General features: G+C 36.9%; 6 protein-coding genes, 2 long non-coding RNA genes and 2 pseudogenes across 9 annotated transcripts; 3 read left to right on the top strand and 7 right to left on the bottom strand.

Moving 5' to 3' along the window:
- Window positions 1–11,044: 11,044 nt before the first annotated feature.
- LOC104246802 (uncharacterized) lies at window positions 11,045–13,129 on the top strand. Its single transcript, XM_009802686.2, has 2 exons — window positions 11,045–11,163; window positions 11,769–13,129. Exons 1-2 carry the CDS (start codon window positions 11,154–11,156, stop codon window positions 12,815–12,817), a joined length of 1,059 nt encoding a protein of 352 aa, XP_009800988.1. The 5' UTR covers window positions 11,045–11,153; the 3' UTR covers window positions 12,818–13,129.
- A 1,316-nt stretch (window positions 13,130–14,445) lies between these two features.
- On the bottom strand, window positions 14,446–16,545 carry LOC104246801 (protodermal factor 1). The gene is made up of 3 exons (XM_009802685.2): window positions 16,282–16,545; window positions 15,111–15,807; window positions 14,446–15,028 (listed from the first exon to the last, which is right to left on the bottom strand). Exons 1-3 carry the CDS (start codon window positions 16,436–16,438, stop codon window positions 14,698–14,700), a joined length of 1,185 nt encoding a protein of 394 aa, XP_009800987.1. The 5' UTR covers window positions 16,439–16,545; the 3' UTR covers window positions 14,446–14,697.
- A 3,772-nt stretch (window positions 16,546–20,317) lies between these two features.
- Window positions 20,318–22,332, bottom strand: LOC104246810 (taxadiene 5-alpha hydroxylase-like; annotated as a pseudogene).
- Window positions 22,333–22,905: 573 nt separating this feature from the next.
- On the bottom strand, window positions 22,906–55,120 carry LOC104246809 (taxadiene 5-alpha hydroxylase-like; annotated as a pseudogene).
- Window positions 55,121–57,351: 2,231 nt separating this feature from the next.
- LOC138874465 (uncharacterized) lies at window positions 57,352–58,158 on the top strand. The gene has a single exon (XM_070152911.1). The coding sequence runs from the start codon at window positions 57,352–57,354 to the stop codon at window positions 58,156–58,158; it is 807 nt and encodes a 268-aa protein (XP_070009012.1).
- Window positions 58,159–65,920: 7,762 nt separating this feature from the next.
- Window positions 65,921–69,440, bottom strand: LOC138874593 (uncharacterized). The gene is made up of 2 exons (XR_011401622.1): window positions 69,130–69,440; window positions 65,921–66,590 (listed from the first exon to the last, which is right to left on the bottom strand). It is a non-coding gene; the product is annotated as an uncharacterized lncRNA (long non-coding RNA).
- Window positions 69,441–74,985: 5,545 nt separating this feature from the next.
- LOC104246800 (uncharacterized) lies at window positions 74,986–78,169 on the bottom strand. The gene is made up of 2 exons (XR_716057.2): window positions 77,834–78,169; window positions 74,986–75,212 (listed from the first exon to the last, which is right to left on the bottom strand). It is a non-coding gene; the product is annotated as an uncharacterized lncRNA (long non-coding RNA).
- Window positions 78,170–82,107: 3,938 nt separating this feature from the next.
- On the bottom strand, window positions 82,108–84,023 carry LOC104246799 (peroxisomal and mitochondrial division factor 2-like). The gene is made up of 2 exons (XM_009802684.2): window positions 83,876–84,023; window positions 82,108–83,341 (listed from the first exon to the last, which is right to left on the bottom strand). Exon 2 carries the CDS (start codon window positions 83,330–83,332, stop codon window positions 82,451–82,453), a length of 882 nt encoding a protein of 293 aa, XP_009800986.2. The 5' UTR covers window positions 83,333–83,341; window positions 83,876–84,023; the 3' UTR covers window positions 82,108–82,450.
- Window positions 84,024–96,585: 12,562 nt separating this feature from the next.
- On the top strand, window positions 96,586–104,604 carry LOC104223401 (protein MEI2-like 2). Its single transcript, XM_009774926.2, has 13 exons — window positions 96,586–96,920; window positions 99,033–99,086; window positions 99,195–99,323; window positions 99,406–99,839; window positions 100,487–100,645; window positions 100,723–100,839; window positions 100,955–101,106; window positions 101,931–102,022; window positions 102,151–103,084; window positions 103,176–103,260; window positions 103,389–103,457; window positions 103,645–103,824; window positions 103,954–104,604. Exons 2-13 carry the CDS (start codon window positions 99,044–99,046, stop codon window positions 104,080–104,082), a joined length of 2,523 nt encoding a protein of 840 aa, XP_009773228.1. The 5' UTR covers window positions 96,586–96,920; window positions 99,033–99,043; the 3' UTR covers window positions 104,083–104,604.
- Window positions 104,605–105,831: 1,227 nt separating this feature from the next.
- Window positions 105,832–111,124, bottom strand: LOC104223269 (ribose-phosphate pyrophosphokinase 4). 2 transcript variants are annotated; one of them, XM_009774711.2, is made up of 7 exons: window positions 110,890–111,124; window positions 109,132–109,447; window positions 108,608–108,703; window positions 108,441–108,509; window positions 108,223–108,351; window positions 106,448–106,547; window positions 105,832–106,360 (listed from the first exon to the last, which is right to left on the bottom strand). In XM_009774711.2, exons 1-7 carry the CDS (start codon window positions 111,012–111,014, stop codon window positions 106,230–106,232), a joined length of 966 nt encoding a protein of 321 aa, XP_009773013.1. In that variant the 5' UTR covers window positions 111,015–111,124; the 3' UTR covers window positions 105,832–106,229. The 2 variants fall into 2 exon arrangements, with proteins under 2 accessions (XP_009773013.1, XP_009773075.1); XM_009774773.2 differs by having other exon boundaries at window positions 105,962–106,354; window positions 110,890–111,072.
- Window positions 111,125–112,178: the final 1,054 nt, after the last annotated feature.

The following is a 112,178-nucleotide window of genomic DNA, read 5'->3' as shown; positions in this document are numbered from 1 at the left end:
ACCATATGTAGCATAACTCTAATTTCAGATTTTTGAATATTTGGTATATTCTGACAAACAAGAAAGAATTTGTTGTGTGACTTTAGGAACAATTTTTACAACATAATGACTTGCCAACTTATAGAATCTGCACAAAATGTTCCTCATCTTGCATTCTTTCAAGTGCAAAAAATGGAAGACTGCTATCTTCTCTGTTGAACTATGTGCAAATAAGAAACATTAAAGACATGCATTTCAAAGGCGGCCTTCTCTTTGCAGAAACAATCCTTTGCTAATTTTTTTTGTGTTGACTCTGCCACATAGGTTTACTTAGAGTTTCTTAAAACCAAATTTTGTTATTTTCTTTCTTTCTAATAATGTTGGTGTTTGGGTTAGCTTTTGCATACTTTGACTAATGCACGGCGCAGCATGTCCCGCAGTGAACACATATTGCCAAGATAATTCTATCCACCAAGGTTGAATCATATGGGTTCGCAATCGCTCCAAGTGTTGGGATCAATCCTAGGATGTCCAAGTTTTGATTTCAAACCTAGCATTGGACACCCGAAATCCAGTAAATGGTGAAAGTCCATGACAGTATCTTGGACGAAATCCATGGAGTTTTACTTTTTAAAGTTTAAAATCCATGAGTGTCATAGTGGCTATTTTTTAAAATTTTGATCCAAAAAGTTGCTAGCATGTAAAGTTTTCACGTATAAAGACTAGTTCCTAAAATTTATAAAGAATTAATCTGATTAGTCGTTCACTCATTCGCTTAAACTAAAAATAGTCGGCAGAGGTATAATATATACATAATTTATGTTTAATATGTGTATAATCATGTATAATCTATGTATAGATAAACTATGAATATGACCGACTACTTGTGTAAAGATCCCAAAATTTGGCCCATGCATATTGGTCAGGTCAGCGATCAAGCATCTCTATTACACAAAGTTTAACCGGGAGAAATTCAAAAATAGCCAGATTTACAAGTGGTCATTCAAAAATAGTCACGCTTTCAAAAGTAATCGAAATTTAGCCACATTTCATGTAAAGATAAATTTAAGCGAAAATACTGTTCAAAACCCGGAAAATAAGCCAGTATATTATGCTGGAGTTCCAACATAAGTATACTTGAACTCCAGCATATTATACTGGAGTTTCAGGATAAGTATACTAGAACTCCAACATAATATGATGGAGTTCCAGCATAAGTACACTAGAACTCCAACATAATATGATGGAGTTCCAGCATAAGTACACTAGAACTCCAGCGTAATATACTGGAGTTCCAGCAAAGTATACCGGTCCAATATAATATGATGAAAGTTCATACACAAGTGTTCGAATATCCAGTATATTATGCTGGAACTTTTCATGTGTTGGAGTTGCAGCATAATATGCTGGAAGTTCATACACAGGTGCACCGAGCTCCAGTATATTATGCACCGGTCTCTGTTGCAGCAAAATAGTGGTTATTTTTCAATGACTTGGCAAACGCTGGCTATTTTTGAATGACCAGTCCGAAAACTGGTCAGCCCGTGCTATTTTTACAGTTTAATCGGTATCTATTTTTTAGGCCAACATTTATATTTTGTCCCTTTTTTTAAACATTTCCAAATTATAACCTCCCGCTTAATAAGCAGAAGTTTCACAAGTTCATTGGGAACTTTAGAATCAAGGGTGTAAAATTATAAAAAAAAATATATATATATATTAAAAATTATGACTAAACTTTAGACCATTATTGATTATTGTTACAACTGCATAAGCTTATGTCAAAATCTATCCTTTATAACAAAAACCTACGATCGGTTCAATTGGTTCTAAAAGAAATACTTTTGACGCTCATAATTTGGTCACATAGACCAAACACTATGAAACATGATTAAACTAATTCAGACTATTCTTCATGGGTTGAATTTTAACATGTTAAGTGTAGCGAAGTTTTATATTATCAGGTTACTTGAAATTAACTATTTATTTATCATTATTTTTGAACCTATTTGATTGAACACAAAATTTAAGAGAAATAAAGATGTATATAACTTGTAATATTAAACAACATATTTATAAGACCATGACATTCAGTGTAATTGAAATGTTAAGATTATTTTTAAATATAAAAAAATATTATTAATTTTAAATAAACTAAGAATAAAAGAGTATAAAATAAAATGGAGTGAAAGAAGTACAAATGTAAATAAGAATAGTTACTAGTAAGGGGTTATCTGATTGATTGGGGTGGTAGTGGAGTATAAATATAAATAAGAAAATACTTCGCATAATATAATACAATATTTTGTTTGCCGCATAAGAGAAAGACAGACGCAAAACTAATGCTACATTTGGTTAATGATATTAAATAATACCTCGTTAAGTTATACAAAAATTTATAGTATATTATTCTATGCAGCGACTGAATATGAAATAAAAACATGTGCATTAACAATAGGAGATTAAAATATGACAAAATGCCTTTTTGAAATAATTAATTTACGTATAACAATCTCCTCATTATTAATCACCACAAAACATTCACTATTAGCCCTTGTTTGGATGGTTATTATATATCGTTTTATAATGTATCGTATTGAATTGTATTATTTTAATGAATACATATTTGGATAGATTATATTGTTTACCGTCATTTTATGATATCAAGTATCAGCAATGTGAAGAATGAGCTACAAAGAAAAAGTAGGATACATGATAAAATTATTACTATATAAAAAAGTAGGATAAAGGATAAAATAGAATTATTTAATAATAAAGAAGGGAAAGATGAGAAAAAAAAAAGATAACGACGCGATCACACTAAATCGATATTTACATATAATGACACTTTTCATCCTTATATAATGATATAATGCAATAAAGTATAATAATAAAATTAAAATTATATTTATACTAGGGATAATACATAAGATTGCTCCCTGAACTTGTCCCCAAAACTCAGTTTTTCGTTCAACCTTTACGGGTGTTCCTTTTCCATCATATACTTGTCTGAAATGAATTTAATACCTCCGTGAGACATAATGAACCAGTTTCATGGTGGAAGGTGTTGCACGCTCTCCTTATGTCTTGACCACGTATTATCCCAACAGATTCAAGTTGATTTTACCTTTTCTTTTTTACTTTGTTTTTTAATTTTTACTCCTTATTCTTATTTCTCTTTTTTAATTTTGCATCTCCTTCCTTAAAGAAAATTTCTTTTCTCATACTCCTTCCTACGGTGCAATCCTTCACCCCAATCACAAAATTTAGATTCAGATAAATTAGTTTTCAAGTTAATTAAAAAATTTCGCATTGTAATACCAAAATCTGGTGGCATCGGAAGAATTTTTTCGGCCAACATCTGATGGGATTTTATAGTTTAATTGACTTTTTTCATGTTAATGCGTCTTCATGGGTTTTTAATAGTCAAAGGTGAGAATACAACTGATGGTTTTTACAATCTCTAATTAATTTTGCATCTTAATTTTCTGTCGGGAGGAGGAAGGAGGATATGCGGGAATGGAGGTTTTACTGATGAAAAATAAAATGAGGAGAGAAGAAAAGTTGGAGAAAGAAAAGGAAATGGAAAAGAGCAAGAAAATCTGCCCTTAAAATGTAGTGGAGAAGAAAGAAATGGCGTTGAGATGGAGAAGAAAAAGGGGGTTCGGGGGGTGGGGGGAGGGGTAAAGATGAAGAGAAAAGGGGGTGGGGTTCTTTATCAAATATGCGCCTCCACTTTAATTTTTTTTTTTAAAATTTTTTGCTACATCAGCTTTTAGGGTGGTATTAAATTCATTTCGGACAAGTATAAAATGGAAAAGGAATACCCGTAAAGGTTGAACGAGAAACTGAATTTTGGGGACAAGTTTAGGGAGCATGTTATGTATTATCCTTTTAAACTAACTGTTGGAAATTAAACCAAGATTAATTAGTTTTGATTTTGTAGTATTATAAATAAGGCTGCTACTACATATTTTCTATGGTAGAGAGGTAGCTATAATGTAGAGAGATTCAAGAGTTTATGAGTTGTGAAAAAGCCTCCTAACAAGCTCTCTCCCTAGTTTAATAAATTACTTCTACATAGCTTTTGCTGAATTTTTTGCTTGTGCCTAAATTTTTCTTCGACATTTTCAATCCTTCAAATTGGTATCAAAGCCTAGGTGAGATTCTGTCAGAGCCGGTAGGAGATCCAAAAAAAATATGGATACTCTATTACCTAATTGTCCCGTTTTTGTGTTTGATGGCAAAAGCAATTTTGAAATTTGGTATCAATAGGTGAAGAATTTTTTTAAGGCTATTGTATTATGGTCCACCATTGATAAAGGATTTGATGAACCCCCAGAAGGCACAACATTGACGGGTGATGCAGTTACTCAATTGGAGAAGAATAGACATTTAGATTATGAGGCACGCTACTATCTCGCCATCAAAGTCGAATTGCATGTATCTAAAAAATATTTGCATGCAAAGTCATCAAAGGAGGCTTGGACAATCTTGGTGAAGTCATATCGAAAAGTTACTAACATAAAGAAGGAGAAACTACAAAAGTTTAAGAGTCAATTTGAGTTGGCTCGTATGAGACCAACAGAATCTATCAAAGAATCTTTTACAAGAATTGAAGAAATAGCCAATAGTCTAAGGACCAATGGAGAAATATTAGAAGAAGTTAAACTTATTGAAAAAATATTGCAGTCTCTACGTTTAAAGTTTAGCAACAAGAAAATTATTATTGAGGCTACAAAAAATCTTAGTACTCTCGAACTTGATGATTTAGAAGGTGAATTGGTGACATATAAGAGATCATTGAATCAAGAGAATGATGCGACATTGGAGGATGTATCGCAAGAAAAGGTTGATCAACCAAAAGAAAAAGAAGACATCAAATCCGGCGGAGATAAATCAATATGGCTAAAATTCAGAAACATACGAGAAAAAAGAGAAGGTACATGTAATTTTTGTTGTGATAGAGATTATATTGAATGCAAAGGAAAGTCAAATAATATTCAAATCGATCTTTCAAAAATTCATGCGATTGATAAAAAGGATGATTTAGTTGCAAAGGATGTCCGTCCAAAAGAGGTTGGTATTTCACAAAAAAATTGTTTAATGGTATTAAAGATGAACCGAGTAATGAAAGAAGCAAAGCAAATTAAAACAAAGAGAAGAAAAAAATACATGTCTTTCATTCCTTTCTGTAGCATTATTTATACAAGTGTATTGTTGTGCATTTGAAATTTAAATACGCTGTCATATAATATTACTCCAAATATGGTAATATAAATCAAGAACAGCTATACAATTTCCCAACATATATTTTTTTTCAATTATTAGTTAGATATTCCTCGTCAAAAAAGATACCTATAGTAATTATATTATAAACAAATCAGGTTAGATACATCAAAGTTTGTACTACTATTTATTTTCCAAATAAAGAATTATAATTGAAACTCAAAAGGAATGTGTAAGCTACAAAAATAAAAATTTAATTGATTCTTTGTCAAAAAAAGAGACATAACATAACTGAATTATATACAAAAGTTTAACTAAAGATACCTACAATAATTATATTGTACACAAATGCGGTCAGATACAAAACTTGTACTAAATAAATAATTATTGTTGCAAATAAAAGCAAGAGAAAGTTTCTAATGATTCATCCAAGTTTAAGGCAAAAACATCTAGGGATCTAGAACCACAACAACACATGACAATAGATATTAAAGGTGGAATAAATTTTGTGCCATTGTTCGAGATTACGTGTTTCAAGGAGCAAGACGAAATACTATTAATGGCATTACTCTACAACCTGTAGAATGGCCAATTAGAGTTGAATCTGTGTGCGAGACCGACCACAAGGCAATTAGAGAAGTAGATGATTTCAAAGTAAAGGAAAAATATGTTGACAATGTTTTGAAGGAATTTACCAAGGTTATATCCAAATCATATATAACCAATATTGAAGAGAAATTGAAGTTAGACTAGAGGTGGCACTCGTGATTTTATTGATGCTACATATTTTAGGAAATTGGTGAATACTCTAAGGTACTTGACTTATACACGACTTGATGTTACTCATGGCATGATCAATTATTATGGTTGTCCATGGGGCGGGCCGTCCCGTCCCGTCCTACTTCATTTTCAACGGGATGGGCCAATGTTAAACGGGACACGGGATGGGACGGGATGACCATTTCATCCCATTTGTCTCGTCCCATTTTGTCCTGTCCCGTCCCGTCCCGGCTATCCCGTTCTGTCCCGTCCCGTTCCGTCCCGTCTGTCCCGCGAGTTTTTATGGTATATTTGTGGAATTTCTATTGTATTTGGCAAGTATAAAACAAATCCAACTTATGCATCGGCCATTAATGAAATGATTTCAAAATTAATTTTTTTTTTCCTATTCCCGAAGTTTATTTAATTTCTACTCTACTTAACCCATCTTTGAAACTAAGAGGTGCAAAGGGACTTGTTCGTAAAATTTATGAGAATTTAGCAATTCAAGAAAATGAACAACCATCTCTTGAAGACTGCCAAGCTAGCATATATTCTTATTGTAACGACCCGACCGGTCGCTTTGAGCTTTTGCATTTCGCCCGCCAGTTCTCGGGCATGACTTGCCCCGTGTGGTGTATTATAACTTATATAAATCGTTGGTGTTGGGTTTCAGGTTAATTAGAATGAATTTGGAAGAACAGTCTCAGTTGAAAGCTTAAAATTTGAAAGATTTGACCAAAATTTGACTTATGTGTATTTGATCTCGGATGGGAATTTTTATGATTTGGTTAGCTCCGTTAGATGATCTGGGACTTAGGAGCGTGATCGGAATGCATTTTGGAAGTCCGTGGAAGGTTTAGGCTTGGATTGGCGAAATTGAGATTTCGGCGCTTTCCGGTCGATAGGTGAGATTTTGATATAGGGGTCGGAATGGAATTCCGAGAGTTCCAGTAGTTTCGTTGTGTCACTTGGGATGTGCGTGCAAAATTTCAGGTCATTCGGACGAGATTTGATAGACTTTTTGATCGAAAGCATAATTTAAGAGTTCTTGGAGTTCTTAGGCTTGAATCCGAAGTTGATTTTGTGTTTTGATGTTGTTCGGAGTGATTCGAAAACTCGACTAGGTGTTAATGATGTTATGGGAGGTGTTGGCATGTTTGGGTTGAGGTCTGATGACTCCGGGTGTGTTTCGGGTGAGTTTTGAGCGAGTAAGGACATTTCGGAACTTAGAAAATGGATGGGGGCAGAATTTTTAGCGCTGGCCGTGGTAGAATTAGCACTGGGCGTGCTGGCTTAGTGCTGGGCGCGTAAAAGTTACCACGACCGCGGTCATGAAGATCTGTAGATCATCGGTCCAACTTCGGAAGCTCATATCCTTTGATCCATAAGGAAGTTTGAGATGATTCAAAAACGAAAGTTGTAGCCCTTCGTGTCTAGTTTCCAGAACGGTAAAGATATCGAAATTTGGACATCTGTAGCAAAAGTTATGGCCAAAATAGTAAAGCCTATCACTCCAGAGGAAGGCCCGTGCGGCCGCGGTTGTGTTTGCGTGGACCGCACTGGTTTGCGCGGACGACGGTCGATTTGGTGCAGCCCACGGAGGCTGAAACCTGAGGGATACCCTATAAATACGAAGTTTTGGGTTTTATTTAATAGTTTGACCTAGAGAGCTCGGATTTTGGCAATTTTCGAAGATTTTTCAAGAAATTCATCGGGGCAAGTGATTTTAACTCAGATTTGGCTAGAATACATGAATCTATCACTGAATTCATCATTTAATTCGTGATTTGGGATGGAATTTGGGAAGAAAATTGTGAAACCTTTCAAAAATGTAAAATGATGATTTGAAGGACCAAATAGTATCGGAATTGGATAATTTTGGTATGGTTAGACTCGTGAGGGTATGAGAATTCTGAAAATGTAAATTTTACCCGATTCCGAGACATGGGCCCGGGGCTCGGGTTTTGCTAATTTCGGAATTTTTGATATTTTTCGAATGTTTTCGCTTGGGCTTTGTTCCCTTAGCATATTGTGACGTATTCGTTCTGATTTTGGATAGATTCGACGCGCATGGGGGCCAATTCGAGGGGCAAAGGCGTCGCGAGCTAGAAAATTAGCCAGTTCGAGGTGAGTAATGATTGTAAATGATGTCCTGAGGGTTTGAAACCCCGGATTGCACATCGTAGTGCTATATTGAGGCAAGATACGCGCTAGATGATTAGCGTGGGGTCTTTCACTATTGGGGATTGTGACTTGGTCCATCCCGATTGATGATTTTATCAAATATTTGACTGGAATTCATTTGATATCATCATGATTTGGGCTGGTTGCCATATTTGGGTTTCGTGTCAACTATTTGAACCCTTCGGGGATTTGTATCACTGTCTCCTCACTGCTTGACTTATTATTTGAACTCAGTCCTGTTGATATCTACTGTTTTACAAGCTCAGCCACTTTTACTCAGATTTGAAACTTAAATGATATTTCTACATCATGTTTTGGGCCGAGAACTACTATTTTACTAATGCCCAAGGGGTTTATGATGATTTCCGGACTGAGTGAGGCCGATGGCCATATGTGAGGATATGCCGAGTGATATGAGGCCGAGGGACTGAGTTACCATTTATGCAACGCAATGGCTTGAGTGATGTGAGGCCGAGGGCCTGAGATACTTTATATGCCACGCGGTGGCTTGAGTGATGTGAGGATATGTTGAGTGATGATGCCACGAGGTGGCTTGATATAGCGCTTGGGTCGTAAGGGGCCCTCCGGAGTCTGCACACCCATAGTGAGTGCGGGTACCCATGTGATTGTGAGTGATTGATGCTATGCCCGAGGGGCTGATACTATTCTGAGAGTGAGCCCGAGGGGCTGATACTATGCTGAGCGATTGATACTATGCCCGAGGGGTGGATTTCTACTTGTTATTTACCTGTTAAATTACCGGTTTTACTTGTTTTAAAAGGAATATCATTTGATCTCTTCACTGATTTACTGCTTTAAGTGATTTTTACTGCTAGATATGGAATTGCTTTGTGCTTTTACGTGTTTTCATACTTTCAGCCATTATTTATAATTATTACTCACTGAGTCGGAGTACTCATATTAATCCCTACACCGTGTGTGCTGATTCAGGCATAGCAGAGTCCGCACCTGAGCGCTGATTCCTTTCAGGCTAGGCAGTGATTTGGAGTTACGAGGTAGCTGTTGACGTCCGCAACCCCTTGTCTCTCTTATCCTCTATCATTTATGTTTTCTTCAGACTGTTGTATCGGATTTCGTACTTTGTAGACCTATAGCAGATTCTGTAGTAGCTCATGACTTGTGACACCCCGGTTTGGGCTGTGTCGGGATGGTTCTTGCGGTTATTGCCGTTAAATTTCGCAATTTATGAGTATTATATTATATGTTATTACTGTTTATGATGATTAACTGTTTAAAAAAGGTGTTTCATTTTGGTCTGGTTGGCCTTGTCTTCACGAGAGGCGCCATCACGACCGGGTTCGGGGATTGGGTCGTAACACTTATGCTAGGTCAATGTTTGATAAATATAAATCTATGGAAACAACAGGTTGTGAAACTGCTCCTTCTACTTCTAAGTCTACGGCAGAAGTTTTATAGGAAGATATGGATGATATAACATGTTTTGAGATTTGAAAGTTCTACTAATAAAATAAAAGGCTCTAAGCGTTGGTTTTTTTTATGAATTGTCTTAATTACTTAATACTTTGAAATTATATTAAATAAATTATAACTATATTATAAATTTATAATTACTATAATATTTCATTACAAGTCTTTTGTTTTAATATTTTATAATTCTTTACTTAGTTTCCTAATTTCCGTTTTAACATTTAAGTTTGTTAAATAAGTCAAAAAACTAGCCATTGCAAACTTTAAAAACTTAGTCATTTTCAAAAAAACTAGATGTTTTAAAAAAAAAACTACACTTAAGGCCTACGAACCCGTCCCATCCCGTCCCGTCTCGTTTGTTAGTGGGACGGGATGGGACGACCGTTTCGTCCCGTTTGTCCCGTCCCATTTCGTCTCGTCCCGCCACCGTCCCGTTTAAATGTCGTTCCGTTCCATTAATTTTGTCCCGTCCCGTTGGACAGCCATATCAAGTATGAAGATCTTGGTTTAAGGGAGGCTTTTGGAAATTAAACCAAGATTAATTAGTATTCCTAAGTTGTCTAGGATTTGATATTTGGTAGTTTATTTAATTCATGTCTAGTTAGGTTTTGTTTACCAATTTTATATTGGAATAAATTTTTGATTTTGTAGTATTATAAATAGGGATGCTACTACATATTTTCTATGGTGGAGAGGTAGTTATAATGTAGATAGATTCTAAGAGTTTATGAGTGGTGAAAAAGTCTCCTACCAAGTTCTCTCGGTAGTTTAATGAATTAATATTATATAACTTTTGTTGAATTTTTTGCTTGTGCCTAAATTGTTAAGCGGATATTTTCAATCCTTCACTAACAATACGAATGAAATACGACTGGTAACAATTACCCATACAAGTCACGGAATAAGCTAATTTCTGAATAAAAAGATCCAATTTTTAATTTTTTAAATAAATCGTACAGTAGTACTTTTTTTTTGTTGGTAAAGGCAGGAAAATATTCATTCATATTAAGTCATTACAAGGACGTTGGTTTAATCTAGAAGTCCAAACACCAATGTGGAGCTGAGGCTAAAGTATATTCAGATTTATAAATAGTAATTGAAAAATAGTCACAATATAAAAAATAATTAAAATTTAATTATTTTTTATATAAAAATAAATTTGAATGAAAATATTGCTCAAAATTCAAAAATATTCTAATATAATATATTGGAGTTCGAATTTTTAAATGTGAACTTCCAACATAATATAGTGAAGTTACATCATAATATGCCGTAAGTTCATACATATATACACGTGCTCCAATTACCAATATATTATGATGTAACTTTGCAAATGGTGATTATTTTTCAATTATCAATGCGAAAACTGGACCTGGACCGTACTTACTATTTTGAGTAAGATTCAGGTACTTTAGTTTGAATCCATGGCACATGGTTCCCCATCTTCACTCTTTCACCACCTCAATATTTTCAGGCAACTTGTGCTATAACCAGTCAACGACTTCGATCTCTATCAACTAGAGCCTTTTTACAGACATCGGAAGATAAAAATGTTTTCAGGTAATTAAGCTTCATATTGTGATTCTCTTTTTCTTTTATAAATATATTTATGCTAAAGTCTGTCCATAAGTCTATTCATCTCTTGTTACTTTGCTTAGTTATTTTCTGCAGAAATGGAGGCTTAACACTGCTTGTATTATGTTTTTGGAGCGTTTGACTTTTGAATTTGCACTCTCAATTTTTATTTTTATTTTTAGCAGAAGTGTTTGTTCGAGCAATTGAGCTGAATCTAAAAAAATAAAAAAAAGATAAAGTTACTTTTTTATTGAAGGTTTTCAATTTTTGAAGAAGAAACTTTGAGGGTTTTTCTTCCAAATCTTTCTAAACAATGGAGTTTTTGGAGCTAAATTATTTGTTTTAATACAAATGTGGAAAATGGAGTTATTCAATTTCATCACAGAGAATGTGTTGAAGTCCCACATCGATTGCGGGAAAGAAAATTGGTGGTTTTGGGCAATTCTCGCCTCTTGAGCAAGCTTTTGGATGCTCCACATTGTTTGTATTTCCAAGATATTTATCATGTTAACCTGAACTGTGATTTTTGCCTATTTTTATGTTATCTCCAAATGTAATTGCGAGAGAATAATGATCCTATTGTTTTCCAGGCATGCTCGAACGAGGAAAGATGGTATTGAAACTACCGAATATTGTCCAAAATAAACGACTGCCTATTGTGATTGCATTTTTTCTCTTCATTTCTGTTTTATACTTGGTTTTGTATCGAGAAAATGGAGAAAAACCCGGTTCATCATCTGAGATATTAAACCAGAATTGGGATAACTTTAGCTCTGTGGTTAAGTTAGACCCCATAGTAGAGTTCAGGAATGGCACAGATATGATATGGCAAATCCCTGACTCACCTAAAGCAATTCTTTTTCTTGCACATGGTTGTGATGGTAAAGCAGCTAACTTTTGGGATAGATCATCTAAGTGCCCGAATTGTGTCGGTCTACCTGAAGAGAGGCTTCTTACACTTAATGCTTTAGCTAGGAAATTTGCAGTTATCGCGGTATCAAGTGCTGAGGCGTGCTGGTCGTTCAAAGAGGAAAGATTTGTCGTCAAAGATATTATTGAGTGGTGGATTGCTAAACAAAAGCTTCAACATTTGCCTCTTGTAGCTTTGGGTGCTTCCTCTGGAGGATACTTTGTTTCAATTCTCGCGACTGATTTAAGATTTAGTAGCATCACGGTCATGATTATCGAAGGATTGTATGATCAAATGGAGATTCCAGAGAGTTATCCGCCCACCCTTTTTGTGCACATGCCAAAAGATAAGAGTAGGATGCAGAAACTAGAACGATTCGCGATACTCCTGAAGGGAAAAGGCATTGATGTTGCAGAAGTTAAATGCTTGGAGTTTCCTTTGTCGCCTAATCTGTTTGCTGATAGAATCCCTGGTATTGATGTTGCTACCTCGGCGAAGTTGTTTAATCTATTCCAGGAAAAAGGTTTCGTTGATAAGAATGGTTTCATGACAAATGATGGGCGTGATATACATTGGAACAAGACTCTCCAAGAGAGAGGGATTGTTCTCCCGGATAAGTCCTTAGCAAAGCACATTGAAGAGGAAATGAACCTTGCATTTGCTTTTCATGAAATGACCAGCATGCAATCTGAGCAAATCTTCAACTGGTTTGAGACTCATTTGAGCTAATCAGGTCTTCTTCCTGCGTAATTTCTTCTAACAGCGCGGGGAGAATTTCACTCACTCTGCTTTGGACTACTGACAGCGGACCTGAATAATGTCGTTTGGTGCTAATAATATTTTGACCAGGTTCCGTTCCACTTACTGTGCTTGCATTGTGATGGAAAATACTTTCTGGACTATCATACTGTTTGGCTACTGAATGTATTGTTCTGGAGTTGTATTGTTGGTTGATTTTTCAATTGTAGATATGTTATATGAATAGTTCTACACTTTTTAAAAGCTTATAATGTGGTGAACAAAAGGTCTAATGTTGTACCATTGCTTCTTTAATACTGCGGGGTTGCTTTTTGCCAACCCTGCTACTCATAATCAAAACCTATGTTGCACGGACTCTCCAAAATGATACCGCACCCTTGTCGGATCCTTAAAAAATGTACTACTTTTGGAGGATCCGACACGCACGCGGAGAAATTTTTGGAGAGTCCGACCAACATAGATCAAAACTATTCATTACAATTTTCCTTTGAGCAATCTTTTCAACATCTCATGAAAACTACTGAATCTTTTGTTTGCTTTATTACATTTAGATCTTGATTTATTTGTTTGTTTTAACCTTTAAGCCATCGGTGTGCCTTAAAAACCAGAATCAAACTGGTATGATGAAGTTTAGAACTGAAATATGATATGAACTCACCAACCACAGGTTGTTGTTTAGTGGTTTCAGTTTTTGATGTTTTAGCAGACAGAATAACCTTGTGAATATAGTAAGTAATTTTTTGAACTTTTTTGGATCAAACTGTTGTCATCTACTTGTGCAAGTTAAACATGAATGAAATTTTTGGGAAAAGTGACTGATTAGGTTATGCAAACCAATGACTTGCCCAGAGCTTGGGTAATTATCTTAATGAAAATGTCTCTGAAATGAGAAATGTATCTTATGTTACCCTTTTCGCACAGAGTTTTCTTACATTGACTTGTGGTTCCACTGCAAGTTTTAAATTTTAACAGCTTATTTGCAAAGGTAAAAGTCTTGGATTATCATCCGAACACAAATAATGCACAGGCAATTATGGATAATTGTTTTGGAGCTTGGTTTATGAACTAACACTACAATGGGAGAAAACATTACATTTGTTTTCGTCTGCTCCTTTTTTGTGCCAGGGAGAGTTTCGGAGGTTACAGGTTCAAGCTACAGAAACAGCCTCTTACAGAAATACAAGGTAAAACTGCATATGATAGATAAAATATGGTCAATTCTTTCCCCGGACTCCCTACATAGCGGAAGCCGCATACAATAGACACAATATGGTCAATTCTACTGCTTAATTATTTTTCTCCTATCGATAAACGTTGTTGAGTCTATTGGAAACAACCTTTCTACCTCCACAAGGTAGGGGTAAGATCTGCGTACACACTACTCTCCTCAGATCCGACTATGTGGGATTATACTGGATATGTTGTTGTTGTTGTTGATAAACTTTGTTGAAGAAAGATCATCTAACCTCGATAAGTTCTTTTCAATTTATATAGGTTGTACGACGTGTGCCTGTCTCTCTTTTCAACTTTGGTCAATTACGGTTTATTAATTTTGACAAAACCACAGAGTTCTTGTGGAGATTCTGAGAAGCAGCATGTTGACCTAATACAATACTATGTTATTGTTTATTTGGACATATGATTTCTTTACCGAGAAGACATTCAAATATTTGTGAAATCTGCATAAGGCAATCTAACGCATAGCACATCAGAGTAATAATTTACATATACCTGATTATAAGTTGGCATCCTCTTGAGACATTAAGATTCAACCCTAAAGCAAACTCACAGGAAATCACAATGAAACTGGACATAGCAAGATACACAGTGACTATGGATATATTAGTGTTTCAAGTTTTGGGCTTGAGTCGACCCTCGTTGGCTAACTTGAATATCCGCGCCTGAGCTGCTGCAGCCTTGTCTGAACTGAGTGCTGCAACAAAACTATCCCTAACTTGTTTGGTACTGTAAGCGAAATTCTTGCTCCCCATGGAGTTCAGCAAAGAAGCTGTTCCTTCCCTGTAGAGTTCCCCAACGCCATCGGCACGAGGGTTTGAAAGTGCTTGCAGCAGGTTCAAGTTTCCCCCGAACCCTGGAGCACCAGCCACACCAAATGCACTACCAACAGTTGCCCACCAGCCAAACAAACCCCATATTAGAGCCGGGTTTGTCCTCCAGTAACTGCAATTCATAACATTTCATGTTAGACTATGCTGCATATTGCAATTGGCTGCATGTAAAGCTGATGACACAATTCACTTACTCAAGTGGGAAAGGTGGTGAGTTGGGATCAAATAGAGGTGGAGGTATGTAAATACCAGGGGTGCTTGGAATGCCTGGGTCGATGATTGGAGTAGTTGGTGGGGTTAGAATTGTGGGAAAACCGGGGGTACTAGGTGTGGGAAAACTTGGAGGGCTTCCCCCAAAAGTTGGAGGGGAGGGATAGATGTAGCCGCCCGAAGGTGGTGAATAGGGGTCAAATGGAGCTGAAGGTGTGGATATCCCAGGAATGCTCGGAGTGCCAGGGCCAATGATAGGAGTAGTTGGTGGGGTTACAATGGTTGGTGTGGACGGGGTGCTAGGTGTAGGAATACTTGGAGGAGTTCCACCATAAGTTGGAGGGGAGGGATAGTAACCACCCCTAGAAGGTGGTGAATTTGGGTCAAATGGAGGTGGTGGTACGGAGACGCCAGGAGTGCTTGGCGTGCCTGGGCCAATGATAGGAGTAGTTGGTGGGGTAGGTGTGGAGGGAGTACTTGGAGGAGTTCCAGCAGAAGTTGGAGGGGATGGATAGTAACCACCTCCACGACCTCCAGAAGGAGGAGGCGGAGTGGGACTACGACGCCCCCCTCTACTTGGAGGATTACCACAATTAGCAGGCGGTGTTCGACCACTGCCTCCTTGAGAGGATGGTGTTCTTGAGCCGCCTCCTGAGCCATGTGATGGAGATGTTGGCGAAGCTGTCATAAAATATATAAAATTGTGAGATTGAAGGAGATTTGCATGAACATGTCTACAAGCAAAAATCCAGTCCAAATTTGGAAAAACATCCTATTATCCTGGATATCTTGACTCAGCAAACATTTAGAAGTAATGAAAACATTTCTTATTTGTCCTTCAAAGGGGAGCCTTTACGTAACTGGTAAAGTTGTTGCCATGTGACCAAGGAGGTCACGGGTTCGAGCTGTGGAAACAGTCTCTTGCACAAATGCAGGGTAAGGTTGCGTACAACAGACCTTGTGGTCCGGCCCTTCCCCAGACCCACATCATAGCGGGAGCTTAATGCACCGGGCTTCCCTTTTAGTTCAATATCTATGCAAATACTAAGCTTATAAAGTAGTTAAAAGAAAGCAGCTTATGGCAATATCTTGAAAATTGCCAGTGACAAAAGACTGAAGCAAAAAACAGCATGACATAGAGAGGTAAGGAGAGACATCTTGGACTTCTGATATTTGGGTCCGGAGAGTGATCGGTTTTTTGTTCTTCAAACGTTGCAGTAGACATGACAGGAATGAGCAAATTCTGTGAGAGCAAAGCGGCAACTGCAGCCCACAGGATTAGAGAAGTTTGCATGTTTTTCTCCTTCACCATCTTGGTTTGCTCTCAAGGAAACTAAAGGAGAGAAAAGAGAATGAATAAGAGGGAGTTGTTGTGGGATTGGGGTGGTGGTGGTGGTGGTTTGTTAAAGAGTTTAACTTATGTCTAGTGATACAAGAGAAGAGCTGTATATATAAAGAGTAATGAGGACAGAAGTTAATATAAGCAGGTGAAAGAGTTTGAGGTTAGCTGTATATGTTGCAGGTTGCATTTAAGGTGTCATTTAAATCTCATATTGCAGAATATGGACAAAGGTCCTTAATTACTCTAAACATATCCAAGTATGTCATTTGTCATGTGATCATGAGGTCACAGGTTCAAGCCGTGAAAACAGCCTCTTTGAGAAATGAAGGCTAAAGTATACACCCTTGAGGTCTAGCCCTTTTACGGACCCCACGCATAGCGGGAGCTTAGTGCATCGGGCTGTGCTTTATATCCAAGTATGTCATTGTCACAAATTCAAAATACTTTCCATAGTCCCAGTTATAAAATATATGACCATATAAACACTTTCTGGTTAGGAGAATCTCTTTCTACAATTGCCTGTATTATTATGTGGGAATACTGAAATATGTCCAAGTCATATGCTCTGCTGTTACTTGATGTAAATCTCACTGTATATGTGAATATAGTGAGAGGATTGCAGGTAGAGTATCATACCGGCTTTAAGTTTAATTGGTAGAAAGTTGAAATTGTATCACTTACAAATATAACGGTGATATTGAAAGTCCGAGCCCTACTAAGCCTACCATACCCTTCTCTACAATGTAGTTGAAGTACCTATCACCCTACAGATCTCAATCTAGCGACGACATCTGGAACCCCACTACTATCATTGTCCTTCACATACGCCTTTATAATAATCATTGACCTACACTCTTCCGGAAGAGCCAGCTCCGATAAGGCAATACGGTGTAATATATGAAGCAGCTGAGTCATAGCTCTTTGATCGCTATATTCTTGTGATAGTGAAGGTTATATATATATATATATATATACACACACAGAGAGAAACTGCACTGATACAGTTGAATCCAGGTCCTTTTTCTTGGAATCTGCTTGTTTAAGCTCAACTGAGCTGATAGCACTCCTATTTTATGTGTTTTCTCCACTAACACACACTCTTATTTTGAGTTTAAGTAGTAAATATGAGAATTTCCACAAAGGAAACACTTGGAAAAGAATGGTATGAGTAAGACCAGTTTTGGCTGACATAATTAATACTCCTATGAGACTTGATGCCTTCTCAGACAGGTAGGTGAAGGAATACTGCATTGAATTGCTGTAGTAAATGAGACTGCAAAATTGTTGTCTGTCCCCCTGGGACTTTGAGCTTTTAAATTCTTTCTCTTTTTGTGTCAAAGCCACCTGTGACTGTTGTGGATGAACAAGAGCTTGTTTTGGTAAATCAACCTTTCTCATCTTTTGACTTTTTTTTATCTACCATTCAATAATTGTAAACTGATGAGTATGCGAGGCAAGAACTGAGTCCAAGATTTCATGTTGATGAGTTCAGAATGAGTGTGATTTTATTACGGTTGTAGGTTAGGAGGTAATTGAGTCTTGCCTTACTTTGTACCTTTGTGAGCCTAGTTTGGTAAGGTTTTTATCTAAGATAGCTAGTGACAATGTCATGTCTTACTATTTTCTTTTTTCGGTGCATGACCTATTTACTAGCGATCGTTTCTGCTTTGCATTTTTCTTCTGCATTTTATGTTCCTATTTTTCCTATGATTTCTGTAGTGAAACTAATGTTGTCTTCTTTTGTCTTTTTATTCTCTTGAGCCGAGGGTCTTTCGGAAACAGCTTCTCTACTCCTTCGGGGTAGGGGTAAGGTTTGCGTACACACTACCCTCCCCAGACCTCAATAGTGGGATTTTACTGGATTGTTGTTATTATTGTTATATTCATAAAATTTAAACTGTTTACGTATATATACAAGATTCAAGTAAAAAATAACGAGTTCAAACTATAAATACAAAACTAGTTTTAGGTCCGCCTCTAAATGCAGCTAGAAAAAAGGAGGGTAAAAACTTGCCCGCATCGGGTGTTTACATCAAACCAATAGATACATGACATGTGTCTTGCATATGGACTTCAATCATTTAACCATGGTAAATTATATGCATTCTCATCTAACTAAATTAATTAACCATAGTGAGTTAATATAGTTTGGTGTAAACACCCGGTGTGGGTAAGTATTTACCTGGTTATGGGTTCCGGTGTTAATTGACAGCCTGGAAGAAGTTAGGATTTCTTTGGACATTATCACTTTTAGCCCGCGCCATAAATTATTTACATTTGGTAGTTGAAAAAGTATATAAAATTGGTATAATTTTTGTATATAACATACATAAGGCATATATACAAAAAAAAAATATATAAAGTTTATATATTTTTTCGGCTATTATTTTTACAGTGTCATTTTTCCATTTCTTTTTAAAATAATGAACAATCTAGCGGACTTTTGTTCTTGTCTTTTTCCTATAATATGCTTGTATCAAATTGTTAATTTAACTTCCTTTTATTTCTACTTAAGACATTATATGAATTTCAAGTTTCTTGTCTGATGTTATTAGATGAGGATATGAAAAGAGTTATGGAAAATCAATTTATGATTTGTAAAAGAATAGAAAAAATAAATAAATGTAAAAATTACATTTAACAAATGATAAAAGCAAATTAAAAGAAATAAAGCAAGAAAATGACTTCGTCAGATCGTTATATTTATTTACCTGCAGCATGCATATTTTGAGTTGTTGAAGATGATCACTATGCGAATGCTTAAAGTTAATAAATAAAAATGAAACATTGAGAAACAACAGGAAAAATTGTATAGGGGCAAATCCAACATTAATTTAATATAGTATCAAAGAAGTCATTAATATTTTTTGGTAATTAAATTTCTTATTACCAGGGGAAATATTTACAAGTATAGCAAGAACCCTCAAAACTCACATAGATTTGGACATGTAGCCCCAAATCTATTGCCCTCGTATCTACATACTACAACCTATGGATAAAAATTGAAATTCTGTAAATGTCTCGCTATCTTAGATTAAATTCAGATTTTGCCATGTATTAATGTATTGTCACATATTTGGTAAAAACATATGAGTTAAATTAATTCGAGGAATTATATTCAAAAATGATATTGCAAGGGCGTTATAGGCCTTGCTTCCGATGGAAGGGGCGGACCCACTTTAAATCCGAAAGAGAAGGAGGTGTGTCGGTTTGGTTAACTCAATCATGATATTGGAAGAGGAAATCTTTTCTCGAAAAAAAAAATCTTGCACCTATAAAAACCACAATACAAACATTCCTTTTTTCGTTTATTCTATCTAAGAAAAATAAGATATAAGTGTACTTTTAGATTAAAAAAATAATGTAAGTAAGTAATTGAGTCAAAAAATATAAAAGGAATGAATAGTGATTCTCGACATTTTCATGATGAATTTTCTTGACAAAGTTTTTTTCCTTATTCAAATGAGATTAAAGTAAATAATTATTACAAGACCTTCTAATATTCCAGATGAGGTTCTATACAAAATTTAATTTAGTATCAGAGCAGATAGGTCTTGAAATTGAATTTCACCTATATAAATATATAAATTTTCAAGCACCAGCTACTTCAGCTCTTGCGAAAAAGTGTCTTCGTGGCAGATCACTGTGTGCACTAATAAGTTCCCTTTTCACTGTAGGTTCAACCAGGGGCGGAGCTAGCATAGGATTTTGCATATTCGGCTGAACCCAGTAACTTTAGTCCAAACCCTCTATTTATCTTAAAGAATTTTATAAATATATATACATTATTTACTTATAACCCAGTAACATAAACGAACTAGAATCCCGATGTACAATTAGGTAACAAAGTTATGCTTTTATAAAGACTTGGGAGAAATTTTGATAGTCAGCACACAATCTTGGCCCTCCACCAAATGGCACAAATGCATATGGTTGAATTGGCTTGTCAAATCTACTTGGATCAAATTTTTTAGGATCTTCAAAATACTCTGGACTATAATGTATTCCATATGTTGTCCACAGCACCTACACAGAAATAGAAAAAATTAAGACCATTTTAGATCACATCAATGGATGAAGAATGCTTTTGTTTAATGTTTTGTGCACTGACGGTTTAAAAAATATTTATACATTATTGAAAAAGTAATCACGGGTAGGTAACTTGCTATAACAAGTTAAACACTTATAGAAAAGGGCAACAGGTATACGAAGCTTCCAACGTTCACATAGAGTCCAGGGAAGGGTCGCACCTTCAAGGGGTGTGATGTAGGCAGACTACCCTGATGCGAGCGTCGGTGGCTGATTCCATGGCTCGAACTCGTGATCCAGTGGCGAATCTACCTTTGGAAGGATTTGGCGAAATTGTGCAATATATTCATAGATAATATCTAAAAATTTGATAATTGACTATGAGCACCTACTATGATTATGTTTGACCATTTAGAATTTACACTAAAATAATTGAGCCACCTACGACCTATAAATCGTGGATCCGCCACTGCCTTGACCTATAGGTCATACGAAGACAACTTTACCGTTGCTCTAAGGCTCCCCTTCTAAATGCTTATAGTATAAAAATATCTTATAATATTAGTGTATTGTTAGTTAAATAAGATCCTTAATTCTTACCTTCCACCCTTATGGAATTGTAAATCCTTCATATTCAATGTCAACAGTTGCTTTTCTGAATGAACCAAAGATTGGAGGGAACAACCTCATGCTTTCCTGAACAACTTGCCATGTATATTTCATCTTCTTGGTGTCTTCCAATGACAGGATTTCACCTGGTCTTTTCTTGTTCGTGATATCGACATATTCTGAAACATACAATATAATTAAGTAATTATCAGATAAGATCGTCACACGATTTAACATGACATCAGAACAAAAATCTAAGGGAATCTAGGGTTCAAATGTCACGGTTAACCAAGAAGCAAAAGTATTTCCACGTGTTTACTAATATAATTAAGTAATTAAAAGTATGCTTTCTCTAACGTTACGTACCTTGAAGGAGAAGCGCGTAGCAGCTGGGATGGCAACGACAAACGACGTCGTATCATGTGCTGCAAATACTAGCAAAACAACATTATCAACAACCTCTTCTTCACTTATCTCACCCGTGAATAATTGCTGTCACTAATTTAGAAAGTAATGTCTCTTCTAACTTTCCTTCTTTTCCTTGTTCTTCTATTTCTCTTTTCTCACAATTTCAAGAATCATTTTCTGTATTTCCAATCTTGCACTTATTGCTCTTGAATATTTTGACCCTGAAAACGTAAATGGTGGTGAAACAACACCTCCCAAGACTCTCTCAAATGTGTCAATTAATCCTTTTTTGACATCAATTCCAATCAAACACTCAAACACAACATTGACTGCCAAAGACCTGAAAGTGCATACACAGATGCTCCAATCTCCAGTATATATTATGGGGGACTTTTCGTGTGTTGGAGTTCCAGCATACTATGCTGGAAGTTCATACACAGGTGCACCGATCTCCAGTATATTATGCTGGAACTTTCCATGTTGCAGCAAAATAGTGGTTATTTTTCAGTGACTTTGCAAACGCTGGCTATTTTTCACTGACCAATCCGAAAATGGCTAGCCCTGCTATTTTTACTAGTCTCTAGGCTTAAAAAAAGAAGACTTGAGGATATAATCCCACGAAGGGATTTGTGTATATCCCCTTGCTTTTCCATTATGGAATTTTTGCCCATAAGTTGTACTGTAGAAATAGGCCATGAACTTATAAACAATTTGAATTCATTAGACAATAAGAACTTATATGCTTCGGCTCCACTGACAACAACCATATTTGATCCCATCTTTCTTGTTTTGAAGATTTTTCCATATTTTTCGACTCGGGGTTGAAAAAACAGTCATAAATATTAAATTCAGATTTTGCCATGTATTAATGTATTGTCACATATTTGGTAAAACCATATGAGTTAAATTAATTCGAGGAATTATATTCAAAAATGATATTGCAAGGGCGTTATAGGCCTTGCGATGGAAGGGGTGGACCCATTTTAAATCCGAAAGAGAAGGTGTGTCGGTTTGGTTGACCCACTCATGATGTTGGAAGAGAAAATCTTTTCTCGAAAAAAAATATCTTGCACCTATAAAAACCACAATACAAGCATCCCTTTTTTCGTTTATTCTATCTAAGAAAAATAAGATGTAAGTGTACTTTTAGATAAAAAAATATTGTAAGTAAGTAACTGAGTCAAAGAATATAAAAGGAATGAATAATGATTCTCGACATTTTCATAATAAATTTTCTTGACAAAATCTTTTTCCTTATTCAAATGAGATTAAAGTAAATAATTATTACAAGACCTTCTAATATTTCAGATGAGGTTCCATACAAAATTTAATTTAGTATCAGAGCAAATAGGTCTTGAAATCGAGTTTCACCTATGTAAACATATAAATTTTCAAGCACCAGCTACTCCAGCACTTGCAAAAAAGTGTCTCCGTGGCAGATCACTGTGTGAACTAATAAGTTCCCTTTTCACTGTATGTTCAACCTGGGGCGAAGCTAGCATGGGATTTGCATATTCAGCTGAACCCAGTAATTTTAGTCCAAACTCTGTATTTATCTTAAAGAATTTTATAAATATATATACATTATTAACTTAGAACCCACTAACATAAATGAACTAGAATCCCGATGTACAATTAGGTAACAAAGTTATGCTTTTATAAAGACTTGAGAGAAATTTTGATAGCCAGCACACAATCTTGGCCCTCCACCAAATGGCACAAATGCATATGGTTGAATTGGCTTGTAAAATCTACTTGGATCAAATTTTTGAGGATCTTCAAAATATTCCGGACTATAATGTGTTCCATATGTTGTCCACAGCACCTACATAGAAACAGAAAAAATTAAGACCATTTTAGATCACATCAATGGATGAAGAATGCTTTTGTTTGATGTTTTGTGCACTGAAAGTTTAAAAAATATTTACACATCATTGAAAAAGTAATCACGGGTAGGTAACTTGCTATAACAAGTTAAACGCTTATAGAAAAGGGCAACTGGTGTACGAAGCTTCCAGCGTTCACACAGAGTCCAGGAAAGGTCGCACCTCCCATGGGCGGATTTACATGGGCCCAAGCGGTATCACGGGACACCGCTTCGTCGAAACTTTTTATTACATATATATATATATATATTAAGTAAAACTGTAATATAAGATAAAATTATTAAAAATGACACCACTTGTATGAAACAACTGATTAGTCCAGCTGTTGATAGCTTCCATTTGCTCTGAGACGTCAAGGGATCGAACTCCCTTGGCTCAAATAGTTTTTTACGTGTTTTACCTTGACTCCCTTGGCTGCTAGTTACGGGGGCCTATTACTAAAATTATGGGCTGTATTTAAAAACTACTTGACACTAATTTGTTAAAAACCTTTTAGAAATAGGAATTGTTGCCCACTTTAAAAACAATTATTTGCCCTCAATTAGCATAAAAACTACTTGACCCTAATTTATTAAAGGAATTTTTACATTCCTATTCTATATAGGAAACTATATTACCCTCAATGTTTAAGGTATGATTTAATTACATTTAGTATACCTAATTACCAATTCTATACCATAATGTGTTTTAACTGTACAATTAATCTACCGTATAATACTCCTTAATTAACGCTACCGTATATTCCTCCAAATCCCCACCCTCCACGTTTCTCTCTCCCAAACTCACACCCTCACCCACGTATCTCCCCACACCCACGTTTCAAACCCATTATTCCCTCTGCTAAAACTAGAGAAACATATGTAACACCCTTCCATTAACGTCCAATTTCAAGCTTTTTTCTTCTAAAACCAATCAAAATTGAAGTCAAATCTTCAAAGTTCATACACGCATTTACCTTCAGCTTCAAATTTTCTCAATGATGAAGAATAAACCATCAAAGAGACAAGAGAGCAGCAATTCCATCATTGACAGCCATTAAAAAACTTTGAAGTTTTGAATTCAAATTTGGGTTTTCAAAAATCATTATTTGTTTTGATTGGGTGTTGTTGTAAATAATTGAGAATATGTTTTGGAGTTTATATCTCAATTTTGAGGGTTTTTGGTGAAGATATAGACTTGATTTTGGCTGAATTTCAGATTGAAACTCGAAGAAGAAGAAGAAGACATGACATATATTGTATTGCAGCAATTGTAGATAAATTATAGATAAATTGTAGACTATTTTTTGCAGAAGATTTGTAGAAGTTTTAGTCATTTTTTATTTGTGTAAACAAAAAACAAAGCATCTACAATCAGAATTGTCACGACCCTAACTCCGAACCCGGTCGTGATGACGCCTCTCGTGAAGACAAGGTCAGCCAGACCAAGCAGAACACCTCATTTAAACAGTTAAATATCATAAATAGTTCTAAAACATGATATAATAACCATAATTTGCGGAAATAATGATAACAATAGTAGAAACCATCCCGACACAACCCAAACCGGGGTGTCACAAGTCATGAGCAACTAATAAATCCGGATACCGGTCTACTAGATACAAAATCCGATACAGAAGTTCAAGGACATGAAAATAGTAAGATAAGGGAGGCAAGGGGCTGCGGACGCCAACAACTACCTCGTAGTCTCCGAAAACACTGTCTGGACTGGGAGGATCAACACTCAGGAGCGGACTCTGCGATGCCTGAATCTGCACACACGGTACAGGGAGTAATGTGAGTACTCCGACTTAGAGAGTAATAATCATAAATAATGGCTGAAAGCAAGAAAACACGTAAAGGCACAAAGTAATTCTATATCAAGCAGTAAAAATAACTTAAAGCAGTAAATCAGTGAAGACGACAAGTGAAATCTCTTTAAATCAGGTAAAACGGTAATTTAGCAGGTAAATAACAAGCAGAAATCCACCTCATGAGCACGGTGTCAGTCACTCAAAATAGTATCAGCTCATCGGGCTCACTCTCATCATTTGGTGCTGCTCATTCTCAGCTCTTGACCCATATATCTCTCATAACAACAGAAATCAGAATAACCGCTGCTGCGTTCAACCCGATCCGTACATCGCTGTGGCGTGCAACTCGATCCATAAAAATAGTCGACTGCGCTCACTGGGGGTGTGCAGACTCTAGAGGGGCTCCTACAGCCCAATCGCTATATTGCTGCGGCGTGCAGCCCGATCCATATAAGTATTGCTGCGGCGTGCAGCCTGATCCATAATATATATAGTATCCTCACTATTAAGTTCTCAACCCCTCTGAGTCATTAACCTCACAGCCTCTCGGGCACAATAATAGAAGATAGGGATCTCAGCCCACAAATTCCTCTCATTTAGGAATAGTATGACAAAACCAACTTGAATCGTTCAAAACAGAGAGAAACATGACCGAGGATACGATTTTTAACAAGTATAGTGAGGAAAATCAGTAAAAATCCCCAAAGGGTTCAAATAGTTGGCACGAAGCCCAAATAAGGCAATTAGTCCCAAATCATGATGATAACAAATAAGTTTCAGTCAAATACGCGGTAAAATCACCAGTCGGGACAGACCAAGTCTCAATCCCCAGTAGTAAAAGACCCCACGCTCATCATCGAGCGCGTGTCTCACCTCAATATAGCACTACGATGTGCAATTCGGGGTTTCAAACCCTCAGAGCATCATTTTCAATCATTACTCACCTCGAACCGGCTAATTCTCTAGCTCGTGACGCCTTTGCCCCTCGAATTGACCTCTACGTGCATCGAATCTATCCAAAATCAGAACGAATACGTCACAATATGCTAAGGGAACAAAGCCCAAGCGAAAACATTCGAAAAATATCAAAAATCCCGAAATTAGCAAAACCCGAGCCTCGGGCCCACGTATCGAAATCGGGTAAAATTTATATTTTCAGAATCCTCATATCCTCACGAGTCTAACCATACCAAAATTATCCAGTTCCGATACCATTTGGTCCTTCAAATCATCATTTTATATTTTTGAAAGGTTTCACAATTTTCTTCCCAAATTCCATCCCAAATCATGAATTAAATGATGAATTCAATGATAGATTCATGTACTCTAGCCAAATCTGAGTTAGAATCACTTACCCCGATGAATTTCTTGAAAAACCTTCGAAAAATCACCAAAATCCGACCTCTCTAGGTCAAAATATTAAATAAAACCCAAAACCTCGTATTTATAGAGTACTCCTTAGATTTCAGCCTCCGTGGTCCGCACAGAACCACCGCGGTCCATGCAAAAGCACCGCGGTCCGTGCAAAAGCACCGCGGTCCGCACAAAACTACCACGACCCGCACAAAACCACCGCGGCCACACTTCATTTTGTGCGGTCTGCACATCACATACCGCGGTCGCACTCTTTTTTGTGCGGACTGCGCGGGTGAGTTCCGAGGCCTGCAACCCTTCTGGACCTGCTACAGCTATGATTTTCAGCTTAAAACATCTCGGAACCTACCCGGAACTCCCGAAACTTCAAACCAATTGTACCAACACATCTCATGACATCGTTCAAACTTGTTCAAAACTTCAGAACGCTCACAACATTATCAATCACTAATTTAACATAGGATTCAAGCCTAAGAACTCCAAGAACTCTTAAATTATGTTTTCGATCAAAAGTCTATCAAATCTCACCCGAATGACCTGAAATTTTGTACACACATCTCAAATGATACAACGAAGATACTGCAACTCTTGGAATTCCTTTCCGACCCCTATATCAAAATCTCGCCGATCAACCGGAAATCGCCAAACTATCAACTTCGCCAATTCAAGCCTAAATCTTCTCCACAACTCTAAAACCCATTCTGATCGCGCTCCTAAGTCACAAATCACCTTCTAAAGCTAACTGAACCATCAGAACTCACTTTCGAGTTCTAACACATAAGTCAACTTACGGTTGACTTTTCCAACTTAAGCCTTCTTAAAAGAGACTAAGTGTCTCATTTCTTCCCAAATCCTCTCCGAACTCGAACTAATCAATCCAATCACATAAAACACGGATAACGAAGCATAAAGAAGCTAAAATAGGGGAAAACGGAGCGGTGACTCATGTGACGACTGACCGGGTCGTCACAAGATTACAAATAATCTACAATTTATCTACAAAATATCTACAAACTGGGTACATTGAATTTTAATATCCCAATTTCCATTCAATTGTAGCTTAATTGGTATTTTTGATATAATTACGTTTTTTGCAAAAGATTTTGTAGAAGTTTTAGTCGTTTTGGATTTGTGAAAACAGAAAACAATGCATCTATAATCAGAATACAAATTATCTACAAACTGGTTACATTGAATTTTAGTATCCCAATTCCCATTTCAATTGTAGCATAATTGGCATTTTAAACATAATTGCATTTTTTGCAGAAGATTTGTAGAAGTTTTGGTCGTTTTTGATTTGTAAAAACATAAAACAAAGCATCTACAATCAGAAAACAAATAATCTACAATTTATCTACAAAATATCTACAAACAGAGTACATTGAATTTTAATATCTCAATTCCCATTCGATTGTAGTTTAATTGGAATTTTCGACATAATTGCATTTTTTGTAAAAGATTGTAGAATTTTTTTTCTTTTTGATCTCTCAAAGAGAAAAAAAATATTAGAGATGTCTAAATAAGGAATTTTAATGCTACAATGATTCCTTATTTAATGAAATATCTGGAAGAATATTTACTTCCATAATTGTAGCGCGCCTAAATAGGAATATCTGGAAGAATATTTAGTTCTAGATTTGTAGCGCGCCTAATTAGGAAGGAATCAACTCCTAATAATTGGTATTTAATGAATGGTATAATATTTGTAGAATAACTGTGAACATGGCGGGTAAATAAGAAACTATGCACATTTTTGGTAATAAGGTTTCATATATGATATATGAAGGAAAAAGTCTCTTTATTAAAAACCTTTCTGAATTAGGAACTGCTGCCCACTTTAAAAACGATTTTTTGCCCTAAATTAGCATAAAAAGTAATGTTGCCCACTTTTCAATTTTCAAACTCCAAAGAAGCTAAATTGCATTAGGTTAGTACTAATTCTTTGTCTCTTTCGATGATAGTTTTTTATTAAGTACTTGTACTTTTACTTTTTTTATTTCTTTATGACTAGAAGTGTGAATCTATTTTGTAATTTGAATTTATAATTAATTTTTTTGGTGTATTTAATGATTTTGGGAGTTAATGAAGTTGTTAATTATAAATTATTGTCGTGCTGATCAATCTACTATTCATCACTTACTTAGCTCGATGAATAGTGATTGTCGTTTTTTGTAATAGACCAAGTTATTAGATAATAAAAATAAGAGTTTAAGTTATCTAGAAAAACAAATAAGAGTATTACAAAATTGTAGTAGTAATCTTTGAATAAAGTGGATACTTGAATTTTTGATTCAGATTGAATTACAATAAAGAGATTCTATACTGCAACTTCCAAAATTCAAAATTCAAGTTCAACATCTCAAGATTTATCTAATTTGGAAGAAAGGACTAATGAGTCGGAACAAGAACAATATCGACAAAGTGAAAGAGTTAATTTAGACACTTTAGAAGTTGATCCTGGGGAAAGATTAACAATTCTAAAATATCATCCAAATGACTGTGATGCAATACGAAAAACATATCTTCAAAGAGGTGCTTTCCAACTTCGAGAGCACAAATTTCCTCAAAGAAATTTTTATGGTAAATTGTGTCGCTTTAATCCTCAATGGTTTTCTGAATATGATTGGTTGGAGTATAGCGTAACAAAAGATGCAGCTTTTTGCTTCTATTGTTATTTATTTCAAGATGAATGCATCAAACAAGGGGGAGGAGATGTATTTTCAAGTGTAGGATTTACAAGTTGGAACAAGAAGGATAGATTTGATATGCATATTAGTGGACCAAATAGTATTCATAATCAGTCAAGAAAGAAAAGTGATGATTTGTTGAGACAAAAACAATCCATTCAAAGTGTACTTGCTAAATAATCTGATCAACAAAAGCTAGAATATCAGATTCGTTTAGAGGCTGCAGTTGATGTGATAAGATATCTTTTACACCAAGGATTATCATTTCGGGGACATCGTGAAGATGAATCATCTCTCAATATAGGTAACTATGTTGAACTTCTTAGATGGTATACTAAAAGATGTGATCATATTGTTGCCGATGCATTTAAAAAAGCTCCAAAGAATAATCAATTGACTTCTCCATACATTCAAAAGGATATTATTACTGCATGTAAGATGGAAACAGTTAAATGTATCATTGAGGATTTAAATAATGATCACCTTTCCATATTAGTTGATGAATCTTGTGATGTGTCATGTAAGGAGCAAATGGCTATTGTTTTGAGGTATGTTGATAGAAGGGGAAGTGTGATGGAGCGATTTATTGGTATTGTTCATGTTCGTGAAACTACTGCTTTGTCTCTAAAGAATGGAATTATTGGTTTACTTGCTCAACATTCTTTAAGTCCATCTTCCATACGGGTACAATGTTATGATGGAACAAGCAATATGCAAGGTGATATAAATGGGCTTAAAATCTTGATGCAAAAAGAAAGTAAAGGTGCCCATTCTATTCATTGTTTTGTTCATCAGCTTCAACTAACTTTTGTTGCAGTGTCTAAAAGATGTGATGAAGTGCAAGAACTTTTGTTGGTTGTTTCCGATATCTTAAATATGATGGGATCTTCTTTCAAGCGTAGAGATGAACTTCGCGAATCTCAAGCGGAAGAAATTGAAGAAGCATTACGTAAAGGTGAGCTTGAAATTGGTAGGGGCTTAAATCAAGAATTAGGTCTTGCTAGAGCTGGTGATACTCGATGGGGTTCTCATTTCAAATCCTTTAACAATTTTATTCTTATGTTTGACCCTATCATTGATGTACTTGATGCAATTGTTGTTAATGCACGTTTTGAAGAAAAGTGTAAGGCAAAGGGATATCTTAAACATGTTTAATGTCACACCTCCTTTTTCCGTACCCGAGAGGGTACAAAGGAGTTTTTCCAATTAAAGGACAATCGAAACGGGATTTGCTTATTTATTTCAGAGTCGCCACTTGGGAGATTTAGGGTGTCCCAAGTCACCAATTTTAATCCCGAATCGAGGAAAAGAATGACTCCATATTACAGTCTGCGTACCAGAAATCCGGATAAGGAATTCTGTTAACCCGGGAGAAGGTGTTAGGCATTCCCGAGTTCCGTGGTTCTAGCACGGTCGCTCAACTGTTATATTCGGCTTGATTATCTGATTTTATACAAGTGTGAACTTATGTGCAAAATTTAACTTTTAAACCGCTTTTGTCATTTACTGTTATTTTATCAAGAATTGCAACGTCGTGAAAACATATCTCGAACCACGTTACATCAATGCACCCATGGTTGTTGACATATTTCGACTCGGTTGAGATTTGGATTTGGGTCACATAAATGTGCACCCGAGTTTAAGAAAATTAAATTATTAAAGGCGTGCCTAAAGCAACTAACGTATTGGTATTTTGGGGAAAATCGTAAAATTTGCTAAACGGCATGTCCCGAATTTTAAGTGTTTTTAATATATGTATACATTTAGAGGGCCCCGCAGCTTCTACATTTTTTGTTTATCGAGGCTCGTCTCATTCATTATTAAAAGGATTTACAACGTCATGGAAATGCATCTCAGACCACGTCACAATCAATGTACCCGTGATTAGAGACACATTTCGATTTCATTGAGACTTGGATTTGGGTCACATAAATGTGCACCCGAGCTTAAGGAGATAATATTATTAAAGGCGCGTCTAAAGTAACTAGCGCATTATTATTTTGGGTAGGGTCGTGAGATTTGCTAAACGACCCGTCCTGGAAACAGAATGCTTCGATAATATACTCTTAACGAGGGCCCCGCAGCTTGTGCATTTTTATTTGTCGAGGCTCATCTCGTCTTTGTTTTAACAGGATATCCTATAGCAACTACGTTTCTTGTCGTGCTTGTCTCTACTAATTGAAAGCATAGATAGTCCTAGTTAATTATATGTTTGCAGGTCGTTTATAGCAGAATTCAGAATGCTTAAAAAAAATAAGAAACAAGGCCGCGCCCCACGGACAAGCGAACGAATCTCGTGGGCCCAAACCCAGTTTGTGCGGGATGGGCCAGGCTTGGGCCACTGGGTTTCCGACCAGGCACTGCTTGGTTCGTTTCAACTTGGGCTCGACCTTTATGAGGTTGAGACCGTAAACTTGCATTCTTTGTTCTAAAAGTGTGGTTTATCAATTATAACAAAGTAGCTTATCAAAAGGAAATGAACTTAGCTAACAATGGATAGCTTTGTACATGACAGGCATTCAATGACATGCTTGAACAAAATTGACTAAAGTTCAATATGTAACCTACTGCCTTGTGAATACTTTTAACTACCAGCCCATATATACAAACTAACATTCAATTACCCTACATTGATATTTACTAGGCATGCAGGCTACTTCCAGTATCCAAACGAAAATGTAAACTATTATACATTACATGATATTCAATATAACAGTCCATGTATATAAAAAACAACATCTGCAGATCTTCTCTTTTGTATTCATGCTCAACTTTCAAGTTACATTGATAGTATTAATTGTGTACCTGGTTGGGAAGACAAAAGAAGAAGGAAAAGATCAGTTGAGTAGTACACAGCAAACACAGCAGCAGCAGATAAACAGCAACAACCCAGCAACAAACAACCAGCCACAAGGATGAAGTTAACAAGTGGTCGAGCAACAAACAAATAATCCCAGAAACAGGATAGTAGAAAAAAAAACCAGCCGAGAAAGGAACCAGAGTGTTCTACGCAATAGCAACAGAAATTCAATAACCACCAAAGCTCAGCAAATAACCAACACAACTTCGACAATCAGTGAGACCAAAACTCAATCCGCAACACACAGAAGCTCAGTATAGTAACAATCACAGCAGAAGACAAACAGATTTCTCCTAGTGGAACAGTAACAACCCCAGTTAGAATAACTGACTTGGCCAGAACAGCTTAACCAACTTAGTTCCTTGTGCAGTTTTGGACAGTGTTTAGTTAAAGTGTTCTGAAAATTTCTTTTTGTTTTCTTCTTTTTTCTGAAGACCCAAAAGTCCCCTCCCCCATTTTAAGTTCTGAAACAGCTTATTTATAAGCCAACAACCCAGTGCAGCTAAGCTGCCTGGATTCTGCCAATTATGGTCTGCCCATACCCCTTAGCTTCCCATGCCTAAAGACATTTTCTTGGAATCCTTAATCAGCCCCCCATGCTCTGTCTCATTACTCTAATCAAGGGTTATGGGCTTAGTTAAGTATTCATTTAATTCCCATGCCCTTGTGTTTTGTTCCCCATTAATAGTATTTTAATTGACACTTGACAGCTTCTTTCAATCCTGAACACTCAGTCAGATTTTCCAGTTCGAATCCCCCCTCCCACAGCTAACAAACCAAACTATAATCAGTCCAAACAAACCTTCACAAAAATCAGCCAGTAACTGGATGTGAAACTAACCTAAATCAGCCAGTTAGGTCGTTTGTTATTTAATACTGTGAAACTAACGTTAAACATGTGACGAGTCGACTTCGCGAGTTATAACATATACTAATTAATCGCTAATCAACTAAACTTAAAACAGAAACAAACTGAGTGTTTTAGGCCTTTTCCGGACAACGATGGAACTTTACAAACTTAATTACTTGACGACGTTACTCAGGTCGACTATACGAACTATCATACGTAACAATTAAACGACTAACAACATAGACTAAACAGGGTACCAATTTATTTCAAAACTCGGGACATTCAATTATGCAGTTTTTGAAACTTAACTAACCGACAATATCAATCGAAGTGACTAAACATCTTATAACACTCAACTAACATTCAAGAAAAGAAATCAACCAAACAAAAGGGTCTTTGAAGATGGACAGAGAATAATCAAAAACAAACTAAACAAAACCATAAACATATGCATAACTCCTAAACAAAAAGCAAGAAAGGACGATTACATCGGAAACTTACCTCAAACGAAAACAGGTTTGGTTTTTTTAGGGTTCTGGGACTCAGATTTGGGATTTGACAAGTTATGCTTGCATTTGACCGGAACCAAAGCTAGTTAAGGCCTCACGGACGTTAGGGGAGTGACCAAGGTGAATATGGGGTGGTTTGGTGTAGATCTAGGTTTGGTCTCGGATCTTCGAATGAAGATTCGAGACGTTCGGGGAAGATTCGAGGTAACCTGAGTATGGATTTGGAGAGGGGGGGTCATGGTGGTTCAGGGGTGTTAGACTCACGGCCAACGACATCGCTGCCGCCGGCTTTCAGGCGAAGGGTGGGGTGGCGGCTAGGGTTTGGGTGTTAGGGTTGGTCCCTTCTGAGAGAGACGAAGGAATGAGGGGTGGGTGTTTGGATAGGGGGCGGGGTAAAAGGGTTAAGTTTATATATGCATTGAGGGTATAGGTTCTGGCCGTTGGATCAAGTGAGATCTATGGCCAGGATCTATTCTCTTATAAAGGACGACGTCGTTTAGGCGTGTGGTGGGTTGGACCGGGTAAGGAAATGGGTCGGACCAGATTAACGGGTCTAGTGGATGTGATCCTGGCCGTTGATTCGTTTGAGATCAACGGCCCAACTTAGACGGGACAGAAACGACGCCGTTTGGACCGTGTCCGGGTAGCCTGTGTTTGGGCTAGATCGGTGTCCTGGACTTGGCCTATTTTTTGTTTCATTTTTTTTGGCCCAAAACGATTTTCAGCACTCTTTCTTTTGTTTTCTAGTTTTAAACTAAATGAACTAAAATAAAAATAAAAATAAATAACTAAAAAAAATGAAATTAAAACAACCAATATTGTAACACTTTAACATAATTATCACACACATATGGAAATATTTAAGTAGGTTAAATCCCAACCTAGAATAAAAGATGCATATATATATTTTTTGAATTTTCTTTTAATGACCGAATTATGGTTTAATGACATACATATTTTGTATTTTGTTTGATAAGATTAAACGAAAAATGGGCAGAACCACAAATGACTACCAACACGTGTCACGTAAAAATCGAAAAATTGTACAACGAGGCCATTTGCCATTATTTTTTATTTCTTTTTGGAGTGATTGTCCGTGAAGCAAAAATCACGTGCTTACAACTGCCCCTCTTTGCCCGAAGACACGAAGGGTTTTCGCGCAAAGATAAAGCGAGCGATTTTTGCTCGTCCGAGTACTCCGTGTGAAGCATTTTTGAAAAAAGATTTGACCGAACCTTTGCTTCCGAGGTTTCCTACATATCCTGGGCTGAACAGGAATCAGGTCAATGTAGTTCGGGAAATTTTGGTAGCTGGGACTACCGTGTGACTGTAGTGTTTACCGCTGTTGTGTGCTACTTACATGCTGCTGTAGGATGTTACCGCTAACTGATCTCCTTGTTACATTGTTCTAAAAGGAAAAACAAAAAGCTAGGCTAGACTGTGGACCATAAGATCTCCTCTATCTTCAACTTGTTCTTGTCGCCTTGCTTTCTTGTCGGCTTGCGTTTTCCTCCGATGCTTTTATTTTGTGAACTTGAGGGATGGTACTGGCCTTTTGCTCTTCTGAGTACCAGTTTTCATCATTTTCTTGGTCCGCTAGGGGGCATGGCCTTCTTCATTAAGCTTTTCAATGATTCCTTCGGTGGTACAACTTTCTTCATCAGATTTGTTGTGCTGGGCACGGTCTAATGTTCACAAGCCGCTTCTTTCAAAACGCATCCTTTTGACTCGTGCGCCTGAGTTTGCAACCTTCTGCTTCCTGGTGTGGGGGATTTTTGTTGTTTCCTGCTGGATATTCCTATTGTAACCTTCGGCCTTCTGGTGGGGCTACTGCTCTCAAAATCTGAAATATTTAAACTAAAACATGAAAAGTATTCCTCTCGTTATACAGGTGGGCGCCTATTTAAACTAAGACATGAAAATTATTCCTCTCGTTATACAGGTGGGTGCCTATTTAAACTAAGACATGAAAAGTATTCCTCTCGTTATACAGGTGGGCGCCTATTTAAACTAAGACTGAAAATTATTCCTCTCGTTATACAGGTGGGCGCCTATTTAAACTAAGACATGAAAATTATTCCTCTCGTTATACAGGTGGGCGCCTATTTAAACTAAGACTGAAAATTATTCCTCTCGTTATACAGGTGGGCGCCTATTTAAACTAAGACTGAAAATTATTCCTCTCGTTATACAGGTGGGCACCTATTTAAACTAAGACTGAAAATTATTCCTCTCGTTATACAGGTGGGCGCCTATTTAAACTAAGACTGAAAATTATTCCTCTCGTTATACAGGTGGGCGCCTATTTAAACTAAGACTGAAAATTATTCCTCTCGTTATACAGGTGGGCGCCTATTTAAACTAAGACATGAAAAATTATTTTGTTTCCCCGTTCCTCCGAGAAAATTTTGGCAACGGCAGAAAATTTTCTTCTCCGGTTTTGGTGACCTTTCTGGCATTGCGTCCTGCTGCCATCATCAACCTCTATTTCCTGCAGCAAACAAAAGATTTAGTTAGTTTTAATCATGGTGGGCAGCGATGTCCTTCCCGCTGGGGATGATTTTATCCTTTTCTTTTCTTTGCTCTATGCTCCCACAACTGGTTGGTGGACGACGCTGCTTGCTGGGGGTGGTTTTCCCTTTATCCCCCTTTCTGCTTTCTCTTTTCAGGACATGCTGTGGGAGTCTTCTTTTAATCCCGAAACTACTCCCTTCAGGGGTTTACTTCCTCCCGGAGCTGCAAGGCATAGAATTGCATTGCCCGAGGATATCTCGCACCGGTTGATTTCCCTTTCTTGTGGCGTCTAGCACTTCGGATTCGGGTCCGGGATTTTATCAACATTCTGTGGGGAAACCTCTTCGGAACTTGGTCCACAAGTCCTTCACCCGTGCCTTTTGTCTTATTGCCTCGGCTCTTGGCCTACCCTTTTCGTATTTTGCTTTCGTACCCCTTCGGCCTCTGGTAGTAAACTTTGAAAAATCTTTTTCAAAACGAATTCTTAGAAAAAAAATGAAAAAGATAGAAAAGGAGGAAAATCTTTCTGAACCAATACTTGGTGGAAAAAGGAAAAGAGAAGAACTTATCTGGATAACATGACCGGTCCTTGTGATCATGACGTGCCCCATAGATTCCCGACCCAGTCTATTTGTATCAATCAACTTGCCAGATGACCTTACTTGATGGGGATAAATGGGCGTCCATTTCTTTGTGAATGTGGATCCTTTTGTTGATCTGTCTCGTCGCCTCATAGTGCCCTTCGAGGGGTTTTCACTAATGAGACTCTCTCTTTTCTCTCAGCTCCCGGCGCCTTATGGTGCCTGTGAAGGTTTTCACCAATAAGACTCTCTCGTTTTATATCCCTCATCTTTCGTCGCCTTGTGGTGCCTGCGAAGGTTTTCACCGCCAAGACTCTCTCATTTTATTATATATTTTTCAACAGAGGATTGGAGTGCCGTCGATATGACCCTCTCTTCTGGAGATCAATTCATTTCCCATTTTATGCTCCTCTTCTTTTGCCGGGGATCAATGTATTACTCTCGGCTTTATTTGCCTGACTTGGCACCTCTTGGATATTGATCGGGAGGTCTTTTGGACGTCGATGTTGGTTTCGGTGTGGGGATAAGAGAAAGGCTAACAAAAATGAAATAACTTGATGGGTGATACGCTACAACTTTTGGAATCAAACCTTTGTTGGAACCTTAAAACATAACCTCTGCCCCAGTTTTCTTGTTTGGGGGATTTTACTTTTTACACTATGTTGGGCTATGTGCGTTATGCACACTGTGCCTATTATGCATGCTATGGATATTATGCATACTATGACCGAGCCGTGAGGCGCCTACGTATCCTCTTTGAGGAATCAGGTCAAACGTAGTTCCCAATTTCCTCTTTTTCATTTGACTTTTCTTTTTTTTCTTTTGTTATCATTTTTCTTTTTGTTTAGTTGTTTTCTTTTCTTTCTTTCTCTCCTTTTTTTGTTTTTCTCCTTTTTTTTCATTTTCTCTTAAAAATTTTCTCTTCTTCTTCTTTCTCTTTTCATATCTTTTCCGTTTAGTGATTCCAAAAGAGGGGTATGAAAGAATGACTTAAGGCTCAAAAGGGGGAAACAAGGGTAAAGAGTGTTTGGATAGAAGAAAGAATTGCCTCCGTCATTTCATTATCCAACAAGTACCAAGTACAAACAAACGAACCAACAATTGCCATAATCGAAGAAATTACGCATAATATCTCTTGACTGCATCTGAATTGATAGCCATGTCAATACATCTTCCCTCGATATTCGTCAAACACAAAGCTCCATTGGACAATACTCTGGTCACGATATAAGGCCCTTGCCAATTTGGGGCGAACTTGCCTTTTGCCTCGACCTGGTGTGGGAGGATCTTCTTCAATACCTGCTGCCCTACTTCAAACTTCATGGGGCGTACCTTCTTATTATATGTTCTCGCCATTCTCTTCTGATACAGCTGACCATGGCACACTGCTGCCAATCTTTTCTCGTCTATCAAGCTCAATTGTTCCAATCGAGCTTTGACCCATTCCTCGTCATCAATCTCGGCTTCAGCGACAATCCGGAGGGACGGGATTTTGACCTCTGCTGGTATTACGGCCTCAGTTCCGTATACCAACAAATAGGGAGTTGCACCTATAGAAGTCCGTACGGTAGTGCGATAACCCAACAAAGCAAAGGGTAGTCTTTCGTGCCATTGTCTAGATCCTTCCACCATCTTTCGCAGTATCTTCTTGATGTTCTTATTGGCTGCTTCGACCGCTCCATTCGCCTTGGGACGATATGGGGTGGAATTGCGGTGTGTAATCTTGAATTGTTGGCATACCTCTCTCATCAGGCTGCTGTTAAGATTCGCACCGTTATCCGTGATGATTACTTTTGGGATCCCAAATCTGCAGATGATATGGGAGTGCACAAAATCCACCACCGCCTTTTTAGTTACCGACTTGAAGGTTTTAGCCTCAACCCATTTGGTGAAGTAGTCAATGGTTACTAGAATGAACCTATGACCGTTGGATGCTGCTGGCTCGATAGGTCCAATGACATCCATGCCCCATGCAACAAACGGCCAGGGTGCTGACATCGTATGTAACTCTGTTGGCGGAGAATGAATCAGATCTCCATGTATCTGGCACTGATGGCATTTCCTCACGAAAGTGATACAGTCGTGTTCCATGGTGAGCCAATAATACCCTGCCCTAAGGATCTTCCTTGCCAATACATATCCGCTCATATGTGGCCCGCAAACTCCAGCATGTACCTCTGCCATAACCGTCGTGGCTTGACCGGCATCTATATATCTCAACAATCCTAAATCCGGGGTTCTTTTGTACAAAACTCCTCCGCTGAGGAAGAAACCATTCGACAAACGTCGAAGGGCTCTTTTTTGATCTCTAGTGGCCTATTCCGGATATATTCCCATTCTGAGGTATTCCTTGATATCATGAAACCAGGGCTCGCCATCTGCTTCCTCTTCTACGGCGTTGCAATAAGCGTGCTGATCACGGACCTGGATGTGCAGAGGATCAACATACATTTTGTCAGGGTGGTGCAACATTGATGCTAAGGTGGCCAATGCATCCGCAACCTCGTTATGAACTCTCGGGATATGTTTGAATTTTACCGATCGAAATTGCTTGCTCAGATCGTGCAAGCATTGTCGATAAGGTATGAGTTTCAAGTCCCGTGTTTCCCATTCACCCTGAATCTGATGTACCAAGAGGTCCGAGTCTCCCAAGACCAAGACGTCTTGGACATCCATGTCCGCAGCCAATCGGAGACCCAAAATGCAAGCTTCATACTCGGCCACATTGTTGGTGCAATAGAAGCGTAGTTGAGCTATAACAGGATAATGGCGTCCTGTTTCAGAAATGAGTACTGCTCCTATTCCAACCCCTTTTGGCGTTTGCAGCTCCATCGAAGAAAAGCTTCCAACCTGGTTCCTCGGGTAACTCCAGCTCGTTTGTATGCATTACCTCTTCGTCGGGAAAATACGTTCTTAAAGGCTCGTATTTTTCATCGACCGGATTATCTGCCAAATGGTCAGCCAGCGCCTGGGCTTTCATGGCTGTCCTTGTCACATAGACGATATCGAACTCTGTGAGCAGAATTTGCCATTTTGCCAACCTCCCTGTGGGCATAGGTTTCTGAAAGATATACTTCAATGGGTCCAAACGGGATATGAGATAAGTAGTATACGAGGACAGGTAGTGTTTCAACTTCTGAGCTACCCAAGTTAGGGCGCAACATGTTTTCTCGAGTTGAGTGTACTTGACTTCATATACTGTGAATTTCTTGCTAAGATAGTAGATGGCCTGCTCCTTCCTTCCCGTGTCATCATGTTGCCACAGTACACAACCAAACGAATTTTCCAGGACCGTCAGATAAAGAATTAAGGGCTTCCCTGGCTTAGGCGGGACCAATACGGGTGGATTAGACAGATACCCTTTGATTTGGTCGAAAGCCTCTTGACACTCTGCCGTCCAACTTACCGTAGCATCCTTTATCAGCAGCCGAAATATGGGCTCACAAGTTGCTGTGAGTTGAGCGATGAACCTGCTGATGTAATTGAGTCTACCCAGCAAACTCATTTCCTCTGTTTTGTTCTTTGGCGGTGGCAAATCTCGGATGGATTCGATTTTGGATGGGTCTAACTCAATCCCCCGTCGACTGACGATGAATCCTAACAGCTTTCCTGATGGAACCCCAAATGTGCATTTGGCCGGGTTAAGCTTGATATCATACCTTCGGAGTCTTTGGAAGAATCTCCTTAGGTCTGCTACATGGTCTTCCTGCCGCCAAGATTTTATGATCACATCATCTACGTACACCTCAATTTCTTTGTGTATCATGTCGTGAAACACAGCAGTCATTGCTCGCATGTATGTTGCCCCGGCATTCTTCAGTCCGAACGGCATTACCCGATAGCAGTAAGTTCCCCATGGCGTAATAAAAGCTGTCTTTTCCGCATCTTCCTCGTCCATTAGGATCTGATGATAACCCGCATAGCAATCCACGAAGGATCCAATCTCGCGCCCGGCGCAATTATCGATCAAGATATGGATGTTGGGCAATGGAAAATTGTCCTTGGGACTTGCTTTGTTGAGGTTGCGGTAGTCGACGCACACCCTGATTTTCCCATCCTTCTTTGGAACTGGTACCACATTGGCCAACCACTCGGGATATCGAGTGACCCGAATGACCTTCGCCTGCAACTGCTTAATCACCTCTTCTTTGATCTTTACACTCATTTCTGTCTTAAATTTCCTTAGCTTTTGCTTGACCGGAGGGTATGCCGGGTCAGTGGGCAATTTGTGAACCACTAAATTGGTGCTTAATCCCGGCATATCATCATATGACCATGCAAAAACATCTTTGAATTCCACGAGGGTTTTGATCAATTCTTCCCTGACATTCGGCTCAATATGGATGCTGATTTTGGTTTCTCGGACATTATCAGTGTCCCCTAGATTCACAGCCTCATTGTCATTTAGGTTAGGCTTGGGTTTTTCTTCAAATTGGCACATTTCTCGGTTTATCTCTTCGAAGGCTTCATCTTCGTCACATTCAGAGTCATCGTCACAAACGACCTCTTGTATCATTAAGTCTGATTCAGATTGATTTATTAGACTAGATCGAAGATCCGTTGTGCATGCCTGTCATTAGAACCAGTAAAAAGAGAACTGTTCAGAAAGAAAAGAACAAAGCAAAAATTAAAATGGGACAAAAGAAGAGAACTTTATTAAACTTGCGGGATAAAAGGGTTCACACTTTTACAAAACAAAAGTCAAATTTGGATTACACCCTGGAATAATCCGAACAAAACGAAACAAACATAACATAAATCAAAGCCTACTACCAAGACTCCCCTCGGACAGGGAGAAGAGTAACCGTCCAATTGTTGGTTTTGGCCTCAGGCCCCACAAATTGTATCTCTACACGGCTGGAACTTTCTCCAGCTTCTACCATACTGACATTAGCGAATAGCCTCTCGAAACTCTGATTCAGGTCTCCATCCATACCAATCAATGGTCCTAGAATCTTTGGGACCGCTGGACCTTTGGCGCTTGCTCTGACAAAAGATCTTGAGAGACGTGGCACGGGTTTGGGAAGATACCAGACTTTCTTCTTCATTTTCCGCGCTTGCTTTACATCCGCTGCAGTTGGTTTGAACCCCAATCCGAAATTTTCCAGATTTTTAGGCAGGGAGACAGGTTGGACAATCCCCTGAAGCTCGACTCCCAGGCCTTTTCCCGGCACGAATCCATTATCCAGCATTTCCGAGACCATCATGACTGTCGCGGCAGATACCCTAGGGTGCGGGATGATTTCTCCTTCAGAAATTTTGTTTGCTGACACTGTATCGAAAATTTGGTAGACCCAAGGACCTTTGTCATCATCGGTCTCTATGAAAGGTACGATGGCGCCACCCATGGTGCACGTCGTGTCCTCGCCGTGTAGCACGACCTCTTGTCTTTCCCACTCGAACTTCACCATCTGATGTAGGGTGGAGGGCACTGCTTTGGCTGCATAAATCCATGGTCGTCCTAATAAAAGGTTATAAGATACTGTGGCATCTAGCACCTGGAACTCCATGGTGAACAGGACTGGACCGATGGTCAATTCAAGTACAACATCCCCTACAGTGGCTGTTCCATTTCCGTCAAATCCACGGACACAGATGCTATTCTTGCGGATTTTTCCGTGGTCGATCTTTAACTGGTTCAGAGTGGATAATGGGCATATATTGGCACTTGAACCGTTATCCACCAATACCCGAGTAACTACCGAGTTTTCACATTTGTCGGTTAGGTAGAGAGCTTTATTATGCTCCGTACCTTCCATCGGCAGGTCATCATCTAAGAATGTTACCCTGTTTACCTCGAAAATCTTGTTGGCAATGGTTTCCAGGTGATTTACAGAAATCTCATTGGGCACATGAGCTTTGTTCAACATCTTCATCAAGGCCCGACGATGCTCCTCAGAATGGATCAGTAATGACAGCAGCGAGATCTGGGCCGGTGTTTTCCTCAGTTGTTCGACCACGGAGTAGTCCTGCACTTTCATCTTTCTCAGGAACTCCTCAGCCTCTTCTTCGGATACAAGTTTCTTGGTTGCAGCTGGGTTGGTTCTCCTTAACTCTACCGGAGCAAAACACCGACCTGATCGAGTCAACCCTTGCGCTTCGCAAATAACTTCCTCCACCTGTTTTCCTTTGTACATCACTACTGCCTTCTCGTATTTCCAAGGCACAGCCTTGATATCAATCATTGGCAGCTGGACTACGGGTTTTATGGTGACCAGTTCTCTGTATACCCCCTTCAGCACAATTGCGGGTGTGGGCGGAGTCCCCAACTTGTTTGGCTCAGGTTTGCTTGTTTTGGCGGACGGGTTCTTTCCCAATATTACTACTGGCTTGACGCCTTCTCTCTGCGACTGTACCCCCACTCCTCCACTGGTCGATCCTTCTCTCGGAGCGGCCTGGATCATCATCACTGTTTGCGAGGGCTTTCTCAACTCTCCTTCCTCATACACCAACTCGATCATGTGTGTCTCGTGGTGCGCTGGCAGTGGGTTCTGATTGATGTTAGGTGCCTCCGGTGTCTGGACCTCGATTTTGTTAGTATCAATGAGGTCTTGTATTGCCTGCTTCAGTCTCCAACATTTTTCAATTTCATGTCCCAGCATCCCTGAGCAATATTCACAGCTTATCGTCCTGTTCACATTTTGAGGCGGGGGTTTTGCTCTCTGGGTTCGACAGGACTTACCAAACCCAACCGTCTCAATTTGTGGAATACGGCGGTATAGGACTCTCCCAGCTCGATAAAGGCTCTATGTTTCTGTAGCCTATCATTTTTAGCAGCTTGACTCCCTCGAAAACCTGTCCCTGGGGAGGTTCCTGTATGCTCTGGGTGGAGGGTAGGTATTTTGTGGTGGTGGGTAGGTATTATGTGGAGCTGGGTATGTATTGTGGGGAGCCGGCGCACACCATTGTGGGCGAACCGGAGGTTGGGTGTATGTCTGGGCTTAATGGACGGTGAAATGCGGTTCTTGGGGTGGATAGCAGTGATGCGGTGGGTTGTATGGGTAGTTTGTCCTGTGAGGTCTGGGTTAGTTGTAGTGTGGCCTGCCGGATCTGGACCAACTGCCTGCCTCGATCGTGGCAACTTCTTCTTTCTTTCTTCTCAGCGCACCTCCCGTGCCGTTCTGAATAGCCTGGGTCGTTGCCTTGAGTGCCGAGTAGTTCAGGATCTTGTCAGACCTCAGACCCTCCTCTATCATGACCCCTATCTTGACCACCTCGTTGAAGGATTTTCCAACCGTTGTCACCAAGTGACCAAAGTAGGTTGGATCCAATGTTTGTAAGAAATAGTCCACCATCTCTCCCTCTCTCATGGGAGGATCGACTCTGGCCGCTTTCTCTCTCCAGCGGAACCCGAACTCGCAAAAGCTTTCCCCGGGTTTCTTCCCAGTTCTCAATAATGTGAGACGGTCAGGGACTATCTCGAGATTGTACTGGAAATGACATGCGAAAGCCTGCGCCAGATCATCCCAAGTGTACCACCTACTGGAATCCTGCCTGGTATACCATTCTAGTGCAGATCCGCTCAGACTTTGGCCGAAATAAGCTATTAGTAGCTCATCTTTGCCGCCTGCCCCTCTCATTTTGCTATAGAATCCCCGCAAATGTGCCATGGGATCACCGTGCCCTTCATATAAATCAAACTTAGGCATCTTGAACCCAGCCGGGAGTCGGACGTCCGGGAAAGGGCATAGATCTTTGTAAGCCACGCTGACTTTATTGCCCAATCCATGCAGGTTCCTGAAGGACTGCTCCAGGCTTTTGAACTTTCTCAATACCTCATCCTGTTCGGGGGCTTTAACCGACTTTTTAATCTCTACCGGTACCTCTAAGGGCGGATTGTAGGCCTGTGGTTCGGGGGCATGGAATGTAGGCTCAGGGGGTAGTACTGCGTATCGTGGGCCTGAAACAATGGCTCACTGGTCGTTCTTTGCAAGGTGGCTGATGTGGGTCCCACAAAAGTGGGAATATTTGGCGTTGGGAGAGGTTGATAGGGTGGTGGAGCTTGGGAATCATGAGGGCTTCTTTCTTGATGATAACGGGGATTTGGGAGGCTTGTGGAAGGGCCAGAGTGAGGGTATTCCGGCATGTGCCCCAGTGGCTCAGGGCTCTTTTGTGCTTTGGCTAGAACTAGCTGCATTGCATTCATCTCTAGTCCCATCCTTTCAATCTTTTCCATCGCTTCTTTTAACAACTGGCTCATCGGCCTTTCTTCCTCATTACTATTCTCTGAAGTAGTCATGCTTGTTGCTACCGGTCCTTTGGATCTGGTTTGGTAAGAATGTGTTGCCAGAGTTCTTTAACAACTAACTTGTCTGGTTCAGACAATAACAAACTTTGTTAGCGTTAGAGCTTAACAGATTTGATCATAACACATAGAGGATGCAATGCTCCTAGGTAGTTAACCGTTTCTATATGCTTTGCTCCAAACAACATGCGTCATCTCGGCTTGCTCATTCGTCCATTTTTAAAGTACTTTGGGAAACCCTGTGTTTTATTTTATTTCTGTATTTTCTTTTCTTTCTTTATTAAAAGCGGTCGAATCTTATGGGGATTGCCTACGTATCACGTCCCCGCGCGAATCAGACCAGGCGTAGTTCTGCCACAAAGTAAAGACGCACAAAAATTCTTTTGGAATCAATTAATTTCATTCTCAAAATTTTGCTATTACAAATTACTTCAAACAAGGAACAACAATAGTACAGACTCCATAGTTCTTAACCTGATTTGACTAAAAGAAAAGAAAACAACATACGGGAAAGCAATAAAGCCAAATAAACAGGACTCGACCAAAGATTAGTTCTCCAATTTAGGGGCCCGCGAGGCATCATTCGGCCTTTCCGCAGCCCTTGGCATGAGGTCCCTCTGCAAGCTCTTCAACTCGTTCATAATCCTGTGGACGCAGCCCATGATGGAAACAAGGAGGGTCTTTCGAGGTATTCGCTCACATGCTAGGCATTTCATGTAGATGTAATGCCCAATCTCGTCAATCCTTCCTCGAACGTTGTCCCTTTCAATGAACAATTGCCTGATTTGTCGGTTCTTCAATCCCAATGCCTGAGCATTGTCGGCAAGTCGATCCTGGAACAACTCCATTTGTCTTTCCATGCAGGCCATCGCATCGTAGCAATGTCTTCTGTCGGCCTGGGCGTCTCGTGCTTGTTTGATGATCCGATCATGTAAAGTGGAGTTCGTTTCCCTTAATATCCCGATGCTCATTTCACAATTCCTCATGACTTGTTGCCGACGCTGCCTTCGGGCCATTGTGCATCTTGCCCATCTGACCTTCATCCTTGCTATGCGAGCTTCTGATTGTTCTAATTCTTCTTGGCTTGGACGACCTGATTTTTCAAACTTGCTATTAACCTTTCGTCGGAGCGACGTTTCTGTCGGTCAATGTTGCTTTTGCTGGCTTGGAGTAGGCGGGCCTTTAGTGTCTGGTTCTCTTGGGCTAGCTTGTTCTTTTTGCCCTGCTCCGAGGTGACTTGCACGTCGTTCTCAAATATAATCCTCTCGACTTGTTGCTTTAGCTTTTCGATTTCAGCTCGGTAGCCTTCTTCTCGTTTTAACCAGCCCCACTCTACCTGTGAGGATTTGTCAAAGCCTTGGATGTGAGCTCTCTTAGTTGGTCTCTGATGTTCAAGCTCTCTTCTGTACCACGGGAGGTATTTCGGAGACACTTCGCCCTTAGCCCGATCTCGTACACAGGTATTTACCTTCAAGGTTTGACATTCATTCCAGATCCTCCGAACGAATGCTTCAGGGAACTGCCCACCAGGTCCGATTTCAATCACCTGGCTACTGAGATCTTCTTCCTTCGGGATTACTTGGTATCGTCCCAACTGCCTCAACACCCTACATGGTGCGTAGGGCTGGATACTTTGGAGACCCATCAACAACAAATAAGATTCGGTGGCTGACATGTGTATAACCTCATCTAGGGGTAGCCACTCGAATGCCCACTCTATCTGGTTTGCTGAAACAGAGCGCAGTAGCGTGACCCATTCGGCGACCCCTTCCGGCAATCTGAACCCGTTGATCCTGGCGGGGAACTCCTCTATACAAGTTTTTTGCGACGACCCATATTTCAGAATTTGAGGGCAGCGGCATAGATGATATATCACCCACATTTGCAGTAGTACATTGCATCCCTCAAAGAAACTTCCTCCGGCCTTGCAGATAGTGAGTGCGCGGAAAATTTCTGCATTTATCATTGGTGCCAAAGTGCTTTTTTCTTGTCTGATCAGAGTATTGACTACCCCGGCGATTTGTATGTTAATTTTTCCATCTTTTCTAGGGAACACCAAAAACCCCAAAAAAGCTATCATAAAAGCAATACATCTATGTTTTCCCATTCTAACCGGCTCTCCCCACTGCAGATCTTACTCTCGGGATTGTTGAACCCTCCCAGGTGACCGTATCTGTCGTACAGAAATGCCAAACTACAAAACCCTTTTGATAACTCCGGATTATGTACCGTTCTGCGGATCTTTACGATATCCAGGAACTTGTGTATAGTTACGGTCCTTGGTGCAATGAGGTACTGTTCTTTCATAGGGACATTAGGTCGTCCAATATACCCTGCCAATTCCTCCAGTGTTGGGGTGAGCTCGAAGTGTGAGAGGTGAAACACATTGTGTGCCGGGTCCCAAAATGAAATTAGAGCCCTGATAATGTCTCCTCGCGGCTCGATGTCCAGTAATCCAACCAAGTTTCCCAAGTATACTTTGACCGTATCTTGCCGTGATCCTCCCAAGTCGTTCCACCATGTGCGTAAGCTCAGAGGAACTTTGTTTATAATGGCCTCAGATGAACTCCTACTTGTGCTCATTCTGCACATTTTATTAAGGTGATTTATTAAGGTGAAAGAAATAACATATGTATATACATACATGGGCATATATATATATATATATATATATATATATAATATTTGGTTAAACAAAATCGGGGAGTTGGACCCGATAAGGGTTGCCTACGTATCCCACATCCGGTGGGAATCAAACTGACGTAGTTCGGGTTAGAAATTTATCATGGGTTTTCAAAAATATTTGGACACTGCCTTTTAAGCGAGAAATTTCGAAATTCTTTTTTTTTCATTTTCTTTTTTTCCTTATTATTTTTTCCTTATTTATTTTTTCAAAATTCTCGTTACCACCCGCCGGTCAATATGCAAATTTGAAGCAAATTAATGCGATAACAAATAAAATGCCACATGATGGTCTTTTTTTTGTTCCAGGTTGCTATTCCTAGACGGGCCCAACCCCTGTGTTGAGCCCCCTAAGTCAAATGCAACATGATGCAAATAAACGTTCCTACTAGGGATCCGACATGAAATCACGTTATTCTATGTTCAAAAACCTGGGTCAGTGTTCTAGACAGTGTACCCGAGCGGACAACTCGAATCGAGGAGGGGGCTACGTACCGGGGACCCGCGGGGTCGTCCGGCTTTGTAACTTGTCCGGCCTCTTTCTTATTTCAAGGAATGACACTAACAGAATAGGGAGTCTCAGCCAGCGAGCTTCTCCCCGGAGGTAAGAAGAGAAGGGTTTCGGCACAGTTTATATACAGTTCAAATAATATCAAAGCGGTAAAAGCATCATTTAGCACATTGAGTTAAAACACGTAATAAAATCAGATAATAAATAAAGCCAAATAATAACAATTATTCTAAACTCGAATTCTTAACCCTGAACCAGTGGTTCTGGGTCCAAATCCCCAGTGGAGTCGCCAGAGCTGTCACACCTCCTTTTTCCGTACCCGAGAGGGTACAAGGGAGTTTTTCCAATTAAAGGACAATCGAAACGGGATTTGCTTATTTATTTCAGAGTCACCACTTGGGAGATTTAGGGTGTCCCAAGTCACCAATTTTAATCCTGAATCGAGGAAAAGAATGACTCCATATTACAATCTGCATACCAGAAATCCGGATAAGGAATTCTGTTAACCCGGGAGAAAGTGTTAGGCATTCCCGAGTTCCGTGGTTCTAGCACGGTCGCTCAACTGTTATATTCGGCTTGATTATCTGATTTTATACAAATATGAACTTATGTGCAAAATTTAACTTTTAACCGCTTTTATCATTTACTGTCATTTTTATCAAGAATTGCAACATCGTGGAAACACATCTCGAACCACGTCACATCAATGCACCCGTGGTTGTTGGCGTATTTCAAGTATGTTGAGATTTGGATTTGGGTCACATAAATGTGCACCCGAGTTTAAGAAAATTAAATTATTAAAGGCGTGCCTAAAGCAACTAACGTATTGTTATTTTGGGAAAAATCGTAAAATTTGCTAAACGGCATGTCCCGAATTTTAAGTGTTTTTAATATATGTATACATTTAGAGGGTCCCGCAGCTTCTACATTTTTTGTTTGTCGAGGCTCGTCTCATTCATTATTAAAAGGATTTACAACATCATGGAAATGCATCTCAGACCACGTCACAATCAATGTACCCGTGATTAGAGACACATTTCGATTTCGTTGAGACTTGGATTTGGGTCACATAAATGTGCACCCGAGCTTAAGGAGATAATATTATTAAAGTCGCGCCTAAAGCAACTAGCGCATTATTATTTTGGGTAGGGCCGTGAGATTTGCTAAACGACCCGTCCTGGAAACTGAATGCTTCGATAATATACTCTTAACGAGGGCCCCGCAGCTTGTGCGTTTTTATTTGTCGAGGCTCATCTCGTCTTTGTTTTAACAGGATATCCTATAGCAACTACGTTTCTTGTCGCGCTTGTCTCTACTAATTGAAAGCATAGAGAGTCCTAGTTAATTATATGTTTGCAGGTCGTTTATAGCAGAATTCAGAATGCTTAAAAAAAATCAAAAACAAGGCCGCGCCCCACGGACAAGCGAACGAATCTCGTGGGCCCAAACCCAGTTTGTGCGGGATGGGCCAGGCTTGGGCCACTGGGTTTCCGACCAGGCACTGCTTGGTCCGTTTCAACTTGGGCTCGACCTTTATGAGGTTGAGACCGTAAACTTGCATTCTTTGTTCTAAAAGTGTGGTTTATCAATTATAACAAAGCAGCTTATCAAAAGGAAATGAACTTAGCTAACAATGGATAGCTTTGTGCATGACAGGCATTCAATGACATGCTTGAACAAAATTGACTAAAGTTCAATATGTAACCTACTGCCTTGTGAATACTTTTAACTACCAGCCCATATATACAAACTAACATTCAATTACCTTACATTGATATTTACTAGGCATGCAGGCTACTTCCAGTATCTAAACGAAAATGTAAACTATTATACATTACATGATATTCAATATAACAGTCCATGTATATAAAAAAACATCTGCAGATCTTCTCTTTTGTATTCATGCTCAACTTTCAAGTTACATTGATAGTATTAATTGTGTACCTGGTTGGGAAGACAAAAGAAGAAGGAAAAGATCAGTTGAGTAGTACACAGCAAACACAGCAGCAGCAGATAAACAACAACAACCCAGCAACAAACAACCAGCCACAAGGATGAAGTTCACAAGTGGTCGAGCAACAAACAAATAATCCCAGAAACAAGATAGTAGAAAAAAAAACAGCCGAGAAAGGAACCAGAGTGTTCTACGCAATAGCAACAGAAATTCAATAACCACCAAAGCTCAGCAAATAACCAACACAGCTTCGACAATCAGTGAGACCAAAACTCAATCCGCAACACACAGAAGCTCAGTATAGTAACAATCACAGCCGAAGACAAACAGATTTCTCCTAATGGAACAGTAACAACCCCAGTTAGAATAACTGACTTGGCCAGAACAGCTTAACCAACTTAGTTCCTTGTGCAGTTTTGGACAGTGTTTAGTTAAAGTGTTATGAAAATTTCTTTCTGTTTTCTTCTTTTTTCTGAAGACCCAAAAGTCCCCCCCCCCCATTTTAAGTTCTGAAACAGCTTATTTATAAGCCAACAACCCAGTGCAGCTAAGCTGCCTGGATTCTACCAATTACGGTCTGACCATACCCCTTAGCTTCCCATGCCTAAAGGCATTTTCTTGGAATCCTTAATCAGCCCCCCATGCTCTGTCTCATTACTCTAATCAAGGGTTATGAGCTTAGTTAAGTATTTATTTAATTCCCATGCCCTTGTGTTTTGTTCCCCATTAATAGTATTTTAATTGACACTTGACAACTTCTTTCAATCCTGAACACTCAGTCAGATTTTCCAGTTCGAATCCCCCCTCCCACAGCTAACAAACCAAACTATAATCAGTCCAAACAAACCTTCACAAAAATCAGCCAGTAACTGGATGTGAAACTAACCTAAATCAGCCAGTTAGGTCGTTTGTTATTTAATACTGTGAAACTAACGTTAAACATGTGACGAGTCGACTTCGCGAGTTATAACATATACTAATTAATCGCTAATCAACTAAACTTAAAACAGAAACAAACTGAGTGTTTTAGGCCTTTTCCGGACAACAATGGAACTTTACAAACTTAATTACTTGACGACGTTACTCAGGTCGACTATACGAACTATCATACGTAACAATTAAATAACTAACAACATAGACTAAACAGGGTACCAATTTATTTCAAAACTCGGGACATTCAATTATGCAGTTTATGAAACTTAACTAACCGACAATATCAATCGAAGCGACTAAACATCTTATAACACTCAACTAACATTCAAGAAAAGAAATCGACCAAACAAATAGGCTTTGAAGATGGACAGAGAATAATCAAAAACAAACTAAACAAAACCATAAACATGTGCATAACTCCTAAACAAAAAGCAAGAAAGGACGATTACAACGGAAACTTACCTCAAACGAAAACAGCTTTGGTTTTTTTAGGGTTCTGGGACTCAGATTTGGGATTTGACAAGTTATGCTTGCATTTGACCGGAACCAAAGCTAGTTAAGGCCTGAGGGACGTTAGAGGAGTGACCAGGGTGAATATGGGGTGGTTTGGTGTAGATCTAGGTTTGGTATCGGATCTTCGAATGAAGATTCGAGACGTTCGGGGAAGATTCGAGGTAACCTGAGTATGGATTTGGAGAGGGGGGGTCATGGTGGTTCAGGGGTGTTAGACTCACGGCCAACGGCATCGCTGCCGCCGGCTTTCAGTCGAAGGGGTGGGGTGGCGGCTAGGGTTTGGGTGTTAGGGTTGGTCCCTTCTGAGAGAGACGAAGGAACGGGGGTGGGTGTTTGGATAGGGGGCGGGGTAAAAGGGTTAAGTTTATATATGCATTGAGGGTATAGATCTTGGCCGTTGGATCAAGTGAGATCTATGGCCAGGATCTATTCTCTTAGGAAGGACGACGTCGTTTAGGCGTGTGGTGGGTTGGACCGGGTAAGGAAATGGGTCGGACCAGATTAACGGGTCTAGGGGATGTGATCATGGCCGTTGATTCGTTTGAGATCAATGGCCCAACTTAGACGGGACAGAAACGACGCCGTTTGGACCGTGTCCGGGCAGCCTGTGTTTGGGCTGGATCGGTGTCCTGGACTTGGCCTATTTTTTGTTTAATTTTTTTTGGCCCAAAACGATTTTCAGCACTCTTTCTTTTGTTTTCTAGTTTTAAACTAAATGAACTAAAATAAAAATAAAAATAAAAATAAATAACTAAAAAAATGAAATTAAAACAACCAATATTGTAACACTTTAACATAATTATCACACACATATGGAAATATTTAAGTAGGTTAAATCCCAACCTAGAATAAAAGATGCATATATATATTTTTTGAATTTTCTTTTAATGACCGAATTATGGTTTAATGACATACATATTTTGTATTTTGTTTGATAAGATTAAACGAAAAATGGGCAGAACCACAAATGACTACCAACACGTGTCACGTAAAAATCGAAAAATTGTACAGCGAGGCCATTTGCCATTATTTTTGATTTCTTTTTGGAGTGATTGTCCGTGAAGCAAAAATCACGTGCTTACATTTAACATTTGAGATTGTCTTCATGTTGCATTTTATGTGCACTATTTTAGCAATCACAAATGAGCTTAATGTTGCCTTTCAAAAGAAGGAGCAAGATATTGCAAATGCTATGATACTTGTTAGAGTGGCAAAAGATCGATTGCAACTTCTAAGAGAGAAAGGTTGGGCTTCACTTATTGATGAGGTATCTAAGTTTTGTATCAAATACGACATATTGATACCTAACTTTGATGAACCTTATGTTATCCTTGGAATATCACGTCGTAGAGTTGCAGAGTGCAATTTTTTTCATCACTACCATGCTGTAGTATTATGTAAAATTATTGATTGGCAATTTCAAGAACTCAATAACCGCTTTGATGAGGTGACAACTGAATTGCTTCTTGGAGTTGCTTACTTGAACCCAGTTAACGTTTTTCAAGTTTTTGACATTGATAAGATATTGAGATTAGTGAAGCTATATCCTGATGATTTTGATAAATATTCTATAGTTGACCTTCATTTTCAGCTTGAGAATTACATTGTTGATGTCAGAGATCATGACAAAAGGTTTTTCGATCTTAAGGGGCTTGGTGATCTTTCTAAGAAACTAGTAGAGACAAAGAAGCATGAGACTTATCCTCTTGTGTTTCGGCTAGTAAAATTTGCTTTACTTTTGCCAGTTGCTACGGCTACGGTTGAAAGAGCTTTCTCAGCAATGAAGTTGATTAAGACTGACTTGCGTAATCGAATGGATGATGAGCTTTTGAGTGGTTGTTTGGTGCCTTATATAGAAAAAGAATTATTTAGTAATATTTCTAATGAGGCTATTATGAATACATTTCAAAACATGAAAACTCGTTGAGGAGAATTGTAGTTACGTGCTTGAATTGTGTTTCGTTAATATAATTTAAGTTGTCTTTTTATAATATGATATATTATATTACAATAATTTATTCAATTGTTCACTCTGTTAAATAGTGACACCGCTTATAAAAATTCTGCGTACGCCACTGGTACCTCCAAGGGGTGTGATGTAGGCAGACTACTTTGATGCGAGCGTTAGTGGCTGATTCCACGACTCGAACTCGTGATGCAGTGGCGGATCTACCTTTGGAAGGATTTGGCGAAATTATGCAATATATTCATAGATAATATCTAAAAAGTTGATAATTAACCATGAGCACCCACTATGATTATGTTTTACCATTTAGAATTTACACTAAAATAATTGAACCACCTACGACCTATAAATCGTGGATCCACCACTACCTTGACCTATTGGTCATATGAAGACAACTTTACCGTTGCTCTAAGACTCTCCTTCTAAACGCTTATAGTATAAAAATATCTTATAATGTTAGTGTATTGTTAGTTAAATAATATCCTTAATTCTTACTTTCCACCCTTTTGGAATTGTAAATCCTTCATATTCAATGTCAACAATTGCTTTTCTGAATGAACCAAAGATTGGAGGGAACAACCTCATGCTTTCCTAAACAACTTGCCTTGTATATTTCATCTTCTTGGTGTCTTCCAATGACAAGATTTCACCTGGTCTTTTCTTGTTCGTGATTTCGACATGTTCTAAAACATACAACATAATTAAGTAATTAAAAGTATGCTCTCGCTAACAACTTAACTTATCAAATAAGATTGTCACACGATTCAACATGACATCAGAACAAAAATCTAAGGGAATCTAGTTACGTACTTATCAGATATAACTTATCAGATAAGATTGTCACACGATTCAACCAAGAAGCAAAAGTATTTCCACGTATTTATTAATATAATTAAGTAATTAAAAGTATGCTTTCTCTAACGTTACGTACCTTGAAGGAGAAGCGCGTAGCAGCTGGGATGGCAACGACAAACGACGTCGTATCATGTGCTGCAAATACTAGCAAAACAACATTATCAACAACCTCTTCTTCACTTATCTCACCCATGAATAATTGCTGTCACTAATTTAGAAAGTAATGTCTCTTCTAACTTTCCTTCTTTTCCTTGTTCTTCTATTTCTCTTTTCTTTTTTCTCACAATTTCAAGAATTATTTTCTGTATTTCCAATCTTGCACTTATTGCTCTTGAATATTTTGACCCTGGAAACTTAAATGGTGGTGAAACAACACCTCCCAAGACTCTCTCAAATGTGTCAATTAGTCCTTTTTAGACATCAATTCCAATCAAACACTCAAACACAACATTGAATGCCAAATACCTGAAAGTTCATACACAGGTGCTCCAATCTTCAGTATATATTATGGGGGACTTTTTGCGTGATGGAGTTCTAGCATACTATGCTGGAAGTTCATACACAGGTGCGCCGATCTCCAGTATTTTATGTTGGAACTTTCCGTGTTGCAGCAAAATAATGGCTATTTTTCAGTAACTTTGGAAACGCTGGCTATTTTTCACTGACCAGTCCAAAAACTCGCTAGCCCCTGCTAGTTTTACTAGTTTCTAGGCTTAAAAACCCAAGACTTGAGGGTATAATCCCACGAAAGAATTTATGTGTATTTCCTTGCTTTTCCATTATGGAATTTTTGCCCACAAGTTGCACTGTAAAGATAGGCCATGAACTTATAAACAACTGGAATTCATTATACAATAAGAACTTATTAGCTTCAGCTCCATTGACAACAACCATATTTGATCTCATCATTCTTGTTTTGAAGATTTTTCCATATTTTTGACTCAGGGTTGAATAAATTCTTCATATACTTCGTTCTTTTTTTGTGATTTGTAGAATTGTAGAGTTTCTCCAATCCAGAGAAGTCCCATTTCTCCTGGTGGAAGCTTATTTTTCTTGTTGTTGAACTTGTGGCCACCATTATTACTTGTCATCGATAATTCTGTAGTTTGCTAGCAGTACTTCGTTCATATTCTCGTTTGCTGCCTTGGATTTAGTTTTCTAAATATGTTGTCTTGCTATTACTACTTGTTACCGGTACCTCCTTCATATTCTTTGTTGCTATCTTCGATTTAGTTTTCTAATTATTTGTCTTACTATTACTTGCTATCTGGGCTTCTTTGATCTTCTTTAGCCAAGGTTCTATCGTAAATAGTCTCTTTACCTAGGGTAGGGATAAGAATGCGTACATTCTACCCTCCTCAGACCCCACTTGTGAGATTATACTGGGTGATTGTTGTTGTCGTTTGTTGTTTGGTGGCCAATTTTGTAATGTCTCAATAGAAGAAAAAAGGCTAGTATGAAAAAGACTATGGACAAAGAAAGAGGAAAGTTTATTTCAATAGCCATTGAAAAAATAGAGATTATAGGGAAAAATATATGATTTTTGCAGATTTCAGTGTGTTAATTAGATGAAGAGCTAAAGCTTATTTATATGCTTTGCATGGGGGAATAGCTTAATTAGAACAACAAAAATCACTTAAAGTCAAAGTCACTTTGCCGCCCCAGAAAAAGTCAACCAATTATATAACTACATTTAGCTTGTCAAATCCATTCATAGAATTCCTTTGTTAATACATAATAATACGATTATAGACCATCTTGCATACACCTCGACTAATTTATTTGATATTTACTACCTTCCATCAACAAAGATATGAGATCATTAATCTAGCCCCCGAAATCCAAAAAGATGGAAAAAATCACCTAACGTTCATTCCTTAAATGAGCTTTTGGACATAAGAATTATAAAATTTCAAAAAAAAGTGAAAAAAATTCAAATGAAAATAGTATTTGAAAATTAGAGTTGTGTTTGGACATTAATATAATTTTGGGTTGTTTTTGAAGTTTTGTGAGTAATCTGATTGAAAATTTTGAAAAACAACTTTTTGGAGTTTTTCAAATTTTTGAAAAATTTCAAAATTTATCTTCAAGTGAAAATTGAAAATTTTATGGCCAAACACTGATTTCGAAAGAATGTGAATTTATTCGAAAAAAATGAATTTTTTTAATGTCCAAACGCGCTCTAAACCGTTATCATGTAGATCTATGATCCTTCATGATTATATTTTTCCAAATTTAATTTGGAGGAAAAAAAAGTGGAAAATGTTAGTCGAGTTAATATTTAGTGGATTCAGAATGAGTGTGATTTTATTATATTCATATAAAGGGTAGCCCAGTGCACTAAGCTCCCACTATGTGGGGTCAGGGGAGGAGTCGGACCACAAGGTCTATAGTATACAGCCTTACCCTACATATGTTGACTAGAGTTAGTTAACCAAGCTGATAAGTTAATTATGTAACTACAGTTAGTTAGTTAGTTAGTTAGTACAGTAAGTAGAAGTTAGTTATACTGTAGATATAAAAATGTATTGTACACTCTGTAAAAGATACGCTAGTATCATTTTGTCTTTCTTCTTCTAAGAAAAGAGATATGTTTCTCTCAAGTGTGGGTTTATTTGCATGTCTTCTTCTTCAAGCTTGATCTCTAGATCCATGGCAGCTAACATGGTATCAGAGCCACTGGAGTGAATCGAAGATGTCTCTCAAGATGGTTCTTACTCTCGCTACCTCAATTTCACAATTCTGTGGGAAATGGTTCAATTGTAGCGTGTAGCTGAAAACCTAGGGTTTACCCTTGAAGAAGCTTCTGAAAAATGGCGATTGGAGAAGAAACAACTACTCATAATGTCAACAATGCAGCAGGTGCAGTTGGCACAACTGTATTTCCGTCAATTGATCACAATTATCTACTCTTCCTTCAACCAACAGACACTCCAGGTAGCATTCTGATCTCTCTTCAACTTACTGGTTCAGATAACTACGCAATATGGAGTAGATCTATGAGGATTGGTTTATTAGGGAAGAGTAATTTAGGCTTTGTAGATGGCCGATTCCCTAAGTCTAAGTTTGAGTCTGAACTTCATGATCAGTGGAACAAAGTGAATGATGTAGTTCTCTCATAGATGATGAATGCAGTAAAGCCAGGGTTACTTAGTAGTGTAGTATATGTCTCTAATGCTCATAAGGTTTGGGAAGACTTAAAGGAGAGATTTGACAAAGTGAATGGATCTAGGATTCTGTATCTCAGTAGAGAAATTCATAACCTCACTCAAGGCACAATGTTTGTTGCTAACTACTTCTCCAAGCTGAGAGACCTTTGGGATGAGTTTGATGCAATAATGCCTTGTCCTGGTTGTCCTTGTCCTGAATCAAAGAAATATGCCCAACATTTTGAGTATCACAGGCTACTGCAATTTCTGATGGGATTAAATGAGTCCTGCTCACAGTCAAGGAGTCAAGTTATGATGATGTATTCAATCCCTAGTATTAAAAAAGCTAACTCACTATTGATTGATCAAGAAAGACAAAGGAGTCTGGCTAACTTCACTCAGATCAGTCAACCTACTGAAGGCATAGAAGGAGCAATGTTCTATAGTAATAAAAACTCAACAAGTGCAGGTGAAAATTTCAAGTTCAGAAAGAACCAAGTGCAGTGTAACTACTGTCATTATAAGTGGCACACAAAGGAGAATTGCTACAAACTTCATGGCTATCCCTCAAACTTCAAGAGAAAGAAGAAAGAACAGAACACTGGAGTGTATGCAAATAATGTGAGTGGTTTGATGTTTCCAAGTGCTACTGAAACTGGGAACCAACAAGGTGCTTATGGAACTCAGCCAGGAATACAGCAGGTTCAGAATGCTTACATGCCTCAATTTTCCCAGCCTATTCCTAATAATAGTCCTGCTACTCCTTTCTTCACCAAGGAGTAGTATCAACAGATACTTTAGATGCTAGCCAAAGGGAATGAAGAGGGTCCAGAATCATCCAGCAAGTTAGCTGCTGCAGATACTCTAATCACTCTAATGTCCAATTTTCTCAAGCAAAATTGGAATATAGACACATGAGCCTCAAATCATATGACTTCTCAACTTGATGCTCTTACTTCTTGTCAGTCCATCCCCAGTTCAGAGAAAGTGTAAAGTCCAATTATCTACTGAAAATGTAGTCTATGTATCACATAAAGGAACCTCCTCAGTACTTAGAAATAACAATATTTCAAATGTGTTCTACATTCCAAAATTTAAATACAACCTGCTCTCAGTATCTCAACTCACCAAAGAACTTCAATGTATGGTTGTATTCTTCCCTGACTTTTGTATTTTCCAAGATCTCTACAGTGTTCAGGTGAAGGGGATTGGTAAGGAGGAGCATGGCTTGTACATACTTCAAGTAGGACTTTCACAGGATTCTACAGCAACATCAATCAATAAGTGTGCTCACTCAGCTAGCTTAACTGATTCTATAGAAGTATGGTATAGGAAACTAGGGCATGCTCCTATTGATGTAATAAGGAAGTTAGATGCTCTTAGTACCCTAAGGAAAGGAACTCAATATTGTCATGTGTGTCCAGTTGCTAAATAGTCCAAACTACCTTTTCCTCCAAGTACCTCAGTGTCTAAGGCTGCATTTGACTTAGTGCATTGTGATATATGGGGACCATATAGAGTTCTCTCACATAATGGTAAGAAGTACTTTGTTACAGTAGTTGATGACTATACCAGGTACACTTGGATTTTCTTGCTCAACTTCAAGTCAGAAGTCATAGTTGTACTAAGAGACTTTCTAACTCAAATAAAGAATATGTTTTCAACTTCCATAAAAGTCTTAAGAATTGATAATGGTAGTGAGTTCTTTAGTAATGAGTTTAAACTATTGTTGTCTAATCTTGGTATATTTTATCAGAGTTGATGTGTTTACACACCTCAACAAAATGGAATTGTTGAGAGAAAACACAGAACAATTTTAGACATGGCCAGGTCTCTTAGATTTCAAGCAACTATACCTCTCAGGTTTTGGGGTGAATGTGTTACCACAGCAGTCTACCTCATAAACAGACTGCCCTCTAGAACCCTTGGGTACAAATCACCATTTGAGATGCTCTACTTACATTCTCCCTCTCTGCAACACTTTAAAGTGTTTGGTTGTCTGTATTATGCAGCATGTCCCAGCATTGTTGAAAAGTTCTCACCAAGAGCTGCCCCTGCAATATTCCTTGGTTAATCCTCATCCCAAAAGGGTTATGTCTTGTATGACTTGAATGTTAAGTCCTTATTTGTTAACAGAAGTGTTGTGTTTCAGGAGACTATTTTTCCTTTCAAGCATGTGTCCTCTTCAGGTAGTACTACTTTTCCTATACTGGATCTACTATCCTCAACTATTTCAGATCCCAGGCTTCCAGCTGCAGATTTCTCACTTGAAGCTACTCCTCTTTCATCTGAGTTCAACACTACGTTTGAGGGGGACTCATCTCCTAATCCTTAAGATAGTGTCACAGATATTGTAGCACCAGAGGTTCTTTCACCTGATACTTCTCTTGAGGGTGGTCCTGATGCTGCAGTACCTAGTACAGTGATTGCCCCACCCAATGCTACTCCTACTCAAGTTAGAAAATCCTCCAAGACCAGTAAACCTCCCATTTGGATGCAAGACTATGTGGTGCAATCACATGTTGCACAGTGTCCCTATCCTATCTCTGCTTATGTAAGTTATTCCCATATCATTTCCTCCTATAGTAGAGTATTGGCTACCTATTCAGCTGGTTCTGAGCCTCAATCATTTGTTGAGGTAGTTACAGATCCTCAATGGGTAGAGGCTATGAGGTTGGAGAGCAACATTAGAGGAGAATGAAACCTAGAGTATAGTTGATTTACCTCCTGGCAAAACTCCTATTGGTTGCATATGGATATTCAAAATCAAGTATAAGGCCTCAGGAGAGGTTGAAAGATACAAGGTCAAACTAGTTGCCAAGGGTTACAGTCAAAAGGAAGGTTTAGACTACAGTGAAACCTTCTTTCCTGTGGCTAAAATGGTCACAGTTAGATCAATTATGGCCTTTGCTGCATCTCAGCACTAGATGATTTATCAGATGGATGTTCATAATACATTTCTAAATGATGACCTGGTTGAAGACATGGGAGACTAAGAAGGTTTGCAAACTTCACAAGTCATTATATGGGCTTAAACAAGCACCAAGACAGTGGAATATGAAGCTGACAAAGGTTCTGTTGCAGATGGGGTTCAAGCAGAGTCATTATGACTATTTATTATTTATCAGAGAGGCCAATGGTGACACAGTTATTATCCTTGTGTATGTGGATGATTTGTTGATCATAGGGAACAATGACAAGTCATTGTATGACACCAGAACAGATCTGCAGAAGAAGTTCAAGATGAAGGACTTAGGGGAGTTAAAAATTTTCCTTGGAATTGAGTGTGCCAGATTAAAGGAGGGAATTCTTATGTGCCAAAGAAAGTATGCACTTGAATTGATTTCTAAAACAGGTTTAGGTGGAGCAAAGCCCTCTGGTACACCATTGGAGTTGAATCAAAAACTCACATCTGTAGAGTATGACAAGTGCATTCAGAGTACAAATCAAGAAGGTGATCAAAAGCTCAAAGATCCTAGCTGTTATCAGAGACTTGTTGGAAGGCTGCTATATCTCACCATGACCAGACCAGACATTGCTTTTGCAGTGCAGGACCTGAGTCAATATGTGCACTGTCCCAAGGTGTTACATATGGAAGCTACCCTCAGAGCAGTCATATACATCAAACAAGCACCAGGCCTGGGGCTGCTTATGCCTGCAGAAAGTGCAGACAAGCTAACTGTCTATTATGATTCTGATTGAGGATCTTGTATAGAGTCGAGAAGATCAGTAACTGGATACTTGGTTACGTTTGGAAATGCACTGGTGTCATGGAAGTCAAAGAAGTAAATGAATGTGTCCAGAAATTCAGTTGAGGTAGAGTTCAGGAGTATGGCTTCATGTGCAGCAGAGGTTACTTGGTTAATAGGGCTATTCAAGGAACTTGGAGTGAAGATTCAACAGCCTATAAGTTTGATATGTGAAAGCAAAGCTGCTATACAAATAGCAGCTAACCCTATCTTCCATGAAATAACTAAACATATTGACATTGATTGTCATTTTGTTAGAGAAAAAATTTGTGAAGGATTGCTGAAGACACAGTATGTGCATACTAAAGACCAGCTAGCAGATCTGCTTACAAAGAGTTTGGGAAATTATCAACATGATCAACTACTGAATCAGTTAGGAGTGAAGAATGTGTATAAACCATTAGCTTGAGGGGGAGTGTTGACTAGAGTTAGTTAGTTAGTACAGTCAGTAGAAGTTAGTTATATTGTAGATATAAAAATGTACTGTGTTGAAAAATTAGTGATATCTCAAAAGGTAATGTCCATCTTGGTTTGGGAAAACTTTACTCTTTGAAATATTATTTACATCTACTTATTATTTCGTAAGTTATTTTACAATTAATAGATTCAAACTAGCCATTACTAGCCGTTAACTAGTAGTTGGAGCAACACCTATATTGATAAGTTATGAAACTTTGAGTTTTGATGATTTGCCAAACAGTCTTGAGGAACCAGCTGTGATTGGCTCCTTCGGTTCGGTTTCATGGGGAATATGGTTGATTCGTAGGGGGGAACAATATGTAGATCTTGTTCTCATGGGGAATATCAATTCTAAGTTTGTCGTCATCAAAAAGGGGAAAATTGATAGGTTACAAGTACCTTGGGCACCAGTGTGAACAACTAATTTTTGACCACACCTGAATTCTATACTATTTAGTGTAAATATTTATTTTAGGTCAAATCTTTATATTTTAAATTTTTATCTTACTCTTAATAGGTTTTATTTAAAAAAATTAAAAACTACAAAAAATATTCACATTGTTAGAATATAAGATTTGTTCCTATGTTTAAATAGAAGAAAATTTATATATATATATATATATATATATAAACTTGGTTTCTTCTAATTTAAATGTAAGTCATAGTAGTATTTTTATAATTTAGTATAAAAAAAGGTTAGGAAAAATTTAAAAAAAATTAGAAAAAAAAGAAGGAAGAAAAAGGCTAAAAACTAACGAAAACCAAACAATAAAAAATGAGTACTTTATCACAACTAACCTAACTTCCTGATAAGCCTCATGTTCCCATTTCCCCACTCCCCCATTTCTCACGATCACACACACACACACGATCTTACACAAAACACACATACACAGCTATATAATACACTTCACAAATCAAAAGGAAGGCAACTGGGGAAAAAACAAAAAAAAAAAAAAAAAGAAAGAGAGGGTAAAGATGCAGATCGAGATTTCGTTCGCGGTTTTGAATTCAAGCTTCTGGAAAAGTTAGCATTGCTAGCTTTGGAAATCAGTAGATTGTAAATATTCTCTTTATTGTGAAATCTTACAAAAGGTAATAGTCAATCTCCTCTATGTAGTTTAAACATGATATATGAGATCTATATTTTCTTAAAGTCTGGAAATTTCCCTCAATTCATTAGCTGACATCCCTGTTTTAATTGTTAGTTCCCTTTCAAGTGTAAGGAATATTTAATATTAAACTTTACACACATTTATCTGTAAATCTTTCTTGGCTCTAGTCATTTTTGAGGTTTAGATATAGTCACAATAATATATTAATAAATTCAATTTCACTCTCTTCGAAACTGCTTGTTAACAAAAGTTTCTGGTTTTAACTTAGTGAATACTTTAATAGTAGTTTTTTTTAGTTTAATTTTCATGGTAGTCAAATAATGAATTAGACAACTAGTCTACAATAAATTAAATGTGTAGGTACAGTAATTTAATAAATTTTAACAGCCATTTGGTATTAGGTTTGAATATTTGGATCAATTCACTTGATTGGTACATTTTAATTAAGTGGAGCTTTGAATCATTAAAGTTAAAAATGGAATTGATTTAAAACACTTTTCTAAGAGTTGTCTTTGAGGATTAAGATTGAGATATTCATGAAAATCAGATACTGTGTAAGTTGCTTACATTTGCACCCCCATTATGATCACAATTAGCAATTGATTTAAGCTTAAGTAAAGATTTGGAATCAACGTGTTTTAGAATAGCATTTGATTGAGCTTTATTTTCTTTCTTCTTTGCATTGCCAGCATTTCAACGAGGCTAAAAGCTCGTTCATTTTTTTCGTAACTAATTGACGTTCTGTTTCACAAGTGCTTAGCCATAATCCATGACCTTCACAATAATCTCAAACTTAGGAAAGAAATGAATCATGAATGTGCTAAAATGGTTTAGGGGCGCTCTTAATTAATTGAATCATCGTAATTATGTATACGTTCACGTGACATAATTACGAGTTCCAAAATTAAAACCAACGTATGCGTTCGCGCAACTTTGGGCGAAACAATCTTAATAATAATAAAGTGTTATTAATTGTGTACACGTACACGTGACATGATTCCTAACATACCAAACAAAACGAATATACGTACGCGTGATTCGTTTCGAGATAATTCTATAGTTACAAATAATCAAGCAACTAAAAGCGGTTTAAGGGAAAAGTGCATAAATATCTCTAGAACATGAAATATCCAGAATTAGTTAAGCCATGTGTAATTAGTAAAGCGACCGTGCTAGAACCATGAAACTCGGGAGTACCTCACACCTTCTCCGGGGTTTCGCAGACTTAATCAGAGTCAATTCCTTGAATTGGGATTTTTAAATAAATGGTGACTTGGGACACCGTAAATATTTATTCCAAGTGGCGACTTTTTAAATCAAAATAAATTAATCCTTTTTCGCATAATGTCACTTAAATTGGAAAAACTCCTTTCTTTCCTATCTGCCTCGGGGAAAAAGGAGGTGTGACAGCCCCATGCTGGATCCCTAGTAGGAACGTTTGTTTGCATCATGTGCATTTGACTTTGGAAACTCAACACAGGGGTTGGGTCCGTCTAGGACAGGTGTACCCGAGAATTGCAAGACTATCCTGATGCATCTTACGTGCTACTTGTGCATTATGTTTGATTCGGCTTGTGCATGTTGACCGGTTTCTAAAAACAATTTATAACAAATTGAGGGAAAACCAGAAGGGAGAAAATATGAGAGAGAAAATTTACGCGATTTTCAAAAAATCTCGGTATTTACCTCAAAAAGATTATTAAAAATTAAGCCTGAATTTTTCAAAAAGTATAATCCTATTCCTGAAACATCTACGAACTATGCGGGTCTGTTTCTCACCGGATGTGAGATACGTAGGCAACCTTCATCGGGTCCGGCCCCCAATTTCAAAAAATCCAAAAAAAAAATCCACCTTTTTTTTAGAAATCTTTCTCCCAAAAATTCAAAAAGAAAAAAGAAAAAAATCGAAATCCAAAAAATATTTCTTTCTTTCGAAAATTACCAAAAATGGAAATCCAAAAATATTTTCTTTCTTGTTTAGAATTCTTTCTTTTGAAAATTTAAAAAAAAAAGAGATAAGAATTCAAAGTTCAAATCAGCAGTGCCCTTTGCGGGTTTTCACTAGCTGATCTCTCTCATTTCTCTTCTCGCCATCGTCTTATAGTGCCCTTTACGGGTTTTTACTAATAAGACTCTCATTTTTTTCTCTACTCACCATCACCCTACAGTGCCCATGAGGGTTTTCACCAATAGGACTCTCTCATTTTATTTCTCTTATTTGGTTGCATCTGATCCAAGTAATGTATCCTCCAATTCTTGAACATTCATTCCGATTGATCGGAGGAACTTGAAAGGAATTGGGTAAAAAGAATTTGGACTGAATTACAACTTTGAAATCTTTAAGGCAAAACCATTGCTGAAACATTATAATATCTACCCCAGTTTCACTTTTTGGAAAATTTGGATTTTTATTTTAGTGTGACTGAACCTCACAAAGAGGCTGCCTACTTATCCTTTCGGAATCAAGTTGAATGTAGTTCATGGTACTTTGTTTTTGATTTGTTTTTTGTTTTTTTTCTTTTCTTTTGCTCTTTTTTTTCTCCTTTTTTTGTTTTTTTCGTTCTTTTCTTTGTCATTTTTTAATAATAATTTCTAGATTCCAAAGAGGATAATCAAAGAGAGGGAACCGACTCAAAGGGTTTGCAAAAGGGTTCATAGTGTTTGGGTAGTGAGAAAGAAAGCCTCTGTCATGCCAATAAGAGAATGTTAACACCAAGTAGTAAGTGAAACGTTGTAACTTTTGACTGCATCTGCGTTGAATATTGTCTCGGGGACATTTCCTTCGATGTCTCCCAAATACAACACTCCATTTGGCATTACTCTTGTTACAACGTATGGACCATTACAATTTGGAGCAAATTTTTCCTTAGCTTCGTCATGGTACGGGAGAATATGTCTCAGGACGAGTTGCCCCACTTCAAATTTCTTGGGACATACTTTCTTGTTGTAAGCATGAGCTATTCATTGTTGTACAACTGCCCATGGTAGCCTCAACAATGATCCGAAGAGAAGGAATCTCATTTTCGTTTCAATTCTTTGTTTATTTTTTTTACAAGCCTTATCTTCAACACATTATGCTTCTTAGTTCATTAATTCGAAATCTGATAGCGTTTTAGGATCTGGGCATGAAGTTCGCAAGCATATCATGTTATTAAAATCTGTATTTACAGAACTGAAAAGAGAATAAAAAAGGTAACAAGATTAAGAAAAGAGACATTCATGAATGATGAAATATTGATTTCATTTATTTGAATATTTTAAAAAGAGATAGAAGGGTCTACATCAGAATGTAAGATAGTAAAGTAAAAACATTCGGATGACACACTGAAATAACTCAAAAGGCAGAAAAGATAGCAAGACCGGCTACCGAGACTCCCGTCTGATAGGGAAAGTTTCTGGGTTGACGTCTTTTTTTTCCTTCAGCCGCGGCAATGGCTACTATGGCTTTCAATGCTGGATCAAATTCTCCATCATCAAATCATCTCGAGCAGGCCATGTTTTACTGCTCAAATCTGCTAAAGTCAATCCCACATTTGCCTTCATTTTTTATTTTTCACCGTCAACTTGCCTACTTGCCTTTTCGTGACCTTGGATCAACAGCAGTGGTGCTTGTTCTATTTGTTGAGAAGATGTTTTTACTTCCGAAGGATCTTGGATTGTTTGCGTGATTCGCCATTGCAAACCAACAAACCGACCACCTTTAACTAGCTTTTATTTCAAAACAACAAGCATGTTAGAATAAACACTCTTTCTTCTTCTTCTTCTTCTTCTTCTTCTTCTTCTTCTTCTTCTTCTTCTTCTTCTTCTTCTTCTTCTTTTTCTTCTTCTTCTACTACCACTTTATTCTCTCTCTTTTTTTCAAAATGATTCGATCGAACCTGATGTGGGTTGCCTACGTATCATGTGGAGACATGAATCAGATCTTGCGTAGTTCGGGAAGATCAGGAATAAAACAAATAAACTAACTCTTTTTTTTTTGTATGGATATTGTCTAAATAAAGACTTCTAAAGAATAAAGAAAATATTTTTTTGGTTTTAAATTTTTTTTTTGGGAATTTTCGAAAGGAAAACTCTTGAAAAAGAACGAAAATATTTTTGGATTTTGAGAAGAATTTAAAAGAAAATATTTTTGGATTTTTAAAAAGTAAAAGGCCGGACCCGATTAAGGTTGCCTACATATCTCACATCTGGTGAGAATCAGATCCGCGTAGTTCGTAAATATTTCAGGAATAGGATGACACTTTTTGAAAAATTCAGGCTTATTTTGTAATAATCTTTTTGGGGTAAATACCGAGATTTTTCAAAAACTGGGTAAATTTTCTCTCTCTTGTTTTCTCCCTTCTCGTTTTCCCTCAATTTTATATTTTAATTTTTTTTTTTTTAGAAACCGGTCAACATGCACAAGCCAAATCAAACATAATGCTCAAGTAGCACATAAGATGCATTAGGATGATCTTGCAATTCTCGGGTACACCTGTCCTAGACGGACCCAACCCCTGTGTTGAGTCCCCAAAGTCAAATGCACATGATGCCAAAAAATGTTCCTACTAGGAATCCGGCATGAGACTATGCTATTCTAGGTTTAAATCCTAGGGGGAGTGTTTCAGACCTGGCTTACCCAAGCGGACAGCTCGAGCCGAGGTGAGGGCAATGTACCGGGAGCACGAAAGTCTACTCGGCCTAGATACGTGACCCAGCCTCCTTCTAATTGGTATGACTTCTAATAGAAGAGTGGGCCACGCGCACGTGTGCACCATAAATTCAGAAGACTCGGAAGGGAAGCGTAAGAAGACATTTTAATACAACTCAAATAATATCAAATCGGTAAATAAGCGGCAATTAGCACATTAAGCCCAAAAATACAGTAATAACATCAAATTAATAAAGCCAAGTATAGATCACATTACAAGCTCGAATTCTAACCCTTGAACAGAAGTTCTGGGTTATCGTCCCCAGCAGAGTCGCTTGAGCTGTCACACCTCTTTTTTTCCCGAGGAAGATAGGAAAGAAATGAGTCTTTCCAATTTAAGTGATATTATTTGAAAAAGGATTAATTTATTTTGATTTAAAAAGTCGCCACATGGAATAAATATTTACGGTGTCCCAAGTCACCATTTATTTAAAAATCACAATTCAAGGAAATTGACTCTGATTAAGTCTGCGAAACATAGAAGACCGGGTAAGGAATTCTATTAACCCGGGAGAAGGTGTGAGGCACTCCCGAGTTCTGTGGTTCTACCACGATCGCTTTACTAATTATACCTGGCTTAACTAATTCTGGATATTTTATGTTCTAGAGATATTTATGCACTTTTGCCTTAAACCGCTTTTAGTTGCTTGATTATTTGTAACTATAGAATTATCTCGAAACAAATTACGCATACGTGTATTCGTTTTGTTTGGTATGTCAGGAATCATTTCACGTGTACGTGTACACAATTAATAACACTTTATTATTATTGAGATTGTTTCGCCCAAAGTTGCGCGAACGCATACGTTGGTTTTAATTTTGGAACTCGTAATTATGTCATGCGAACGTATACATAATTACGATGATTCAATTAATTAAGAGCACCCCTAAAGCATTTTAGCGCATTCATGATTCGTTTCTTTCCTAAGTTTGAGATTATTGCGAAGGTCATGGATTATGGCTAAGCACTTGTGAAACAGAATGTAAATTAGTTACGAAAAAAATGAACTAGCTTGTAGTCTCGTTGAAATGCTGGCAATGCAAAGAAGAAAGAAAATAAAGCTCAATCAAATGCTATTCTAAAACACGTTGATTCCAAATCTTTACTTAAGCTTAAATCAATTGCTAATTGCGATCATAATGGGGGTGCAAACGTAAGCAACTAACACAGTATCTGATTTTTTCATGAATATCTCAATCTTAATCCTCAAAGACAACTCTTAGAAAAATATTTTAAATCAATTTCATATTCAACTTTAATGATTCAAAGCTCCACTTAATTAAAATGCACCAATTTAGTGAATGATTCAAATATTCAAACCTAATACCAAATGGCTGTTAAAATCTATTAAATAATTGTACCTACACATTTAATTTATTGTAGACTAGTTGTCTAATTCATTATTTGACTACCATGAAAATTAAACTAAAGAAACTACTATTAAAGTATTCACTAAATTAAAACCAGAAACTTTTGTTAACAAGCAGTTTCGAAGAGAGTGAAATTGAATTTATTTACATATTATTGTGACTATATCTAAACCTCAAAAATGACTAGAGCCAAGAAAGATTTACAGATAAACATGTGTAAAGTTTAATATTAAATATTCCTTACACTTGAAAGGGAACTAACAATTAAAACAGGGATGTCAGCTAATGAATCGAGGGAAATTTCCAGACTTTAAGAAGATATAGATCTCATATATCATATTTAAACTACATAGAGGAGATTGACTATTACCTTTTGTAAGATTTCACAATAAAGAGAATATCTACAATCTACTGATTTCCAAAGCTAGCAATGCTAACTTTTCTAGAAGCTTGAATTCAGAATCGCGAACGAAATCTCGATCTGCATCTTTACACTCTCTTTCTTTCTTTTTTTTTGTTTTTTCCCCAGTTGCCTTCCTTTTGATTTGTGAAGTGTATTATATAACTGTGTATGTGTGTTTTGTGTAAGATCGTGTGTGTGTGTGTGTGATCGTGAGAAATGGGGGAGTGGGGAAATGGGAACATGAGGCTTATCAGGAAGTTAGGTTAGTTGTGATAAAGTACTCATTTTTTGTTGTTTGGTTTTCGTTAGTTTTTAGCCTTTTTCTTCCTTCTTTTTTTTTTTTTAATTTTTTTTAACTTTTCCTAACCTTTTTTTATACTAAATTATAAAAATACTACTATAACTTACATTTAAATTAGAAGAAACCAAGTTTATATAAATACATACACACACACACACACACACACATATATATATATATATATATATATATATATATATATTTTTCTTTTATTAAAACATAGGAACAAATCTTATATTCTAATAATTTGAATATTTTTTGTAGTTTTTAATTTTTTTAAATAAAACCTATTAAGAGTAAGATAAAAATTTAAAATATTAAGATTTGACCTAAAATAAATATTTACACTAAAATAGTATAGAATTCAGGTGTGGTCAAAAATTAGTTGTTCACAGCATGCCCCTCTTTGCTTGGAAACATGAAGAGTTTTCAGGCAAAGAAGATGAACAAGGTGACTGATTTTTGACCTCACTATTATTTAAAAAGAATAAGATAAAAGAAAAAGTTGTGAACGAGCCTTGGTTTTTGGAGCCTACATACCCCGGGTTGTAAGTGAATCAGGTCACGTGTAGTTCAAGTAGAAAATGACTAATAGAGTATGCTTAGATGGAGAGTCGAGCGAAGTTCTGTCGAGGTTCCGATCTGCGGTTCCTACTATTACATAAAAATGAAAAGAAAATCACATATTCTTAAAATCTAAGAGTTACAAAATTCCTATCTAAATGTCATCTGGAGTCTTGCCTTGATTCTTGACTTGCCTCTCCCATTGACTTTAGATTGAAACTTGATGCTCTCGACGCAACAAGCTATGAAATATTCTCGCAGGCTTGTTTTTCTTGATCATATGATGGGAAGATGGATCTTGACCATATGTCTCTGCATGCACTACGTCAAAGCTGGTTGCGGCTGATATTAAGATCAAATGTTCCACTTTCTCTGGCAAGAGCTGGAATCCTATTTTTTTGCACATCCAATCCATGCTTTGCAGAAAAACCTACAAGCCACCATAAACCAACAAAACGAACAAATATTTTCTGCCCCAGTTTGCACTAGGAAATTTTTGTGAGTTATTGAAAACACATTAAACTATTTTTGCTATTGCAGAGTAAGGAATTGAAAAAAATATTTCCTTTTTTTTTTTATAAATAATAGGGGATGGCGTACCCTGTGTTAATAAGAAGGAAGGTCACCAGGGGATATAGTACCCTGTGTTGACGATAAGATGAGGCTCGTCAATAAAACATTTCTTTTTTTATTGGAACTAATAATTGTTTTGTGGGACAACACTAAGCCATTATATATTTCTCAATGTAGAAGAGGATTCCAGAGAAATAATAATCCTGCAAAGTCAAATTTAACTAAGCGGATGATATAATTATTGTGGTCATTTCTCAAGCGAATCTTATGGCTAATGATGTAATAAAGTTAATTTTGTGTCCTACACCGAAGTTGAAGAACAAGAAGAATAATTTATTTATTTTGGTGATTCAAGAACTACTCAAGTTCTCGGAATGGAAAATTTCTTTTTAATCTCACTTCTGAAAAATATTGGCATTAGTTGGGCGATCCATAACTCTAATATTCGGGCAAATTTGGTTCCTGTAGAATTGTTAGGAAAAGTTAGAGTGAAAATTTTCTTTGAGAATGATGGGTTGCATCAAATAAAAATAATTTTTTTTATGGGCAGTGAGTATTGTAATCATGATTTGTTAATGTTTCTTACTAATTTTAAAATAAATGTTGAATATGTTAGTACCTGTACTTACTTAAAATAAGTGTTTATGATGACATAATGTCGGTAGCTATACATAATTGTTTGAGTGAAACTATATGTTGTTATTTATATCTACTTATTATTTAGTAAGTTATTTTACAATTAATAGAGTCAAACTAGCCGTTACTAGCTGTTAACTAGTCGTTGGAGCAACACATATATAAACATGGTCTTTGAAGAGCTAAAGACACACTTTCTAATACAACTTTCTGAATCATCTTCTTCCTTCTATGTGCTAGATTTCTTTCTTGAGTTTTCTGCTAGTTCTGTTCCCAGTTTAATAACTGGAAGAGCTTGTTGAATCCTGGGGGATACGCCTAATTTCATTTATCACTGTGTGGACGAAATATCCTTAAAGACAGTGTCCTTGACATGCCTCAAGCTAAATCTTATTCTCCATAATCATCAATATTTTTTTACAACATATTGTACACTCTGTAAAAGACACGCTAGTATCATTTTGGCTTTCTTCTTCTAAGAACAGAGATCTGTTTCTCTCAAGTGTGGGTTCATTTGCATGTCTCCTTCTTCGAACTTGATCTCTAGATCCATGGCAGCTAACAACATACAATAGACCTTTATGGTCTTACCCCTTCCCCGGACCCTGCGAATAGTGGGAGCTTAGTGCACCAGGCTGCCGTGTTCACTATATACATTAATATTCAAGCATTATCCTGTGAAATCTATGATTATTCATAATCATATCTTTTCAAAACTTAATTCAGAGAAAGAAACCAAGTTCTTCACCCTTAGAAAAACCTCTGAATTATCAACTTAATTAATATATGAGCTGAAAAGATTCATAAGAGAAAAGACATATATCTACATAAGTCAACTGATATTTAATTAAATATTTAATTGCAGGAGTATCCCTAAATATCTGCTGTGTTTATTAGAAAAATACATTTTTTAGCTTTCAGTGGAAGTATTAAATGTTTAATTAGCAGAAGCATCTTTTCCACTCTCATTATACTGGAAAAAATAATAATAATCATGAGGAATTTTGCAAATGGATTTCTAAAATAATAAACTGATTAATTAATTGTGCTAATATCGTTTATGCAATCTTATTAACTTGAATCATACTGTGGGCGGTTTACTCTATATACTACTAAAATTGAGTTAAACACTACAAATTACGACGTACAGTCAGATCTCTTTATAACAGCCTTGTTTTTCGAAATTTTTTGGCTGATATAATAAAGTGTTACTATAGAGAACATATATTTTATAACATAAAATAAAATATTGGTTCCAAAAAAACTTGACCGTTATAATAAATTATTGTTATAAAGAATAGCTTTTATAGAGAGGTCTGACCACATATATTATACAGTATTATATATGAGCCCAAGAAGACCAACTAGACAATTATGGTATTGTTTATTGCGTTAGAGAATATTGTTGTTTTAGTTAAAAAATACTTATTAATACTTGTTCAAAATCAAATTTTAAGGGGTTGTTTGGTAGGGTTTATAAGAATAGTGCGGAATAAGGTGTATTGATAATGCATGTGTTAGTAATGCAAGCATTAGTTATGCAGATATTATTTCTTATCTACTATTTGGTATGGTGTATTAAAATTATAATGCATTGCATAATTTTTAAGAAAAATAGTTGTTTACAAAAATGTCCTATCTATTCTCTAGCTTTAAGGGACTTTAAGGATAATTTTGTCTTTAACCATACTAATGCATGCCTTAATAGCCATGGAATTACTAATGTCATGGTTTTCTATGCATTACTTATACATAGGATAATACCAAGTATGATGCATCGAGCTTGTATTAGTTATACACAGGTTGAAAAAATATATCAAACAAAATATTATTGATGCATAGAACTAATACTTGCATTATTTTTTTAATACCTCGTATCAAACGACACCCTAAGTGTGTGTCCTGTGCTGTGAGAGTTGAGCATAGGACAGTTTGGGCAGTTTCTTTTTTTGGTCAATTTTAACAGTTTTCAGTTGATATTAACTTTTTTTTACATTGACAAAACAGTTAAATAATTTTGGTTCGAATGTTAACATTTCAACTTGAGACTTCTGATTAAAATTTAAAATGAAGTGACCAAAAATAGTAGTATTTAATATGGTATATTAATAATGCTGGAATTATTTTTTATCGACTGTTAGTTTGATGGTATTGCCAATGTCATTGTTTACAATGTATAAGAATAATACTGAATAGGCTGTATAATATAACTAATACTTATATTAGATATACATAGGTTGAAAAATACTACTACCAAATAAGGAATTAATAATACCAAAGCTAATACAAGAGAATCCTTAGAGTTTGTAGCATTAAAATCTTTACGGAAAAGGGCCAAATATACCCTTATACTATCAGAAAAGGTTTAAATGTACCCCTCGTTATATTTTGAGTCCAAATACATATACTATTGGTTCAAATATACCTTTTTCCGTTAAGCTTTTCCAAACTGGACATCCAATCCTACGTGGCACTAAGATTTGATGAGGTAGCTTGCCACCTCAATGCCCCTAACCCATTTTACTCTTCCCTTCTATTTTTTTTTCCACCACTATTGTCACCATTACCGCTATCATAAAAAATATTGCATTTCAATTTTTAGTTTTTTATATATGGATTATGAGTGCTGAGGTGGCATGTCACATATCATTCACCTTATCAAATATCAGTGCCACGTAGAACTAGATGTCCACCTTGGACAAACTTAACAGAAAGGGGTATAATGAACCAATAGTATTATGACAGGGGATATATTTGGATCTAAAGTATAATGAAGGGTATATTTAAATATTTTCTTATAGTACAGGGATATATATATGGCCCTTTGCCGAAATCTTCATCATAGCTAGCAAATATGTTTGAGTTTGACAACTACATCTCAATCCCAAGTAAATTTGGATCGAATATATGAATTCTCACTGACCATACTGTTAAATTCAATCTCATCTCAGACATAAATATATATGACATAGCCATAAAATACCCACAAATTTAGTAAGTATCTCAACATCTTCACATAAAAAGGGAAAAAGAATCCTAAAATCTAAAATCAGTCCTATGCTCCTCCACAGTAGGATCTTGATGTCTGATACTTAATTGATGATGATTTTCATTTTCAATATTTTTTTTTTGATTTGCATCGGGTGTCCGAGTCTCTTCGAGCCCCGACTATTCCCGGGGATGCACAGGCCCTCGACAAGGAGTTCCCCGCAAGTGCACCACAGTTAATTCAGGTTTTATCCAGTCCGATGGCCCTCAGAAATTGTTTGCACCCAGTGGGTTTCGAACTTGAGACCTTGAAAGGGAGCAAACCCCAAGGCTCAAGTCAATTGCCACCAGGTCAACCCCTGAGGGTTAATTTTCATTTTCAATATTGCAAGCATAATATATCCAAAAGAAGACTAATCCCTAATACTTACAAGGAAATTGGATATACTATTACAACAAACCCAATGTAACCCCGCATATGGGGTTTGGGGAGGGTAGTATGTACGCATACCTTACCCTACCTTGAGAAAGTAGGGAGGCTGTTTCAGGTAGACCCTCGGCTCAGGAAAGATAACAAAGATAAACAGATAAAAAGGCTCGGGAAAGGTAAAAAGGAAAGAGTAACAACAAGCAGGAAATTGGATGTACAATACGCGTAAAATATCAAGTGATCATAGATCTCCAAGCTAATTGAGCATAAGATCCCGATTGAAGTTTGAATAGGAACAGATCAAAACTTAGATAATATAAACCTGAGTAGCTTTGATATGCCAAAAAATACTTCATGCACTATGAATCATTACTGCTATTGTCAATATGATACAAAGCTTGATATGCTTCGCGGACCAATGGCTTCATTCCCTAATTAACTAACAATATAATTAGTTCACATGATCTAGAAAATCACAAGGAAGTTCAACCCGGTTTAACAGTCAACCACCAGCTCAAAACCTCTGAAGCAAGCTCAACTCCTACTTCTCTATCTGACCTGCAGAAGATATAGCAAGAAACAGTCAGAACTCAACAGCTGGAACAGCATCGGATCGAAACACCATAGGGATTGAGCAGTTGAAAAAGGAACAACACTTCATCTTCAAGAAGAAAAATATATGGATCAAGCATCCATCGAGTACAAACTTATGCACCTTGCTTCAAATCTGAGCTTAGAACCCCCCCCCCCCCCTCCCCATTCCACACTTTTTAGGTTTCTCCTCATCAAAGCCTTAATTTTTTTTTAATGTGAGAAATCCCCGAGGGTCAGCGGTACAGGGTAACCAAGTGGATTATGCCCCCAAACCCTTCTCCACTTAAATACCATGCTTTTGTCTGCTCTTGTCTGCAGCTACGTTTGAACTCATGACGTGCGTCCAACCCACATACCATGCGTTGTGCTCTTGCTACTAGGCCAAAGTCTGAGGGGAGGGCGTGGCAGCCTAATAGTAGTTTCAGTAAGATATTTAAAGCCAAGAGAAAAAATGGAGTGATATATCGTTGCATTTTGCCTTTGGCTTTTAGGTTCCATTTAAGACCTCCAAGAATTTAGCACCCTTTTCAATGAACTAAATTTCCTCTTCAAGATGGACCACTAGAACTCCTCCTGTATCTTATAGTTAAGCTTTGAAAATGCCAACCAACCATCTTAAAGAGATGTGTCTAGTTCTTCAACTCCGCCTCCTAAGAGCAAAGGGACTCGTTAGTCATGTTTTTGCCTCTTCTTTTTCCTCATTACTCTTATCTGTTCATTCCTTGCTACTTCCGGAAGATTGAAAACAAAAGAAAGATAACTCAACTGTCTAGCACTGCAACTACTGATATATGAATTCTAAATCCTCCTCACGTCTTAGCTCCTGAACAGCAGCGGCTCTTTATCCCTTCTTATAGAATCCAACCCCTTCCTTCACAATAATTACCTCAAAAAGTCCTCACTGCATATCCTTGAAACAGATTTCAAGTAGCAATTTTTCCTACATGACAAGTCTAGAGCTTAGGCTGAATGGTTTCATGAAGAGAAATGAGAATGGAGTAGCCTTAGTCATCCAGCTGAAAGGTCTCTCACTAGTTGTCAATACCTAGAAAAGAAAGCATGAAATTCTAAGGACAAAAAAGTACCACTCCACCAGGATTGATATATGCATGAGCAAGCATAGGAATTTAAGCTCTGGATTTATCTGCCTGTTCCTTATCATCTCAACCTATATGACTCTTTTCTTTATCTGAATGACTTTTGTCTATTCCCACATTAAGTAAATGTATGAACTCTGAAAATACGTCAACATTACAGAATAAACTGTAAAGTACTAAACTTTTTGCATATTTTTTCCACCATTATCTCAGAACTAGACCTGCAGGTACAGAATATTTTAGCACCAAGAGCCACATTAAACTATGGAGATTAAAATGACAATGGAGTCCTTTGCGACTAAGATTATATGCATCAGGGGAGATTTTTTATTACAATGGTGTCCGATTTCTGAGCCAGCTTACACGCACCTCAAGTTCTCCCACCAGCACAGGTAGCAACAGGGGAACTTTGACCTTCACCGACAGAAATTCTTAACCTCAAAATGAGGATCTACCTTAATTATTGATCCTTTGAAAACTCATTTTTATCAGGTAAAATCAATCTTGCTAGATGATTTTCACCTAAGACACCCCGAGATCTTTGAATTCCCTACAACTTATGTAGCGCGAACTCTTCAAAATGCTGCTGCACCGGTGTTGGATCCTTCCAAAAATGCACTAGTTTTGGAGGATCTGACACGCACCCGACCACATTTTCGGAGAGTCCGAGTAACATAGCCTGCAACGCCAGGTGGAAAAACTATATGCACCTTCCTTAATTTTGTTAAAAGGGTGAATGCTCAAATAACTAAATCGCAAAACCTATAACCTCGCTGCTATAAAGCTCCTCACTTTAATAGCTGATCTCTTGGCTCCCCTGGGAAGGTAGGGGGGAGGGTGGAGGAGATATCTTACTCAAAATTAAACCTCAAAGTCAAACTCATCCAACTAATATATCTATTAGGAGTTCCATTCACTACATAAGTCCCTGCTCTCAGCAAAATGTGCATATCAAGATTCAATCTTTCTGCTTCAACTATATATATATATTTTTTTTTTTTTATTTCTCACCCAGTATCCGGTACCCACATTGGGGCCGACTACTCCGGATTCACGCCGGAAAGTCCCACATTGGGGTAAAGCGCTCCCTAACAGGGACTCCATACACAAGGGCTAGAACTTGAGACCTCCGGTTAAGGATGAATCAGAACTTACCACTCCACCACGACCCTTGTTGGGTGCTTCAACTATATATACAGAAGATACAGGATAATATAATGAATTCTAATTGGAAAAATTAACCATAACACGGAAGAAAACAAATGCTAAAGCAAGAACAGAAGCTCCTTAAATTTCCCATTCAGGGAAAAAAAACTATTTTTTTATGCATATCGAATGGACCAAGTTGAAAACACACACACACACACACACAAAAAGGTGAATACAAAATCAAGAAATGAGCTTTATGAGTTCCCTTCATTTCCAGAAGATTAATAAGTTTGTAAGTTTAAAAAATGAAAATAAAAAAAGGGATTGTTTGTCCTTTACCTTTGTTGGGAGGAAAACCATCTTCCTGAAAAATGCAGTAGCAATGCCATGGCCAAAGAAGTTAGTTTTGGTCCAAACAAACCCTAACTGGTCAAAGTGTTTTCACAAAAAAAAGGAGAAACACAGAGTGAGAAAATGCATTCAAACAGATCTTAAAAACACACACACACACACACTATCTCTCTCTCTCTCTTCTTGAAAAAAGATTTGTTCTTTCTCTTTTATTATTTGTCTTGTTCCATTAAAGGCAGAGACAGTTTTAACAGTGAACACTTCTCCTTTTTTTCTTTTCTTTTTTTCTTTTTTCTGTGTGTGTGTGTGTGTTTGGGGTTTAAGAAGGGGTTTTTCATTTTCCCCAGGTGCACGAATTACGAGGAAAAGAAAAGGGTGCCAAAGTTGCATAGGGAATAATAATATGTTGAAACGGCTACTGCCTACACATTGCAACGCTCGTAATTTTCAAAAGTACGCCAAAGAATTTATTTTATGGTACTAATATATTATCTTCTATTGTTTTTTTGAGTCGAGGGTCTCCCGGAAACAGCCTCTCTATCCTTTGGGTAAGGTCTGCGTACATATTACCCTCCCCACCCCACTTGTGGAATTATACTGGATCGTTGTTGTTATTGTTGTTGTTGTTGTTGAAACTTTAAAAAACTCCAAAAACTATTTTTCAAAATTTTACTCAGATTACTAACAAAACTTTAAAAATAATCGAAAATTATATTTATGTCCAAAGACAATTCTAATTTTCAAATACCATTTTTAGTTGAAAATTTTACACTTTTTTTTTTGAATTTTACAATTCTTATGTCCAAACACCCACTTAATCTTCAGAAACTGAAACTGTTTCGGTACTTATATTTTTGGCTATTTGAGAAAAACTCCCAGCATTTTTATTTTCTATTATTATGAAAGAAAAAAAACCTCCTCTAGGACAAAGGTAAAGGGATTGTCTAGTTTTGTAGACAAAATTATATAGTAATAATAATAATATATTCAATTTAATCTCACAAGTAGACACCGGAGAAAGTAAAGAGTACACATCTTTACCTCATCCTGTGCCGATAGAGATGTTGTTTTCGATGGATCAATGACTTAAAGAAAACACATATAATCACAATAGTATTGAGAAAGAAACAAAATAATTAAAAATCATTTGTCATTTGTTTGTTTTATTCATGATTAGCTAATCCTTGTACTGTAATTTCACATTAAATATGCTATAAAATAAAATTATGATATAAAATAATCTTGGAATTGTTTTTTCAAAATTAAAAATTCCAATCAAATACGAGATAAAATAATATCAAAGTTATCTTGGGGTTATATTCTTCATCCCTGATATCGTACGACCCACTATGGTTTAACAAAGTGGATGACCCTTCTATATTTACATACATAATTTTTCTTACTATTAACTTATTTACGTTAAAGAACAAACCAATAAATGCGCATGCACCTGCTATTATATGATGAATTCACTCTATTGTACGCAACTACTTATAAATAGTTGACTCTAGACTCGGGTAATTGATGATGGTTGTACTGTCTTAGACCGGGGGCGGACCTAGCTCATAGATATGGATTCACGTGAACCAATTATCTTTTTGTTCCGACTGTACGTGTATTAAAATTTTTTACTTAATATTTATAAATATTTGATTGTGCTTTCAGAATTATTAATTTGAAGTTACTGTAAGAACTAATAAACTTCGTATCTTAATCATTCTCCGACGATGTCGTTTGGTAGGGCGTATAAGAATAATGCTAAATAAGGTGCATTAGTAATGCATGGGTTAGTAATGCAAGCATTAGTTATACAGAGATTATTTCTTATGCATTATTTGGTGTGGTGTATTAAAAATTAAAATGCATTACATAATTTTTAAGAAATTTAATTGTTTACAAAAATGTCCTCCATATTCTTTAACTTAAGGGACTTTAAGGATAATTTTGTCTTTAAACATGCTAATGCATGCATTAATAGCCTTTGTATAGCTAATGTCATGGTTTTCTATGCATTAGCTATACATAGGATAATACCAAATAGAGTGTATAACTAATGTTTGTATTAGTTATACATGAGTTGAAAAAGTGTATCAAACAAAGCATTACTAATACACAAAGCTAATGCATACATTATTTTCTCTAACATACTCTACCAAACGACCTCTTAGGGGTCGTTTGGTAGGAGGTATTAGAAAAAATAATGCAAGCATTAGCTCTATGCATTACTAATACATTGTTTGATATCTTTTTTCAACTTGTGTACTTGGCATTATCCAATGCATAAGTAATGCATAGAAAACCATGGCATTAGTAATACCAAGATTTTAATGCATGCATTAACATGGTTAAAGACAAAATTGTCCTTAAAGTCCCTTAAAGCTAGAGAATATGGGGGGCATTTTTGTAAGCAACTATTTTTTTAAAAAAATTATGCAATGCATTATAATTTTAATACACCACACCAAACAATAGATAAAAAATAATATTTGCATAACTAATGTTTATATTACTAATACATACATTATTAATATATGCATTACTAATACAATTTATTTCGTACTATTCTTATACACCCTACCAAAAGACCCCTTAGTGTAAAACTGACTTTATTGCTTGATTTCACCAGACCAGAAAGTAGATACTACTATTGCCTAGGCAAAGATTTGCATTGGTAATTTACAACTTTGTGTTGGATCCATAACTTAAACAGCCTAAGGTTCTTTGATATGTTTGGTACGATAAAAGTTATTTTTTAGAAATATTTTCATATATTTCTTGAAATATTTCCAATACTTGAAAAATATTTTTAGACGGTGGGGAGGAAATGATTTTTCTCTCAACAATGTAGGACAAAATTCATTTTCTTTTATAATTGTCTAAAAGTGTTAACTTTCATATTACTTGTTTATTAATCTTTAATACTTGAAATTTTCATCAAAACACTACTCAGATTTGCTAATGTTGTTATTGATATGTACACGAGTGTTTGCGAGAGAAGGATGCATAAGAACCCATCTCTAAGATCTTCAACGGCAGTCCAGTGCACAAAGCACCTTGCATTCACGCAGGATTCAGGGAAAGACTACACCCCTAGGGATGTGATTAGACAACCTATCTAATGCAAGCATTAGTGACTGCTTCCATAGCTCGAATCCGTGACCTATAGTTCACACGGAGACAACCTTACTATTGCTCCGAGATTCCCCTTCTAAGATCTTCAACTATATAGATCATTTTTCAAGAATGAAAACTATAAGGTTAATTTTCCATCATCCAACAGATAAGGAATAATATCTTCCCTATCATATCCAAGTACAACACTCGGAAAGAGACTAGTTTCACTCTTTGTGCACCATCCTCTTGGGATTTCAATCAAAGAGTGATGTTACATAGCACTTCAGCTAGACAAGACAAACATCTCAAGAGAGATCATAAGCCAAAACTTTATAAAGAATTTAGCAAATGAGAGGATGACTAGTGCATGAATTACTAGTGCATTTCAAAGGCAACAAGCCCACAATAAGCAGGGGAATGTCACATGCATATAACCATTTTAGGATGATAACCAGAAAAGAAAGGTGTAGTGTTAGCAAAAACACTAGCCAACATACGCAAGCTATGATACATATTGAATGTCGGAACTCGGAAGGCATGAACATATAAAATAGACAGCAATTCACTCAGATCAGACCTGTTTATTTCAAGAGGTTTCAGGAGAAAATTTCCTTTTTTTTATCAGTTTGGTTGCAGGAACAAGGTTAAGCATGAGTAACTAAAAGACCTTCAAATTGTTGTCATTTCAAAACAACCTCGTACCCCAACCCCAACACAACCCCCACGAATCACCCTTCCACAAAAAGAAAAAACAAAAGAAATCCGAGGGGGATAGGGAGTGCTTAACTTAATGCTGCAAAGACAATACCACCACCAACACAACTACGAAATGAAGGTAAAGATCAATCAAAGATATTAGAGTACAGCAAGTTCATTGCAGCACCTCGTTTATCAGGTCAGAGTTACTTTAGACAAGATACAACTACCTTTACAAAAGAAAGGTGCAAAATACTGAAATAGGGCTCTGTTTCTAGTTTTCCCAATACTTTAAGCTATTTAACAATGAAGGCAGGCATCAGTAATTAAACCGATCAGAAGGAAAATCCCCGTAAGATTGTCATAAGATTGCAACAGCAACAATCTGGCTTCAATGCAACATAGCATTAACACTTCAGGCAGCCAAAATAATCAACCAACGGAGAGGTATATAAGAACTCAATTATTTGAGACATTCAGTACTATATATGAATCCAGTGTTGAAGTGCAATACAAATGTTTTTTTTGAATGGTTACACCAATAAACCTTGTTTAAATGGAAAAAAAAGGTTGCGATAAAAACTCGCAGAAAGAGAAGTACTAACAGAAATATGTTGCTTTGTCCACTTCTGCAAACAAAACGTAGATCATGCCACTAGCCAACGTCGAATCTAGTGTCAAGTGAGATAAAAAGCTAAGTAAGAAAGCGCAGCATAACCAAAGTGCTATCAAAATTGTAAAATCCATAACTTGGTCAGACAAAAAACTCGACATGATAAAGACCAAGTTCTCAGTTTATGGTTTTCTTGCATATCGAAGATAGCACAAAATGCCTACAATAGCAACTGCAGCAACTGAAGATACAGCCACCACTGGCAAGCCTACTTTTACACCCGAAGATCCAACCTTATTCTCCGCTCCTGGAATTCCATTAACATTGCTGTCAACATCTCTGTCATTAATCAAAGTTTCCTTCTCCTCTAACTTCTTCTCCAACTCAGCCACTTTACCCATCATCTCCGTTATCCTCTTCTCCAACTCATCTTTCACCATATGAAGTGCCTCCTTCTCCTTTTTCCATGCCTCATTGTTCATCACAGCAGCCTCTAAATCCTCAATCTTCTTCTTTAAGCCCCTAATTTCTTTCTCCTTCACTTCTACTTCAGCCCTCTGATCATTTCCACTAGCTTCCAACTTCTCGACTTTCAACAATAACAAATTCCTTTCACTCTCAATGGCACTCAATTTCCCACTCTTCTCATCATCACTACTCTTCAACCCCCCCAGAGCCAACTTCAGTTTCGACAACTCTGAATTCGATTCTTCTAGATCGTTCATCGCACTTATGAGATCGTGCTGCAGTCGCGAGTGTTCGCCCTCGAGCTCTGCTGCGCGGGCAGCTACTGATCCTAAAGCCTTATTCTCCGACTCAAACTTCTCTGCCTTCTTCTGTAACTCAACCTTCTCGTTCTCCATTTCCTCAATCGAGTGCTTCAATTTCTCAATCCTTTCTTTGACGACTTGGTTCTCGTGAAAAAGTTGATTGTTCTCTTGCTCTAAGGCAGCTATTTTCTGCGTCAAAGGAGAGGTTTTCAATGCACCCTCAGAATCCTCCTCTCCTTCGATCTCCACTGCATCATCAAAAACCTCCCCGCTGGCAACATTCTCGTCAGCCATAGTAATAACCTGAATCGATCAAATAATATACCTGTCAATCAGTGGCGAAACCAAAAAATATGCTGACTTGCTGAGGATGTTCAAGATGTATTATATATATACAAAAAGTAATGTCTGGCCTATATATACATAGTATAATTTTTTACATATACAATATAATTTTTTCAGCAAAGAGTGTTCAACTGATAAATACATAAAATGAAAGTTTGAGATGATTGAGAAACAGCAAAATTTACTGACCGAGAAATGAAATTTTCTGAAATCATCCAATTATGAAAGCTAAATTAAATAGGCTCAATTATATGGAATTCGATTTACAAGAACAGAACTAAGAATTTCCATTCCTAATATGTAATTTACAACAATAACATCTACCCTTTAATCCAAAAGTAATAAGATCCTAAATATCCATTTCATTTCAAATATGTATTAAAATTCTAATAATTTTACTAGTGCGAGGAACCTGAACGGAAAAAAAAGAACAGATAATCAAATATCAAATGATAAACAAAAATAAAAATTAGTGTAATGTGAACGCCATACCTGAGAAATGAAGAATGTGAATTTGATTGGAATTAGGGTTTTGGTTTTTACTATATTATTATTTGATTATTTGATTCGAAATGTGGAATTGTAAGGTGGCGAATGACGATACGATGTGATTTATTGGACAGCACCGAATCAGAAGAATGATTTTTGATTAGTGGGCGATATGTGCCTAAAATTGCAAAGGACTCAAACTTTCCTTCTTTTACACAAAAAGCCCAAATTCCAAATGGATTGGTATTTGGGAATAAATTTGGCAAATAGCCACATTTTGGGTCGGCTATTAGAGTTTGGCTATGTTTTGTAATTGTATTGGCAAAATAGCCACTCAGAAATATCTCTATCTAAAATACAAAAGAACTCCAAAAATCAATGCTAGATTTCAAATAGTTTATAAGTGAAACCCCAGCAATGATTAATGAGATTTGAATCATCTTCACATTGATTCACTCGAGAATCCACATAGTAACACAACATAAATTTTATTTTATTTTAAAGAATTTTTTGTCAGAATGCATGTAGTGTATAATCCATGTGTATATATTATACATTGATTATACGCTTGCTATATATTGCGTATACACCGACTATATACTGATCCATCCTTTTTATATGAGTTAATTTTATCCATGGTCATTGAATATTAGTGTTTGTTACCCAAAAATTACTTTTATTTTTTTTGGTTACGTAAAAATCATTTAACTTTGTGACACAAAAGTCATTTTTCTTTCATTTGTTACACAAAAATCATTTTACTTTGCTCTAGTTATCACAAAAGTCATATTTTTACTTGAAAAGTCTATTATGCCTTTGATATTATATAAACATTCATATTTATGTAATACCTTCTATATTATATACTATATAATATATTTTTACTAATATATTTTATTTATAAATAAAATAACTTAATATTATTTTATTTATTATTTTTATAATATATATTTTAGACAAGGTGGATTGCTCCGGTGGTAAGCACCCTCCACTTCTAACCAAGAGGTTGTGAGTTCGAGTTACCCTAAGAGCAAGGTGGGGAGTTCTTGGAGGGAAGGATGTCGGGGGTCTATTGGAAATAGCCTCTCTACCCCAGGGTAGAGGTAAGATCTGCATACACACTACCCTCCCCAGACCCCACTAGTGAAATTATACTAGGTTGTTGTATATTAAAATATTTAATTTTTTCTTAACGTTAATTTTCAAGATATATTAGTAGCATTATAAAATAACTTTTTTCAGCAATTTTTTTTTAGAGTTTAATTGAGTGACCAAAGTTGGTCGGTAATTTCCAACCAACTTTGGTCGATATGCCCTTCCGACCTTCAAAATATCGATCACACATTAATAATCGCGTTTTGGACGGTTATTGGCATTACCGACCAACTTTGGTCGATTTTTTTGGGATGGGTTTTCCCGAATTTCTAGTAGTATAATTTCCCAAATAACCAATTGCCGACCAGGTAAATCCCCAAGAAAATATCCCCAGTTAAATTCGCATGTAGAGTTACCTAGGGATTTTCCATTAATATATGATTTTTTCCTCATTTTCTTTGTTTGTTTACCTACGAATTTTCTCACGGAAATGTACTTGCCGATTTATTTCTACTAATATATATTAAATTTACTGACAAATTTAATAACGCTACTAATATATCTTGAAAAATAACGTTAAGAAAAAATTAAATATACGAATATATTATAAAAACAATATTAAGTTATTTTATTTATAAATAAAATACATAGGTAAAAATATATTATATAGTATATAATATAGAAGGTATTGCATAAATATGAGGTTTATATAATATCAAGAGCATAATAGACTTTTCAAATAAAAATGTGACTTTTGTGATAACTAGAGCAAAGTAAAATGATTTTTGTGTAACAAAAGAAAGAAAAGTGACTTTTGTGTAATGAACACAAAGCTAAATGATTTTTACGTAACAAAAAAAATAATTTTTGGGTAACAAACCCAAAAGTTCAATGACCATGCATAAAATTAACTCTTTTTCTATTTATATTTTCCAATTTTCTAACTGGAAAGCACATTATTTATAAAGCTATATTGTTTGTACTCTATTTTGAATTCCTCTCAAAATAATAATGAATTTTCCATTTTTTGTTAAAGAACAAAAAATTAACTTTTGTCTATTTTATCTTAAAAAAATTTGATCAATTACAGATAAATTATCTGTATTTCAAAATCAAACATTTAAACTTCCCATGACACAAAATATTGTATATGATTCCCATTAAAAATGGAGTTTTAAGTGTTTGGTTTTAAATATACAAGGATGACTATTAACAATGTGTTCGATTTTAATGTATCGAATGAGTATTTACATAGTTGCTTAGATTAATTATTCTTTATATTTTTATATTATAGTGTCACTTAGATTAATTTAGTCTTGTTATATATGTTTGCGCTTTAAATAACTAAGATACGTATAAGACAAGAAATTTTCAAATAATCAAATCAAAATATAGATAAGGTAGTTACCAAGTCTAATACGACGTGTTAAGTCAAAGATAATTATGGGGTTGCTTTCATCCTAAAGTTTGACAAGGATATCATACAGCTCCTATAGCCTATAATTTTGTCATTTTTATAATATATGAACTAGTGGTCCTAGAGTGTCGGGAACGGTTCGGCCGAATCCAGTAATTTTAGTTCGAACTCTGTATTTGTCTTAAAAAATTCATTGAACATGTATACTACAAGCTCATCCTTTCTAGGTTATAAATACCCTTCGAATCAGGACCAACTAGGATAAAAATAAAGTATTGAGTCGAACTTTTCTTTGGTGTCAAGATATTAGCTACGAATAGTCATCGATTTCCGAGAAAGAATAGAAGAATGGTACCTACTATTTAACCAAAAATCTGAGTCTTTGATCAAAGCTAGAAATAGAGAGAAATTCGGATTACTGATAATCTGGAGACGAAAATAATAGAAGGTTTTTGAGAATAATAAAGTAATAAGTAGTTTTGTATTTCAGTGTAATCTCAATAATGTTTCGTGTGTCTACAGATGTTGAGTCTTTCTCCTTTTATAGTTGATTCTAGGAGAAGGTATAATGTCTTTGTCTTAATGAGACAATTATGAGCAATAAATGACATTAAAAGAAACGTTACTCAATCATTCCTATTAAATACAAATTCTCTAACGTATTTGATATTTAATGCTGAATTTGGACTCTTTTGCGTCATCAGATTCATATCTTCAATCACTTCCGATCTTCGGTCTTTAAATGACTCGAATAGGTACGAGACTCGTGTCATTTGAGTAACGGTCCACACCTATGTTACTTTCTTCTCCCCATATCTGTTGTCGCTCGTGCCTCTTGGCTATTTATTGCGTTTTGACCTTTTGACCAGTCTACATGTCATGACACGTTATCTTCAATATATAGACTCAGTTTTTTCCCAATACACCTACTAGGGGACATATAATACATTATAGACGTATGATCATTACGCTTTAACCGGATTATTCTATTCTACCTCTTAAAAACTTAAATAAAAATATTTAATTGCATGGCGATATATTTAATCATTCATTATATTTTCTGACGAAATTATCTTTCTCTTCGTATCCTTTTAAGGATTGTAATTCATTCAAGCATAGCTATATCAGAGGCCGACACTCAATAATATTTTTTGGATTAAATAAATACATAATTATTGTGAATGTAATAATGATGATATAACTGGACAAAAAGAGTTCAATTAAGTAATAACTTTTATTGGATGGGGAGCCTTAATGTCGCCGACAACATTTTGTCTAAAAATCAACAGTTTCTTACAAATAGTTTATAATGTGTGTGGATTTATTAATTTTTGTTATAAATATATTATATTATGAAAATTTATTTATTACTCCGTTATAAATAAGATTTCCGAAGAAGCTTATCTATATGAGACTCTGCCGTAAATATATTTATCTATTTAGTACTCTATTGAAAATAAACCTCTTTCCGATAATAAGCTTATCCTTTCGATACTCTGTTATAGATAAATATTACCCCGGTAAAAGATTATTCATACCAGGTACAATGAGCTTATTCTTTCAGTACTTAGTTATGGATAAATATTATATCCGATAGAAGATTATCTATACTTGGTACAATGAGCTTATTCTTTCAGTACTCCGTTATGGATAAACATTACTCTCAGTAGAAGATTATCCATATCTGGTATAGTAGCAACTTACACAGCAGATTGCAGTAGCAACTTCCTTTCTTCTATAAATAGAAGAGATTTCAGTTCATTATGTACATCAGTTTGAATTCGAATAATACATCAGTTTCTCTATGTCTTTACTTTACGGTCTTTATTTTATAACAATTTTTTATTTTCTAGTAGTTATAATTACACAATAACTTCCAAAAGCACGTAGACTTCTTTATAGTTTAGTAATTGAATTCATTTCAAAATAAATGGGTCATACTGTAGTTCATTACTTGTGTAAAAATAGTATGGGTTATCCAGTTTTCATATTGGTAATTAAAAAGAATTAGCGTTTGTAAAATTACTGAAAAATAGTTATTATTTTAATGAAACACGCAAAATTCCAGTATAATATACTGGATTTTAGAGCTCCTAAATATAAACTTCCAGCATATTATGTTGGAACTCCAACACTCGGAAAGTTCCACCATATTATGATGGAATCTCATATATAAAAAATTTGAACTCGAACACTCGGAAAGTTCCAGCATATTATGATGGAATCTCATATATAAAAAGTTCGAACTCCAACATATTATGCTGGAATATTCCAGATTCTAAGGGTGTTTTTTGTTCAGATTTTATCTTTACATGAAAAAATGACTAAGTTTCGATTATTTTTAAAGCTGTAACTATTTTTTAATTACCAATTATAAATCTGATTATTTTTTAATTTTTTTCCATTATTTGTTGAAATTATTGTAAATTTATGTACGGTGTACTGTAATCAAGTATAAAAGTCTTTCTCCATTTATCAATAATAAGAATATGATATGACATCAACTCACAATGATATCCTATTACATTAATATTACTCTGCTTGCCTAAATAAGCAAAAACATTAATGTACTATATTACAATTAACATTTTCATTGACATCTACAGAATGTTAAAATGACTATAATTGACATAACTCTAGATTTAGTATATTTTATTATACAAGTTATTTTCTAATTTAGTTATTAATTGTTGATAATTGGATTATCATCATTTCTCAAAAAAGGTGTGCTACATCTTGGTTGTCGGGTGTTTTGCGCAACATTATGCTATCGCAGAAAATAAAGAATAAAAAAAGAAAGGAGGGGGAAGGGGGGGGGGGGTAATTAACCAATTAATACATGTGATAATTGATCCACTTTATTATTTAACTATAGTTAATTAAATTGGAATTTCATTCTGATTTTTAACGTTTGAGCATAATAAATTGCATTGTTAACCTTCGGTGTAGGTATTTTTTTTTGTACAAAAACATTTATACATTAACCGTGGAATCTATAATTAAAGTCAACTAATGATAATTGTATATATATTTGATCCACTTTAAATTATTTAATTAATTTGGAATTTCATTTTGATTTTTAACGTTTGAGCATAATAAATTGTATTGTTAACATTTGGTGTAGGTAATTTTTTTTGCTCAAAAACATTTATACATTAAACGTGGAATCTATAATTAAAGTCAACTAATATTAGGTAAATTTGTAATATATATACTAGTTTTAGTCACGTTATAATCCCCCACATAAAGTAGATCTGTCTAAATTTATGTACTAACACTTTTCACTTTTCGATATTCAAACTTTTTAATTTTGATCATGCATTTGAATAGAATCTTTTGAATTTTCGAAATAAAATTTACCTATACAAGAAACATATATAAGTTATAGGTTGCACCGTTTAGCGCAATCTCATTAGAATTACAAGCTACTTTATCTAGCTGAAGTTGTTAATATTCAAAAATCAATCTTTACTCTCCATGAATTACTTTCTCCGTGGTTTTGTAGCTTTAGGAGAAAGACTCGTATATGCTATATAATGACCTAGATACATGCATATATACACATTTGACTTCCCAAGTAAAGGTGAAATATATTATAGTTATATTATGTACATAGTTCTAATAAGGAAAGTAATTTTATAATGTTAAAATATTAATCAATTTTAAAGTCCTAAATATTAGGACTTATTACTTAGTTCAAATAAGGAATGATTTAATGAATAAAATTTTAGTTGATTTCTAAATCTTAAATATTAGGAGAATGATTAAATTACAACTTTATCTAATAAAAAATTGGGCAAGAGTTCTTTAGACAAGAGTTCTTTAGACATTGTCATACTTTAATCGAACCCTACCTCCAACGTCTCTTGGTTATGGAGCGAGAAAGAGCTTGCATGGTACCTACAGTGACTATGCCACACAGACAGATACAAGCACAACTCTCAGCTATGCAGCTTGTCAAGGGATCAAGAAGGGGGAGTCGATGTTCGTGGCAACCATTGCAAGTCTAGAGGAAGACAAAAAATTTCAAGAGACAGTGCCGCCTTGCATAGAGAAGTTGCTTAAGGAAAACAAAAATGTCATTCCCGAGGAGTTGCCTAAGCACTTGCTGCCCAGGCGAGAGGTGGATCAAAAGATTGAGTTGGAGCCAGGGGCTAAGCCACCCACATTTGCCCCATATCGTATGGCACCTCCCGAGCTAGAGAAGCTCAGGAAACAATTGAAGGAGCTGCTAGATGTTGGTCACATTCCCCCATCAAAGGCACCTTTTAGCACACCAGTATTGTTCCAGAAGAAGAAGGATGGATCGTCGCATTTGTGCATAGACTACCGAGCACTTAATAAGGTCACCGTGAAGAATAAGTACCCGATCACGCTCATTGCTGACTTGTTCGATAGACTTGGGCAAGCCAAGTACTTTACCAAGGTGCATCTTCGAAATGGCTACTACCAGGTTCGCATTGCGTATAGGTGTTAAACGGGCCAGGTTGACCCGGTTCCGGATCGGCCTAGACCAGTTAAACCCGGAACAGGCCCGGACCGGTTAAAAGGGGCTGGGTATAAGGGGTAGAGGGGGTTGGTGCGTTTAGGGTAACCAGACCGGTTGAACCCAGTCCAATGAACAGTTACCCTTATCGGGTTAACCGGCCCGGCCCGACCCGGTACAACGGCTAGAATTATTTTTTGTTTTTTTTTATTTTCGAAATAGGTGGGCCCCACTGACCGTTGGCAACTGTCAGACCTTGAATTGGTCCGTTGGCCAACGGAAAAATTGCACAAATAGCCTTTTTTAAAAAAAAATTTAACCCTTTTTTAATTTACAAAACTAACCTTCTCTTTTCGTTATGGCTCGAGACGTTCTGAATGTGCCAATTTCTACTGTTGCATCGGAGAGTGTATTTAGCCAAGCAAGACAACTACTTGGAGACACCCGTCACTCATTGGGAAGCAATGCTTTGGAAGTTTTAGTATGTTTCAGAGATTGGATTAAATCGGAACGAAGAAATCAAGGACGTGAAGATGTTGATAGCCCAGAAGACGAGGAACTTGAAGATATATTAACACATGGTAACCCATCCGAATTTAACACTCCAGAAGAAGGTCAATCAGTTCATAATGATTATAAAGAACTTACTAAGGCAATGCAAAACCTTTGAATCTACTTCTTGTTAAAAATGTAAATCTTTCAATTTGTAAGTTTGAATTATGAAATAAATGTAACACTTGCAACAAGTGCATTTTCCCCCATCTTCCTTGTATTCTTTATGCTAATACTTTGTACTCATATAACCTACAATAGTTATAAAAAATTCCAAAAAAAAATTAAAAATACACTAAACCCGGCCCGGCCCGGCCTAACCCCCTCAACCCGTAACCCTTACAGTTCAATTTTTACCCGGATGAACTCGAACCCGTTAAATCCGTTAAGAACCAACCCGGAATCGGTCCGAACCGTAACCCGTGCGGGTCCAAAAAATAGCGGCCCGACCCGGCCCATATGTTTAACACCTTTAGCATTGCGGAAGGGGATGAGCCAAAGACAACATGTGTGACGAGATATGGAGCCTTTGAGTGGTTGGTGATGCCCTTTGACTTAACCAATGCACCAGCCACATTTTGCACCCTTATGAACAAGATTTTTCATCCCTACCTTGATCAATTCATGGTAGTCTACCTAGATGACATAGTCATCTATAGCAATACCTTGGAGGAACACATGGAGCACTTAAGGAAGGTTTTCCAAGTCTTGTTGGAGAACGAGCTATACATCAAGAGAGAGAAGTGCGAGTTTGCACAATCAAAGGTGCACTTCTTGGGCCATGTCATTAGTAATGGCGAGCTACGCATGGACGATGCTAAGGTACGTGCTATCCAGGAGTGGGAGGCACCCATAAAGGTAACTAAGTTGAGATCCTTCTTTGGCCTTGTTAACTACTATCGTCGGTTCATCAGTGGATACTCAGCAAAGGTCGCACCATTGACTGAGTTGCTAAAGAAGAACAAGCCATGGGTTTGGACGGAGCATTGTCAAAAGGTGTTTGAAGACCTTAAGGCAGCTGTAATAGAGGAGCCAGTCTTGGCATTACCTGACTTTGCCAAGACATTTGAGGTGCACACAGATGCCTCCGACTTTACCATTGGGGGTGTCCTGATGTAGGATAAGCATTCCATAGAATTTGAGAGCCACAAGTTAAATGAGACAGAGCGGCGTTACACGGTACAAAAGAAGGAAATGACTGCCATTGTGCATTGCCTTCGTACATGGAGACATTATCTGCTCGGGTCGAGGTTCGTGGTCAAGACTGATAATGTGGCTACTAGCTACTTTCAGACACAGAAGAAGCTCACACCAAAGCAGGCTAGGTGGTAGGATTTCTTGGCTGAGTTTGATTATGCGCTGGAGTATAAGCCGGGAAAAGGTAACGTTGTAGCCGATGCCTTGACCGGAAATCCGAGCTTGCTGCAATCACTTCAGCGAGATGGGATATTCGAGAGGCTATAAAAGAAGGCATGCAACATGATCCAACAACCAAACAACTTATCGAGTTAGCCAACCAGGGCAAGACGAGACGTTTTTGGGTAGAAGATGACATATTGCTTACCACGGGTTGACGGGTCTACGTGCCTAAGTTTGGAGACATTAGATAGCGGATCATAAGGGAGAGTCATGATACAATATGGGTTGGTCATCCAGGCCAACGTCGCACCAGGGCCTTGGTTGAGTTAGTCTACTATTGGCCATGCATGCGAGATGATATAGAATGTTTATGTGCATACTTGTCTTGTATGTCAGCAGGACAAGGTTGAGCAACAACAACCCGGAGGACTTTTAGAGCCACTACCAGTTGCAGAGCGTCCATGGGAGAGCGTGACTATGGACTTTATCACTTGCCTACCAAGGTCCGACGGTTATGGTACTATTATGGTGGTCGTGGATAGATTTTCCAAATATGCCACCTTCATGCCCGCCTCACCAGGTTGCATAGCCAAGGAAGCCGCCAAGCTATTCTTTAAGAACGTGGTGAAGTATTGGGGCTTACCAAGGCATATAATCAGTGATCGAGACCCCCTTTTTACTGGAAACTTTTGGAGAGAGTTGTTTGACATACTTGGTACGGAGCTGCACTTTTTTACTAGTTTCCACCCACAGACGGATGGACAAACGGAACAAGTCAATGCCTTAATAGAATGCTACTTGAGGCATTATGTAAGCGCGCATCAGAAAGATTGGGCAAGGCTCATAGACATCGCCCAATTCTCTTATAACTTGCAGCGGAGTGAGTCCACAGGACGGACACCATCTGAGCTAGCCACAGGCCAACAACCACAAACTCTACATTCCTTACCAGCCGCGTTCGAGGGAAAGAGTTTGGGGGCTTATCATATGGCCAAAGGATGGGAGGAGCAGCTCGACATTGCTAAGTCCTATTTGGATAAGGCAGCTAAGAAGATGAAGAAGTTTGCGGACCGTAAGCAGCATCCAACATACTATAGAGTTGGGGACATGGTCATGGTGAAGTTTAACCCAAGACAGTTCAAGGCACTACGGGGCATGTATCGGAATCTGATTCGCAAGTATGAGAGGCCATTTAAGATCGTCCCCAAGGTAGGCAAGATCTCATACAAGCTTGACATGCCATCGTATCTTAAGATCTACCCTGTCTTCCATGCCAGTATGCTTAAGCCATATCATGAAGATAAGGATGATCTGAGTAGGGGCCAATCAAGTCGGGAGCCAATGACTATCACCACCTCGCATGATCGGAAGATTGAGGCTATCATAGATTACCAGACCAGGCGAAAACAAGGGCAAAAAGCCACCGCTATGTTCCTCGTCCATTGGAGAGGGCAATCACCGGAGGAGGCCACGTGGGAACGATATGAAGACTTGTGGCAATTCAAAGATAAGATCCGAGAGTTTATGCAGCAGCATTGCACCGCAGTCGTCGCTATATTAGGTGGGGGAGAGTGTGATGACCCGCCATGTCATCATGCCATATAGGCGCCATTTGGCATATATTAATGCCATGTGGAAGCTTACATAAGAAGAAGGCTAGCATTTGTGAGAAGATTCTAGAGAGGTATGGATATTTCCTTAGGAAGAACCTAGATCCTTATGGATTTGCTAGGAAAGTCCTTGGAATCTTCTAGGCTTGTAGAGAATTCTAGAAAAAGCTCTTATCTTGTAAATATCAAGGACTTGTGTAATAATTAATATTTACACACTAGCCCCTAAGAGACTAGTATATAAAGGGGGTCATTCATTTGTAATTCATCAAGCAAACAATTCAAGTTATCTTTAATACAAAGCTTCCTTTAACAATTTTCTTGTGTTCTTTCTTCCATTCTCTTAGCAATCTTGAGTGTAGTAAGGCTGACTTGACATAGCAAGAACGTAAGTAAGTTGTGCAAGATCGTGAACGAGTTGTCAAGTGCCGCACGTGTACTTAGATTTTAAAACTCTGATACCGTCTTTTACTAGAAGGGAAGATTGTCCGTCATGCAGACACCAGATCAGTCTGAATTTCCCAAATGCCACCACCGGCCCTTCTCTTTTACGAATTTAAATTTTTTGCGTCATTTCACTCATTGTGATCGATGGGAAATAAATAAATAAATGAATATTCTTTACCAACAATTAAATAAGAGGTATGCAATTTTCGCAAGTAAGTTCATGTTTCTCTCGGCCATTAAAAATAAAATTTGCACCAAAAGAATCCAAACAAATCATGTTATATTTTATTAAGAATAAAATAGGATTAATATGCTCAGACAGTTTCAAACATATAAGCATTCTTTTTAAAACAAATTATAAAGAAAGCGTGACATGAAATATATAAAAAAAGAATAATACATTAAACTTATTTTTATGCGGTCCTGCTTTCGAGTTATCCTTTTAATAAGTTTATATAATAGCTAAATTGTTTATAAAATCGGAAAAGGACAAATTGAAAAAGTAAGGGAATTCTTTCCTCGCGTTCAACCCCTATTTTCTCGGTGGATCTTCCAACAATAATTCTTACAGTAAATTCCAACCACAAATAAGTAGCCAAACGACATAGTTTCATACTGAAATCAAGTATAATATTGTCATTTCAATAACAAAAAAGAAAAAGAATACAAACGCATATAACACGGAGAATGAGGAGCTAAATTCACAGAAAACAATTAAGTTAAAAAATAATCAGCAAATATATATATATATATATATATATATATATATATATATATATATATATATATATAGTCGTATATAATTAATATATTTTATGTACATTAACTAGAAAAAATAAATAATAAATTCAGCAGACTATTTGTACGAATGATTCCAAATTCATATCTCTTAAGGTGCGGTCTATTTTGAACTATGTGTTAACACATGATGCCTCGTGCACCAAGCTGCCTTTTTAATCCCAAATTCGTAAGGCCATATAATTATTGTTCTTGTCCCCTACCTTTCTTTTGTGTGTTTCTTTAGTATTTTCAACAGAGAGTAATACCCATTCAATTACAGATTAATTAGGCACATAAAAATATAACATATTAATTTGAGTTACATATATATAGTAATGTCAAGATTCATTTAGGAAAAAAGATAAATACATTCGAAAAAATTTACTGTTTTTGGAGAAATACCTTGAATAGTACTTAATAGTTTTTGAGGTTTTATGAGTTTGCTAAAATATTCGGAATAATAGTAAAGATGATGTTCTTTTTAGTTCAAAAGCCAAGAGCCAAGGTTCTTCGTCCATAACTAATTCTGTTCTAGCAAAAATTGTTGAAAGAAAAAATAATCAAAGAACTTTTTCTATTCAAAAATTAATCACCCTCGTAAATATTTTTTGAACTTTTAAATATAAAAAGAATATGCTATAACGAGCTTTCAAGAGTATGATAAAACCACCAAAGTACGTGGTGCAGCGGATGCGACTACTTTTTCCTTAATCAAAAATCTAAAGTTCGAGCCCGAGGTGGAAAAATTCTTGGTAAAGAGCGTTTTTCCCCGATGAGGACGAATCCGAATATAATCATGCTCCAATGCGGGCACCGAACACTGGTTGAAAAACAAAAAAAAAAGTATAGTATAAATGGATTTTTTTTCTTTTCCACTTGATGTTCGATGCCAATATTGGCATGATCCAATATTATGAACAATTTCTTAAACCGTCTGCACCAATTAACTTTACCTTGTCCTTTTCCATTTTTATATGTTTCAGATACTTTCTGAGTTCTTCCTCTCTCTCCTCTCTCTCTCCTCTCTCTCTCTCTCTCTCTCTCTCTCTCTCTCTCTCAGCTCCAATCATTCTCTCTCTCTGTTGTGTCTCTCTTTCTCTCTCTAACAAAAGGAAGTGAAAGTGTAGAAGTAAACAATTCCTCTGCCTTTTTACCAAAACTCTTCCTTATTTTCTTCTTCTTTGCTGTTCCATCACCTCTTGGGGACTTCTATTTTTTCTCTCTCTATTTTTTGTTTTTGTTTTTTTTTGGTAGTGTGCGATCTTCCTAATTTTTGTCCACTTGCTAGTACCCTTCTATGAGGTAATCCTTTTTTTGGCTTTTTTATTACTGTTAAATATTTCTATTTTTGGAAAATTTTAAGTGGGTGTTCAAGTTCTTGCTTTAATTCATTGAATTTCGTGTGTTTATGTGGCTGATTATGTTATTCTGTAAAAATTGTGTAATCTTTTTTTTGGGTTTAGGCTAATTTTAGTTTACAGGTATTAATGTTGAAATTAATTTCTTTTAATGTTTCTTTGTGAGTTTGCTTTTGTGCTTTGATGAGTTTCAATGTTTCTATATTTGGAAATTTTTAAGTGGGTGTTTAAGTTCTTGCTTTAATTCATTGAATTTCGAGTTTTTTATGTGGCTGATTGTGTTATTCTTGAATTTTAATGTAAAAAGTTGTAATTTTTCTTGGGTTTCAGCTAATTTCAGTTTACATCAATTGTTTGTTTAGTGTTTCTTTGTGACTTTGCTTATGGGGTTTGACTAGTTTCAGTAATTATGACAGTTAATTGTTTCTATATTTGGAATTTTAAGTGGGTATTCAATTTCTTGCTTAAATTCATTAAATTTCTTGTCTTTGGTTGGCCTACTATGTTATTCTTGAATTATAGTGTAAAAAGTTTTAATCTTTTTTGGGTTTCAGCTAATATCAGTTTACATTGGAGGTAATAATGTTGGACTAATTATTTATTATGTCAGTTAAATCTTTCTATTTTTCTATTTGTGGAATTTTTCGGTGGAGTTAAGTTCTTGCTTAAATATATTCAATTTCATGTTTTGGTGTGGCCAATTGTGTTGTGCTTTGCTTCTAATTGTAAAAAGTTGTAATTTTTACTGTGTTTTGGTTAATTTTACTTTACATGGGAGGTAATAATGTTTAAATTAATTGTTTGTTTAGTGTTTCTTTGTGAGTTTGCTTTTTTGCTTTGATTAGTTTCAGTAATTATGACACTTAAATGTTTCTATTTTTGGAAATTTTAAGTGGGTGTTCAAGTTCTTGTTTAGATTCAATTAATTTCGTGTATTTATGTGGCTGATTGTGTTTTTAGTTGTAAAATGTTGTAATCTTGGAGGTAATAATGTTGAAATCAATTGTTTGTTTAGTGTTTCTTTGTGACCTATGTTGCATGGACTCTCCAAAATGATGTTGCGGATCCTCCAAAAATACACTACTTTTGGAGGATCCGACACACACCAATGATATTTTCGGAGAGTCCGAGCAACATAGTTTGTGACTTTTCTTGTGTGATTTGATGAAATTCAGTGTTTTTGATATCTTGTAGGCTTGACCATATAAAGTAAATTCCAAGAACTTAACGTGCTTATGGGGTTTGATTAAGTTCAGTAGATTTTTGGTTAGGGGTTGGTTTGACTTGTAAGAAAAATAAATTCCAAGAGCTGATCCTTTCCTCTCTTTTTTGGGGTCTGAAATTGTTCCAGTTCTGTTGTGGGTTTCCCAAAGCATTGAACTTTAAGTTAAGAATTAGTGGCTGAGATTTTTATTAGTGTTGTCATTACTTATATGGCTATGTTGATAACGATATTGGTAATTCGGGGTTTCGGTTGATTTCAGTTGACAAGGGAGGCAATAATGTTGAAGTCAATTGTGTTTCTAGTGTTTACTAATCAATAATATGCCTAATTGCAAGTTTTGGAACTCTTAATGCTATTATACTAATTATTCATGCCGGTTTTTACTTGCTTTGGAACTTCTGAGACCTGATTTTGTTTGTTAACTCATATATGTCCAAAGACCTTTGGGTTAACTTGATGTGAACGTCTCACTTTCTCCTACAAAGACTAATATTTACTTTTTTTTCTCCCGTTCTTTGGGTTCTAAAGCACAATACTTTCTCCCATATATAACTGGTCAAAAAGACCTTTCTTAATATGTAGCTCTTCTATTTAAGTTCATATACATATGCGTTACAAGATTTGCTTACTTCTGCTCCTTGCCAACTATCTTAGTTCTCTTTGTATGTATATTATGTGTTATATCGCTTGCCTTGCCAAGTTTACTGAAGGTGTTCTATCTGATATTATTAGGCAAATCGCAATGTATAGCACTCAGTATTTTAGTTCTAGGTACTTGCCCTTTTTGGATCATGCTTCTCATGCCATTCTATTTCTAAATCATAATTGCAGGAATTGACTAGATGGAGAAGCCGTTAAAGAAACCTATGTCAGAAGAATCTGAAGGTAAAACTGTTTTTTTCTTTAAGCTTATGAAAAGTATATGCCATTTTGGCACAATTTTGTTACGCTTTCGATGAATTCACATGTTTCATTGTTTTATGATCTGAATAGCTGCTTCAGCAAAGACTTCTTGTAAAGAGAAGAACGCTTGGGCTATTCCCCTTGGATCTGCTGCTTATCATGCATCAGCTGATACAAGCTTGTTTTCAAGCTCACTGCCTGTGCTGCCACATGCGAAACGTGAGTATAATCTTATTTTTAATTGTCTTTGTGTCCTTCAATTTAGATCAAATCCTTTTTAACTGGTTTTGCTGATGTGCAGTAAACTTCAATGAGTCTGAGAACTATGGTCAATCCGTTGACGATAACTCACCTAGCTTAAGCAAGCATCAATTGGAAGATAAAATTAAAGATCAGTTAGATGAGGTTGAGCAAAGTCCAGTCAGGTTCTTGCTTCCGGGGGATGAAGACGAGCTACTAGCAGGCTTAATGGATGATTTTGATCTTAGTGGATTACCGACGCAGGTGGAGGATTTGGATGATGATTTTTTTGGCAGTGGAGGACTCGAAATGGAACCTGAGGATCAAAATAATTTACTTAACGGTTTTGCAAACTTAAGCATGTCTTATAGTTATCCAAATGGTGCTGCAACTGTTGTCGGGGAACACCCATATGGAGAGCATCCGTCAAGGACATTATTCGTTCGAAATATTAACAGCAACGTAGAGGACTCAGAGTTGAAATCTCTCTTTGAAGTAATGCTTAACTTACCAGTCTCTTTAACTTTGCCTCTGTTAATTAGCTATCCCTTTTCCGTACTTCCTTTATTGCACTTGAAATGCTTGTTTCTCATTTTGTTTGTGCAAGTGATATTTTCTTTTGGACGACTTCATATGCTTGAACATTGTTCCCATATATAATTCTCTCTTCGTTGCAAAAAGAATGAACCTATTACAATTTGGGAGTCAAACAAAGTTTTCTTTGACCATGTTTTTTGCAAATAGTTTTAAAATATTTTGAATTATTAACTATTGTGACTTATAGTTGTTTTGTGTTTCTAACTATGTAAATTTTATTTAAAAAAACTTAAAGAATCTGTCCGAGTTCGCACTGAAAATTAGCCAATTTGACCTCGTACTCCGAAAAAGTTCAAACAAATTGAAACGAAGGGAGTGTATCTAATTGAAGCAAATTTGATCCGCTACTTTAGCTTCTTTATGGCATTCATCCGATGCTTCCATTTGTAGAGCTTGTTCCCTGTGTTCTTTTCCCGTGTCCCACTGCTTAATATTTTGTCTTATTAATTTCAAAGAGGGTTTGCACTTCATTCGTCACTAGAGTCCTTGATCTATATTGATTCTGATAGGAGACTTCTAACCTAGGACTATACCTTTTTTTGAAGCAATTTGGTGATATCAGAACTCTATATACTGCATGCAAGCATAGGGGCTTTGTGATGATATCTTACTATGATATTCGGGCTGCTCGAACTGCAATGCGTGCACTACAAAATAAGCCCTTGAGACGAAGAAAACTAGACATTCATTTTTCCATTCCTAAGGTTTGAATCCACATCATGTAGACATACGCCGACATGTAAGGACAATTCTAACTATTTTTCTTTATTGCCGCATCCAGGAAAATCCATCAGAGAAAGATGTTAACCAAGGAACTCTTGTAGTGTTCAACTTGGATCCATCGGTATCCAATGAGGATCTTCGGCAAATATTTGGGGCGTATGGTGAAGTCAAGGAGGTATCAATTTTACTTAATTGTTCACCGTTACTGCTATATTACTTTGATTTTTTTGTGTTTATCCGCAATTTTAAACTTTTAAGATTCATTAGTTCATGTTGTATGCAAATTGCAGATCAGGGAAACACCACATAAACGCCATCATAAGTTCATTGAATTCTACGATGTCAGAGCAGCGGACGCAGCTCTTAAAGCATTAAATCGTAGCGACATAGCTGGAAAGCGGATAAAGCTTGAACCCAGCCGACCTGGTGGAGCCCGTAGAAAGTATGTTCTACTTCTGCTTTGAAGAACTTGCCTTTGTCTTCACCTTCGGGTGTAGCTTTGCAATGAAATTTATAAGCTAGGTGTTTTGCCCCAATTTACAAGTGCTTATGGTTAGACATAAATGAGAAAAAAGAAGTAAACTTAAATGCAAAAGAGAAAAAGAAAGTAAAGAGAGAAAGATAATCTCTCTGTTAGTAGCCTGGAACAGCACTGCTTACCGACTATCAAAGTATTGCTGCAAAATTGGAATTCTGCTGCAAATATGTCCGGATTATGCTTATGTTTCTGTTTCAAGTATTATAGGGTTTTAATTGCATCCTTCACCAAATCTTATACCGTCACTAGGTTGTAGCCTAATAATTCTATGGATGAGTTATGTCAGATGTCAATGCTGCAGCCACATAGTTTACTTTGCCCTGTATATATAGTACTAGCACGGGTGAAAAATATAATTTTTTACTTGTAGAATGTATTATATACTGTTGGCAAGGTTTCTATTACTTAAATCATGCTTACCTCTCTATGTGAGGGTATTTTGCAGTTGTCTTTGTCCAACACCCGGCCCGGGGGGGGGGTTAAAATTCGCTTTGGATGTTACAAATAGCTGATGAGTGTTAATCGGATACATCTACAGAACGTCTCAGAGATGAAATCCACAGCCTATCCTTTCCCCGAGAAATCTGTTATCATCACTTTCCATCTGTAGAGGCTGATTAATTTGCTTGGATCGGGAAAAAAGTGTGTTGCATCATTCAGATGGATGTGATCTATTATGCAAGTTTTTGACCATTTTGGAAGAAAAATAATTTTTTTTGCATGTCTAGTTTGATGCAGCAACTAAGTCAAGAACTGGAAAGCGATGAAATTCGAACATTTAGGCACTCAGTTGGTTCTCCGGTGGCCAGCTCTCCTCCAGGTATTTCCATTGACGTAGCAAATGCCTTCTTTTTTTTTTTTTTTTTTTTTGTTGGTTGAACAAGTAACATAACTGCTGATGTTAACCTTGGAGAGTCTATCCTGATAATGGTGTTATATATTCAACAGGCAGCTGGTCAAACTTCGGCAGTCCTGTTGAACCCAACCCTTTGCGAGGTTATAGTCAATCACCTGGTCTGAGAAATCTCAGCCCTGTAAATGGTAATCTTATGCCAGGGCTGGCCTCTATTCTTCCTGGACACCTCTCAAGTCCGAAGATTGCACCTATCGGTAAAGATACCGGAAGGATTGGCCATTTGAATCAGGTAACTACTAGTCCAAAGTTGGCGCAAGGAGTGGGTAATTATCAGCATTCTTTTTCAGTCCCAGAGAGGAATCCAGCTTCAGGCATTGGATCTATGCCATTTGGTAACAACTCTAAGCCATCTGGTACTGCAACACTTTCTGGTCCACAGTTTCTGTGGGGTAGTCCCCCTATTCACTCGGAGCGTACCGACTCTTCTATCTGGCCAACTTCATCAATGACACATCCTCCATTTGCATCAAATGGACAAGGACAAGGCTATCTCCATTCACGTAGGCAAGGTTCTTTCCTCGGATCACATCACGTGGGGTCCGCTCCATCTGGAATTCCTCTGGAAAGGCATTTTGGTTTCCCGGAATCTCCTCAGACATCATATGTAAACCCACTTGTATTTGGAAGCGGAGGTTCTACTCATAACAATGGAAGTCAGGTGATGAATATAGGTTCCCTTGGAGCGATGAACATGGGTGTTGGTCTTGCTGGGAACTTTACTGACAGTGGTTCTCCTAGCTCTAGAATGATGCCAATGACAAGGAATGGGCCTATATTTTCCGGAAATAGCTCTTATGGAGGACTAGGAACAGTTAACGGCGAAGGACTAATTGAACGTGGTCGAAGTCGGAAAACTGAGAGTGGTAATCAGATTGACAACAAGAAACAGTATCAGCTTGATTTGGAGAAGATCAGGAGAGGAGAAGATACTAGGACCACTTTGATGATTAAGAACATCCCAAACAAGTAAGAACTATCAAAATTATAAATCAGAAATATGTGCTTTTCGTTAAGATTTTTTACACTTACTCTTTTGTGTTTTTCTTCTTCATTTAAGATACACGTCGAAGATGCTACTTGCAGCAATTGATGAGACTCATAAGAATACATACGATTTCCTCTATTTGCCAATTGATTTCAAGGTAGTATATTTCTTTCCTTTGTTAACATTTTTCGATAAATTTATAAGGGAGGGTAGACCTTTTGAGTGACTTGTATATAACATTATACTGAAAGTAGAACTGATTGTTTCACTGTTTTGCTGCTTCAGAATAAATGTAATGTTGGTTATGCCTTCATCAACATGGTGTCTCCTGCACATATCGTCTCCTTTTATGAGGTTAGAGTTCTTTGTTGTTTAATAACCACAAATTTATCGGGTGAAATTTTTTGGAACCATTTTCATATGAATTAGTTGAATGTGGTGTATCTCCCTCGTTCCGACTAAAAAAATTGCGCGTTCGTATCTTATCTGGATGTTCTAAATATTTTAGAATGGCCTTATAACCTTTTAGACACTTGTGCAGGTATTCAATGGGAAGAAGTGGGAAAAGTTTAACAGTGAAAAAGTTGCAACGTTGGCTTATGCACGTATCCAGGGAAAGGTAGCTCTGGTTACTCACTTCCAGAACTCAAGCTTAATGAATGAAGACAAACGGTGCCGACCAATACTTTTCCAGTCAGAGGGCCAAGATGCAGCTGATCAGGTAGCTTAGACAAGAGTATAGTTTGTCTTTGTATAACCGAAAAACTGCCTTGTTTGAGATGTAATAACATGATGTTATATCCATAGTTAAACTGACATCGTTGAGCTGATTACTCTTTTGGTTCGTCAGGAAACTTTGCCATCGAGCAATCTTAATATTTGTATTCGTCGGCCTGATGGATCCTATTCGGGAGATTCTCTTGATAGCCCAAAGGGTAGTCTCGATGGGAAGCCGGAGATTTTCACTGGAAGCAGCTGACTCTTATTCATAAATGGCGGCATTGGATTCTAACTGTGAATAGAAATTCGAGTACATAATTTGTCAAGGAAGCCATGAAATTGCATATAGTTACTTGTGTGTGCTAGCAGTGTCTACTTTTTGGATGAAAGACACTCTAGAGCATGTAAAGACGAATTGTTACCGAGGCAGAGAGCGTTTGTTTATATGTAGAATGATGACACAATTGATCTATTTAACAAAGGGGAGTAAAATAAGGTTAAAGCATTCAGCCAAAGTGTGAAGTTCCTCAGCTGATATGCTTTGCTAGTTGCAGCAATGCAGGATTTCTCCTTTCTACTTTTACTTTTTGGCTGTTATGCCTCTTGTTGTGGTGGGATTCTCTTACCTAATTAATGCATACTTTTTTATACTTGTGGGCCTGTTTCATAAGTGTATAGGATGGAGATTAACAGACCCTACATTCTTTCTTGAATTATGTAATGACTGCCTACTGTTGTATTTATCACATTTGTGGTTTAAAGGATGCTTTCTTATTCCAAAGGATGCATAGTAAGTTTTCTGAAAGTAGCAAACTTATGCTGTTTCTGGAAACCAATGTTATAACATTATTGTGGTAAATGGTCTGCCTAAAGATAGTTACATGTGCTGAATCCTCACAGTAATAGATGTTAGAGCAGGATATATAGGACGACAACAACAAAGCCAGTGTAATCCCTCCCACAAATGGTGTCTGGGGGCGGGTAATGTGTACGTAGACCTTACCCCTGCCTTGTGAAGGTAGAGAGATGAAAGGAGTCTCCATACTTCTCAGCCCTAAGCTAAGTCTTCCTCAATGACCGATCACTTTTCAGCATATTCCGGTAAAGCCTTAAAGGCAAGGAAAGCTTTCAAGCTAATAAGCTCCTTCGCTTTGTTTGTAATGAAAAGGAAAGAGAAGATCTTCGGATATTTTTTCCAGGGGAGGACTTTCTTGATCGCCTCATTCTTCAACCATGGGTTAAGATGTGGCTAAAGTCTGTCCGATGCTTCTTCGGCCAAATACGATATAAGAGTGGGACCTGCACTATGAGCAAGCAGTGCGAAAAACCGCTTCTTTTTTCCGGTTCCGAAACAACTTGGGCGAAATAGGGTTCTACCGGGAAACCAATTCCAAATAAGTCAGAATCTTAGCGGAAGCTCTTCCTTTGACAGCTATTCCTATGTCAGCTACTACTTTGTCAGAGGCTAAGTTCCCTTGTGAAGGTAGAGGGATGAAGGAAGCAACAAACAGTAACAATGGAAGCAAACCACATATGAGTATTGAGGTTTAGTTGATTGATTTGTTATGGTTTGTTAGAAGAAATGATCCTTGTCCCTTCTTTGGGTTGGGTAAAGGGGTCAAGAATACCACAAGCAAAGTACTGCTAAAAACATAGAAGCATAGAAGAAAATCTTGTGTAAAATATACACATATGACCTATGTTCACCACGTAAATTGCATTGCCAACGACCCTTCATAAAAATGGATGGTAAAAAAATACTCTCACCATTTCAATTTATATGAACCTATTTGACTGGATACGAAGTTTAAGAAAAAAGAAAAGACTTTTGAACTTGTGTAAGTGAGGCACATATTATTTTGTATGGCTATAAATTATCGCATAAAGGATTGTGTTGTCTGCTATATATATATATATATATATTTGATGTGCCACTTTGCTCTGGGGTCATAGGCAAAGACAGAATCAAGAAATTAATATACACCTGATTCTAGACGAAAGCAATAAGTTTAGTTGAACCTGACGAACTGCACTATATCCGTCTTTGAATAGGACAATATTATGCGTTTATGTTCTAACGAACAACAGCAAAATTAATTGTATATGTAAAGAAATCTGACTTCTGATTCACCCACTGCTAAGAAACTATTGTATCCTTGTAATTTGATGTTGGCTACAGTGTTGATAAGAACTCATTTCTCTAAGACCCTGCATATGCATAGAATATAGCTCAAGCAAACTCTGCCTGTCCATTAGGAAATCAGTTGGCAAAGGTAAGCCACAAGGCAAGTTTCCCATGACAAAAGGAAATATCTCAGCTATGAAAAACTAATAAGTTCCCTTATAACATGTCAGTGAACAAGTTTTTCGACACTCTTCCACTATAACTGATCCTGTCTAAAGTTCTCAGATTTGAAGACCATCAGCTATTGATCCTGCCAAACTGATAACTTCAAACGGAGCTTGATTAGCAACGGCTTTCACAGTATGAGGACAGGAATCTGTGGTCCAAAAGTAAGTGAATGCTTTATCTGAACCTTGAGAACAAAAACATTTTGTAACAGTCAGAAACCACAAGGAGATGCTTAACTAAAAGGCAGGCGGATACAAATTCAAAGATTTACCATCGTTCTTGTGGAGAAAACGCTCCCATGACCGCTTTGGGAAAATTCCATGAGTCACGTAAGCACTAACTTTTGATGCACCATGAGCGGCCAAAACTTTCTGGGACAACCAAGCATCAGAGAAGAACAATATTAGCAACTTGTCGTATGAATGTACTCACTAAAGACGAACACCGCCGCTTTTTAACAAGAATGCATTAAATTGTTGAGGTCTGGATAAAACATTCTTCATGTCATTAAGTCCTTAAAAAGGAGAGTTCTGCAATCCAAGAATGCTACTATTAGTTTTGAAGTGAATGATTCTTATTGTGCACTCTCTAACTTCCTGCCTCCTTTCCCTTCCTTTTGCAGGGTAATTTAATAATCTAATTTGACGTGCATTATTGGGATCCTTATGTTTACCTGATCCCGTTATTGTTCTGTACCACAATTATAGTCCAAAACTGTTGAGGGCAATAACCTTATGTCTGTTCTAAGCCACTTGTGGCAAAAATGACGCGTTGGTAGATCATGGAAGAACAATGGATCCGTTACAACTTTTAAGCCAAAGGAGGGAATTTTACCAAAATATAGTAAATTTTTAACTGAAAAGAGAAGGCACCATGATAGCATTGTTAGAGGATCCAACAAAAAGATAACGCTTGCCAAAAGCTAGTTTTAGAAGGATAGCTTGAAGTTCTTGGGTAAACTTAGATGGAGGGCTGATGTGAGGAGTTCAATGGTATTTGCCGGGAGCCATGAGTCATAAAGAAATCAAGAATCAACACATGAAGTGCCAAGATGCTCATAACAAAGTTTCACTTAAAGAGAAAGCTTCAAGGCCTTCAAAAGCAGCTCCGCTTGAGGGATTTTCAAGAATGCGAAGTCACTGATTTTGGAGTGAATATGGGACTTAGTTCAGTCACTTAGGTGTCTAGGACTTGTATTAATAAGTGGCACAGGTTTGCCACACGATACTTTGCCTTATCTAAGCCATTGTTAATGTCTTATTTGCTGGTTTTGAGAGTTAGGCGAGGGGGCATGTCTGGAAAGGTTCTAGGATTGTCTTTTATTATAATAATAATAACTTGGTTTAAGGGTAAACGATCAGTTTAAGATGATTAAAAAACATTCTTCCATGTGAGGCTTAAGAAACCTTAATGGTTCTTGATGAGCTTTACAGATTAAACATTCAAGTGAGTGATTCTCCTTGAGGTAATCAGGTTTCCAGTTTGTTTCTTGATATCTTAAGAAACCCTACTGGTTCTTGTTCTTTCTTTACCCTTCTGTCCACGTGGTATTCTTGGTAGTTTATTTTTGCCCATAAATCTGTCCGTTTCCCTTAATCTTGTTTTTGTGAAGAATCATCTAGTTTGGGTTCAAAAGTCATAATCCATGTGCTATTACACCAAAAGAAAGGAGAAAAACAAATAAGAGTTTAACAACTAGACAAAATATAAACCCCCAGAATCTCCTCACCGCTGAAGCGAAAAAGGTAAATAAATGATAAAGAAGCAATCAGAATGATCGCTCAACATAATATACACATTTTTTGTATATTTGGCTAGCTGTCGACCGGCCAAATGTGTAACTTGCCCAAAAAAATACAAGTAAAGGTAAAGAACAGGGGACAACCAGAGTTTTCTTGAGACTAGAATTTGCAAAACAAGAACTACACCAGCCAGACAGACCAAAACATATTAAAGTACCGATTGTCACATACCGGTTAGTAAACACATTTAAGTACTCTTGAGACAGTTACTAGAACCCTTATTAGATCTAAGATGAACGAGTACCTGGCATTCGATAAGGGTACCTCCAGACTGGACCAAGTCATCAACAATAACCACATGACAGCCGTCAGGATTACCCTCTTTTAGCCTGACGATTCTCTTATCACCTTCACGCACTTTAGTGCAGATAACCTAAAAAAGAAAATCTGCTGATTACAAAAAAGTTCAAGATTGGGTAAACATACAGAAACCAAATTAGAAAAATGTCATTTTTAACTAACAGTGGGATAGTCAACTAATTGGTTGTGAAACCTCTTCCAAGCTCCATCATCAGGAAAGGCTATAACTATCTGGAAAATGGAAAGACATTAAAACATCATTGCTACATCTCAAGGTAATTTTATTGGAAAAACAAGGACAAAATAAGCTCAGAAGAACTCCTGCCCACTTTTTCAGACTCAGGAAGCTGCTGAAGCCGTTGCTTCAGCAGTGGAATTCCAGTCTCAAACAGAGGCAGCACATTATCTCCAAAATAGAACCTCTCCTGCAGAAAAGAGAGAAGTATGTTCAACAGAGATGGACGTGGATATCTTGAAAATCTTTAGAGCGCCTATATCACATAAAAGGATACACTTCGCAAGATAAACATAACATTGGTGATATAGATGAAATATTGTTGGCCAGTAATGTTCGTAATTAACAACGAAAATAAAGTTATAATCAACATTAGAAAGGTGAAATTTTCTGCGCTTTCAGTATAACTATGGACATTTCTGGCAAAACCATAAAAAGCATAACCTAAAAGCCAAAATAGGATGTGTATAAATTGATACTTCTGAATGATCGCGAAGTCCAGTTATCAATTAAATAAAAAAATCTTAGATAAAATCTTTGATCATCACACCAAATAAGAAGGCAATATGAATACAAAATGTACAAATCGCATATAATTACATGAGGAAATAAATTAACCTGCAATGCATGTATGTCATAGATAACTAAGCTGGTCGGACCACCCCTTGATATTGGAATATTTGATATTAATCTGGCCATTGTAAATGCAGTGGCCACATCACCTTCTTCTTCCATCCTCTCAAAGGTACCAGTTGGGAAGAAAGGTAGCACAAGTGTAAATGAGGCGACAAACAGCCTTGGAAGTGCGAATATCACAGAAAGCTGTTCAAAGATGACTGCTGGTGAGCTGAAAGATGCTAGAAAAGCAACATGCTGCCCACGGATATCATGTGCGTTGTTAATAAAGAGATTTGGGAAACCATCAGCGAAACTCCTGGAACATGAAATTCATATTGGTTAGTGTTTGTCCCAGTAAAGGGTCAACTATAGTACAAGTAATAGCATCATTTCAAGGTAATTAGTATGCCAAGTCAAATCCTCTAGCATACAAATTGCCAATAGAAGATTGTTTACAAAATTGGCAGGAACTAAATAATTGAATTACTGTGTAACCAATGCGAAAATAACGCAAACTTTTCCTTTGCCCCGGTTATTGTTTAAAACATCCGTCTCTTTTTACCACTAAACCTCGACGAAATTTAGGTTTCTAATAACTGAGAAATCCTGAGGGCCTGCTGGTGTAGGGTTCGAAACTTGGTAGATAATGCGTTTCACCCCTCTACTATAGTACATAGCATCATATCAAGGTTAATAACTACATCAACTAGTCGAATGCGCCAATTACAGAATATGCAGGAACTGAAAACTTGAACTTCTGTGTAACCACTAACCAATGCAAAAGTGATGTTATATAACCCTTTTCCTTTGCCCTGATTCTTTTTTTTTTTTAAAAACAAACATCTTTTACTACTATACCTCAGCCAAAAATTTAGGTCTTGCTGTGTCATTCCTCAAACGTCCGTCTAGTTTAGCAAATGATAGCCAGTCTAAAACCAAGATAAATGAATAGGGTTGTGGTAGGTTAATGTTCATCATACAAATATATTCAAACAATGATCAATTCTATGAATGAAAAGCAAAATCGATACTGAGAATTCAACATAGCTGAAGCAATATATTTAGCGATTGATTTAGGTCATTACACCATTATAGGAAAAAGGTTAAATTAGCCCATATTACATCTGAAATTTAGCAACTTTGCTCTCCTTATACTTTGGGTCTAATCTTACCCTGGCTATTAGGAAAAAGTCTTGTTTTTCCGTTGACCACTAACGGAGCTCCAAGGTGAAGCACAACAGAGAGAAAATTTTAAACCATAGAGGATAAATGGACTTTTTTCCTCAAAAGTATTTTAATACGTGGAATTAACCCATTTCACAATAGAACCGGAGTCGGAGCCAAGGATTTGACGTTTATGGGTTCGGGATTCTAAATCTTTAAGTTATTGAGTTCTAAATTAATAGTCTATTGGAAACAACCTCTCTACATTCACAAAGGTAGGGGTAAGGTATGCATACAAACTACCCCAGTTCTAAATTAATAATTTGTACCTATTCAACGAATTTCTTAAGACAAATACATAATTCGAAACAAAGCTACTGGGTAGAACTCTGTTAATTGAGTTGCAACCCCCCCCCCCCCCCCAAAAAAAAAAAGCGTCTAGCAATAAAAGGAGGAATCTTGATTCAATTTAACCATTCGACTCGACACACTTAAACTTTTTACAAGAAATTCAAGTAAAGATTTAGACTTTGCGTATATAGCAAGCTGATACAAAGACATATAAGAGAAAAATAAAAGGGGTGAGAATTGAACCTCCAGTTAATAGAGTGGAGAATAATGGAGTCCGATTCAGAAGCAATTTTGCGAGCAACATCTTCCATTTCAACACAGTAGTACAGAAGCACTTGCTTCTTCTTCTTTACTGTTCCCTTCTCCATCTTAACACAGCAACTGAGATACAGTGTGTGTGTGTGTGTGTGACACTTTTTAAGCCTGTCGTTTAAGGATTCTTGATTAAGGTTTTAGTGTTCCAACAATTTGCTTTTTCAGTCCTCTAAAACATACATAATTTACTATTTGCCCGCCCAATTTTTCGAAACCAATTTTTATGTTTTATTATAATATATGTTCTCTATAACAACATTTCACTATAATATCCAAAAATATTCGGAACAAGCGAGCCTATTATAGAAAAGTTTGACTATACTATTACTCTCTAAAAAGATTAATTATTTGGTGCATTTCAAATTCGGGAAAATTACTAAATTTGTCTGTGTATTAATCAAATTATTACAATTCAGTCACATTTTATATATTTGGTCCATTCACACCTTGTCCTTAGTAAAAGTAAATCATTTTACAGGTAAAAATTTACTTGTATCGGGTGTTTATATTAAATTCTACTAATTTATTATGGTTAAGTGATACTGTAAGACGAAAGTATGTATATTAATTAATTTTGAGTTATCAATAATTATATTTGTGAAGATATGCGTAATGTATTTATTGAATTGATGTAAATACCTGATAAAAGTATTTACCTTATTTCGTATTTACTCTTGCTAATGAGATTCAATATGAAATGGTACTTCACGTATCCAAAATTTTCAAGAAAGTATCCAAATTTATCTCTTAACTTTTGGCTATAATTTAAAATTATCCTTGGAAATTATGTATTATGTTACATGGCTTTTAAAAAAAAAGAATCAAAATGTTTTTCAATCATTCTGTCTTATTTTTTTTAAATATCGTATGTCTTTTTTATTCTTAAAATGTTAAAAAAAATCACAAGGTTATCCTCTTTGCGTCATGCTAATGTCCAGCTCAATGCCTAACTCTTTTAAAACATTGTGTATACTTCTTGCTTATTTAATCTAATAAAATTTCAATAACTTGTAATCTAAACCTAATTATGGTTACAAGAACTGAGATTAAAGCAAATACTGTAACTGAAGTTACTTATGAAATTCAAATACAAATTTGTCCTTCTGAAGTTATGAAATTCAATAAAAAAAAATGTCCTTTTTGGCTATTCAAAGATAATTTTTCTACTAAATTTTAATATCTCTTCTGATGAATTAAATTGTCATTGTAATTATTTA

This window comes from Nicotiana sylvestris, chromosome 8 (assembly GCF_000393655.2).
Source record: "Nicotiana sylvestris chromosome 8, ASM39365v2, whole genome shotgun sequence".
Lineage (NCBI taxonomy): Eukaryota > Viridiplantae > Streptophyta > Magnoliopsida > Solanales > Solanaceae > Nicotiana > Nicotiana sylvestris.
The sequence above is the reverse complement of the archived record's forward strand: the minus strand, read 5'-3'. Positions and strand labels throughout refer to the sequence as shown.

Excerpts from the sequence above, each read along its gene's own strand:
- LOC104246801 (XM_009802685.2), bottom strand. The coding sequence starts at position 16,438 with ATGGTGAAGGAGAAAAACATGCAAACTTCTCTAATCCTGTGGGCTGCA. Across the intron at positions 15,808-16,281 it reads AAATATCAGAAGTCCAAGAT|CTTCGCCAACATCTCCATCA; the intron begins GTCTCTCCTTAC and ends ATTTTATGACAG. Across the intron at positions 15,029-15,110 it reads TCACCACCTTTCCCACTTGA|TTACTGGAGGACAAACCCGG; the intron begins GTAAGTGAATTG and ends TATGAATTGCAG.
- LOC138874465 (XM_070152911.1), top strand. The coding sequence starts at position 57,352 with ATGAATGCAGTAAAGCCAGGGTTACTTAGTAGTGTAGTATATGTCTCT.
- LOC104246799 (XM_009802684.2), bottom strand. The coding sequence starts at position 83,332 with ATGGCTGACGAGAATGTTGCCAGCGGGGAGGTTTTTGATGATGCAGTG.
- LOC104223269 (XM_009774711.2), bottom strand. The coding sequence starts at position 111,014 with ATGGAGAAGGGAACAGTAAAGAAGAAGAAGCAAGTGCTTCTGTACTAC. Across the intron at positions 109,448-110,889 it reads CTCCACTCTATTAACTGGAG|GAGTTTCGCTGATGGTTTCC; the intron begins GTTCAATTCTCA and ends TTCATGTTCCAG. Across the intron at positions 108,704-109,131 it reads ATGACATACATGCATTGCAG|GAGAGGTTCTATTTTGGAGA; the intron begins GTTAATTTATTT and ends TCTTTTCTGCAG.
- LOC104223401 (XM_009774926.2), top strand. The coding sequence starts at position 99,044 with ATGGAGAAGCCGTTAAAGAAACCTATGTCAGAAGAATCTGAAG. Across the intron at positions 99,840-100,486 it reads AGTTGAAATCTCTCTTTGAA|CAATTTGGTGATATCAGAAC; the intron begins GTAATGCTTAAC and ends CTTTTTTTGAAG. Across the intron at positions 103,261-103,388 it reads ATTTGCCAATTGATTTCAAG|AATAAATGTAATGTTGGTTA; the intron begins GTAGTATATTTC and ends TTGCTGCTTCAG.